General features: G+C 41.2%; 1 long non-coding RNA gene and 2 gene segments (V, D, J or C); 2 read left to right on the top strand and 1 right to left on the bottom strand.

The window, feature by feature from the left end:
* Positions 1 to 34302: 34302 nt before the first annotated feature.
* Positions 34303 to 80919, top strand: LOC136717329 (T-cell receptor beta-1 chain C region-like). The segment is given in 6 exon segments: positions 34303 to 34381; positions 34739 to 34906; positions 75929 to 76255; positions 76588 to 76605; positions 78672 to 78778; positions 80080 to 80919. Coding segments are annotated over 6 exon segments (690 nt in total).
* Positions 80920 to 92396: 11477 nt separating this feature from the next.
* LOC136717368 (T-cell receptor beta-1 chain C region-like) lies at positions 92397 to 100007 on the top strand. The segment is given in 5 exon segments: positions 92397 to 92410; positions 94138 to 94223; positions 97339 to 97707; positions 98399 to 98421; positions 98828 to 100007. Coding segments are annotated over 5 exon segments (618 nt in total).
* An 18857-nt stretch (positions 100008 to 118864) lies between these two features.
* On the bottom strand, positions 118865 to 121913 carry LOC136717115 (uncharacterized). Its single transcript, XR_010805187.1, has 2 exons — positions 121377 to 121913; positions 118865 to 120838 (listed from the first exon to the last, which is right to left on the bottom strand). It is a non-coding gene; the product is annotated as an uncharacterized LOC136717115 (long non-coding RNA).
* Positions 121914 to 144179: the final 22266 nt, after the last annotated feature.

The following is a 144179-nucleotide window of genomic DNA, read 5'->3' as shown; positions in this document are numbered from 1 at the left end:
CTTTCTTTCCCATTCAGACATTCAGTTTGGAGTTCAGGAGATTGTCTTGACCAGGACCACACCCCTAAAAGCATTGAAGCAACTGCCATGTGATTGGTTGGTTAGATAATTGCATTAATGAGAAATTGAACAGGTATTCCTAATAATCCTTTAGGTGAGTGTAATAACATACTTATAACACTGTGTGTTTAAGTTTTATTTATTAATTGTCAGACTTCTATAACCAGTGGCATGCACAGACAATTTGGGGGGCATGTGCTCCAGCCACAAAAAGGGCACTGCCTCCGAAGTGCAGTCTGGGAGAGGAGGGGCACGTGAGCTGCAGAAGTACGGTCCGGGTGGGGGGGGAAGCAGCCACCGCTGATGAGCGTTCCGGGGGGGGGGAAGCCACTGCCACAGAAGTGTGGTCCAGGGGGCAGGTGCTCGGGAAAAAAGGCACTTTGGAAGTCTCATGGAAAAAGGGCATTTGCTGTGCACAGGTTGAGACCTACCTGTGCACGTGCCTGTCAAAATGAAATTATCTGCTGACCAGACAAAAAAAACACCATTACATCTTCCAGTAGATGACCTTAACTTTGTACTGTCCGAAGACTATGTGCATGAACAGAATCCAGGCTCTCATCCATCATTTGTCCTTACCAAATAACTATTTTTTAAGTGTGCTGAGACCACTGCTGTGTCCAGCAGCCTTGTATAGCTTCATAACACTAATGGAACAGTTATTCTCTTTGTCCAGTTCCATACTCTCTGCAAGTGCCTCTCTTATGTACAGGTTGAGATGATATGGTCTAGATAGTTCACGGAATAAGAGTGTGACTCTATGGAATATCCCCAGCATTGACATATCTAGATTGAGAGAGAACTCAATAATTTTTGATAAGATTTCTGATGGTAGGTATTGAGCTCCATGCTCATCGTCAGGATTCACTACCATGTCAACCAAAGAGTTAGTTATAGACTGAACTTATGGGTTAGCCAGAGGCCCAGGTTCAGGGTGAGCCAGAGGGCCAGGTTCAAGGTCAACCAGAAGTCCAGGTTCAGGGTCAGCCAGAGGGCCAGGTTGGGGGTCAATTCCAGTAGGTGTTCGATCTGGTTTTCTGAAAGACAGTCTATGCCTCTCTACCTCCTGAATGGCCTGAATATCAGGAAAAACTGGTCCATTTAAACTTACATAATGTTCCCCGTGTCCCTCAGCAAAATGTCCAAGAACCAAAAGAGGCAAGCTTTCACAATAACAACCGGATGGTGAGATAACGATAGGTTGCATAATGCTTCCCCCCCAGGTTTCTGCGCACTTCTGTAGGAAACCAATCGAAACATCTCTATATCAAAGCTGATATTGGCCCCTTTGGCCAATTAGCCCCTGTGCACGTCACTAAAAAAAGGTCCCTTCCTACTTCCTGTTTGTATAAGACATGACGTCTGCACAGGAACTTCCTCTTTGGCCGGGAGACTTGAACTCCCGAGCAACCTTGCAACCCTTGGGCAGTGCTTCCTTTTCAGATAACCGGGGTTGCATTTGCAACCTACCATTATCTTTCAAGTCAGAAGCATTGCCCAAGGGGGTGGGGTATAACACAACCATCGCAAGGGATAGGGCAGCGAGCTGATAAGGGAGTGAAGAACCCTTTTAGGGATGAGACGGCAGATCAGGAGTTCAGATCCAAAAAGGAGTCTTTATTTTGGATACACAAGCAGCTTGAGGAGAAAACCAGAGAGCAAGGCAGTCTCACTCTCCACAGCGTTCACAAAGGGTTTATTTACAAAGAGGAGGGGAGTATATACAAGTATGTACAGTATTCCAAAACAGACGTGATGATAACAATAATAATACAAATAATAAACAAATACACACAGAGGAAAATACCCTGGGCGGTGTCGGCTAATACTAAAACAAAACAAAACGATAGGTTGCGTATGCAACCCCGGTTATCTGAAAAAGGAAGCACTGCCCAAGGGGGAGGGGTTTCTGAGCACTTCCGCGGGAACCTGGTCGAAACATCACTCTATCAAAGCTGCCATTGGCCCCTGCGCTCGTCACTCAGAACAAGTCCCTTCCCACTTCCTGTTCTATAAAATGTGACGTCAGCGCAGGTTCGTCCTCTTTTGCCAGGAGCCTGGACTCCCGCGTGACCTTGCAACCCTTGGGCAGTGCTTCCTTTTTCAGATAACCAGGGTTGCATATGCAACCTATCGTTATCTTTCAAGTCGGAAGCACTGCCCAAGGGGGAGGGGTTACTGTATAACAAAACCGTCGCAAGGGAGGAGGCAGCGAGCTGATAAGGGAGCCTGCCCTGAGGTGCACCGCTAGGGGATCTCGGCAACACAACTCCAGACAGTAACCTCAGGGACCCCGTAGGGCCACACCTGAGCCGTCTAGGAGCGAGGACCCTAGTCACACTCTACCGGGAACTGTCTGCAATCAACATATATAAAGCGGGGCTACAGAGGTTAACTCTTACGCCCTCCGCTTACAAGAGCAAGGCCGGCTGCTCTACTAGTGCAGCTAGGAGCGAGGCCGTAATCTACTTGCACAATGTCTGGCGCGGGCAATCAAGAAACATACAAATAGAGCACAATGATATACTACATCATAGAATAGACTTAGAGCCAAAACATATCACAATTCAGAGATACATCAGTAAAATTGATTTATAAATGGTACTTATAAGCTTAACTTATAGGTAGAGCTATAACATATAATTATAGTATATGTAATTAAATAGCATTATAAGATGTTTAATAGCAGCTAATAAATGGCATGGCAGATTATGATAATAAATTTATGTCAGCGTGAAAATGTCATGTTACCTTTTATTAAGTATGTTATTAAATATATTATAACATGTTATAGCAAAAAAGTTTTAAATAAAATGTCTAATAATATATTTATAATGTGTAATAATAATCATATAACAATTAATAACATAATTAATAATGTGTTAATATATTGTTTATAATGGACACTTAAAATAAAGTGTTACAAATGAGAGGAGGCCATTCGACCCATCATGCTCGTTTGATGTCCATTAATAACTCAGTTATCCAAACTTGTGTTCTCAACTCTCCAAGTTTGATGTCAGAAAATAACAGTAATGTTAAGTTGATGTGATCTCTTGCAGTGCATCTCTTGGTCTGTCTGTGTCTTGCTTGCTTGCCAGCCACTTCCAGGGCTGTGTTCTAAGACTTTGTGCCTGACAAAAGTAAGAGTGAAATACAACTATTTATTACATTTGATAAACGCCAACGGGCAACAGTGTTTATACACTGCAGCTTGGAAAAGATAACTGCATTGTGCATGAACATGCGCTCATATGCACTAATGCAAGATGGAAAGCAATGGATTTGTAGGGTTTGTCATAATCAAATGGTGAGTCCAGGTGTGGGGCTGAGAGGGGAAGGGAGAAAACAGGAGGAAGGTGACACACAGGCAAACAGGTTTGACGGAAAATCTAGAAATCATTGTCAAAGGGTAGCGAGAGGTCAATCGATCAGGCAAACTGGGCCACAGGGGAGAATCCGAAATCAGCAACGAGAAAACAAAGCAAGGTCAAGAACACGAAACCGATATAAACGATGTAAGGCTCAGAAATGCAGGAAAGGAAACTGGCAAGACTTTGTGAATAGTTCTGGGAGAAGTGGGATTATAAACAGGAGTTAATGAAGAGATAAACACGGAGCAGGTGAGATAATTTAAACAATTATGAGGGAAATCAGGGGACAACTGATTGAAAAAACTGGAGTACGAGACACATCTAGTGGTAAAGATCAAACTGCAGGCCTGACTGGATTGACATTGACTATTGATTTATATATTGAATTAAAAATGTTGATTAGCTGGGCATAGTGGGCAATATTGATGCACATCTCTCAGTAAATAATAACCATCAAGTATTCAGCCAAGCCATAGTATAAATAGTATTTTATATTTGAAAATGTATAAAAGGAAATCTGGGGGAGCCAGTTTCAATGGGCCTGATGCAGCTGATAAAATTAATAATAGTATTGGTATCTATAATTTACAGGTGCTATGCTTAAGTTTGTCAGTAGAGGTGATGCTGGATCATCAGCCAGTACAAGCACAGACTCAGTTGATCCACATCCAGCCTCAGCCAATACTAACACAGACCCAGTACTGGCAGCTTCAGCAAGTACTAATACAGATCCAGTACAGCTGGCTTCAGCAAGTACTAACACAGACCTAATTGTATAATATTATGAGGACTGGACTAATTACCAGGCAGCAGAGCCAAAGCTCAGTGTTATATTTTATTATTTTCTACATTTTATATTTTCTACAATTTCTTATTTATGTTAATGTTAATATTCACTTATCTTAAGATTCTATAGAAAATATTCTATTCGATAAATATTGTTGTTTATACCTCATTCTGTTCTGTATAGGTCTACTTATTCTTAGACCAACAGATGGAGCAAACTGTTTAAAGGAGGGAGGATTGTAGTGGGAGCACTGGGGTGTCAGGTGTGACTGTGTGGCAATGGCAAATGGTTTATATGGCTCACGTGTCAGAATTTTGCTTAGGACCCAAGGGATGTCAGGGCCAGCTCTGTGCATGGCTCTGCACTTTATATGAGAGGCTGCTGTAACGCTAAACAAGACCTGCTGAACATGGAGGAGCTAGACCTCCCCTTTAATCTGAAGCTGATTATTCATAAACTTCCTTATAAATTAATTCATAATTAATTCATAGCAATTCAAGCTAAAGAGTAAAGGAAGTAGTTTTGCCAGTTTTGGCAGTAGTAGCTGATGGCAAAACTGAGGGCTCCATAATTAAAGCAACAAAACAAGTTAGTCAACCACCTGATGCTTTCAGTGTTTTATGTGTGTATTGTACAGGTAAACACTTAACACAGTCATATGATGCCAAAATCGAGTTTCTGGGAACAAATGGCATATATTTTGGATGATTGATCCAAGAACACTTGACCAAAGACTGCAAAAGAAGGATGACTTGTTAGAACTGCCAAAGAAGAGAGAATTCGTAACCCCAAAGGACAGAAGGAAACAATGCTACAGCAAAGGTGAAGGAAACGTTCCCTGAAAAAGAAAGACAGCCATTACCGAACGGGAAGAGCCTTCTGACCTGCCAATCATTGAAAACATGTACCAAAGCTGCCCAATAGGGGCCCTGCTGTCAGGAGAGACCCTCCACCCCGGCGTCTGTGAAAAGTCTCCTCCTGACACAGCTCCCTGCCATTTCTTCTTCAGGAAGGTCATCTGGGCGAGCGACCCCTGAAGAGTAATGGCTGTCTTTCTATTTCAGGGAACCGGGGTTATGATAATAACCTATCGTTCCCTTTCAAATTGAAAGAGAGCCATTACTGAATGGGTAGACTATACCAGAGCTGTCGCGAGTCCTGACACCTGACTAACTCTAAACCCACAATGACAAGGATAGCAGAGCCTCACGGCGCCTGAGGGCTAGCAGTTTGAAGTACCTGGATGCCCAAGCCTGGACGCAGCCGGTCCGCCATGTTGAGGAGGTAGAACCTTGTGAAGGTCTGTTGTCCGGACCAGGTGGCAGCATTGCACAGTTCTTGCAGTGTAGCACCGTGAAAAACAGCCCACGACGTGGCTTGTCCCCTCATTGAGTGCGCTGAGATGTGTTCAGGCATGGGAAAATTAGCAGTCTCATAGGTGAGCCGGATCGCGTCCGCCACCCAGTGTGCCAGTCGCTGTTTTGAAACCGCTCTCCCTCTAGTGGTGGAACCGTAGCAGACAAACAGCTGGTCGGATTCGCGGCACAGTTCTCCGCATATAGCACCTCAAAGCCCGGATAGGGCAAAGTGTGTGTAGTCTGCAGTCCTCATCTAATGTATGTGGAGGGGGGTGGAAAGACTCCAGGACAATAGGTTGATTTATATGAAACGCTGACACGACCTTGGGCAGGAAGCCTCGGTTCGTCCTGAGAGTGACTCTGTTGTTGCTTCCCGAGAAGATCAAACAGGCTTTATCCACAGATGTGAATTTCACTAATTCTCCTTGCCGATGTTATCGGCAGCACTGTAGAGTAGTGGTTAGTGCTGTTGTATCCTTGAGCAATGTACTTCACTTAGATTGCTCCAGTAAAATGCCCAGCTGTATAAATGGGTACAAATATAAGTTGCCCTGGATAAGAGCATCTGCTAAATGACAAATAATGTATTGCTACAAGAAAAGCAACCTTGAGTGAAAGGAAGCAGAGCTCTGTTGTGGAGATGCGCTCAAAGGGAGCACTACTCAGTCTTTTCAGCACTAATTCCCAGGCTGGAATTGTGTCCTTTATCGGTGGTCTTAAGCGTTTTTCCCCTTTCAAAAACTGGATTGCCAGGACATGCATTCCTGGGGAGACATTGTCAATTTTGTCGTGACATGCTGAGATGGCAGCCAGATAAACTCAATGTGGATGCAGATTTCCCGTCTTCAAGCAGCTGTTGCAGGAAGCACAGGATTGTTGATATGGGGCACGACACGAGATCCACAAGTCTCTCTAAACATCAGTTCTGAAAAACTGACTACTTGTAAGTATACTGGGTCCTGGTGGAGGGGGCCCTGGCCGATTGCAGCATTTCCACGACATTAACAGGCAGCCCTAGAGACATCAGATTGTGCCTTTCAGGGGCCAAACCCACAATTGCAGCTGTGCTGGGTTGGGGTGCCACAGCAGTCCCTCTGCTTGAGTCAGTAAGTCCCGTCGAAGCGGAAGCTGCCACGGGTCCGCGCTGATCATCTGTGCCAGTGTTGTGAACCACAATTGTCTCGGCCACCGGGGGGCGATCAGGAGAACTCGAGCTCCGTCCTGGCGAATCCCGTCTCCAGGGAAAACCACAGAGGACAGTGAGTCATTGCCTGTGTAGCAAAAAGGTCGACCCGAGCTCGTCCCAGCCTCTGCCAGATCTGTTCTACCACCTGAGGATTCAGTCTCCACTCCTGTCCGTCCGCCACTGTATTGGACACACCCGGCAGGTACATTGCCCGAATGGAGCGGAGATTATCTTGTGCCCACAGGAGAAGTCTGCACGCCACACAATGTAGTCTGGGGGAGCGTAAGCCCCCCTGGTGGTTGATGTATGCCACCACCACTCCCTCAGGCGTCCTGTCAGGTGCCCCATGTACAGGATTAGGATAGCCTGCACATTATTGGCTCGGACAGCTGAAGTTTCTGTAGCATATGCCTTTTTCAGCATCGCGTCCGTCGTCCTGCACTGTTTATTAGGGCAGAGTGGCTCCTTGCCCAAAACAGCACCCACTTGGACCAGCCTCGACACGAGGGCAGCTTGCCCTGGCATCCGGAACAGCGATGGAAAGCCGCTTTTGGCTTCATACCTGTGAGAAGGTCCGTTTCTAGAGTGTCCACGTCCAGACCCTCCAAGTATATCGACAGCTCTCGTGGAAGAAGTACTTCACCAAACTCCTCCGCTCTGAGACTGTCCCCCTCGATGATGAAGTCGAGGTTGTCAACGTCAAGGTCCAAGAGGTCGACACAAGCGTCCAGAGGTCGAGAGTGGGTCGAGAGGTCGATGGTTGAGGAATTGATGAGGTAGGTCGATGTCAACAGCAGGGTCGAGGGATCGCCGAGGTCGATCGATGTCGAGCAGCAGGGGCGAGGGATCGGTGGGGTTGGTCGATGTCGACAAGGTCAAGGGATCGATGAGCTTGGTGTTGAGAGCTATTTTCGAGCAGGTTAAAATCCGCCGACAGAGGTCGAGATCCCAAGTCTACCCTCTCCCTATCGCCACTCGAATCGGTAAAAAGAATAAAAATGGTACAGAAAGTAAAATCGTGCAGTAGATCTCAGAGGAGATCCAAGCGAGACTCCTAAAGCACACTTACCTCCAAGAGAAGCTGAAAATGCAAATAATAATAGAGAAAAGACAGTAGTCTGAGCTCCAAAGAGATAGAGATAGAGAAGAATAATCAAAGATATAATCCGTTGAGGAAAACCTAACTCCGAAGAGTAGGGGAGCGCACTTCTCAAGCTTCAGGGTCGCAAGCGAAACCGTCAGCACATTCACTGGCAGGTGAAAGAAGAAATGGCAGGGAGCTGCGTCAGGAGGAGACTTTTCACAGACACCGGGGACGGGTCTCTCCTAACAGCAGGGCCCCTATTGGGCAGCTTTGGTACATGTTTTCAATGATTGGCAGGTCAGAAGGCTCTTCCCGTTCGGTAATGGCTGTCTTTAAATTTGAAAGGGAACCTCTGTAATTAGTGGCCTCGTGTCATTGGGAGATGGTGAAGGAATCAGGGCTGTTGAGTACCAGGACTGTATTCTTGCTATTGTGCCAGTTCAAGTGAAGGTAGCCAAGGGATGCAAGGCTGTGTTCACCTACACCTTCCTTGACCCAGTTAGCTCAGCAATGTTTTGTATGGAGAGACTTATGAAGCAGCTCAATGCTAAAGGTCGGAAGATTGAAATTCTCCTACGAACGATGGGGCAGAATAAGCCCGTTAAGAGCTATGAAGTGACTGGATTGGAGGTTGGCAACATAGAAGGTAGCATTTTTTGAATTGCCCAAGGTCTACACTCAGAGTACGATACCAGTGATGAAAGAAAAAGTGGACAAACATTCCAAAGGAGCTGAACTCTATCCCTCTGGATCATAGGCTAAAGGATTTACTTAAAGGAAACCTGGACCAGATCAAAATCAGAAATGGAGTAGTATAGAATCTGTCTGTGGAGGATATGGATAAAGCAGGAAGGGCCATCATTGCCTTTGAACATACTGTAGACAACATTTTAAACAGGAAATCACCCACTTGGAAAAGTGGAGGCCATGTTCAAAGAGAAGTTCCATTTGCAGGCTGGATCCAATTCTGGACTGGCATTCTGAGAGTGGAAGGAAGTATTTGTAAGATGGCTATGCCATTAGAATTAAAGAATCCTATGATCTTAGCCAAAAACTCTCATATTTCCAACTTGATTTTAAGAAACATCCACCAACAGGTCAGCCACTCTGTGAGAAGTCATATGCTCTCAAGACTTAGTCAGTGATTCTGGATGTCCTATGCTAATTCCTCTACGAGAAAGATCATTAAGCGCTGTATCATTTACAGGCATATGTAAGCCAAAGTTGGAGAACAGAAAATGTTCTTGGTGTGCACACCAAAACCTAGGACAGTTGAGACCTTAGATCAGAAAAGTGTAGAGAACTGCTGGGTAGGTAGGTCGTAACTGCACAAAAGGGCGTCACACAACCCTTAGAGACATCCCAAGAGCTAGAAATGCCCAACAGGTTCCAACTGCTGGACACCAAGTTGGACAGTGACAGCTCAGAGGGTGATGGGAGGGCAGTTGAGCACCAGAGCACCATGGTGCCCACTCCACCCAAGAACATGGAGGTAGTTATAGTAGGAGACTCGATTCTTAGAGGTGTAGATCACACAGTGTGTTCTAATTATAAGGAGACCCGCATGGTATCTTGCCTGCCTGGTGCTCAGGTTGCAGATCTCCCTAAACTAGTAGATGGGCTACTGGCCAAAGCCGGGGGGAATCCACTGGTCATGGTCCACATTGGAACCAATGACATAGGAAAAGGTAGGACAGAGGTACTGCAAGACAAATTTAAAGAGTTAGGAACAAAACTAAAGAGCAGAACCTCCACAGTAGTTTTCTCTGAAATACTTCTGGTACCACGTGCCAGGCCAGGGAGACAGGCTGAGTTTAGAAAGTTTTACATATGGTTGGAATCTTGGTGTAGGGAAGAGGGTTTTAGGGTTTTACAAACCAGACAGTTTACATTTAAATGGAAGGGGGGCTAATGCATTCGGAGAGTGTATGTGCAGAATAGTTGAGAATCTTTTAAACTAGGCACCAGGGGGGCAGGGAGCTCTGAAAATGGGACATGTACCACTAAGGAAAGAAAACAAAGGGAAACTGCTAGTAGGAAAGTCCTGACATGTTTGTACCTCAATGCCAGGAGTATAAGGAACAGGATGTTAGACCTAGAAGCCACAGTGCTGGTGGGTGACTATGATGTTGTAGGAGTAACTGAACCTTTTCACCCTGGGACAGAGGAGAATATGTGGGGACTTGATTCAAGTCTTCAAAATCATGAAAGGGATCGACCGCATCAAACCAGAGGAGCTTTTCCAGATCAGCAGGGACACATGGACCTGGGGACATGAATGGAAATTGGGCTTCAAGGCATTCAAGACAGAAAACTGGAAACAGTTCAGTGCAGATGGATAGTGACCCGAAGCATACTGTGAAAAGCAACCCAAGACTTTAAGGCGAAGAAGGTGATTGAAGTCAATCACCAGATCTGATCCCAATTGAGCATACATTTAATTTGCTGAAGGCAAAACTGAAGGCAAAATGCCAAGCAGGAACTAAAGACAGCTGCAGTACAGGCCTGGCAGAGCATCACCAGGGAAGAAACCCAACATCTGGTGATGTCCATGGGCTCCAGACTTCAGGCAGTTATTGACTGCAAAGGATTTGCAACCAAGTATTGAAACTCACAATTTAATTAATGATTGTTAGTTTGTCCAATTACTTTTGAGCCCCTAAAATTGGGGGGACCACATATAAAAATTGATGTAATTCCTACACCATACCCCCAAATTTGGATGTAAAGTTCTACTCTGATACCGTTTAACTCCAGGAAAGTATTTATGAAAAGAAAAAATAATAAGTACTGATCAGGAATCAAACACAGATCAAACACATGAAACCTATTTTAAGTAGCCTGTAGCCCTCGCTGCCCGCTGACTAATTGTATAAACTTAATTATTGGGGTTATAGTCTCAAATGAATGTATCAATTAAAAACATAAATTATAATAAATAATACAAAATATTTGTGTGTCTGTGTGTATTTATATATATATATATATATATATATATATATATATATATATATATATATATATATATATATATATATATTTATTGATATAGCCTGCCTACTATATATACACATCTGTGTGTTCTATGGCTATACAATAAGTGAATGCACTCATGGTTACAAATTATCAAGTGGAGAGCATATAGTGATGTGGGCGAATTCACGTGAGGACGAATTGTCATCGGGGACAAATTGTTATAGGGGCGAATTGACGTGGACGAATTGTCATGGACCCTTTAAGCTGTGCTAAAAACAAAAGTGCTGTAATAAATAATACATAACAGATACAGTATGTATTCAGTTCAGTAGTTACATAAATAAAACCTGATTACTTACTGTCTCGTTTGATTTAGATCGATCACTTCTTAATGTCCTACAGCGATTCCAAAACAGCATAACAATACTAAATACTGAAACCGAAATAGCCCACGATAATACAAAAATGATGAAAAACTGCCCTAATGTATTTTCTGGTTTAACAGGCTATGAGGATTCTAACTAAAAGTGAAACTTTATTCTCACACCTGGATTTGAAACCAGGTCTCCCACAATGCAGTCATTTTACCACATCACTAAAACTGAGAGGCTTCAGAACCTCTACATTAAAAATAAAATAATGTTTTATTGGTATGAGTATTTTACATTACAATAATAAAAACAATAAAAACTAATTTTAATACTTATGATTAAAAAAAATTAAAATCAATTCTTAAAATCACTTAAAATGTTTAAAATCTTAGTGATTAACAAAACATATGAACTTCAAATAAACAAGTGCACAAAACAATAAAACAAACTAGTGATTAAAGCAAAAACTGCAAACCAACAAAAAAGGTCAAATACATTGAAATGAACTGAAAATTCACCGGACAAAGCAAAAAACAAATAAAAACAATAAAAATAAAAAACAAACCAAAACAGTCCGATGCATTTAAAATCAAAATCCTAACGGTCAATGTATTTGACAAAAGAAAAAAACTGAACAAAACTAACCAAGAAACCCAAACAAAACAAGTGCTTTTAAAAACAACTAAATCTTTAAAAACAGTTAAACAGTTAAAAGATCTTGGACTCGGGCTCCAGCAGGGGGAGATGGCCGTCCCCGGAGGTGGGTCCCATCATGGGATCCTGAGCTCCCCCAGATCTTGTATCTGCCAGTTCTTAAGGCTTCCTCCTTGCCCCTCTGATGGACCTCCAGATTGACATAATCCCTAATTAGTACCATGCCCCTCCGCGCGATGACAATTGGGTCCAGCTCCTGCTTGTTGAATATGCAGATATTCCGTCCCTCCCACAGGGCCTGTTTCACTGCGCAGACGACACGCCACCAGCACCTCAGGGTGGGAGATGTCAATCCCCTGGTTGGACCATATAGGATCTGCTGGGCGGTCTCCCGCACAGGAACGGCAAACCTGTGGAGGAACGGAGAAAACAGAAGCCAGACCCTGCAGGCGGAGGGGCAATCCCTAAAGGAGTGAGCCTCTGTCTCCTTCCCCAGGCAACCCTTGTAGGGGCAGATGTCATAAGGGGCTAGGCCCCTTCAGTGCATGAACACTCGGGTGGGGAGACACCGACTCACAGCCATCCAGGAGACATCTTTCTGCGTATTTGTGAGGCAAACGTGCGTAGCGTTAGCCCATATAAACCATCAGCCGCACAACGTCCGGGACCCCCCTGCCTCCATCCAGGGTACCCTTCACCATTTGCACTCTTTTCAGCCTCTCCATTTTGCTCCCCCATACAAACCTAAATATAATTCTGGTCACTAGTTTTGCGACGACCTTGTCTGGGGGGAAGATCATTCCTACGTAGAGGAGTATCGGGAAGAGGATGGCCTTAACGACCAGCACCTTACCAGCCATTGTCAAGGTCCTTGTGCTCCAGCCGTGGATCTTTCTTTGGACTTTAGATAAAGCCTCCTCCCAGCTCCGGGTGCCCGTGTTGGTCCCGTCGATCGTGATCCCCAGAACCTTGATGGACGGCTTCACGGTCGGCGGGCCCCGGCCGACAGGCCATGCCCTGGAGAGGTAGACCTCGCTCTTGGCCCTATTGACAGCGGCCCCCGTCACCCTGCAGAAGCCGTCCAGCAGTTCCTCAACCCTGGCCATGGACGGCGTGTCCGTGCAGACCACGGCCACGTCGTCCATATAGGCCAGGGCTTTCAGTTGCTCTCCGCCGGAACCCGGGAGATGGAAACCTGTCACACGGACGTCCCGGCGGATCGCCTGCATGAATGGCTCCAGACAGAGGATGTACAGCAGGGCCGACAGGGGACAACCCTGTCAGACCTCCGACCTGACCGGAAATGGTTCGGTCAGGTGGTGGTTCACAAGGACCCTGCTGCTTAGGCCGCTGTAGATGATCTTAACCCACTTCCTCAGGCCAAGAGCGAGACCCATCCTCTCCATAACAAGCTGCAGGTATTCGTGGCCCACTCTGTTGAAGGCTTTCTCCTGGTCCAGGCTGATTAGGACCAGGGGAAGCCCTCTCTCGTTCAAGTAGGCCACGACATCCCTGAGCAGCATGGCGTTGTCGGCCGCCGATCTCCCCCGGGCACCGCAGACCTGGTCGGGACCCACGACTTGAGGGAGTGGCCGCTGCAGACGGAGCATCAGTGCTTTGGCCAGTATCTTGTAGTCGGTGCACAGGAGGCTGACCGGCCGCCAGTTCCTCAGATCCTTTGGTTCTCCCTTCTTATGAAGAAGAGAGAGGATACTCCTCTTCGTAGAAGGGGCCAGTCTACTCTCTCTGTACATCAACCCCAAGACCTGGGCCAGATCTTCCTTAAGCACCTCCCAAAAGATCTTATAGAATTCAGCAGGGATCCCATCGGGACCCGATGTCCTTCCAGAGTTAAGACTCTTTATCACCTGGGAGAGTTCAGTTGTGGTGATCTCTGGATCCTCCTCCGCCTCCTCGTCCCCCTCGTTGTGGGACTCCAACAGGGACAGAAAGTGATGGATCAGATTTTGATCCACCACCTTCTGATCGTACAACTCCCTGTAGAAGTCCCGCACCACTGTCTCAACAGCCTCTCTGCCCTCCACCTCCTGCCCCAAGGAGTCGATCATGGAGGACATTGCAGGCCGCCTCTCCTTCGTTTTCTTGAAGAAGAAGCGGCTGCACTTCTCGTCGTCCTCCATGATGCGGACCCTGGAAAGGACCTTGATCTTTTCTTGCTCCTCCCGATAGAGGGCGGAGAGACTCAGTTTGATCCGAGCCACCTCCTGAGCTAGGTCGAAGCCTCTGAGATGTAAAAGACTCAGGCGCTGGAGGCGGGCGTTTAGATGGGAATATCTCGCCCGCCTCTCGCGAGCTTTCCGTTTCCCCAGCTGAATGAAGTTGCCCTTGGTCCTTTTCTTCACCATCTTCCACCACTCTATGGGAGAATCAAAAAGGTCCTTCAGGGTCCTCCACTCCTCGAGGCGTCTGCTAAAGGTCTTAATAACACGAGGGTCATCGAGCAGAGAGGTGTTGAGCTTCCAGACCCCAGGCCCCGACTCCTGTGTGCTTGGAATGAGCACCTCTGTCGTCAGGAGCCTGTGGTCTGAAAAGAAGACCGCCTCCGAAGACATGGCGGTCCTCTCCAGTGGCTTACTGAGGAGGACGAGATCTATCCTGAAAAAGGAGGAGCCAGAAGAACTCACCCAGGTGAACAAGGGGACCAGGTCCAGACCTGCGTCGCAGAGTTCAAAGTCCTCCAAGAAAGCAGCGAGGTCCCTGCTGGATCTATCGTTGCGGGGGCTTAATCCGGTCTACATCCCTCAGAGCACAGTTGAAATCACCTGAAATGATAACTGGTAAGGTGCCGATCAGGAGCGGGCGTAGCTGAGGGAGAAAGAGGACTCTCTCTCTCTGGCTGGTGGGGGCATAGACAAGGCTACCTTATCAACTTGCTGCCTCCTCCCTTGCCACAGTTTTCGACAGTGCTTCTGACTTGAAAGTTCACAATAGGTTGCAAATGCATCCCTGGCTTCTGAAAAAGGAAGCACTGCCCAAGGGTTGCAAGGTCATACGGGAGTCATAGCTCCCGGCAAAAGAGGACGAACCTGCACAGACGTTACCTTTTATACCTTTTACAGTCTAGGGTGTAAGACCTTATGTATTGCTTACTGTATACACTTGTGTAAATTCTAAATTTTGTAAAATGTATTATACCTGAACTTCACTGTATTATTGCACGTTGTATTGCTCTTATATTTTGTAAGTTGCCCTGGACAAGGGCATTTGCTAAGAAATAAATACATAAATAAATAAATGAATAATACAAACAGGAAGTGGAAGGGAACTGTTTGAGTGGTGTGTGCAGGGGTCAATGGCAGCTTTGATACAGTGATATTTTGATCGGGTTCTTACGCAAGTGCGCAGGATCCCCTTCCCCTTGGGCAATGCTTCCTTTTTCAGATAACTGTGGTTGCATTTGCAACCTAGCGTTATTGATATCTGCAATACAGTTATGTAAAATAGCAAATTTGCTAAAATAGTCATTAGTCATTAGGTTTGACTGAGAGGTAAAGCTGAGTATCGTCTGCATAACAATGAAAATCAATATTATTCTGACAAAGTATTTGGCCCAATGGTACCATGTATAGTGAGATCAACCTAGGCCCTAGTATTGAGCCTGTGAACCACATGCAAGTATGGCTGTGGATGATATATGATTGCCAATAGAAACTTAAAATGTTCTATTTGTCAGATAAGATGAGAACCAATTCAGTGCAATCCCAGAGATCCTAACTCTCAGAGATCTCAGTCAATCAATTAGGATGGAATAATCTATTGTATCAAATGCTGCACATAAATCAAGCAACACCAGCATCCACACTCATCAGGAGGTCGTTTGTGACCCTAAAAAGTGGAAAACCTGACTGAAATTATTAAAACATGTTATTTTTTACTACTGACAAGAGTTGCTTTGATACCACTGATGAAGGGGAGTTTTGAGATAGGTAAGACAGCAGCATTCAAGGAGGGTTATATCCAGTGCAAAGAGAGCTATTAATTACTACGAGTAAGTCAGGGCCAATGGACTCAATAGCTTCTTTAAGTCTAGTGGGTAAAATATCTAGGGGACTGGTAGACACCAGGGGCTAGATATTCATAAGGTTTGCTCAGAGGGGTTTGCACAGTGCAAATGGCTATCGCTCACAAATGCGCATTATTTCCCATATTCAAAACCCAGTTTTGTGCATCGCATTATGCGCCGTTCACCCGTTAAATGTATGCAAGGCGCAAAGTGGGGAGAGTGGCTGAAATTATGTGTAATTCCTGCTTTATTAGTTGCTGTGTGGTGCACAAAATAAAAAAGTTTGGTGTTAACTCCGCGCACAGCAGTATTTCAGGGGACAGCTCCTGGACAGCGACCTTTCTGTGCACATGCAACAATTCTCTGTTTTTATATGGTTGTATATGTGCTGCACCAGAACAAGTTCCTAATAATTAGTCTGTTTTTTGACAGATGGCAATACCTACATACATACATACATACATACATACATACATAGGAAACATAGTTAGTAGCATGCAGTGTGTCCTTGGACATTTAGACAGTAATGCTGCACTGAACACCTGGCAACAGCAACCCTGACATAGGCGAAGATATGCTGCAGGGTGACCTGCCTCACACAGACATAATTCATTCATACCTTCTCCACATGAGCATATGTAACCATGAATGCATTCACTTAGAGCCATAGAAAATATACATATACATATATAGAACATAAGAAAGTTTACAAACGAGAAGAGGCCATTCGACCCATCGTGCTTGTTTGGTGTCCAAGGATACTATCCAGTCTATTTTTAAATGTTCCCAAATTTTCAGCTTCAACCACATCGCTGGGGAGTTTGTTCCAGATTGTGACAACTCTTTGTGTTAAGAAGTGTCTCCTGTTTTGTGTCTTGAATGCCTTGAAGCCCAATTTCCATTTGTGACCCCGGGTCCGTGTGTCCGCTGATCTGGAAAAGCTCCTCTGGTTTGATGTCTTTCATGATTTTGAAGACTTGAATCAAGTCCCCATATATTCTCCTCTGTTCCAGGGTGAAAAGGTTCAGTTCCCTCAGTCTCTCAGTAAGACATTCCCTTCAGACCTGGAATAAGTCTGGTTGCTCTCCTCTGAACTGCCTCTAGAGCAGCGATATCTTTCTTGAAGTGTGGAGCCCAGAACTGTACACAGTATCCAAATGAGGTCTAACCAGCGCATTATACAGTCTTAACATTATTGCCCTTGTTCTAAATTCTACACTTTTCACAATATACCCTAACATTGTGTTTGCCTTTCTTATTGCTTCCCCACATTGTTTGGATGGAGAAAGTGAGGAGTCCACATAGACTCCTAGGTCTTTCTCATGCGTTACTTCATCTAGTTCTATTCATCCCATAGTGTAATTATAGCGGACATTTTTGTTACCTGCATGTATTATCTTGCACTTGTCCACATTGAATTTCATCTGCCAGGTGTCGGCCCACAACTGAATAATATCCAAGTCCCTCTGAATAGCCTGTGCTGCCAAGATTGTATCTGCTGAGCCACCTATTTTAGTATCATCTGCAAATTTGACAAGTTTGCTAACTATCCCAGAGTCCAGATCATTAATATAGATTAGAAAAAGCAAATGCCATAGTACTGATCCCTGTGGAACTCCACTAACAACTTCACTCCAGGTAGAAGCAACTTATTGACACCCTCTGTTTCCTATACTATTAATAGCCACCGAATGAGCATGATCGTTCAAATAACCTCCTCTCGTTTGATAACATTCTTATGTTCTTATTATAATAGAAGGCAAAAAGAGTCTTGTTCGTCTGTTAACAGCAGTACGGTTCAATCTCTTATAACTTAATGTCTCTGCAGGGGAGCAATTCCACACACCTCCAGGGAAGCTAAACAAGAAAAATGGAAAAGCTGTACTATACTAAAGTTCTCTTCTCCACAACACTATTGGTTGGTTATGGCCTTCTTCACAATATAAGCAATGCAAAAAGCGTAATACTCAGCCTGTTCTCATTGTGCCAGTGCCAGTATGATTGCCATAGGGAACTCTGTCCTATCTACCACTCACATCCACCTGCACTGGGCCCCAGTCGTTCTCTTAATCACTACAAAAACTGTGGCTTCAGATCTGTGCTGTGCCACAGAAAACAAGAATATCAAGCTCCGCTTCCTCAGGTAAGACTAGCAAAGTCCTGTGCTGTGCTCCCCTTGCTTACAATGTGCTGTTCCAATGGCCTTGAATGAATGGACGGGATCTCCTGAACACTGGATTCTAGTGGTTTATTTATCCCTTAAGAGAGACTAATCAGTATACAACTTAGGGCTGGTAAACAAGGCAACCTTGGGGTCTCAGTCAATGGCGGTACAGACTCAGGGGGCGAATCACCACAACCCCATATGCAAATGCAATTAAATCATCAGTGCAACAGCAATAATTAAATCTAGTAATTATTCAATATAAGTGACAATAACACATTTTTAAAAACCTTGTCTGTGACACTCCCTCATGCCCCTGATTGTTTTAGCACTTCTGTTATTTTACTCCTGTACCTTTGCCTAAGCCAGGGACAGAACTCTATTTTGTTTGCACTTGTTTTACCTCATGTTAGCTGGGATTCATGCAAATTGTATTTTGTACTGAATGTATTTAATAAACTGTAATGTTTTGAAAACTGGATGTCATTATCACCCTTGGTAAGGGCATCTGCTAAATAATCACCATCATCATCATCATCATAATTGTTACATTGATCTTATCTTCTACCCATTTGACATTTGCCTTCATTTTGTGCAAGTAACTGTTCAGTTAATTTGTTAACCTAACTTCATTTTCTTACAGACCTTGGAAATACCAGCAACAGAGTAATGGTACTATAAATCAGGCAATCTTGATATTACTTTATAATATATAGTATTGATTAAAAATGCCACTTAGAAGTCAATTTATTAGCTGGTTATCTACAACAACATTATTCTCATTCAAATGAACCAATAATATATATATATATATATATATATATATATATACACACTCACCTAAAGGATTATTAGGAACACCATACTAATACTGTGTTTGACCCCCTTTCGCCTTCAGAACTGCCTTAATTCTACGTGGCATTGATTCAACAAGGTGCTGAAAGCATTCTTTAGAAATGTTGGTCCATATTGATAGGATAGCATCTTGCAGTTGATGGAGATTTGTGGGATGCACATCCAGGGCACGAAGCTCCCGTTCCACCACATCCCAAAGATGCTCTATTGGGTTGAGATCTGGTGACTGTGGGGGCCAGTTTAGTACAGTGAACTCATTGTCATGTTCAAGAAACCAATTTGAAATGATTCGACCTTTGTGACATGGTGCATTATCCTGCTGGAAGTAGCCATCAGAGGATGGGTACATGGTGGTCATAAAGGGATGGACATGGTCAGAAACAATGCTCAGGTAGGCCGTGGCATTTTAACGATGCCCAATTGGCACTAAGGGGCCTAAAGTGTGCCAAGAAAACATCCCCCACACCATTACACCACCACCACCAGCCTGCACAGTGGTAACAAGGCATGATGGATCCATGTTCTCATTCTGTTTACGCCAAATTCTGACTCTACCATCTGAATGTCTCAACAGAAATCGAGACTCATCAGACCAGGCAACATTTTTCCAGTCTTCAACTGTCCAATTTTGGTGAGCTTGTGCAAATTGTAGCCTCTTTTTCCTATTTGTAGTGGAGATGAGTGGTACCCGGGGTTTTCTGCTGTTGTAGCCCATCCGCCTCAAGGTTGTACGTGTTGTGGCTTCACAAATGCTTTGCTGCATACCTCGGTTGTAACGAGTGGTTATTTCAGTCAAAGTTGCTATTCTATCAGCTTGGGCTCTATCAGTCGGCCCATTCTCCTCTGACCTCTAGCATCAACAAGGCATTTTCGCCCACAGGACTGCCGCATACTGGATGTTTTTCCCTTTTCACACCATTCTTTGTAAACCCTAGAAATGGTTGTGCGTGAAAATCCCAGTAACTGAGCAGATTGTGAAATACTCAGACCGGCCCGTCTGGCACCAACAACCATGCCACGCTCAAAATTGCTTAAATCACCTTTCTTTCCCATTCAGACGTTCAGTTTGGAGTTCATGAGATTGTCTTGACCAGGACCACACCCCTAAATGCATTGAAGCAACTGCCATGTGATTGGTTGGTTAGATAATTGCATTAATGAGAAATTGAACAGGTGTTCCTAATAATCCTTTAGGTGAGTGTATATATATATATATAATTGTTCCCAACTCACCAGATTGGCTACTCTCCAGTTGATTGTTTAAGAGCTGGGAAGAGAGGTGGCACCCTGCACTCATAATCTGATGCCCCTCCCACTAGTGTTTTGATATAGGTTGTAGAGTTTTTGTGTGCAACATCACCATTGGCTGAAAGTCTTTTTTACCCCTGGTCTTTAACTCTAGAGAGTCACCATCAATTGCTCCAGGTCAATAGTTTGCTGCTCTATGTATCTGTCGAAAACATGTTTAAATTTTTCTGTCTGCTCAGTGTACTACACTTTATTAACAGTAAGAGTCGAGCTGTTCCTGTTTAGTTTGAGTGATTGACATTTATTGTTTTATGAAGATGTGCTTCTTTTTAGTATTTGTTTCTAACATTCTTTTCATTGTCTAATTTATATTTTTCAGATTTTTCTCATGGATTGAAGGTCATTCAGATACCTGATAAACAATTGAAGAACCTTAAAGAAAATACCATACTGCACTGTGAATATGACACCAGTGGTAGCTATTATATCTACTGGTATCAAAAAAACAAAACAGGAGGATTGCCCTTGATAGGTAATTCTCCTGGTAAAGACAGTGCATATTTAGAATCAGATTATGAAGAATCCAAGTTTACAATTACCAGACCTGAATCTAGAAAGTCTACTTTAGAAATTAAGAGTCTGGAGTCTGGAGACACAGCAGTGTATTTCTGCGCAGCTGGTGATGCACAGTAATTCAGAGTTGCCTCAAAGCTGAACAACAACTGCTTAAATCTGATAAGACAGAAGTCCTAATTTTAGGGGACACAAATATAAATGTTCATCATGCACTAACATAACTGAGTAATGTTAACTTGCCCTGAGGAGATGGTGTGGAACTGTCCTTTGAATCACACATTCAGAATGTGTCAAAATCTTCCTAAACATTGCTAAATTTAGAAAATTCAACTCTCATTACATGACACTGAGAAACTGATACACGCATTTGTTACTGTGGAAGAAACTCAGCGTTCAATCAGGTTACAGTGTTCTTTGCAATACCTTAATTTCATGTAGCGTGGAGAGGAACAAGATGATACAAAAGTCAGAGACTTTTATACACAAAAGTAAACAAAGATCTGGTTATAATTAAATCATTTCTATAATATCTTTAAAGCAAGCTAAGCAGAAGATATTTCTTTATGAATGAAAGTTCCCAGGTCAATGCATAGATAAGGGAAGAGACACTTAAATACACATACATCTCCCAGATGCACATAATTATTCATATCTTGACATAAGTATACAAGCAGTAAAGCCTTGCAAGAGAAAAAATCAAACTTTCCTTCCTCATTACATTTACATTGGATTACTGTAATGTCTTTATGTCAGGTAGCACACATCAACTAGTTCAAAATGCTGCTTCAAGAATCTTAAATGAAAACTAAAAATATTAATGTATCACTGTAATATTAACTTCTCTGCTATAGGACAGATTCTCTTAAGTTCAAGTTCTCTTATTAGCATTAAAAGCACAACAGGGACTGGCACCTCTTTACTTTTCTTATCAAATACACTCCAGGCCAGCCATTGAGATCTCAGGAAGCCAGTTATTTAGTGGTCCCTAAAATAAACACGAAAACAATTGAAACGAGTGAATGAAACCCTGGCAATCTGATGCAAGTGTTCAAAATCATGAAAGACATTAACCACATCAAACCGGAGGAGCTTTTCCAGATCTGCAGGGACACACGGACCTGTGGACACAAATGGAAATTGGGCATTGTAGAACCCGTCTCGGAAATAACTGGAAAAGTCATTGAGATAAAGCAAATAGAACTTTAATCAAGGCGGCTTGGAAGCACCACGTCAGGGAATTCCTTCAGTGAGAACTTAATGTTTACAAACATGAGTGTAGCTTTATAGGAAGATGACATGGAATATTGTGGCTGTTCATCCAATCAAAAGCTTCAAAAGATGCAAGCTCTGCAAAGTTTGTGGGACGCTCTTCTGGAGGTAGGGAGTCATCATGGAAGCAGATGTCTTCCTGTTATGGCATACAAACTGCCCGATCTCACAGTTTCTCTTTAACAATGAACAATGAGGTAATCAATCACCATTATGTAACATCTTTATCAAGGGAAGAACAGGAAATCTACAAATGGATACTAAGCAAAATGACAGATATCTGTGAGCTATACATCCGTGGGTTGTTCTTTTATCGTAGATAAACAGAAGTGGAAGCAGAGAGAATCATTTCAATAGGATGTATCTTTAACAATCACCTTGTTGGTTTTGCTAAACTAGATTAAGCTAATTTGCTCAGTCTGCATACAAGCCATTTCTAATGCTAACATCAATATAAAATATTAAATAGTTAATAAACACTTTCTTCATCATTCCAATACAGAGTCTTCAGGCATCAAGGCATTCAAGATGGAAAACAGGAGACACTTCTTCATACAGAGAGTTGTCACAATCTGGAACAAACTCCCCAGCAATGTGGTAGAAGCTGAAAATTTTAAAATAGACTAGATAGGATCCTTGAATCACTTAGTTACTAATGGACACCAAACGAGCAAAATGGGTCGAATGGCCTCCTCTCATTTGTAAACTTTCGATGTTTGATCCCCTCGATCACAGTTATTTGTATAACAGTGCTATTTGTGCAGATCACACTGTTATTTGTGCACCGCCAAACTAAATGATGATGAGAAACTCAAGCATCCAATGTTTAGGAATATCCAATGTCACTGGAATAGCAGTAATGGTAGCTGTTAAAAGAGAAAAAGCAATTGATTGACATACCACTAGGGGAAACAAAAAAAGCAGAAAGAGGAGAAAGGCAGCTCTTCTCCAAAGTGTACCGCGTACACTGCTTTTTTTTAGAGGAGGCACATGATAATGGTTCTGGTGTGTCTGGTAGCAACATGGTCATTTTCGCAAATGGCAAGAATAAAAAATTAACTCAGAACACATATGTGTCCGAAGCCCTTAGTGCACTTTAATTGATGGCTGAGAGCTGGATTTTGATGACATACTAGTGACTAAGGTAAGATGCACATGTATTTATTTTAGCATGCTGTTATGCTCGTTGCTGGTATGTACAATATGATTTATTTACATTTTTGTGTGAGACTGGGTTGAGAAGAATGCCACAAATGGATCTTATTATTGAGTTGCTGGTTCAGTATTGAATCCTAAGACATCCTGTGAGACTGTAGTTCCATTTCAATAGTGATACTGGCCTTAGTTAAGAATTGGATTACATCATTGCCTGGTAAATGCTACTTTGGCAGTGCACTTATTTGTGTTAATTGACACTTGATATAATCTATACAGTGGGGGGAAAAAGTATTTGATCCCCTGCTGATTTTGTACATTTGCCCACTGACAAAGAAATGATCAGTCTATAATTTTAATGGTAGGTGTATTTTAACAGTGAGAGACAGAATAGCAACAAAAAAATCCAGAAAAATGCATTTCAAAAAAGTTATACATTGATTTGCATGTTAATGAGGGAAATAAGTATTTGACCCCTTCGACTTAGTACTTGGTGGCAAAACCCTTGTTGGCAATCACAGAGGTCAGACGTTTCTTGTAGTTGGCCACCAGGTTTGCACACATCTCAGGAGGGATTTTGTCCCACTCCTCTTTGCAGATCCTCACCAAGTCATTAAGGTTTCGAGGCTGACGTTTGGCAACTCGAACCTTCAGCTCCCTCCACAGATTTTCTATGGGATTAAGGTCTGGAGACTGGCTAGGCCACTCCAGGAACTTTAATGTGCTTCTTCTTGAGCCACTCCTTTGTTGCCTTGGCTGTGTGTTTTGGGTCATTGTCATGCTGGAATACCCATCCACGACCCATTTTCAATGCCCTGGCTGAGGGAAGGAGGTTCTCACCCAAGATTTGACGGCACATGGCCCCGTCCATCGTCCCTTTGATGCAATGCAGTTATCCTGTCCCCTTAGCAGAAAAACACCCCCAAGACATAATGTTTCCACCTCCATGTTTGACGGTGGGGATGGTGTTCTTGGGGTCATTCCTCCTCCTCCAAACACGGCGAGTTGTGTTGATGCCAAAGAGCTCGAATTTGGTCTCATCTGACCACAACACTTTCACCCAGTTCTCCTCTGAATCATTCAGATGTTCATTGGCAAAATTCAGACGGGCCTGTACATGTGCTTTCTTGAGCAGGGGGGCCTTGCGGGCGCAGCAGGATTTCAGTCCTTCACGGCATATTGTGTTACCAATTGTTTTCTTGGTGACTATGGTCCCAGGTGCCTTCAGATCATTAACAAGATCCTCCTGTGTAGTTCTGGGCTGATTCCTCACCGTTCTCATGATCATTGAAACTCCACGAGGTGAGATCTTGCATGGAGCCCCAGACCGAGGGAGACTGACAATTATTTTGTGTTTCTTCCATTTGCGAATAATCGCACCAACTGTTGTCACCTTCTCACCAAGCTGCTTGGCGATGGTCTTGTAGCCCATTCCAGCCTTGTGTAGGTCTACAATCTTGTCCCTGACATCCTTGGACAGCTCTTTGGTCTTGGCCATGGTGGAGAGTTTGGAATCTGATTGATTGATTGCTTCTGTGGACAGGTGTCTTTTATACAGGTAATGAGCTGAGATTAGGAGCACTCCCTTTAAGAGAGTGCTCCTAATCTCAGCTTGTTACCTGTATAAAAGACACCTGGGAGACAGGAATCTTGCTGACTGATAGGGGATCAAATACTTATTTCCCTCATTAACATGCAAATCAATTTATAACTTTTTTGAAATGTGTTTTTCTGGATTTTTTTGCTGTTATTCTGTCTCTCACTGTTAAAATACACCTACCATTAAAATTATAGACTGATAATTTCTTTGTCAGTGGGCAAACGTACAAAATCAGCAGGGGATCAAATACTTTTTCCCTCACTGTAGTTGATCAGATTTATTGTGCTGCAATATGTTGTTTTACAGGCTATGATGTCATTTAGTTACAAGTTGTTTCTTGTGATCGTCAGTCTGCATCCTGAAAGTTGTTGTGTGTTGTTCTGGTTTTTCTGAGTTGTTGTCACGGTTGTTCAGTGTAGCCTACAGTGCTGTTAATTTTCTATTGGCTGCTGTAGCCTATAAGCAATCATTTGGATTTTATATATAGTTTTTACTTATGCATAGTGGATAATTTATTTTAGAATACTGTATATTAGCAATGCGTTTTGTTAGTATATGTGTTACAAGAGGTGCTGGGAGGAGTGATTGGTGTTGCCTAATAATTGGGGTGTTTATTATGTTTTTTTATTATGAAGTGTTTCGTTGTGGGTTTAGATTTTCACTTGTTTTATTACTTCTGTTAATTTTCACTATTGGTTTGCTTCACTTTAATTATATTTTAACATGAAGGCAGCATTTTTCACAAGCCTCAGGCACTAATTAAGGACACACCCGTCTGATTGGGCGGTGTCCCCCGCCCCTTCAACTAGCACACCTGTTTCATCTATCTCCTCACCCATAATGAGGAAAACCTGCTTTGAAAGATGAGTGCAAAGAGCAGCATGAGTGATGCCTGGCACTGAGAAGGGAACAGCACGGCACAGCACGGCAGGAGGGTCTGCAGCAATTGGGAACAATAAAGGCCAGGAAGACGGAGCCTTGAGGAACAGAGGGAGCTGCTGACTAGAACAGGGGAATTGTTCACGGCAGGATAAGTACTCTGATGTTCTATGGGAAAACTCTCTCGTTTTGAATGAGAGTTTTGGTTGATTGCTGCGCACATTTCCTGGCTCCTGGCTTGCTCTTCGTAACATGAATCTAATATGCAGAGGGAAAGAGAAATTATCAAAGTATAGATACTGGACTGGGGCAGGGCAGGACAGGCTTAGCTTTTAGTATAGTTTTATTGGGGATTTTTAGGATTTAGGATAGTCATTTAAACCTTATTTTTCTTGCTTGTTTGTTTTTTGTAATGATTGCTAGCACAATCGCCTATAATTAAAGGCAGTTTTAGTTATTGTTATTGTTAGTAATAGGGCCTCTAGCCCAGCGGACTTTGTGCCCTGCCCAGCAACCACTGTAATAAACGTTTTGTTTTGCAACTCTAAATATTGACTCTGTGGTGTACATTGGGATTTTGCTAAGGCCTGCACAGGGAGTGGGGGGAATATTGAGACCCCCTCCTCACTGGAATAAAATAGGGGTGGCGTGGTCATGTGATGGTGGCAATTGTTCCCCCCTTTGTCGTTGTCACATATGCTACATTTATTTTGCTTGTATGTTTTATATAAAGGGAAAGCAATAGTTTAATATAAGCCTGGGGGGGTTGTTCCTGTCGAGTCGTACAGGGAGAGAGCCAAGATATTGAAGTGGAAGCTGGACTGTAGCAATAGATTATATACAAATACCCTGTTCCTGTTTAAGTAAAACCCCGCTAAACTGAGTTATGTTACGGGGCCCGCCGAAGCTGGAGCTACTACAGGGGCGTCCTACCAGCTAGAGGCAGGCCGAAAGAGAGCTTCTACAGCATCGGAGCTGGGTTTGTCAGCCTCGACCCGGACATTTGGGCAGGGGAAACTGCCCACTGAAGCCTGGATCCTGGGGAGGGGGCACGCCGGGGGGGCATTGACCGGGCTCGCAAGTGGGGGGTATGTACAGCCACCTTTAGCGGACGCTTTGCTGGACTCCGCCCCCATGTTGCTGTTCACTTCTCCGGGCCCCCAGTGCAGCCCCCAGGTGGCGAGTCACCAGATCGAGACTTTGAAACGCCTTTCCTTGGGGGTGAGGAACTGAGGGGGGTGCAGTGTAGTGATCTGGGACTGGGGGGGTGCATGTTCATGTGTAGGTGTGTGTTTGGGGTTCTGTGTATTGGGGTGTGGGGCGGTTTATGTGCATGCGTGTGGTGCATGTTTGCTAGTTTAGCGGGGGTAGTTCCGGGGTTACAGGTTAGCCCTGCGCTGGAACATGGGAGGCGCTGTGATTGGAGGAGCCAGTCACAGGGCCAGAGGACATAAATAGGTGTGCCCGGTTCCCGCGTAGTTCAGTTCAGGGGAGTAGAAGCTCAGAGTCAGGAGGAGTAGTTCAGTGTGGAGAGCGTGAGTCTGCTGTGTTCTCAAAGTTTCTGTTGTGGTTAACCCTGCATCCTCTCCGTCATTCCTGCTGTTAGTGGTGAAGTCCCACGACGCTATGGCAAACAAAAAGCCTGTATCATTACAATACTAATAGTCCGAGATGTATTTTCAACACGGCAAACCCGACCGGACGATTTCTCTGTGTGTTCTTTACTGGTAGTAATAATGACAACAATAATCTGTACATTTGAAGATGCTTTTATATTTATTCAACACACAACCGACCAACCAATAAGTTTTGTTTTTGTTTTGCCATGTAGTTCTGATGGGCTTCTAGACAGGTGCGCTCCTTGAAAAACTGATCACAGCTCTTGAACAATTATTTGTAAACATCTGTAGTTTTTTGTAATTTAAAGTATTTATAAGCCAGGTTAATTTTGAAAACAGCGCTGTTTTGAGAATAAAGATGGCGTCTGTATAACTTCTGTATTCATTCCAAAAATGAACAAATTATAGAAAGGAAAGCAAGAAACCTCAGTGTGATATACACCAATCAGCCATAACATTATGACCACCTGCCTAATATTGTGTAGGTCCCCCTTTTGCCGCCAAAACAGCCCTGACCCGTCGAGGCATGGACTCCACTAGACCTCTGAAGGTGTGCTGTGGTATCTGGCACCAAGACGTTAGCAGCAGATTCTTTAAGTCCTGTAAGTTGCGAGGTGGGGCCTCCATGGATTGGACTTGTTTGTCCAACACCTCCCACAGATGCTTGATTGGATTGAGATCTGGGGAATTTGGAGGCCAAGTCAACACCTCGAACTCGTGATTCATCAGACCAGGCCACCTTCTTCCATTGCTCCGTGGTCCAGTTCTGATGCTCACGTGCCCATTGTAGGCGCTTTCGGCAGTGGACAGGGGTCAGCATGGGCACCCTGACTGGTCTGCGGCTACCCAGCCCCATATGCAACAAACTGTGATGCACTGTGTGTTCTGACACCTTTCTATCAGAACCAGCATTCACTTTTTCAGCAATTTGAGCTACAGTAGCCAGCCTTCGCTCCCCACATGCATCAATGTCACCAGTTCGCTGCTTTTCCTTCCTTTGACCACTTTTGATAGGTACTGACCACTGCAGACCGGGAACACTCCACAAGAGCTGCAGTTTTGGAGATGCTCTGACCCAGTCATCTAGCCATCACAATTTGGCCCTTGTCAAAGTGGCTCAGATTCTTACGCTTGCCCATTTTTCCTGCTTCTAACGCATCAACTTTGAGGACAAAATGTTCACTTGCTGCCTAATATATCCCACCCACTGACAGGTGCCATGATAATGAGATTATCAGTGTTATTCACTTCACCTGTCAGTGGTCATAATGTTATGGCTGATCGGTGTATTATCCTTATATTTATTGATGTAAAATGAAGTAATTTGCTGCACTGTACCAAGCTCCTTGATTTGTGTGAGAGCGCACTAGTCCTGATGTGTAGAGTGGGCGCTTTGAGCTTAGTAATCTGAGGGTTAAATCATGTCAGAAGACGTTTTCTAAAAATTGTAACTAGAACAGAATGAACACAAGGTTTTTGTATTGTATTTTATTTTATTTTTTTAATCCTCAGATATAACATTATGCGTTTCCTGTTTCTCACACTCCACTTCTGACCACTAGATGTCAACCTTGCTCCAGCTTTCCCCTTATTCTCTACTGGGTTTCTGTTTACTTACACCTGCTTATTGAATCATCACCTGCACCTGCTCTTCATTTCACAGTTCATTACCTCTATATTTATACTGCTTTGTTCTGGGTACTCCTCACAAATTCTTGCTTCCACATCTCACATGTCTGACAGGTGCTACAGTGTCTCCTACATAACAGTCCGTATGTGAAGGCAAAACACGGCTTCCCTCTCCTTAGTCCTCATCCTCCTTGATCTCTCCACAGAACTGCTCTCACCTGGTTCTCTGCCTACCTCAGCAACCAGACCTACCAAGTGACGTGGTGAGATTCCTCATCCACTCCCCAGCCTCTCCTCACAGGCTCCGTCCTGGGCCCCCTCCTGTTCTCTCTCTACACTCGTTCCCTGGGCCCCCTCATCGCATCCCATGGTTTCTCCTACCACTTCTATGCTGACGATGCCCAGATCTTCCTGTCTTTTCCCTCTTCTGACCCTCTCATCCCCTCTCGCATCTCTTCCTGTTTGTCTGCTATCTCCGCCTGGATGCACTCACACCACCTCAAGCTCAACCTCTCCAAATCGTATCTTCTGTTTTTTCCCCTACTCTTCCTCACCTTCTGCTGATCTCTCCATCTCAATCCCCTTGGAATCCACCACACTCTCTTCAAGAGAAAGAAAATGTTGTATAGCGCACACAAAAGGGATGAAGACGAAACAAAATACAAAGAATATATAGAACTATAAAGAGATGTTAAGAGAGGGATCAAGAAAGCAAAGAAGGAAATAGAAAGAAACATACCTCTTGAAGCTAAAACTAATACAAACAGCTTTTTCAATACTATAACGGCAAGAGGTCAATATAGGAGGAAGTGAAACAGCTAAAAGCTAAAAGTAGAAGTATCTTAGAAAGATGTGGCAAATGTTCTAAATGAGTATTTCACAGAGTTTTTTCAATAGAAAAAACAGATAACATGCCACAGGTTAACAATCAGTCCAGTCAAATCCTAAGAGAGATCAGGATAAATGAGGAGGAGGTACTAAAGTGACCAGCAGAATTAAAAACAAACAAATCACTGGCCAGATGGTATATTTCCAACAGGACTTAAATTAGGGAAATTATTTATATGCCGCAAAATAAAATATTCCAAATGACACTTAGAACAGGGGATGTGCAAACTGGTTGGAATACTGCAAATGTAATATCAATCCACAAGAAAGGGAACAAAACTGAGTTAGGAAATTACAGACCAATCAGTCTCAGCTGCATTACTTGTAAAAGTTTTGAAAAAATATTAGACAGAAAATAGAGGAGCATCTCAATGAAAACCATATTCTTGGTAATAGTCAACATGGGTTTAGACAAGGCAGATCATGTCCTATATGTTAGCAGCAGATCCTTTAAGTCCTGTAAATTGTGAGGTGGGGCCTCCATGAATCAGACTTGTTTGTCCAGCACATTCCACAGATGCTTGATTGGATTAAGATCTGGGGAATTTGGACCAATCATCAGACCAATTCACCTTCTTCCATTGCTCCGTGGTCCAGTTCTGATGCTCATGTGCCCATTTTAGGCACTTTCGGCAGTGGACAGGGGTCAGCATGGGTACCCTGACTGGTCTGGGGCTATGCAGCCCCATATGCAACAAACTGTGATGCACTCTGTGTCCTGACACCTTTCTATCAGAACCAGCATGAACTTCTAACACATCAACTTTGAGGACAAAATGTTCACTTGCTGCCTAATATATCCCACCCATTGACAGGTGCCATGATAACGAGATTATCAGTGTTATTCACTTCACCTGTCAGTGGTCATAATGTTATGGCTGATCGGTGTATATATATATATATATATATATATATATATATATATATATATATATATATATATATAATAAATCAATCCTCAAAACCAATAAGTACAGACATAAATACATACAAAATATATGTGTTACAGATTCATCATTGACTGGGAACATGCTCAGACCATGATCTTTACCAGTTGTTCTATTTTCATCTCATGCAAATCAGCAGTTTGGGTGTATATTACCTTTTCAGCTGACCTGTTGTAAAAATTGCTCAGTTTTATTGAGAAATGCACACAGTTTGGGATTATCTTTTTTTTCCACCTACAGGAGAACATTAGCACAAACAAATGCATCTCTCTAAATTAAAATAAAATATTATCTGGCTTCATAGCTTTCATCCCATGCCTTTCCATTTCTGTGTTTTATTCTGGTGATAAATATTGTGCATAAAAAGTTGTGCAATATACATTATACCCATTAATGTACAGAATATCAGGGGTAAATTGTTGTGTGCATTAGCTCATTTAAATGTTTTTTTACAGGCCAGACACATGCACCACCGCAACAGAATGCAATATTGAACAAACTATACACAGGGCAGCCTCATAAGGCAACTTATCTGGAGGCCGCATGACAGATCCTAGGAACACATCAACAGGCTGTCCGCAAGTCCAGGAGCAGCTCGTGTGGGTGCTCGACTGGAAGGCATAGTTCGGTGGAAGGGAAAGATACAGTTCAAATAGCTCCATCCAGGATGCGGGGGGACAGGGACAGACTGGAAAGGGAAATCAGAAGCCAGAGCCAGAGGACTAGTCCCATCACATCCAACCTGTAGAACCGGACAAATGTAAGTGGCAAAGCCCAAGCTGCAGCCGCACAGATGTCTGCCAATGGAGCGCCTTGAATAAGTGCCCATGATGTGACAACGCCTCAAGTCGAGTGGGCCACCAGGTCCTGTGTGATTCACCAGAGTGACTGTGACTTTGCTCGTGGCGAGGGTGCATCTGGAGAGACCTAAACCTCCACAATATGCATTATAATAACAATTATAATAAATACAATGTAATAATTACATATCTTTATGAAAGCATAATAATAAGCAAAATGGCAGCACAGAAATAGTATAACCAAAAACGTTATCGATAGTTTGTATTTGCTGTAGTAAGTTATCCTATCTCAATTTAAGATACACATACATTACAAATAGTTCCCATGCATCCTAGCTGGTTCAGTGATCTTAACAATGAAAGACTTAATATAAAACCAAAATAACAACGTGTTCATAACCTAAAACAAAACAAATCGCAAAAACTGAAAAAACTAGTCCTAACCCGTGGTGTGCCGTTCAGTGCTCTTTACCGAGTGTGCATTCAGGGTATCCTCATGTCAAACCATTAAACTTTTACAAACTGATAGATATCACTTAAAAGAACGTAATATGTCAATAATGTGTTAATTGTGTTAATTCCTCACTTGTTGATACATAAAAATAATGTCCTAATTGCAATGATTTCAAACTGTGTTTTCTGTGCTGGTGAATTGAAACCGGTGATAACAATAACATGGATAACATACATGGCATTAAAATCCCTTTTATTATAGCAAGATGCTTAGATAAAACAAAATACGTACTACAATTCACAGACAAGGTACCTATTTAAGTTTTCAAGAAAATAGGTTTCACAATATCAGTGATTAGCAGAAAACTGAAACCAACTCCTGCATTAAAGTGACTGAACATGATACACCTTCTTTGACATTAACACATTATTGATATGTGTGATTTATGACAGTTTGTTAAAAAAAATAATGGTATCAAGATCAGGCCCGGCAACACGGGGGGGGGCGCAAAAGGGGGCAATTCTTTTTGATCTAGTTATGAATTGTCCATGTAGAAATGTCTTGCGGTAATGTGCATTCTTGTTACAAAACTGAGGTGCATTGTTGCAGATACATTCTGTAATTTTACTCCCCATGAACGTGGCATTGATGGGACGGAGAGTCTCCGTTCCTCCTCCACCTGCCCCCCCCGCTGTGCCACATGTGGCCACCGCACGTTACCTGCTTGGAGCGGTGACGTGGTCTGCCCCCTCTGTCCGAGACCGGACCAGGGGGGTAGAGCAACTGCGCGTGCACACGGGAGCGTGCGGGGTCCCAGTCACGTCCTGGAAGCCAGCGTCGCCACCGCGTCATCAGGCTGTCCTCCTCTCCAAGCGAGGGTGGGGCTTCAATGGATCCTGCTTTCCACCTAGCCCTTAGCCCCTCTGTCTCCTCTGTCAGGCCAGTGACTGCTGGGGCTTCTGTTCCACCGCTGGCCGTGACATTTAGGGGACAGAGAGGGAGGCCCGCAGAGAGGCGTCCCCAGGCCCCCTCCCCCTCCCCCTCCTCTTCCTCACCATCAGTCTCATCTACACCGAGACGCCGGCACAGGTGCCGGAGCTCTGCAAACAGGGAGCGAGATGCTGCCATCCTGGTTCTCAACTGCGATGCCAAGGGACCTGTCCTGTCCTAACAGGCAGTGCAGGGTAACAGAGGCAATGATCCGCCGAGCATATGAGGCTGGAGTCCCTGCTGGCCCTCTACATCGCCCAGCTGGTGGAGGCCCCGGATACGAGGCCCTCAGGGGTCACACAGCCTACTTGGGAGTTGGCTGCGGCGGTAGACCTCCTAGTGACAGTCATGCGCCATGGGGCACGTGCGAATGGCCGTTTGCTGGCAGCAAACAACTCTGGCTGACAGGACCCCTCTGATGGATGCCCCCATCTCACCCGGGTTCACGTTTGGACTGTCCGTGGAGAACATGCTGGCACGCTCCCTCCAGGGGAGAGAGCAGTCACTACAGCTCGCCCGAGTGTACCCCCAAGCAGCACCTCTGGGCCAGGCCCGCAGACAACCTGCAGGGCCTAGAAGTCCAGCCCCCAGGCACCAGCAGCCCCGCCCTCCTGCTGACCTGCACCAGCGACTCACCACCAGGCAGGCGCCTACCCAGGCCTGCCACGGTAGAGCCAGGCCAAACGCCAGGAGCTGTGGAAAGAGGACGGGCTGCGACAAATGTCTTCAATACGTTCCAAGTGCATGCGCTAAAAACCCCTCCCCCTTGGGCAGTGCTTCTTTTCTCAGATAACCACGGTTACATACGCAACCTATCGTTTTACCTGATATATTAAAGGTATTTTAGCATCTTAATTAGAATAATTAATTATTTCAAGTCTGTGTATTGAAATTCGGGTGCAGCCGTTGTGCCCTTCCCATTTGTGTAATCGCTGTAGTATTAATAAATATAATTGTTGCAACTTACCTATCTGTGTTGTGGTACCTTGGGGTCCTGACCTGAACCTCTGTGGGGAAGAGTTGGGTGTGTCGAGCCCCTCACTTGTGAAACTCGAGGTGGTGTAGTTGATTTAAAGAGTGTCTATTTGGACTCATAGAGTGTGACACAATTTATTTATTGTGTTCAAAGTATCATTGTACAATGAAGCCACTTGTTCTGACCCAAAGTGTACTCTGCAAATCTCATACTATGCAGTTCAAACCCTGTGATTAAGCAGTCTGCTTAGTGACTGGAGATGGGATTTGAGGTGCCTCCACTGAGCTACAGCCACTATTCAAGAGACAGTTTGAATCCCTAATTGGCCCGCAGGCTTTATGATGTCACTTCTTCAACTTGTTGAATCCAGAGCCAGAAGCCAGTTCCTTCAGAAAGTCTTTTCAGCTGGGAAACAATGGCACTCCTCTGTCTGCTCATGGGACTGTACCTCACTATCAGTAAGAGCTTGTACATATCTGTGTAAATAGCTCAGTTGTGCAATTAGTTGCAGCTAACATACAGATACATAATAAAGTTATTAGTAGTAGTAACAGTAGAAGTATAGTATTGTAGTAGAAGACGTAGTAATGTTTATATTAAAAATTAGCTTTCAAGATCTGTATATAGAACATCAATGTATGATTTAGAAAACTTGTATGCAGAATATGCTTTTTCATTCGTGAGGAACCCATTCATTAATACCATACACAGTGTATTTCTAAATGAATAATATACATTATACATTACATGTACAACAATTTACATTACACTTGATGTCCATTGGTTATTTTCATACATTCTTGTTTGTGTTACAGGTTTTTCTGATACAGTCACTGTCACTCAGAAGCCTCCAATCTTATTCAAAAGCCCAGGGATAAATTCTGACACACTTCACTGTGAACATGATGATAATACTCACTTCAATATCTTCTGGTACCGACAGGACAAGAAAGGAGGATTTCCCTTGATAGGTTATTCTACAGGTAAAGACAATGTGCATTTAGAACAAGAATTTAAAGACTCAAAATTTAAAATGACCAGACCTGAAACCAGAAAATCCACATTACAAATTTTGAATCTGGTTTCTGGAGACACGGCAGTATATTTCTGTGCATCAAGTGTTTCACAGTAACTCAGAGCTGCCTTACAGCTGATTAAAAACTGACACTCCACCACAGCTCTCACATGCACTGCGTATTTAAAACAATACTTCCTGAATTAAATATGCAGCAGTAATACCAGGAAGTATGTGCAATCCAAATAACAAAATTAAAGATACATTATTTATCTGTGGGAATCTTTGAGTCCCATCCATAAAGGAATGCTGAACATTCCCATACATTCTCTTGGAATCTCCATGGTAACACTTTATATTATGGTGTTGCTTGCTTATTATGGTATATGTATATTAATAATATATGCTTAATATTGTTATGAAGTGTTGGTAAAGCATTTGGTAACCCTTTATTTGAACACCCCTTTGTGTAGCCTACATAACACAGCCATAAGACATTCATAACCAGCCATAACCGTTTTTCCAACTGACATAAAACGCACATAAGTACTCATAACACTAGTTATGTGTGACGATGACAAAGAGGGGAACAACCTAAGGCGGGGCATGAAGTCTGCCGGGCTGGAGGCCCTATTACTAAGAGTAAAACCCTAGACTAAAACCGCCTTTAATACAGGGAGATTGTTCTAGCAATCATGACAAAATGAAAAAAAGACAATAATATTTAAAAATATGTTTTAATAAAAACACTAAAAACTCAACTAAAGCTAAGCCTGTCCTGCCCCCCACAAAGTCAAAGTCCCGGGAATGCTGTGGAAAAAAAGGGGGTCTCTTATCCACCAATGTTCATTTGAAGTTGTAGCGAGTGGAGGTCTCTGTAAGGCTGGGCAGCACGGGGTCCCCCTTATGCTGTGTCGGCCTCCAGACCTGGAGTGCCACCAATCCTAGGAAGGGAGAAAGAAACAAGAAAATGAAAATCATGAGGGACCTGTCGTTTGAGGCCAGGTAAATTAATCCACACACTACAGATGTTATTCTCATTCACATCCCTCTGCTATTCTTTTCCCCAGTGTGTCTCTCTCCACAGGTGCACTACTCTCCGCCTTGGGCCCAGCTGAGTGCAGGGGGGACACACCATCTATACCAGCCCTGGAAGAAAAGTATAATTAGTGGGAAATCATTCCAGTTTCTTTACTTGGACTGATTGTTTCTCTTTTTCCTCAGAATACTATATTTGTGTCAGAAGGAGACAGCCGTCAATCAGGAAACATGTGCAGCAAATGTCAACTAAAACTCTCATTCAAGACAAGAGAGTTTTCCCCAGAACATATAAGTGCTTATCCTGCCGTGAACAATTCCCCTGTTCCAATCAGAAGCTTCCTCTTTTCCTCAAGGCTCCATCTTCCTGGCCTTTATTGCTCCTGATCGATGCACACCCTCCTGGACCAATTAGAATGAGCCAGTAAAGCAAAATAATGTGTTCTATTTTTCCAAGGAGTTCTGGGTCTACTTTGAAAACTCAGTTCAATTGAATTAAAAAAAAGTTTATTTGGCATGACAATTTGGCAAGGTAAGACAAATATTGCCAAAGCATTTACTGCAAACAACTAAAGGCAACAGAATAAGTTAAAAAATATATATTAAAAAATTATTACAGGATACATATTGTACATTTACAAGAACAATATTTAACATATAATATATTTTAAAATAAATACACAAATAATAACAATAATTTTAAATAATGAATATATAAATCACATATACATTTAATAAAATAATTAATTTGCCACAACTTTTATTTCTAACCAGTATTATAATTAACGTCACAACATTGTCTCAACGTAGCGGTTTTTACAGCCATACCACAACCTTAAGAACAGTGGAAAGATTTACAAAGACGTCCAAAACAGAAAAATACTGGGCTGGGCTTTCAGAAACTTATTATTATATGTTATAATTGAAAATATTATATTACATAGTGTAAATAATATTAATAATTAACTTTAATACTAATAATAATGTAGTGGTTTCAGTAAATCTCAGGAAACACAGATGAAGAAATAACAAGTTTATTACACAAAACATAAATACAGGTTACCTGGAGCTCTCCTCTCACATGAAGTGAAGAAAAAACCTAGAGATGTGAGCTGGAAGAAGCCTCGTTGTATATTTGATAGATAATAGGTTACAGCAATCCCAGTTCAATCCAGCTGTCTGAGTTCAATTTTCCCCATGCATACTTATACAGTTGTTGATCAGGTATTCAAAAGACAATAGCTGTAGGCCTATATATTCAAGAAACAGTGAGCCTTAAGGCAGAGGCAGGGTGACATGACTTTGTTAGATTTCTGTAGTATCCTTGCATGTAAACTAATAATTAAAGTAGTTTCCACGAAAGGATTAATATTTGTCCCACTACAATAACAACAACAATAATATAAATAATTTAAATAATAATAATAATAAGAAGAAGAAGAAGAAGAAGAAGAAGAAGAAGAAAAATGTATACACATTTTCTACAATGTGTTAAACTGAACAGAATTTGTAATAATGGTAATTCATAGTGGCAATAAGGTACACTAGTGCTACAGTAGTGTCATGCTGGGACACTGTTTGTAGAACTGGGAATAGACACCCAAACTGGTGTCCCCCATACCACAATGTCATATTTTTACATACAAGTCTAAAACAATGTCTACAATTTTAGAAAAGCAAACCTTGAAGGTATGAGGCTGCACTTAGAAGAGTTAGACTAGAGCACACTGGATACAGACTCAGTTGAAAATGGATGGTTATATTTTAAGAATATTCTACTTGAGGCTCAGGAGAAATTTGTACCAATACTTAGCAAATTGAGGACCAAAAAACATTGGCCAAAATGGTTAAATAGAAGTATGCAAAAAAATATCAAGAGAAGGAAAATGTTGTATAAAAAGGGATAGAGATGAAACAAAATACAAAGAATATGTTGAACTGCAAAGAGATCTTAAGAAAGGGATCAGGAAAGCAAAGAGGGAAATAGAAAGAAACATAGCTCTTGGAGCTAAAATAATGCAAAGAGCTGTTTTCAATACTACAACAGCAAGAGGTCAATAAAGGAAGAAGTGAAATGGCTAAAGGGCAAAAATTGAAGTATCTTGAGAAATTAACAAGGTGTGGCAAATGTTCTAAATGAGTATTTCACAGAGGTTTTCACAAAAGATGAAAGGGAAAACATACCACAGGTTAACAATCAGTCCATTCAAACCCTAAGAAAGATCAGGATAAATGAGGAGGAGGTACTAAAGGGAGGGACTAAAGGGCAGAATTAAAAACAAACAAATCACATGGGCCAGATGGGATATTTCCAACAGTACTTAAAGGAATAAGGGAAATTATTTATAGGCCACTCACTAAAATATTCCAATTGACACTTAGAACAGGGGACTGGAAGACAGCAAATGTCATACCAATCCACAAGAAAGGGGACAAGACTGAGCCAGGAAATTACAGACCAATCAGTCTCACCTGCATTACTTGTAAAATCTTGGACACAATTATTATTCAGAAAATAGATAAGAACATAAGAACATAAGATGAGCATCTTAATGAAAATCATATTCTTGGTGATAAGAGTTTACAAATGAGAGGAGGCCATTTGACACATTGTGCTCGCTTGGTTTCCATTAATAACTAAGTGATCCAAGGATACTATCCAGTCTATTTTTAAATGTTTCCAAATTTTCAGCTTCAACCACATTGCTGGGGAGTTTGTTCGAGAAAAACACTATGCCACAATCCCTCTGGGACCACACTACTCAATTTGATTTCATAGCAGACCCTTATCCAGGGTGACTTATAATCATTACAGTATATCATATTCTTTCTACATTTTACCCATTTATACAGCTGGGCATTTACTAGAGCAATCTAGGTGAAGTACCTTGCTCAAGGGTGAACCAACAACTCTCCACTCCAGAGTGCAAAGCTCTAACCACTACTCCACACAACACACCCCAAGTTTGTTGGCTTAGGCCAGAAAGATAAATTCTTAGCTATTTTGTCTTTGTTGATGCTATGTTGGGCAGGTTTGTATTTGTATAGCACCACTTTGTTAGCTGTTTGCCAGCACTTTGTTTACTTTGCCAGCAGCCTGAGACCACTCGGCTCTGCGCCATGGATAACACCAGGCCGCACTCGTGGGATCCCCCGCTGTTCTACATGGCGCTCTGAGCCTTTGCGCTCGAAGTAGGCCTCCACAAAGCCGCGCTGGTCTCCTGGGACTACAAGACCATCTGTAGCCAGATAAGATCTACCCAGGAGACCAGCAGAATAGAAGATTTCCCTCCCAAAACCTGCCGGTTTATCTGGACTAATGCTACGCATGTTTGCCTCACAAATACGCAGAAAGATGTCTCCTGGATGGCCGTGAGTCGGTGTCTCCCCACACGAGTGTTCATGTACAGAAGGGGCCTGGCCCCGTTTGACACCTGCCCCTACAAGGGTTGCCTGGGAAGGGAGACAGAGGCTCATATCTGTGGGACTGCCCCTCCACTTGCAGGGTCTGGCTCCTGTTTTTCCCGTTCCTCCACAGGCGACCGCCCAGCAGATCCTCTATGGACCAGCTAAGGGACTGACATCTTCAACCCTGAGGTGCTGGTGACGTGTCGTCTGCGCAGTGAAACAGGCCCTGTGGGAGGGACGGAACATCCGTCTCTTCAACAAGCAGGAGCTGGACCCAGTTGTCATCGCGTGGAGGGGCATGGTACTAGTAAGAGACTATGTCAATCTGGAGATCCACCAGAGGGGCAAGGAGGAAGCCTTTAAAAACTGGCATCTTCAAGATCTGGGGAGCTTAGTATCCCGTGATGGGATCCCACCTTCGGGGACGGATACTCCCCCTGCTGGAGCCCGAGTTCGAGATCTTTTATTCTTTAATTGATGAATGATTGCTTTTAAAAATGATTTTTAATTGTTTTTAATGAATTTTGGTTTTAAAATACACTTGTTTGAGTTTTGTTTTGAATGTTGGGTGTTTTTTTTTTTTGTCTAATACATTGACCATTTTAATTGCGTTAAATGCACCAGATTGTTTTGGTTTTGTTTTCTTTGTTGCTTTTGTTTGTTTTTTTTATTTATCTGGTGCATTTCCTGTTAATTTACAATGTATTAGACTGTTTTTGTTGTTTTGGCACTTTGACAAAATTTACACATTTAATTGATTTAATGCTTTAATGCATTTCTAAGTTCATTTACTTTGTAATTTTGGTTTATGCACGATAACATTTTAAATGTTTTCAGAAATGTTTTTAAGAAATTGATAAGTATTACAATTTTGAATGTTTTTATTTTGTACATGTAAAATACTTTACCTGATAAACAGTATTTTGTTAGCTGTTTGATATATGCATGGCATACATTCTATGTGAATTCATTGTCTGTCTTCATCTGCAGTTTTACAGTTAAATTCATAGAATATTTAGTAAACAACCTCAGCTTCATTCATTCTTCTTTGAAGCCATGTTTACTATCTGTCAATTTGTGCAGCGTAATGCACATTGGGCACAGAAAATTTAGTGTAAAAACATGTATGGTGTATACAACATAAAAATAAAAGGAATACCAGGCAAAGATTAAAACAATGAAAATATGAGTTAATACACTCTCTATACCCATAATACCACATTTTGTATACAAAAAAATAATGTGTATATATATATATATATATATATATATATATATATTGTGCTGCATTCACTCAATCGATTTTCTTCGATTTTTTTGCACCAGTCAGTGTTCCCTTTCAAATCGAAAGATAGCCATTTCCAAATGGGAAGAGCCTTCTGACCTGCCAATCAGTGAAAACATGTACCAAAACTGCCCAATGGAGTCCTGCCATTTCTTCTTTCACCTTGCCAGTGATAAAGCTTGTGCTTCATTGTGCTGAGAAGTGTGTTCCCCAGCTCAACAGAATGTGGTATATTTTCCTTTTTTTTCTAATGGAGTATTTTTTGCACTCTTCTGAGTATTTGCAAGGTGGTTAATTTTAAAGAGCGTGCTTTTCAGAAGGAGGTAAGTGTACAGTGGCAGTCACGCACATAGCTGGATTATGCCCCTCTACAGAGATCTTCTGTACAATTGATTACCTCTTTTGTACCTTTCAGATTACTACAAAACATGAGTGTGCTGCTGGGAAGGGAGAAATCCAGACAGATTTCTGAGACTTGGTCCACAGATCACTCCTCCCTGTCCCTTCTTGAGCTGATTTATCTCAAAGCTGACTCCTCTCCCTCTCGATGTCAACCATCTCAATGTCGACGACTCCTGACATCGACGCCTCGACGTCGACCTCCCCCTTGAATCGACACTCTCCCAGCAAACTAAATCCCTGTGATGCCAACCTGTGATGCCTGGCATTGCAACCTACCTTGAAGGGCTGAGGGAGAAGGATTTACAGCTGGAGCTTCTCACCAATATGAATTCCATCACTTCTCCCGCTGCAAAGCAAAACTGCCCTCGGATGACGGGCATGAGCACACACTGTAGGCATTCAGGGGAGAGGGGGGGAATACTTCACCAGGGCCACCAGGCATAGGAGAGCTGGTCACTCCCCAGTTTAAGAACATAAGAACATAAGAAAGTTTACAAACGAGAGGAGGCCATTCGACCCATCGTTTGGTGTCCATTAATAACTAAGTGATCCAAGGATCCTATCCAGTCTATTTTTAAATGTTCCCTAAATTTTCAGCATCTACCACATTGCTGGGGAGTTTGTTCCAGATTGTGACAACTCTCTGTGTAAAGAAGCGTCTCCTGTTTTCCGTTTTGAATGCCTTGAAGCCCAATTTCCACTTGTGTGCCCGGGTGCGTGTGTCCCTGCTGATCTGGAAAAGCTCCTCTAGTTTGATGTGGTCGATGCCCTTCATGATTTTGAAGACTTGGATCAAGTCCCCACGTAGTCTCCTCTGTTCCAGGGTGAAAAGGTTCAGTTCCCTCAGTCTCTCAGTAGGACATTCCCTTCAGACCTGGAATAAGTCTGGTTGCTCTCCTCAAAACTGCCTCTAGAGCAGCAATATCCTTCTTGAAGTGTGGTGCCCAGAACTGTACACAGTATTCCTCCAGGGCTTCGATGAGTGGCCATTGGAGATCAGCTGCAGGGTCCAGGAAGTGTCTCAGTCCTCCTGGATGAAGCCGGTGTCCGCAATGGTGACATCAATGTCGGCAGAGCTGATGTGTGCCACGGAGGGAGCAGAACAGAGTGGTCTGGGACCCTTTCCTCCCATCATGCCTGGTCCAGGCCAACACACTGTTGGGGAAGGAGCCCCCTGCCCCTACAAACGGTGCCGCACAGACCTAATTCTGAAGAAAGCATACGGGGCAGAGACATTGACAGTCAAGGCGGTGAACACCCAGTTCATTCTCGTGCACTACATGGGGCACCTGGCCCAGCGGAAAGAGAGCACCCCTCAGTGGAGGACGCAGAGGAAATGGAACTGGCGGACGTCTATATGACAGAGCTCCTCAGAGAGGGTGGGAAAGTAATGGGCAGGTCTCTGGCAGCAATGGTCATGGTGAGGCGACACCTCTGACTGACACACGCCAAGCTGCAGGATGCTGAGAAGTCTGTGCTTCTTGATACTCCAATTACACTGGAGCAGATGTTTGGGGAGACCATAGACCTCAGCATTGAGTGTTCGGTGAAGGCCAAGGAAACAGCCTCCAAATACAAAGCTTCAGTAACACCATTGGCCCTACCCACAGCACCAGGGAAGGCAGTGGGTTAGGAGCAAAAACTCTCCACAAGAACAACAGCCACAGACCAGCAGTGCCCAAGGCAGCTTCAGATGCAGGGGCCAGATACAGCAAAGGGGAAACAACAGGCTCTCTCCGGCTGGAGACCTAAAGGTAGAGTTGATACTCCTAAGCCCCCTGCAAAGCTGCCATCATATCCTTGAAGAGATGCAGCCGACATCGCCACCCCCACCACCCCACAACGGACCGATGGCAAGCCTGAACCCAGGACTCAGGACTCAATAGGGCAAAAGCCCTGGTGCAGGAGATCTCTGCGACGCGGGAGAAACAAGCAATACAACTAGTGGAGGCAGAGGACTCCCGAGCAGGTTCTAATCGGGATACTCACTAGTGCCAAAGAAGGATGGAGACTTCAGGCCCATTCTCAATCTGAGGGGCCTCAACAATCCTCATTCTCCCATTGCACAGGAAATACCTGTGCTTCGCCTTCCAGGGCCAGGCCTACAAGTTCTGTGTGGTGCTGCTCTCTCTGGTACCCGGCACATTCTCAAAGTGCATGGATACAGCCCTGGTCCCCCTCATAACAAAGGGGATAAGGATCCTGAACTACCTGGGCGACTAGCTGGTGTGCGCAGATGCCATGGCTACAGGTGGAGGTCATACGCCACGTGACTACACTGGGTTTCTCAATTCACACAGAGAAGAGCTCTCTCAAGCCTGCACAGACTGTAGTGTTCTTGGGAATGAGGCTAGACTGTGTGAACATGCTAGCCTTCCTGTCAAAAGACAGAATCAAGTAATTGGAGACGTGCTTCACATTATTCAGGAGGACATTGACTCTCCAACTGGTCCAGTTCCAAAAGCTGTTGGGGATGATGGCGGCCACCTTGAACATTCTTCCCCTTGGACTCATGCGCATGCGTCCATTACAACGCTGGGTAAACACCCACAGGTTACACCCAGCTAGAAACACACTGCAAATTTGAATGTGTGAATTTAACACCATGAGTGTTCAATTCAACACTTTTGAAGTGTATATATGGGAACCACCACAAAAGTGTAAAATCAACACTTAAAATTGTTGAAATTCTAACACCATCTCAGAGGTAATTTTCGAACACTCTGAGTGTTGGACGAACACCACAATCAGTGCTAATAGCACTGTGCTCAGTGTTGAAACAGCATTTTTCCAAAACTAGGTAGAGTCAAAAATGTACAAATGTAAGCAACACTAGCACAGTGAAAATGTGCATGCATCAGAACACTCTTTTGAGTTATATTACCCTTTACCAATGTAGCCAACACCAATACAGTGAAAATATGGCTTGTTTTTCAACACTGGCTGGAGTTCAATTTGTACTATATTGCAGTGTAACCAGCAAAGTGAACATTTCATATGTTATCTTATGTCAGTAGGTCAATGATATTCTAAAATACTGCACAAGTAGAACAATTTAAAAACATTTATTTTGAACCATGGTGGATTTGCATAAAATGTCAGTTAGAAACAAATGTAACATAAGAGTAACATAAAACATAATGTCACAAATGAACAACATATATTGTGAAGTTATGCGACTTCACAGTAATTCAATAGCATTCTAGGGATCACTAAAATAATGGTGAGGTATCAGGCACAATGGTAAAATCAACTTAAGCCTGGACTTCCAGTGTAACCTATTTAGACCAAATTGTCCGAACAAGCATGCGACTCATTCTTAGAACACTTTTAGTGTCAGAGTAAAGAAAAAAAAAATAATAATAATAATCTGTCAATTTGAATCCAGGCCTTTAGTGTACATTGAGTAATACACAAAGCAACAATCTGAAACAACATAATACAATTAGTCATTTCCATATGTTTACCGGTTTGGCCACTGACACTGGTTTCTCCTCATTTTCCACAACATTAAATGGAGAATACAATGCTGATTATGTCAAACAACAACAATAATAAATGTCAATGTTGGTTTCCTTCAGGGACAATATCTCCAGATATAAGAGGTATGTTTGTAATTAAACACATAGTTTGGGTAGCATTAAGGCCAATACCATTGCCAGGCTGCTGCAAGCTTATCTTTGTTGGATGATTCTTTTTCTTCAAATAGCCATAGTTAAATGCATAAATTATACAGAGCAAGTTCTCTCTTGAGATGAAGTTTTTAACCAAAAATTCAAAGAGCATTTTTATATCATACTGTCCTACCCCCTCCAAGATGTCATGCATGATGTCAAACACAAAATTGTCAGACACACTGAAATATGCCAAGGTGTTTAGGATGCTGTTGCGCTTTATGCCAAAGCATGACATTAACACCCGGATTTTAAACAAGGTGGTTGTAATGCTGGTCATTCAACAATTTGCTACGTAACTTGAGTATCATCCTCACTAAACACAGACTGAGATAAAACCTTGTCAATTATACATACCCTGCAAAAGTAGTTGGCACTAAAGGACTCCATAAACCCAAGAATGCTGTGCCTACCTAAATTGTCAGCAGTGATTTGTGCAATTGTACCATAAACAGGCTCCTCAGAAAATGGAACTACGTTCTAAGACTTTCACATCCTCAAGAAAAGGCCATAGTATCCTATCAATTCCGTATTTTTTGTCATCTTGAGAGTAAAATAAAGAAATAAGATGACTATTCATAAGATATTAATTAAATTTGGGGGGGAGATTTCTGAGAATGAAATATAAACAACCAATTTTATCAATATCTTGTTTGGGGCCAAAGGATTAATCATTTCGAAGTCATCATAATAAACCTGTGTGCACATTTTTTCACTGAAAACAATGGATGATTTTTGAAGTAGCTCCCATCACAGAAATCCTGATACATGTCACTTTGACAGCAAGACTGCATATAACTGCATACATCTTCATTCTTAAATATGAAGTTTAAGGTTTTAAGTAATGGGACGTATATGAATGTATCATTTATAGGGACTTGCTCATACTCCAGAGGTTTTATTTCTCTTGGTGTCGTATCTTACATTACATTATTTGTCATTTAGCAGACACTCTTATCCAGGGCGACTTACATTTATACCCATTTATACAGCTGGAGCAATCTAAGTGAAGTACAATGCTCAAGGGTACAACAGCACTGCCCCAGCCAGTGCTACCTGTACACCTACATCTTACACCTAAATGTACCTCTACAGGTTGAACAACACCCCATTTGTCACTGAAGTATTTATTCCATTTGCCATCAGTATTAAAGTTGCCGAAAGGATTGAGTAAATTCTCAAACAAATCTTCTAAAGACAGTCTGCTGGGGTTGGAAGGGGGGACTAAGCTCAACACTTGACTTTTTATACTTGAGCGGAGTTCATTCACATACTCTTCCATGTTTTCAACTACTGACAGGATTAGGTTAGTTGCTACACCACTTCCCTGCAGTTTAGCTATAATGGATGTATACATTTGTTGAGTTTGCTCATTAGTCATAAGAGATACTTCAGGTTCTTCAAACAATTCTGACTGGGTTGCTTCAGAGATGCCTGTTTGTAATGGAATGCCAGTAAGATCTGAAACTGTTGACATTTGTGTAAACAAATCATTTCTTGACATAATATGCTCATCACCATGAATGTTTTTAAGATGTTTCCTAAAACCTGCAAAACTTCCAAATTGCAAATAACACCCATCTTGAGCACAAAGCAAACTTTTTGCCTGGATAAAACCCATGTGAAAGTTTAAGGTGGCAAATCAACTTGTTGTGTCATGCAAGGATTTACATACGAAGCACCTATACATTGTTTAACAATTTAGCTCTGAGCTTCTTTACTTTTGGGCTTTCTCTGGTACAACCCACATCAATGTTGTACACAGTTGTCTGGAGAAATGTGTACATGCTACTAAGGGATTCATCATATGTTAAACTGAAAACAAAATGAGCCTTGAATAGCTCATCAAAGGCAGCTAAGGATGTGCTCGCCTGACATGGGATCAGCTTTTTGTCCATCACTATGTAAAAGCTGTGGACATTTGCTTTTGTGGTTCCTGATGCAAGTAGGTAAGGTTGATATTGCCTCTCAATCTCGTTGAGGTGTTCATCTACTCTCTGACAGGACTGGGATCAAAAACATAAAATACAAAAAGAGAAGAAAACAATGGGCTAGTTGCTAGCATTTGGGGAGGTAATGTCACAATAACCTTATTCAAATCATTGAGATGAGTAAACAGTTAACTTAAAAGCTAAAAACAAGACAATGTAGTTGCCAACAAACCTTGTGAAACTTCATCAAATGTCCAACAGCTTTGTGCACACTTATTTTCTGTGTCCTCTTCCTTCCAGAAGGTTGCAGTGACAGGAGATGCAACAGGAGGAGGATTGAGGATAAACCAAGTTTTATACCTGGACTGTTATTCAACACAGACACTTTGTTTTCTGCAGAAGTAATCAGCCTCTGTAAAACTGTTGTTGGTGTTAAGGTCCCAGCTTCCTTGATGACTCTCTCTTTAAAGCATGTGCCCCATTTCTCCAGAAGTCTTGCAGCAGTGTTAGGTCCAAACAGCATGGCAAAATCTTGAAGTTTCTGGAAAAAACAATATGGCATGTTTTTAATTATATGAAACTGCTGTCCTCTGCACAGCATTTAATAACTTAATGAATGGTACCACAATTGTAAACAATCTGGGAATTTAATAACTAGTTCCAATGACCAACCTAATTACTTAACGAATACCTACCAAAGGTGTACTGCACCTTCACAAGAACACTGGCTTTGTTACAAGTCTTTAAAATGAACATGGTCTTTAAAATAATGCTTAATTTTTTTTCACCAAGTCAGACAAGCCAGCCCATTAATATTTTAAAACTGAATTAACATTCAGTTCAGTTGAAAGGATACAATAAAAATGAAAGTGCTTGCAACCCTAAACAAAATTAGGCTACTTGCATCAGGGGCTGAAATTAACTTTTTAGTGAACCAGCCACTTAAGACTCTTTGCCAACCAATTTGTTTTTCTCTCAGAAAACATTAGCATGCTTTGCAATGCTTGTTATACAATAATAGAGCTAAATACAATTTAAACATGCAGAATTTAACAATTCCATTATAGCACGTCTTTTTTTTGGCAACTTTTTATTTTTACTGATAAGCTGTTATATTCAATGATTTAAATATAAAGGGTGTGTGTATTAAATCAATGCCTCCTCTGTACAATTCTTAGCAAATTTGTCGGTGGCTACATTAGTTAATAGCGAGTTTTTAAATTAAGCATGTTCAAACTGCAAACTCGTGGAAGTTGTCTCACTGTGAAGCTTTAGATTTGGGTCTGCTTAAAGTTGTGCAATAGAGCCTAGAGCTAGAATATTTTGTCAAAAGCTCAACATAATTTAGATTTTTGAGTGTGCTTAACTTGATGGTGATGCACTGCATTCAAAAATAAAAGGGGAGTATCTTCATCAGGATTCCTCTGCTGATTCGATATACTGACAGAAAAGACCCTGTCAATCATTAGGAACTAGTTTTGTGAATGGTAGTTGGGTGGCTATACACATTTTCTATCTACCCATCAGTGTGGTTGGTAAGATTGATATATTAACCTGCTACTGACGAAATGTACCTGCATTTTGCGACTGGTTGTGTGCTAATTTCAGACACTGTTCAATGTTAATTAACTTAAGACATGAAATACAATAGACTCACCGCTTCAGTTTGGTAGGCCATGATCTCCCCCTTTACCATACAACAATTCGGGGTACTTGTTCACTCTACAAACAGTCATCCTTGAGCTAGCTAACATTTCCAATCAAAATAAAAACAAAAATCAACTAGACTGAACCTCATAAATGCTAACATAACATGAGCTAGCTAGCAGTATATGTGTGTCGTGCTGGATTTTTCTTGACAAAAAATGGCGTCACACGGTACAGGTTACATTTCTAATTTTAGCTATAAAATGTCATTATCTAAGTCAAGCTATCCGATGTAAATTAAGCACTAAAATATTTTTAACATATCAACTGTTAAAATTCCTACCTGTTCGGCATGTGTGTGGTAATGGCGGCTCTCATACAAAAACGAAAAACGGATCAGGCTTCGAAGACACAGATGTTAATCCAACACTCGGTGGTGATGGGTTGATACAACACTTCGATTTAACACTGGTACTTTTGGTGACTAGGCACTAGGTGGTGTCAATCCTTTTAAAAACAACACCAATACGCCAACACTTCAACTCTAAAATCAGCAACACTGGAATTTTAACACTTTTGAATTTGCTGTGCAAACATCACCGATTAACAATGACCCCAACATGCAGGAGGACACTGTCCTGGTGGCAAAATCACGACAACCTGCAACCTCGACTGCCCTCACAGAAGGGATGTCATCACCACAGATGTCTCAAACACAGGCTGGGGTGCTGTCTGGAATGGAATAGGAGTGAAGGGGACGTGGAGTGGTCTCTGGTCATCTGCCCACATCAACACACAGGAGCTGCAAGCAGTGCTGCTGGCGCTCCACCACTTTCATCATGTTCTGTCAGGCTGCCCCAGACTACATTGTGTGGCATGCAGACTTCTCCTGTGAATGCAGGACAATCTCCAATTGATAAGGGCAATTCACCATCTCCGCATGTCATATCCGGATTGATGGCGAGCCCCTGGGTCTCATTTCCTTGCTGCACAGTTTTTAAAGGGAGCTCCACTCGCCCCTACACTTCCCGCATGGCACCTTGATGTAGTGCTGGACACACTTTCCCAAGCCCCATTTGAGCCACTGCAGTCAGCTGATCTGAAGCTAGTGTCACTTAAGAATGCTGGCAATCACCTCTGCAAAACGCGTGAGCGAGTTGCATGCACTGTCTGTACACCCATTGTGTGTCCGTTTTGTGGGAGATGGCTCCAGGTTCACACTACGGCCTAACCCAGCGTTCCTTCCGAAAGTGCTGTCTCCATTTCATGTCAACAGGCCTATTGAGTTGATGGCTTTTCATCCTCCTCCCTTCACTTCGGAGCAGGAGAGTCGGCTTAACCTGCTCTGCCCTGTGCGGGCCCTCAGGTGCTATTTGGAATGCACTAAGCGCTGGGACCAACTGTTTGTGTCCTATGGAGCGTGGACACAGGGCCAGGTGCTTTCAAAGCAGAGTCTCTTGCAATGGATTGTGGACACTACTACAATGGCCTATGACTCCACTGGGACCCTGGTAACTGGACACCTTTTTTCATGGAGCCCCCTTGGCAGACATTTGTGCGGCAGCAGCTTGAGCAACGCCACTTACATTTGTCTGGTTCTACAGGTAGGACATGATGAGCCCGGTCCCTTCCATTGGGAACCGCCTGGCTCGACTGAGCCTGTAGGCTCTGGTTCCTGGTCTCTATTCCCAGTCTGCCCCTGTTAGCACATCCTGGTTGGAGCTATTTTGAACCGTGTTCCCCTTCCTACTATGCCTTCCAGTCAAAACCCAAGTGAGCTGCTCCTGGACTTGATGACTGGTTTCACGATACAGGCTTCTTCTAGGTTTCCTCCTTTCATTTTTCCTTTAATTCTAACAAGCTTTCCAGTTCCTGCTGACAAGCATTCCCATAGAATGATGCTGCCACCACTATACTTGAGGGTAGGGATGGTGTCAACATGGAGATGGTCTCTGTTGGGTCTGCGCAAAACATAACATTTGGCATTTAGACCAAAACATTCCAATTTGATCTCGTCAGACCACAACATGTTTTGAACAAAGAACAAAGCCTGATAAGAACTAGTTTCCAACAGCAATATGGGCTTGATACATCATACATTAGCATGTCATGTTTTCAATGAACGAGTCATTACCATATGTTAATAAGCCATGGCATTAAAGGAACAGGACTCTGCAGGTGAATGAATGATGGCAGTGTGCTGGACAGAGGCGAGTGCCATGTTCCATGTTCTGTTCCATATCTGGCATCATTCCACACTGTGCAATGCACTCAAGTCTGGACACACAATGGACACCTCCTCGGTAATATGGTAGTGCACACCTCTATGCCACTGGACTCTCGGGCAAGCCAGCTGAGAAGTTGCTCAAGTCACCGCATCTAAGTATCACTTTTTCTCTCGCGTTTCCTCATTTAGTTAAGTTACATTGACTGTTTATGTGGTTTGTTGTTTAGCTACGAATCTTGCACCTATTTTGTAAGAAGAGCAGCGACTGTTTGTTAGTGAATTTAGCAAGTAAATTAGCGCACTCGACATGCCCTGTCTGCAATCAGAAGCGTTACACTATGTAGGCTGTGATTATTTAGCATTTGTTTAACATTACTGGGAGCTATTGTTCCGTGTAACTGCGTGTATCTGGCACTGTCTTTGTCTGTATTCAGATATTAAGCAGCCATTAATTGTGCTATTAGCAGTCCTGCGTGGGAGGGAGGGCCGTCCTGACCAGCCTTGTGTCATTCAACCAACACAGGTGTTCGTCCTGATCAGTTACAGGTGTCGTATTTAACTGCCCCCCACCCCTCTGCGCCAGCAGTCAGTGCCCGCAGCCTTCAGTGCCCCCCTTCCGAAAGGCCACGCTTACAAAGGGCAGGGACTCTAGCTGTGGGGACTCCAGCGAGGAGAAGACTGCGAGGAGACACTGCACAGCAACAACAGGCAACCATGACGATCTCTCCGATTCCTGTCCTGCTCTCTCCTTCCTCTCGGCGTGCAACTGCATGCCATTGTTTCCCTAATCCCTCCAACCTCATCTCTCTGCCTCTCCCCCCCTCCTCCTCCCTTCCCGCTACTCCATTCTCTGGGGGCCTGTGGAACTGCCACTCAGCTTCCAACAAGGCCGACTTCATCTCTGCCTTCGCCTCCCACCAGTCTCTGGATTTCCACGCTCTCACCGAGACATGGATCTCCCCAGACAACTCTACCACCCCTGCTGCCTTATCCTCTCTCTTTGTCCTGTCCCACTCCCCTCGTCTTACCGGGCGGGGAGGAGGAACAGGGCTCCTGCTCTCCCCTTCTCTCCTCTTCTCTGTCCCCCCCTCTCTCTCCTCTATCTCAACCCTCAGCTTTGAATTCCATGCAGTGGAAATCACCTCTCCCTCTCACCTCTTCCTTCTAGTTCTCTACCATCCACCTGGTCCACTCACCTCCTTCCTGGATGAACTCGACTTTCTTCTCACCTCCCTCCCCTCACTGTCCTCACCTACCATCCTCCGGGGAGACTTCAACATCCACCTCTCCAACCCTTCCCACCTCACCCAAGAAGTCTTACTTCCAATCTCTCTTCGAATCCACTGTCAACAACCCCCGCAAACTCTTCTCCACCTTCTCCTCCCTCCTTGCGCCCCCTCCCCCTCCTCCTCCCCCATCTCTCACTGTTGATGATTTCGCCTCCTTCTCCTCCAAGACATCCACAGGCTCTTCAATACTCCACCCTCATCTCCCATCACACCGACGTGTGCCTTGGACCCTCTCCCTTCACGCCTCTTCCAAGCAACCGCTCCTGATCTTCTCCCCTTCATCTCCTCCCTCCTCAACTCCTCACTCCTCTCTTGCTGTTTCCCCTCTGCATTTAAATAAGCTGCTGTCATCCCACTCCTTAAGAAACCCACCCTTGATGCCACCTCTCCTCAGAACTACCGCCCTGTCTCCCTACTCCCCTTCCTCTCAAAGACTCTTGAGTGGGCTGTCCACCATCAGCTCTCTGACATTCTGTCCCAACACTCACTCCTTGATCCTCTGCGATCCGGCTTTCGCACATCTCACTCCACTGAGACGGCTCTCCTGGCAGTCACTGACTCCCTCAGCTGTGCTCGGGCGGCCTCCCTCTCCTCAATCCTCATCCTCCTTGACCTCTCCGGAGCATTTGACAACCGTTGATCACTCCATCCTCCTCTCCTGCCTCGGTGACCTTGGAATCTCTGGGACTGCTCTCACCTGGTTGTCCTCCTACCTCAGTGACCGGTCCTACCAAGTGACATGGCGAGGCTCCTCATTCACCCCCAACCTCTCCTCACAGGCATTCCCCAAGGCTCCGTCCTGGGCCTGCTCCTGTTCTCTCTCTACACTCGCTCCCTGGGCCCCCTCATCGCTTCCCATGGTTTCTCCTACCACTTCTATGCTGATGATGCCCAGATCTTCCTGTCTTTTCCCTCTTCTGACCCTCTCATCCCCTCTCGCATCTCTTCCTGCTTGTCTGCTATTTCCGCCTGGATGCACTCGCACCACCTCAAGCTCAACCTCTCCAAATCGGATCTCCTGTTTTTCCCCCACTCTTCCTCACCTTCTGCTGACCTCCCCATCTCGATCCCCTTGGAATCCACCACACTCTCTCCTTCTTCTTCCACTAAAAATCTAGGAGTCACCCTCGATCCTGTGCTCTCCTACACCCATCACATCACCACGCTGACACACACCTGTAGATTCTTCTTGAGCAACATATGCCGGATCCGTCCCTTCCTCACTGACTACTCGACTCAGCTACTCATCCAGTCACTGGTCCTCTCCCACCTGGACTACTGCAACTCCCTCCTGGCCGGCCTGCCTGCATCTACTACCCACCCGTTCCAGCTCATCCAGAACTCTGCGGCTCATCTGGTATTCTCTCTGCCACAGTTCGCACACGCTACTCCACTGCTCCGCTCCCTCCACTGGCTCCCGTTACTGGCACGCATTCAATTCAAGACATTGACCTACCGCTGTCTCAACCACACTGCACCAAGTTACCTTCAGACACTCGTCTCTCCATACATCCCCTCCAGACCACTGCGTTCCTCCAGTGCCAGAAGACTAACTCTACCTCCTCTCCACTCTCCTTCCTCCAGAGCCCACTCCTTCTCACCCCTTGCCCCTAAATGGTGGAACGACCTGCCCACCGAAGTCAAAACAGCAGAGTCCCTGACCTCATTCCGGAGCTTACTCAAGGACAATGGTATATTATCTTTCGTACGCATGGTACGCATCTTTTCCGACAGTACTTGTAATATTAGTCCTCTATTCGTGCTAGAGAGCACTTCATAGTTTTTATTATGCTTCTCGCGTTTTTGATTGTTTTCCTCCTTACTTCCTTTCCCGTAGCCCTTGACTGTGACCCTACATCTTGACAGCACTTAGCTTTCACCGTCTAGGATGTAGGACCTCACTTACTGTACTTGTGTAAATTGTAAATTGGAATTTGTAAAATGTATTATTTTGAATTGCTATGTTTAAGCTAAATTGAATTTGTAATGATTGATGCCTTGTACTTAACTGTATTTTTGCACTTATGTTGTAAGTCGCCCTGGATAAGGGCATCTGCCAAGAAAATAAAAAATATATAATAATAATAATAATAATAATAATAATATACCATTGTCCTGACAGGGCAAACAAAGAGGCTCATATGTGTAGTATTGCATTACAAACTAAATATTTTGGTCGTAGTAGTAAATATTACCCAATACCCATAATTGTCTATATGTATGTAGGTCATCACTAACTCAAACATAATCATATTATGTACATTACCACTGCTGTTTATCCAAAACAGGTGTGTAGCACCTACTGCAGTGCTGTGTAGCTGCCATAAGTAAGCTGTTTTTATCTTTTGAAAATACAGTGCTTACAGTGCACAAAGGGGGTGATTTGTTTATTTATTTTACTTGTTGTTGTTATTTATTTTAGCGTTGTTATTAAATTCAGTGCATATTTGGATGTCAGAGAACTCAAATCTACACCCTCCCCCGCACAGAACGTTTGAATCTTGACACACCAGCAGGACACCAGGTAAAGATAAATGTAACAATGTTTTATTATACACAATAAGCAGCAATAAAAGACAGCTACAGGCAACACATTCTTATTAAAGGGAATGCAATACCAAATAAATTACTATGCTAAAACCTATTTAAAAATACCTTTATTAAGACTATTATAAAAACTAATGTCCCTAACTAAAACTAAATAAGCAATTCCCCTATACAGTGAGGGAAAAAAGTATTTGATCCCCTGCTGATTTTGTACGTTTGCCCACTGACAAAGAAATTATCAGTCTATAATTTTAATGGTAGGTGTATTTTAACAGTGAGAGACAGAATAACAACAAAAAAATCCAGAAAAAACGCATTTCAAAAAAGTTATAAATTGATTTTAATGTTAATGAGGGAAATAAGTATTTGATCCCCTATCAGTCAGCAAGATTCCTGGCTCCCAGGTGTCTTTTATACAGGTAACGAGCTGAGATTAGGAGCACTCTCTTAAAGGGAGTGCTCCTAATCTTAGCTCATTACCTGTATAAAAGACACCTGTCCACAAAAGCAATCAATCAATCAGATTCCAAACTCTCCACCATGGCCAAGACCAAAGAGCTGTCCAAGGATGTCAGGGACAAGATTGTAGACCTACACAAGGCTGGAATGGGCTACAAGACCTTCGCCAAGCAGCTTGGTGAGAAGGTGACAACAGTTGGTGCGATTATTCGCAAATGGAAGAAACACAAAATAACTGTCAGTCTCCCTCGGTCTGGGGCTCCATGCATGATCTCACCTCGTGGAGTTTCAATGATCATGAGAACGGTGAGGAATCAGCCCAGGAGGGAGGATCTTGTTAATGATCTCAAGGCAGCTGGGACCATAGTCACCAAGAAAACAATTGGTAACACACTACGCCGTGAATGACTGAAATCCTGCATCGCCCGCAAGGTCCCCCTGCTCAAGAAAGCACATGTACAGGCCCGTCTGAAGTTTGCCAATGAACATCTGAATGATTCAGAGGAGAACTGGGTGAAAGTGTTGTGGTCAGATGAGACCAAAATCGAGCTCTTTGGCATCAACTCAGCTCGCCGTGTTTGGAGGAGGAGGAATGCTGCCTATGACCCCAAGAACACCATCCCCACCGTCAAACATGGAGGTGGAAACATTATGCTTTGGGGGTGTTTTTCTGCTAAGGGGACAGGACAACTGCACCGCATCAAAGGGACGATGGACGGGGCCATGTACCATCAAATCTTGGGTGAGAACCTCCTTCCCTCAGCCAGGGCACTGAAAATGGGTCGTGGATGGGTATTCCAGAATGACAATGACCCAAAACACACAGCCAAGGCAACAAAGGAGTGGCTCAAGAAGAAGCATTGAATGTCTAATCCCTAGACAGGAAGGGGGTGCCTTCCCTGGCTATACCATCTACTCTAGCCCGCGGCTAGAATCATTACAAATTCAATTAAACTGAAACATAGCAATTCAAAATACATTTTACAAATTCCAATTTACAATTTACACAGGCAAGTACAGTAAGTGAGGTCCTACATCCTGGACGGTAAAAGCTAAGTCAAGTGCTACGGGAAAGGGAGCAAGGAAGAAAACAAATCGAAAACACAAGAAGCATAATAAAACTATGAAGTGCTATCTAGCAGGGATAAAGGACTAATATTACAAGTACTGTTGGAAAATATGCATCTTGAGTAAGCGCCAGAAGGAGGTCAAGGACTCTGCTGTTTTGACTTCGGTGGGCAGGTCATTCCACCATTTAGGGGGCAGGGATGAGAAGGAGCAGGCTCTGGAGGAAGGAGAGTGGAGAGGAGGTAGAGTTAGTCTTCTGGCACTGGAGGAGCACAGTGGTCTGGAGGGGATGTATGGAGAGACGAGTGTCTGAAGGTAACTTGGTGCAGTGTGGTTGAGACAGCGGTAGGTGAGAGTCAATGTCTTGAATTGAATGCGTGCCGGTAACGGGAGCCAGTGGAAGGAGCGGAGCAGTGGAGTAGCGTGTGCGAACCGTGGCACACAGAATACCAGATGAGCTGCAGAGTTCTGGATGAGCTGGAACGGGTGGGTAGTAGTTGCAGGCAGGTCAGCCAGGAGGGAGTTGCAGTAGTCCAGGCGGGACAGGAGCAGTGACTGGACAAGCAGCTGAGTCGAGTAGTCGGTGAGGAAGGGACGGATTCAGTGTATGTTGCTCAGGAAGAATCTGCAGGCGTGTGTCAGCGTGGTGATGTGATGGGTGTAGGAGAGCGCAGGATCGAGGGTGACTCGAGTGGCATGATTTTTTGTGGAAGAAGAAGGAGAGAGTGTTGGTGGATTCCAAGGGGATCGAGATGGGGAGGTCAGCAGAAGGTGAGGAAGAGTGGAGGAAAAACAGGAGATCCGATTTGGAGAAGTTGAGCTTGAGGTGGTGCGAGTGCATCCAGGCAAAGATAGCAGACAAGCAGGAAGAGATGCGAGAGGGGATGACAGGGTCAGAAGAGGGAAAAAAAAGGAAGATCTGGGCATCATCAGCATAGAAGTGGTAGGAGAAACCATGGGATGCGATGAGGGGGCCCAGGGAGCGAGTGTAGAGAGAGAACAGGAGTGGGCCCAGGACGGAGCCTTGGGGAACGCCTGTGAGGAGAGGTTGGGGGGTGGATGAGGAGCCTTGCCATGTCACTTGGTAGGATCAGTCGCTGAAGTAGGAGAAGAATCAGGTGAGAGCAGTCCCAGAGATTCCAAGGTCAGCGAGGCAGGAGAGGAGGATGGAGTGATCAACGGTGTCAAATGCTGCGGAGAGGTCAAGAAGGATGAGGACTGAGGAGAGGGAGGCCGACCGAGCACAGCTGAGGGAGTCAGTGACTGCCAGGAGAGCAGTCTCAGTGGAGTGAGCTGTGCGGAAGCCGGATTGCAGAGGATCAAGGAGTGAGTGTTTTGACAGAAAGTCAGAGAGCAGACGGTGGACTGCCCGCTCGAGAGTCTTTGAGAGGAAGGGGAGTAGGGAGACAGAGCAGTAGAACCTCTTCCGCGGTGTAAAGGGTTAATCAAACAATGATGGAGCACTATAGTTTATTCTCAAGTTATTCACAAATGTATTTATTGGTGGTTTTGAATGTTTTAATTATGGATTAATGTAATAATTGGTATTTTACCTTTATGAAACTGCCCAAAATCTGGGCCACCATTTTAATTACTACATATATAGGTCTAGTGGAGTTCATGCCTCGACGGGTCAGGGCTGTTTTGGTGCCAAAAGGGGGACCTACACAGTATTAGGCAAGTGGCCATAATGTTATGGCTGATCGGTGAATATATATATATATATATATTTTTTTTTTTTTCCTTGTGCCACTGTCCCCCATTCTGCACATCCCTGCTTAAGAGGATTTTTTTACAGCTTGGTTTTCAGGCAATCTGTATAACAGTTGAACTGAAATGTATAAGGTTATACAGCAGGCTGTTAGTAGACACAGGCTCCCATGGAGAAATTCATCCATTGTTTTCAGTCCTTCTGTTGCTTTTTCCACTCATCTTTTGTGACCAGTACCCTTCCATGTTAAGGACAAATATATATATATTTTTTGTTCATTATTTGTTTTTAGAAAAAGGCTTATTTACATTCTACTCACACTGAGAAGTTATTGTTGGCAAATATTTTTAAATGACCAAATATTTGGGCAAACTGTACAATTACCTTTCTTGAAATGGCTGCAATTCTTGCCAAACGCTGTGAAATGGAGCTTAGATCTGGTTAGCAAGATAGTACATTCTCATTTGAATTGCTTTGTATAAGTCCCTAAAACTATGTAAATTGCCTAGCTTAAGTGAAGGGGGGGGGGGGGGACAAACGGGACCCCCATTATGCTACCCTTCACAAACCCTCATCTCAGGACTACGCCACTCCCTTTTGATTTTTAATGGTGGGGAGGGAGAACCTCATGTCACCCCAATTATTCTCCCCGCACAGGTAAGACCCAGACCAGTCTCCCAGAAAGCCACCAGGAACCATGTACAAACAATCAATACTTTATTAAATATGATCAAGGGCAAAGAGGACATCAAACCATAACATAAAGTAAGCTAACTAAAACCACCTATGCTAATAATAGGATGGATAAAACCTTTCTAAAAATCACTAAAATTACTATAAAACCAAGTCTCTACTCTAACTGACTTGCAGGATTTGGAACTGGTTTTGCAGGGCGTGTGTAGTTCTCTTCGCCACTCAAGAGTCCACGCACTGCCCTCAATGGTTCTCCATCCAAGACCTCCACGGGCCTCCAGCCCCTACCCTTGTGTCCTCAATATAACACAGATATATTTCCATGGAAAACATACATTTATTTCCCTCATCATATATGGTTTCAAGATTCCTTGTCTTAACTGTGCACAGGCCAAGTTAAAGCTCAGCTCTACTGTTGTAGACAGTGTGATACCACAATTTCTTACACAAAACCACAAACCAAATGAATAATTTAAAGTAGCTAGTAGTAGTACTAGATACAGGTGCAGTTACAGTTGTGCCTTATAATTATGAATTTACTGTAGACAAGCTTTTAGCTTATCATATATTGACCTCTGCAGGGTGTGTTTGGCAATTTCTTCTTCTATTTCCTAACAAAAAGCATCCACAGATTTTACAATTTTATAATTTGAGAGGGAATGTATAATGAGAGAACCAGCAAAGTGTTCACTTAGAAAGTGTGAGACAAGTTTGTAATCTAGTTCTGTAAATTAGGTACAAAAAATATACTCAATCTATACCTGGTGGCAACATGAGAATGCACATTGGAACATGTGCATACTTTAATAATGTCTCAGTGCAGACTATACAGTGGAAGCATTTGATCAATAATCCTGTCCAAATTGCTGCTCCATATATTCCACCCTTTCCACTCCACTGGAATGTGCTTAATGGCAAAGTTTACATGTGTGTTTTAACTTTAGTCAAGATTAAATGACCCTCTCCCTCTCAGAGTTTACATGGTTTTACTTTATTGCACTTGGGATGAGCTGCTGTTTTACCGATGTCATGTTAATTAAGGGCAAAATCCCAGAAAGGGTGGTCTACATGAGTTGGCTCCTGCACCTCTCGTGCAACACAGGAGCAGTTGTCACCTGGAGATTAGCACAGTTAACGCAGAGCCAGCTCGAGTGTCCTCCACAGCCCTGCTCTACTAGCTCAGAGCTCGAACGGGGTCACAGACCTGCTGTCAAACTAACTATATACACAGTGAGGAAGCGAGTACCAACTCAAGTGCCATCTGCTGTGGACAGCGGCAATGGCCCCCTGCCCCATTGGCACAGCTAAGGCGGGGCCACAGACCAGTTGTCTATCCAAAGTATAAACACAACGGGGTACCGGCAACATGCATGCACACCCCTGACACAATGCAAATAATATGCAACAATGAACAAGCTATATAAAGAGTGGCCTCATAAGGCAACGTACCTGAAGGCCGCATGACATACCCTGGAAAAATATTCATCAGGGCAGTCACCAAATCCAGGAGCAGCTCATGTGGGTGCTCTAGGGCATAATCAGGCAGGAAGGGAAACACAGTTCAACATAGCTCCATCCAAGGTAGACACCAGGATGTGCTGACAGGGGCAGACAAGGAAATAAAGGTCAGGAGCCTGTGCCCATAGGCTACTGGGGCTCAACTGAAGTCAAAACCGGGTTCCCAATGGAGGGGGCTGGTCCCGTCACATCCAACCTGTAGAACTGGACAAATGTGTGTAGCTAGGCCCAAGCTGCAGCCAAGGGCGCATCTTGAAAAGCACCCATGATGTGGCTACGCCTCGAGTCGAGTGGGCCACAAGGCGTCCAGGCACAAGGGTCCCAGTGGACTCATAGGGCCTTGGTAATAGTGTCCACAATCCAATGCGAGAGGTGCTGCTTAGAAAGTGCCTGGCCATGTGTCCACATCACTGGCATGGCCAGAGGGGTGTCTGGGGTGGCACTGGACACCCCTGACATCTGATTGGCCACCCCGGGTGCCACCTCAAAATTTCAATCGCTAATGGCAGTTTGAAGCCGATTGACATCTCATTTCACTTCTGGTTGAAAGAAGCATTTATCTTGATGTTCGGCGGTGCATTTTTCACCTCAAGGACGAAGAAGAGTGAATATTAATGTTGGTTGTGAGATACAGCAGAATTAGAATAAGAAGAACATACAGAAGAAGAAGAGAGAATATTTCCACAGCTCCACAAGCTCTTTTTGCGATTGGCAAAAACATATTTGAAGTAAGTTTTAAGGTTTAGCATCGGGTTTAGGTTTCCTGAACAACTTTTACGAAAGTTGAGTTGCTGTGTAAGTTAATGTTAGACCTTTCGTCTCCATTAAGACTAGGGTATGCAATCCTGAGAGGCCAGCAGTTAGCAAGCTTGTTTTGAAAGCATAGAGCCCGCCCTCGCTTCAGTGGTATCTCCAAAGCCACGCCCCCTCTTTCACACATGAACACACACACATAGAGCAGAGTCTCAGCGCCAGGAGGAGAGATGTGTTGGTGGAATCGATCGCAACGCTTTCAAATTACCTCATGTCTCATTCACAGGTTAGACATTACAATAATAACAAACGTAAACAACTTATTGTGTTGTAAGTTGCCCTGGATAAGGGCGTCTGCCAAGAAATAAAAATAATAAGTATTATTATTATGTTTTTAAAAATAGTAGCTGCGGCTCGCCTTCCATTCTCGCGCTAGCTCTGCACAGCGTCAAGGTTCCAGTGCTGATGACATGTGATTGTCTGCGCAAACAAGTTGCGCAGCGGTATGTAAATATAGATTGACAAGACAGGAAGGACATCCTATCATTACATTCGGCCGAATGCAATGATTGGTCGATCCTTTTTTAGTCCTGTCCCTTCCACAAAAACATATATATATACATTTTTTACATTTAGACCACTTAAATTATTAATTGCTATCAGGATGTGAAGAGACTTTCAATCAGTATAACAAGAAATGTTTCTGGAAAAGATTGCATACCCTACCTTTAACAGACAGTTAATCAGATAAGAGAGATTGGTTATTATTATTTTCGTACTTGAACTCAAAACAAGCAATTATTATCAATCTGTTATCATAACTCAAAAGATTACCAGAATTTGCAGATTTGCCTGTTTACTATCGTATAGGTGTAAGAAATTATAGCTAGCTAAGTTACTTACTGCAGAGTAGGGCTAGCCATGATCTAACTAGCAACTTAGACTGGTAGTTGATTTTAAGGTAAAGTTATGGTAATGGGGATTTGTAATTAAGTCTGAGATTGGACTAAAATGTGAGTAATTCGATGCTTAGATGTAACCATTGACTTATTTATCTGCCACATTGAAGAACTCTGGTTTAAGTGAATGATCGCTTCTACCTCTAATCAGCAATTATAGGATTCATTCATGCTCCTTAGATGCCAGGTTAGGGTTACACACTAATTTTATGTCATGTCTATGGACCCCCTGAAATAGCCTTGGCCACCCACTGGCCACCCCATGTATGAAACTCTAGTTCCGCCACTGGTCCATATTCTGTAGAACACACACAACTGGTCCAAGCACTGAGTGTCCTTAGTGCGCTCCCAGTAACACCTGAGGGCCCACACAGGGCAAAGCAGATGAAGCCGACTCTCCTCCTCCGAAGCGAAGGGAGGAAGATGATAATCCATCAACTCAATAGTCCTGTTGACATGAAATGGAGACAGCAGTTTCAGGAGGAACTCAGGGTTAGGCCATAGCATAACCCTGGAGCCATCTTCCGCAAAACAGACACATGACAAGTGTATGGACAGGGCATGTAACTCGTTCACGTGGTTTACAGAGGTGAAAACTGTCACGGTTCCCCAGTACACACCCTGTCTCTCCACTAGAGGCCACTATCTCCCTGTCTTTCCTTTCCCCTCATTGTTCTTTTCTCACCTGTCAATCACCCTATTAACATTCCGGTCTCCCATGTGCACTTGTTCACCCTACCTCTGTTTCCATTGGCCCTGCACCTGCCTTCCCAGTTCCTGCTCCCTTTCTTAAACCCCGAGGTCTGGGAGGCGGCAGGGTCTGTGATGCAGCTGCAAGGAGGCCCAGCAGCCTATGGCAAAGAGGACACCCTGTCACAGGCTCTGTGCACGTGTATGGAGGCAACTCTCTCTGGTGCCAGTGTGGCAAGCATGGCAATGGAATCGAGGTGCAATCCAAGGAAGTGCGCCTGCTGAGTTGGCGTCAGACGGCTCTTCTCTCAATTGACCTGAAGGCCCAATTTCGGAGAGACTGCCGAGAATCAGGTTTGTGTAGACCAGCCAGTCATCTAGATAATTGAGGCATAGCATAGCAGGCATAGCAAGGAGGCTAGCACGACATCCATGCACTTGGAGAAAGTGCGGGAGGCTAGCAATAGGCCGAAGGGGAGAACAGCAATCTTGTACGCTCGGCCTTCGAAGGAACTTCGGAGGAACTTCCTGTGTGCCTGGGGATGAGAATGTAAGCATCATTCAGATCCACTGTGGTGAACCAGACCTTTGATGGCCTGGGACATGGTCCGCAGGGATGAGCATCTTGAAGCGCAACACCTTGAGGTGACGGTTCAGGTATCTTTGATTCAAGATGGGGCGGATACCGCCATCTTTCTTGGGCACTAGGAAGTATGTGGAATATAATGTCTCATGGTACTTTAAATAACATATAACTGATCTTTGCTGCAGTGTGCATGATCCTATATATCGGAGCCTAGCTAGATAGGGATATAATCACCAGATGAGTTGTGATATAAACTGCAGTACTTTCTCTTCATGATTTCAGACATAATTTGGACCAGACACCGTTGGGGTAAAATTGCTTTCCAGTAAGATACTAGTTAAAACTTGCTCTTATAAGGGTTTCTTTGTTCTTATTTGGATTTCTCTGCTCAGGCTTATCTGTGTGGCAGATAATTTCTACTGCCGTGGACATTCTTTAGTTAACAAACCAAAATTATATACTTTTCAGTATAGTGTGTGCTGTGTCCTTGGTTTCAGTGCTTCCATGTCTGGATGAAATATTGTTTCCCCAATTATAAAGAATACCTCATGAATTATTGCTTCCTGTGTTTCGGAACTGCCCCGGGACATATGCCAAGAAAATATCATTCAGGTTCGGGGCGGCCCCGAACCTTCTTTGAAATATTGCTTTTAGATGTGTAAAAGGCTGTGTGAAACGTTCAATAAACGAAGATAAACGAACAGACATTATGTCAGTGACTTTACTTCCCGGGCCTGTCTCCTGCTGAGAGTCTACACTGTTACTGGAAGCACTCACTGGGGTGCCTGATTCACTGGGACCCGAAGGGTTGCTTCAACTGAAGCATTGTACCTTAACAGACACTAACCTTGAACTAGAACTGTTCATTCTAGTGCAGGATGGCTTCATACACAGAAGTGCATGATTTCCCAAAATTTAACTATTCCAGTGAGTCTCAGCTTTCATGTGATACCAAACACTTCACAACAGTGAAGAGTACACATAGGATTAATGAGAAGCACATGGATTCAGTGCCCTTTTAAGGGTACAAGAGGGGTTTGTCAGCTTAAGGGGTTACATTTTGTTAAACAAAACGATTCCATGACAATTATTTATGTGTTCTAAAACCGGTAGTGTATATGATGAGCTAGTTTACATGATGTTGTAAGGGATATGATGTCCAAATACAATAAATTAAGTGTAGAAGTGGATACTATGGTTATTTGTATAGGTCTTTAAATTAAATTATTTATTTATGTAATTGTTTGTTTATATCTTGATCATAACTGTCATTAATAAATCACCAAAACCTGATACATATTATGTTATAACCCCCCCAAAACAAGTTTGAAATCCAAAAACCTCTGAGAAATTATTGCAGAATCTGAAAAAAAATCTGCAGTTTTCATCAGATGACCTAATGAGCCACCACAGGAAATTAGTTCTGAAAAGTTTGGAAAAACAGTGTATTCCTATCATTACTTTTTTACTGGTTTTCATTCTGTTGCTGATTGGTAGAATTGTAAATGTATATAATGAGATATTGTTTGTTTAGTGTCACAATTGGGCTAGCACCTCCTTGTGTGTCAATAATTCTGGGAAGGGCTTCAAGTCTCTACCTGTGCCATGAAAACCAATTGGCAGACTGAAACAGATCTGCATTGCTTTCAATGTAGCTGTCACAGATAACTATATTTCAGAGAAACCTACTTTGCCATTCCTCTAATAAGCTGTACATTTCCAATGAGAGACATTACAGCACAATAAGACTGATACTGACTATTAATTTATTAAGTTCTGACTTAAAAAAGTACAACTTACGAGTAGGACTTGTATTGCATATTGTTGTACAGAAACATACAACGCAAGTCTTACTGAGTAAGAAGCTAAAGCTTTTACAAGATACCTCTCTTGTACTGTGCTACATTTCCTATGCTTTTAAATACAATCAAATATATAAGAAAAAATAAAGCAATGTCTTATATGATAGAGTAGATATCTGTACTAGTGGATTGGTATTTTCAAATACCATAGTGAAATGAAAACTGATTTGAATTATTGATTAATATCATAACCGTCAGTCTTAAGGTAAGTCCCACTTGAATTGTTTTTTATAAACTTGAAATTAATATTGTGATTGACTGTGAGAGGAGGAGGGTTTGTGAGAGGCACTGTCCCTTTCAGAGTGTGCATTGTCACATTTTTCTCATCTATCCCTGTTGACAGTAAGGAATATCAGGCTTCAATCTATGGTAGAAAAATAATGTTCTGGATTTCTGCATTTTTCAAAAGTATTTGAACATTAAAGCAATTGTAAATAATAATAATAATAATAATAATAATAAAATATTATTATTGTTATTATTATTATTATTATTATTAGTAGTAGTAGTAGTAGTAGTAGTAGTAGTAGTAGTAGTAGTAGTAGTAGTATTATATATTAAAATACATCTTACTTTTCCACTTTGGATAAACTAATCAACACCCTAAATTAATCTACCAAACATTTTAGAAATTCAGTTGCGAGTTGCATAAAACATACTTAGTATTAAATATAGTGCTTTATCAATTAACTTATATCCTGCTTTTTTAAGATACTATGTTTAGCACCCTTAAAAACACTATGGGAAGATACTTATGCAAAATTGTACATAAACCTTTTTAAATAGTCTGTCTGTGTGTGACTCTACGCAGCTACAGCATCTGTCTCTGAGTTTCAGTAGTCATGTGCAACAGACCCAAAGAGGTTAAACAGAATGACAAGCATAAGATCTCAAAAGCTCATTTCCTCTTCAGACGTGTTCTCTAGAGGGGCTTGTCTCAGCAATAGCACAGCAGAGCTCTTTCTTTTTATATTTAGGTTATATGTCATTTCCTTCCAGGAGGATGAGATTACCCCCTAGCCTGCCTTGGCTGTGTTGTTGTAGGGTTGTATAAATAGAAATCAAACTGCTTTGCTCTCTCTCCTGCCAACAGAGGAAGTCACCTCATAGGAGCTGTGAAGTTTTTGTGTGACACTCTAACACTGTGGGGACAGGGGGCCACGGTGATACATTCCCATAGACTAGCTGTACAAAAACCTCCCAGCTGTACTGCGACATAGAAGAAACAGGTGCTGGGTAATCAAGGAATACAAGTGGCAACTTTGTGTCCAAGAGGATATCTACTTTTTCAGCCAATATTTTGGAATACTGCTCTGGGGCCTTAAAAATATTTACAATAAATTTAATTTTTTTCAAGAGGAGAAACAAGATGTTTTGTGTGACTTACTCTTTTACATTCCTCCTGGAAAACTTAAATGATCATTTTAAATCTGATTATAAATAATAGTATTTTTATTATATTATTTCCAAAACATCCAAAACAAAGTGAAATAGAGTTTTAAGATCAAATATAACCGGTTTTTGTAACTGAAATAATCAATGTGACACTGGAAGTGTGGCTTACTTTGGAGCTGGAACAAAACTAACTGTTTTAGGTAAGTTACAAGTAAGTGCCTGCTATATATGGAAAGCATCCTATTCACAGCATTTATGATTTTATTGTCCAATGTGGGTAACTGCTATCTGTTTTCATACGTTGTGTGTGTGTGTATATATATATTTCCATTTGAGACTCTACAATATACCATGTGCAATGTAAGGCAAATAGAATATTAGATCCAAAGTTATTGCTAAGTTGCTGATCGACATTTATTTGGTTGGTCGAAGAAATCAGTGTAATTGCTTGGTTATAAATTACATTTAATTCAAAATTATTACAAGCTCAAGGTTTGAACTTTTTGACATATGAATTCTGTACTGTGCCAACTATGAAGCCTATTTTGGCGCGGGCACAAAACTAACAGTCCTTGGTAAGTAAAGTTATGTTCAATTTAAGATTCTTACTCCTAAAAACAAGCTTATGAATTTTGTAGTTGAAAAACAGCTGTGATTGTTTTGTTGCAACCACAAAACAATGTGCAAACACAGAGTATTACTTTGGGCAAGGCACAAAGTTAACAGTTCTTGGTAAGTAAAATATTACATATAACTACCTGTTTGTTTATTAATTTAAAACAATAGCTGAAATACAACAGGCACATAAACATTGATTTGTATAGTTTTCAAAACTGACCGTCAGAAATGGGTGGCTAAGTTTGGAGCAAAGGCAATTTTCAGTCAGATAAAAGCACCTTTCAAAGCTCTTGGAAACACGTTGTTCAAAGACTTGACCTGCTGTATTTTAACCCTGAATATTGATACTGTGGCTCTGGAGTTGGAGAAGCACACTTTGGTAAAGGAACAAAGTTAACAGTTCTCGGTAAGAAACCCTATATTTCATGTCAAATTCTACTTTGTTTGTACTGGCTAATAAGTGTGAATTTGGTAACAGATAAACACATAAGCATTTTAAAATATATGCATTTTAATAATACTAGTAAATAGCACAGGTATTTAATCTCTCTAAAATACTTCTATATAAATTAATATTTGTTTTCTTAACAATGCACACATATCAAATGTTATTTAAAAACCTTAAACATAATTAAAAGCCCTTCAGTTCAACTCCGTTCCAAGCTTATAAGACAGTACTGTTTGTCTGTGCTCCAGCTACCCAGCCATTTTTGGAAAAGGGACCAAACTGACAGTCTTAGGTAAGACAATTATCATGATTAAGTGTCAAGACAAAGTAAAGATAAATACAATTATACCAAGGAAGTAGTGTCATATATAATAAGACCTCTAGTTCAATAATAACAAAATTGCTTTGTATGCAGGTGATTGTGTAATGAAATGGTTATCACTAGAAGACAAACTGGTTTAAGAGAGCACTGAAGCCATTTTAATTAATAAAATATTGAAACTCACTTTAGTGTTATAATATGGGATAGATCATTGATGTATTGGGCAACAGTCACTCAGCTTCTTCTTGAGAACATGGCAACTTTAGCTTTTAAGTACAGCAGAATGTGGAAGCTGAAAATTCAAATGATTAAAAACCATATTATTGATTGCACCATATTAAACATGAAAACTTTTGGTCGAAAAAATATACCTGGCTATCAGCCCATATCCCTAGAGCCTATCCTTGGTAGAGTTTTTATGAAGCCTGCCAATGGTGTGAATGCCGCAGAAACTTATTTTGGACAAGGAACCAAACTCACCGTACTGGGTAAGAAAACACAAAGTACAAGTGGCTATGTTGTAATGGATTTTAATTTTCATATACTTATTTGTGCAGTCTGGCTGAATTGAAGATGCTGAATGTTTCATATTTTTCCTGATCCAAAAAATGGATTAAATTAAACAACAGACTGAGTATCTTCCACTGATTTGTCATTCATTTCAGTCCATTTAGGGTAAACTGTTTACAATTACGTGACATAGCAGTGATTCATAAAAATACAATAAAAAATAGGGGGAAAAGATATCTCTTTTTAAAATGAGCTGAATTGAGCTAGTTCTGTTACAGTCTGTGTATAAAATTATTGCTTATTATGAATTGTATGAAGTTCCAAGTAAGATATATGTACATGCTTAATTCATATTTACAATCACACACTGTAAATTGGTGAAAATATTTTTCATATAAGGAAAAACACAGGCAGTACTTCCAAAGCAGCTGTTATGTCTGTGAGTAGGCTGTTTAACTGTAGCTCTGTAACAGTGTGAACTATGATCCAGCTGTATTCGGAGCAGGGACAAAACTTACAGTTCTAGGTAAGAATGCAGGTTTGAAATATCTTTTTCCTGTGTGATTGGTTCTATGGGCTTTTCTGTCTTTTGAAAGCATGTTGATAGAAAATCTAAGTTTTGTCTGGTGGAAGTTGTGCATTTGGTGGAGACAGTGGCAGTACAAACATCTTTTTAAAGTCATTCCTTTCGCTAACCTCCAAGCTTATTTCAGTGAAGGCACCAAGCTAACAGTTCTTGGTAAGTATTTGTGGTGAGGATTCAGTTAAACTGTTGTACACAGCAAAAGGTACAATGAATGAAGATACATATAATGATGAAAAGAAACAACAGACATTGTATAAAACAAGCATAACAGAGTAAAGTTATTATTTATATTACCATTAGCATTAATTTACAACAGATATTGTTTTTAAGTGTTTGTAAAATAGTCTGCCACCTTCAGCTATGCTGCTTATGATCGGTAGTAAAGCATGGCGTACAGGAGATGATAATATCCTTTTCAATACTATGCTTCTTCGCTGTGCTCAACCAATCCAGCTGTCTTTGGCCAGGGAACCAAACTGACAGTTTTAGGTAAGAACAAATGTATCCCTTCATTGTATTTCCAGTTCATGTTTTTTATTACAGTGCAAATACTCTGGTCTTTAAAGAATAATGTAGTTTCTAATTAATGTCATCAGATGTTACCCAAAATGTATGAAGACTACTGGAATGATGGAGAAACCATCGATTTGAAAAATGCTCCCTGGCACCTTAGCAGGAAAACTGTGTAAAATACAAAATTATAATGAGAAAATAAGGAAATAAGTTCAATAAGAGCATGTGCCAGTGACTTTATATATACATTTTTAGTAATTATTTAGTTTGTCAAGAACTTCAAGAAATGTATTTTTAAAAGTAACTAAACCAGAAAGAACATAATGTAGTTGAAGACTGGAACTGTTACAAGGCAGAAGCTTTGATCATACCGCATGTTTAACTCATGATAGCTCACTTAAGAAAGAAAAAAAAAAACAGGTTCTTGGCTAATAGCCCAGATTCCCAGTGATGTTTTTTGACAACGTTCTTATTAAGCTGGTAAATAGTGTGAATGCTGCTCAACCACCTTCTTTTGGAAAAGGAACCAAACTCACTGTACTGGGTAAGAAGCCAAGGAAATATGTTGCAATTTTGAAATTGATCAATATCCTAAGTGTTGCAGTCTTTTTCATCATATAGTAAATCATTATGACCTGGGCAATATTTATTTAATCTGGTAGAAAATAAATGCTGTAAAGAGTTAAATAGATTAAAGTTATACAGTTGTAATAGCTCAAGAGACCTCAAATACTAGACCTAGCAGTTCCAGGGCACATCTTGCTATATCTGGATTCTGAGTTATTTTGCAGAATTCAAGCAATATTCGTAATCGCTGCAATAGAATGGATAGAAAAGTGTGGCAATTGGCAGCTCCTGTAGCAGCTAAAGCCCTGTTCAGAGTTTCCTGGCAGTCAGCCCAGGGCCCCTTTTTGTATTTTCTGGAAAAATGCAGTTTTTCTGCAGCTGCAAAACAATGTGAATACTCAACCTGCTTACTTTGGAAAAGGAACCAAACTCACAGTTCTAGGTAAGAAAATGATCAAAATCTTTCTTTTGCTTCTTGGTGAAGCCTATTAACAAGTGCAGAGATCCCACCGTTTTCAGCTGGTTAGTTCTAATTACCAGAATTACAAGATTAATGTAATATTCTTCTCCAGGTTATACTAAATTACAAAAAATCATATCTAGTTCACTTTAAATTAAAAGCATCTTTCAAGAGCACCAGCTTTAAAATTAACAGATGAGTACACCATTTGGAAAATAAAGGATAGTCCAAAATACCCTTTCATATTTTATTTGGTGGGCAAATATTGGTAAATATATATATATATATATATATATATATATATATATATATATATAAAGATTGTAATTCTTTAGATGATGTGTCCCAATTTAATTCTAAATAGACATTTGATAGATAATATATTAACATTCAACTAATTGCTAAATATCAATAGAATGTTAAAGTTATACCAAAAAGAGTATGAAAAAAATATACAGGTTTCAAAATCGCTCAGATATCTAAAGTGGAGATATCAAATCCATAAGCCAAGTTACAATAAACAACTGGGACAACATAGATATCTCCACTTGACAACATTTTTGATATAGATAGATATTACATTAATATTCTATTGAACTTTAATTATCAAGTAATTGAATGTTAATATCTATTTCATAATAAATTGGGCCACGCAATCTAAAGCCTTACCGAATGATCACAAGGATCTGTTCACATCCATGTTCAAATTCACATGTATTTCAATAAAAACAATTTGTAATGTATTTATGGTGGGTTACACCATATGACTTAAAACAACTACAGAGTGATATACCAACATTCCATAGCTGTATGTGTGTTTTCTTTGTTACAGAAATCTGTCCTGTGTTTGATAGGTTGTAGTAGAAATGGACTATACAAACCCTATATAAGAGAAACATCAATGCATCTACATCAATGAAAAATCTATAGACAATATGGTCTAAGTCAATAAGGGTATGAATATTTTTTAATATTGCTAAATGTGTTATTGATATGGGAAGGATTGTCCTGCACTGATGGATGAATCTAATCTAAACTGAAGCTATCAGATAAAACTTGATATCTTGGCTGTTGACTTACTGTACAGCTTTGCACCTGCAGCTAGTGATTTTTCTACAACTCAGACATGTTGTGTAATAACAGAGAACAGTACTTCGGGGATGGCACCAAACTAACCATCTTAGGTAAGAATCTGCTTTTCCCAGAAGTGAAATCTCAGGGTTGAGGAGCACTTCCCTGTAATATCTGGTGTTTACTTAAATTCATGGATGCTCTTATCCAGACTTACAATGTGGTTTTCAAACGGGGACAAACAACAGGTTGAGTGTGATTTTGTGATTGTTAATGTGAAAAAGGGATTTCCAAAATACACTCATTTAATAAACTCCTCTTAAAGGGTTCATATACAATATAGAGTAATTACATTTCCTGAAATGAAAGCTGTCAAAATCAAGTCTTACATTGTACATTGAACAGTTCAACAGTTGTTGTTGTTGTTGTTGTTGTAAAGTTGTTAGTGAACCTAAATAGTATGTTTAATTTGTTTGTGTGTGCTTGTATTCATTGCAGTATTAAGCTTTTCTTCATATGGAAACAAAACTCACTGCAAGGGTTTAATCTGGGTGTGTAATCATTATACTTTTATAGAGAATCTGCAGCAGTTTTATATGCAATGGCAGTATAAAATCGTTCTTGGAGTAAGTTCAGGTACAAGCAGTAACAAATGTTCTGCCTTTCATCCTTGGTTACCATTGTACCAGCAGTTTGACATATTTCTAATGCTGAATCTCTGCATAGAGCTTTCTGGCAGCCAGCCCAGTCTTTTTTGTATTTCCTTGAGAAATGCAGTTTTTCTGCAGCTTTAAAACAATGTGAATAATCAACCTGCTCACTTCGGAAAAGGAACCAAACTCACAGTTATAGGTAAGAAAGCATTTTCTCTATGGTGGAACCAAATCAATGTATTTGTATTATTCTGTTCCAATGATCACTAACTCACTAACTTAGTGGGTGTGCTAGACAGACAACACTTTGTAAGAAACATAGGCTATAGTACTTTTGTACAAATTCCCTCTAAGATTCCCAAAGAAAGTCCTAACCTATAACTCCTCCAGGATTCTGTTGCTTAGTGCTGTGTAGTTAAAATTATGAATAGGTAACACAGATCAGTAAAGGAAGGAATAATGTGTTCATCACTATTAAATTCTTTAACTGAAAATGGAAGTTGGGACAGTTAAAATGTAAAGTAAGTTTACTGCATTGCTGGAAGCATAGAACATTTGATGTTCTTCATTTAGTTTTGTGTTAAAATAAAAACTGTTTTCTTACAGTTAGTTATCTCCTACAAAGGCTCAGAGAATGCCAGTGAAAATTACATTGACATCTCAAACCCTGCAGTAAGTCATTGTAAAATATGCATTAAAAGTCAAACTAAAAATGTAAACAGCACATAACTGAATAGCTTGTGCTGCTTTGAAAAAACTAGTTTTAAATGATGTATTCAGTACATTTGCAAAACTGTGCATATATAATATATTATAAGTACAGTTAGTTGCATGTGGCCAAAGGAAGAATGCCTGCACTTAATTGCACTTTTTTGGCAAATAAAATGAGGCAATTGGTTCTGAAAAAAATATTGAGCTCAATTTGTAAAAAGTGAAAAATAAAAGCTAGATTGCAAAGATGTCTTCAAACACTACATTTTAAATGTATTTATATATATATATATATATATATATATATATATATTTATTTACTGAATGATTGGTCTGATATTTATAGACCTGAGAGAGAAAAGTTATTAATGATTTTCTGTCTAACATTAGTTAAAAATTCAAACAGTGACATTAACCAAATTATTAAGATATATTCTAGTGTGTTTTGTTTATTGTAACATCGTTTAAAAGAGACATATTCATGTGAATAGATCTGAAAAAGTTTCAAACAAAAATCTTCTAAAGTTCTAAATAAACAAAAAACTTTTGACCTAATCTCACTGATGGAATAATTTATCAGCCTTTGAATTGTATCACCTGGCATTAATAGCAACTGAAGGAAAGATTAAAATATCTCGAGCCTGTCTTGAGATTAATATCTGTTTAAGTTTGGAAAAAATAAAAAATCACACAAGCAATGTGTCCCATTTAGTGGGTTTTTATACACTGACTGGAAGCTGTGTTCCAATGATGTACAGTATTTCGGTGCAGGTACCAAATTAACATTTTTGGGTAAGTAAAATAATAAATATATTAATAAACTTCTAAGACAGCCAGGAGGGAAATAATGCTTTATAGTATGCAAGGGCTCAGATAAAAAAATGTATTACCTAAAGAATACTGATATTTCATGAATTGTGAAAGTGCAAGGATGACACTGAAAAAATAACAATTTTATTATTAATGGAGACTCAACAAATATGTATTGACTTCTGAAAATATTTTTTCTCTTCAGTTAATAAAGGTAATTGTATCCTATAAACAGTAATTTAAAATATACTCTAAAGGATTTCAGGCCAGTTGAGAATATATGTATTTTTTCTAACTTAAAATAAGTTGTCTTTAACTAATCAATGTTAATGCTTATATCATTAAATCTTTTAGAAAATAAGGAACAATTAATTAAAAGGTAATTGAATTACAGCAAAAATATAAAAATCAACAGCTTGATGTATTGTTTAGCATAGCATTTTAATTTCATTTGACAGTCTAACTCCTTTATTTATTTATAGTGATTAAGTGTTATTTATTTATCATAGTCAACACCATAATTTGTACAATATTCTTAAAAAAAACATAATAAGCATTTCTGCATTTAGTACAGACATATGAGTACCTATCTCAAATCAAAAAATATATATATTAATCAAAATTGAGCACATTTAGTATTATTAATAATAATAATAATAATAATAATAATAATAATAATAATTAATAAATATTAAAATCATAATTATAATTTCCACTTCATAGAAACCAATTAACAACCTCATAAACTAAACTGAAACACATTTTGGAAATGTAGTGGCCAGTTGCATGAAACATACTTGAGCATTAAATATAGCAGCTTTTCCATTAACAATTGTATTGACATGTTTCCCCATACCATAAGGTACTCCAGAATATATTATTATTATTATTATTATTATTATTATTATTATTATTATAATAATAATAATAATAATAATAATAATAATAATAATAATGATGATATAATACAAATAATTGTATAAACATTGTAACTAACTAACATTATTGTCCAGTAGTTTTAAATCAATAGTATATGATAAAACTCCAAAGTGTGCTTTACCTGTTGATATATGTAAACATTAATTGAACCAAAAAGCGTATAGTAATTATTTAACAAAACCTTAACCTGTGTATAACAATACAAATGTGTACTTTCACTGTAAGATTTAGTTTTTCTTAAATGTGTGATGCAGACATATGCAATAATACATAATACTTTATGCAAAGAAACTTCCAATCTTTAACTAAGCTGTCTCTCGCAAATTCTTATCGTAGTTCTTGAAGGCAGTTTGATTCACAGTTGGAATGTTGACTGAAGCACAGTTGTGGACAAATTAGCTGAAGCTGGGGAAGGGTAAACGAAAAGTTATTTAACCAACGTTCCTGTTTTCTCTACATAAACTTGCTTAGGTGAATGTGACATAATTACACACTGTCCGTCATATAATTGAAATACAATAAGTGTGTCAGACTGAAAAACGTGATGCTTTTCTTGAGACTTAAAACACAATATGATCCTGGTTTACAAAATATTTAACAAAGCAGAACTGGATACATCATTGTGATATGCAAAGCCATTAAATCAGGTGTCTCAAACACAATTCTTGGAGAGCTGCAGTGTCCTCTGGTCTTTTTATTTATTTAAATTAAGCTCTAAATTACTTATGGATGGTAATTAGATACTTCAAAGACTTAAGATCTTTTGCAGTTGGTGACTTAAACAATGATGTATATTCTTCTAAAATAATTTGCTGCCTTGGGAAACAATTCAAATATCAGGCAGTTACACATGCTATGTACATTGGAGAGATTTATGGCTGGATTAAATCAAAACTTTGACCCACCCGCTAATAGAAAACTACAGAACTGTACTCAGTTGTGGCTTAATTTTTAGTAAGATGACACTTTCTTCTAATCATAAATGTAACCGCTGTGATGTACAGGTTTGTAGTTTGAGATTAGCGAGTAGTTCCAAGTTTTGATTTAATCTGTCCCTTAATCTAGTGGTTCTATAGGGAAACATAAATAAGCACTTTGTGGCTGGGGATCATACATTACATTTTGATTAATTAAGTTAGTTGTTGATTTAATTACATTAGTTGTCAGTTAAGCAACTTGCTTAATTGGTCTTAGAAGGTGTGACGGGTATTAATATTTCTTCAAAACATAATCTGAATGAAATGTTACCTAGTAATTGAGAATTTACCAAATTTACATTTCCTAAGGAGTTGGTGATTTAAACAGGCCTATAAACCATGACCTGTGTCAACATATACAACTAAGGCTTTTTGTTGTAGAGCTCACACAGATTAAAATTGTATAATTGTATGTGATTGCTACCATGGGCAAAGGTTTCGTTTCAGGATTGGGGTGTGTGTGAATGTGCTGATGGTTTGTGGAGCAGGGGGGTGGGGGCTTGGTGCTGATTGTCTGTGGAGTGAGAGGGGGGGTGGTTGTTAATGCTTTGTTGAAGTGCCCAAAAACAGCGTCTGCGTGGTCCAAATATATTTGTATGCCACCGTATTTTAAAAATGCGTATTTCTGTTTTTTTCTACTGATCTTATCTCCCTCTCCCTCAGAAAAGGAAGTTACGGAGCCCACTGTCCATGTCCTTGATCCCTCTGTAGAAGAAATCAAAGAGAAAAAGAGAGCCACCTTGGTGTGTGTAGCCACTAATTTCTATCCAGACCATGTTAGTGTCAGCTGGACGATTGATGGACGAGAGGCAAAACGGTTTAAGACAGACGATTTTGCAACCAAGGATAATGATAGCATGTACAGTATCACCAGCAGGCTGAGAGTCTCCACCAAACAGTGGTTCAACCCACAGACAAAATTCACTTGTTTAGTATATTTCTTCAATGGGACCGCTAATGTCACCAAAACAGCATTCACTATTGGAAAAGGTAGGAAATTTAGCCTGGGATTCAGATACCATTTATCTCTCAATAACAGCAATAGTCTTCTTTTCCTCTATTGTAAGTCTCAGTCCATGGTTCACATGGGATTGTTGCAATGACTTTGTCTAATGGGCCAAATAGGCTCCCACCCTTGTGCTGCAGATCTACAACGTCTACTAGTTTTCCTTTCAACATAGATACTCAAAAGTGTAAATAAACCAATTATTTGCTAAATGAATCAAGGGAAACATGTTTTATTCAGAATTTTAATTTAATTTGCTGTAAAATATATTGTAATGAAAATGTGTTTTTTAATTGTTTGTTTGTTTTGTTTTTAGCTTGTGGAGTTACCAAAGGTAAGAATTTTCCTTTTTGTTTCAAAGTATTTTAGTATTCTCTTTGATGTTCAGTGCAATGATCTAAGCCCCTTAATCAATCATCAATGTAAACTATGTCATAGTCACCGTCAAGTACAGTAGGAGTTACAACATGTGTTTTTTATGTTAGGTGTTGAATATGAATCTGATTTGATTATCTGTGCAAAATACAACATCATAGAATTCTTATACATTCCAGTTCAGGGGTTCCAAAATGCATTATATAAATATGTTATTTTGGGTACCATATTTTAGTTTTTTTTTTTTTTATAAGAATCAAAACATAAAAACAGCATGTATGACTATAATGCTTTGCAGTAGATAAGGTGACACATTTCTATTCATATTTAGAAAACATTGAATAAAGTTTTCTTATTTATACAGTGGGGGAAAAAAGTATTTGATCCCCTGCTGATTTTGTACGTTTGCCCACTGACAAAGAAATGATCAGTCTATAATTTTAATGGTAGGTGTATTTTAACAGTGAGAGACAGACTAACAACAAAAAAATCCAGAAAAATGCATTTCTAAAAAGTTATACATTGATTTGCATGTTAATGAGGGAAATAAGTATTTGACCCCTTGGTGGCAAAACCCTTGTTGGCAATCACAGAGGTCAGACGTTTCTTGTAGTTGGCCACCAGGTTTGCACACATCTCAGGAGGGATTTTGTCCCTCTCCTCTTTGAAGATCCTCTCCAAGTCATTAAGGTTTCGAGGCTGACGTTTGGCAACTCGAACCTTCAGCTCCCTCCACAGATTTTCTATGGGATTAAGGTCTGGAGACTGGCTAGACCACTCCAGGACCTTAATGTGCTTCTTCTTGAGCCACTCCTTTGTTGCCTTGGCTGTGTGTTTTGGGTCATTGTCATGCTGGAATACCATCCACGACCCATTTTCAATGCCCTGGCTGAGGGAAGGAGGTTCTCACCCAAGATTTGACGGTACATGGCCACGTCCATCGTCCCTTTGATGCGGTGCAGTTGTCCTGTCCCCTTAGCAGAAAAACACCCCCAAAGCATAATGTTTCCACCTCCATGTTTGACGGTGGGGATGGTGTTCTTGGGGTCATTCCTCCTCCTCCAAACACGGCGAGTTGAGTTGATGCCAAAGAGCTCGATTTTGGTCTCATCTGACCACAACACTTTCACCTAGTTCTCCTCTGAATCATTCAGATGTTGGCAAACTTCAGACGGGCCTGTACATGTGCTTTCTTGAGCAGGGGCCCCTTGCGGGCGCTGCAGGATTTCAGTCCTTCATGGCGTAGTGTGTTACCAATTGTTTTCTTGGTGCCTATGATCCCAGCTGCCTTGAGATCATTAACAAGATCCTCCCGTGTAGTTCTGGGCTGATTCCTCACCATTCTCATGATCATTGAAACTCCACGAGGTGAGATCATGCATGGAGCCCCAGACCGAGGGAGACTGACAGTTATTTTGTGTTTCTTCCATTTGCGAATAATCACACCAACTGTTGTCACCTTCTCACCAAGCTGCTTGGCAATGGTCTTGTAGCCCATTCCAGCATTGTGTAGGTCTACAATCTTGTCCCTGACATCCTTGGACAGCTCTTTGGTCTTGGCCATGGTGGACAGTTTGGAATCTGATTGTTTGATTCCTTCTGTGGACAGGTGTCTTTTATACAGGTAACGAGCTGAGATTAGGAGCACTCCCTTTAAGAGAGTGCTCCTAATCTCAGCTTGTTACCTGTATAAAAGACACCTGGGAGCCAGAAATCTTGCTGATTGATAGGGGATCAAATACTTATTTCCCTCATTAACATGCAAATCAATGTATAACTTTTTTGAAATGCATTTTTCTGGATTTTTTTGTTGTTATTCTGTCTCTCACTGTTAAAATACACCTACCATAAAAATTATAGACTGATCATTTCTTTGTCAGTGGGCAAACGTACAAAATCAGCAGGGGATCAAATACTTTTTTCCCTCACTGTATATGTATTTTGCTGTACTTTTAGAGTGTTTTGTCTAAGCCTCCATTTCAAAACACGATACTCTAATATGTCTTTGTTTACATTTTTTTGTAGATGTATATCGCAATGCCACCCAGGGTGCCAAGCTGACATATGTAATGTTCCTTTTTAAAAGTAGCCTGTATGGGCTGTTTGCAGCTATTCTAGTGTTGAAACTAAAGGTAAGACGCCCACCTAAAATGTACAGTCACAGTTACAGTATTCTGCTTACGTGAAAACATGCCCTGACAACAAAACACAGTCTAAGCTACAGATGTTTAGCCTCTGGCCTACAATATGATTGAATAGCATACATTTAGCCTTTCATATCGTTATAAACTTCTATGCAGTGTTAACATCGTCATGCATAGAAAACTGATTGATATCTATATAAATGCATGTTTAAAAATGTATTCAAACCTGGTCAATCTTAAACATATGTTGGAAATTCATTATTTTTCAGTTACACCAATGCAATGAAGAGTGCATTGCAAAATTAAACAGATCTGGGGAAAGATATCCTGGTAGTGAAAGTTAGAGCAATGTTGCAGATGATTAGCAGGACTATGGGCAGGATTAAATCAAAAATGTTCACAAAGTGCGAGTTGCAGGAGGGGATCTCGCAGCTCAGCTCCTCGCTGAATTAAATCTAAAATGTGCGGAGCTGCAAACTGGGAGGAGCCAGATTTTCTGGCGTGGCTTCTGGGGTGGGCGGGCAGCTCGAGAGAAACCACGAGCCAATCACAGTGTCTGCAATTTGAGTGACAGTGGGGGGCGGGAGAGCAGGATGGGCTGCAAGAAGAGCAGAGAAATCAAAACTGTGACCCGCCCGCTAATAGCAAACTACACAACTGTGCATCATGGGATTTACTTTAAAAATTAGAAGAGAGTAGCATCTAACTAAACATGAAAGCGCGACTGAGTTCAGTGGTGTAGTGTTGTAGTAGCGGCTGTGTGAAAGCTGTGTTTTATTCTCTTGCATTGTGCCAGAACAAAGCTGCGAGAAGGTCGTTTTGCGGCGCAAATGGGGTTAGATTTAATACCACGATAGTTTAGCAGCGCGATTTCCATTCACAGACATGCCGCTAATGCTTCTACAAGTGACTTGCAGCACGAACATTTTTTATTTAATCCTGCCCCATATTAGGCTGAGCAGTAAGAATGTAGAACTAAAACTGAAACAATGCTCGTGATCTGATCTTCCATAGTGGGAAACATGAAACAGTGCTGAATGGATGATAATAGTTTCAGGTCCAAAGCATAGAGATGGACTGCAGGTCTATTAGTGCAATGGTTTTCTGAAAGAGGGTCAGAGATGGTAACATGGCATATACTAACATGCTTTGCCTAATCCCACCCTTATTATTTCTAATAACTAACTTACTATGAACTTAATTGATTAGCCAATTTAACACTAATATTAATTTTCTTAGAATAAAATAAACAATTGTTTTTAATTGTTATTGTTGTTGTTATTCAACAGGGCTATTCTGCAAAGCGATATGACTGAAGAATATTAAACTGAATCAATGATAAAGAAAAACAATATGACTGGTGGAGAATTTCCTTTGCTTGACACTGCAGCTTTTCTTTTTTTTTTACTTGGGAAAACTGTACGATTGTTTTGCCCCAGAACATAAATAATTCCTCTTTTTTCTCAGGGTGATTGTAAACCTTTCAAAGTGTAAAATCAAACAAGATACACTGTGGGTCAGTGGTTACCAACCAATGGTTTGGCAAAGCTTCAATCTGGTCTAAAGACTGGGAACATGTGTTGATCAATTAAGCATGCCACTTAAACAACTCTGGACCTTATGGGCAGTGGGGTATTCAGGCGTAGGTCCACATGATCTTTTTATGACTGAACTTAACAAAACACCTGCTTAATTGATTATAATTAAATGTTTCCTAGTATTTATCAATTGATGATCTAATGGTTTCCTAATCTCTGCTATAAAGTTATTTTATTTTTTTAATCTTAATTCAAATGTTGCTATTCCTTTTTTCCGATTTCAATTTTGCACTGAAGCAAAAAGCTTTGAAAGTTGTCCAGTTAATGATGTACTATGGGATGACTAAATCTAATTTAACCTTTTATTTTTTAAAATTCAGCAATTCTTGTTATTCTGTTAGATGCATTACATGTGTACAATCCTTCCCTCAATTAATGCTTAAAAGTTGAGAATAATCATAACCTTTCTATTTTTACAATGTGGCATTGTGAAAATAAGTCTACCATTACTTATTCGTTGGTGAAGACTTGGTGTTGTGTTGTGTTGTGTGGTCTGTTCTTGACTGTTGAATAAAAAACTTTTTCTCAGCATATGAGTCTCTTGTACAATATTTTGACATTATACAGTAGATGTACAAAATGTAGCTCAATATTACAAATTCCCCACATAACTTGAAACTAAACTTGTAATTCTAAAAAGGTAACTCTACTCATATCAAACATACAAACAATAGGTTGCGTATGCAACCCCGGTTATCTGAAAAAGGAAGCACTGCCCAAGGGGGAGGGGTTTCTGCGCACTTCCACAGGAACCCAATCAAAACGTCACTCTATCAAAGCTGCCATTGGCCCCTGGTTCGTCATCTTTTGCCGGGAGCCAGGACTCCCACACGACCTTGCAACCCTTGGGCAGTGCTTCCGTTTTCAGATAACCGGGGATGCATATGCAACCTATCGTTATCTTTCAAGTCAGAATCACTGCCCAAGGGGGAGGGGTTACTGTTTAACAAAACCGTTGCAAGGGAGGAGGCAGCGAGCTGATAAGGGAGCCTGCCCCGAGGTGCACCGCTAAGGGACCTCGGCAACACATCTCCAGACAGTAACCTCAGGGGCCACATAGGGCCACACCTGAGCCGTCCAGGAGTGAGGACCGTAGTCACGCTCTACCGTGACAAAGCGGGGCTACAGAGGTTAACTCTTACGCCCTCCGCGTACAAGAGCAAGGCCGGCTGCTCTACTAGTGTCTTGACCACACTGCACCAAGCTACCTTCAGTCACTCGTCTCTCCATACATCCCCTCCAGACCACTGCGCTCCTTCAGTACCAGAAGGCTAACTCTGCCTCCTCTCCACTCTCCTTCCTCCAGAGTCCGCTCCTTCTCATCCCTGGCCCCTGGTGGAACGACCTGCCCACCGAAGTCAAAACAGCAGAGTCCTTGACCTCATTCCGGCGTTTACTCAAGACGCATCTCTTCCGACAGCACTTGTAATATTAGTCCTCTATCCCTGCTAGATAGCACTTCAGCTTATTATGCTCCTCGCGTTCTTGAATATTTTCCTCCTTGCTCCCTTTCCCGTAGCCCTAGTCTGTAACCCTACATCTTGACAGCACTTAGCTTTCACCGTCCAGGATGTAGGAAGTCTCTTACTGTACTTGTGTAAATTGTAATTGGAATTTGTAAAATGTATTATTTTGAATAGCTATGTTTTAGCTAAGTTGAATTTGTAATGATTGATGCCTTGTACTTCTCTGTATTCTTCTCTCTCTTTGCACTTATGTTGTAAGTCACCCTGGATAAGGGCGTCTGCCAAGAAATAAAAAAAAAATAAAAATAATAAAAAAAAATAATAATAATAATAATAATAATAATACTGTAGCTAGGAGCGAGGCCATAATCTACTTGCACGATGTCTGGTGCGGGCAATCAAGCACTTGTGTGGCCTCCGTGCAATATCATGGCAGTGGACCCCTGATCCAATAGGAGCGGGGCCACAGACCCAATGAGAAAAATACAATATAATACATAGCTGGCTAGTCAACAGAGTAGCCGAGCTGAACAATATACAATACATACATATCGCGTGACAGCAAGACCTTCATGCTGTCAACGCGCAGCACAAGAGCATCCAACTCAACTAAACAGTACAGAGTGGAAGAGCTCCATTGTGCTGACAATTTAGATTTCGTACAAAACGAACTATATACACCACGGGGCGCAGGAACGAACTCATGCACCGCCCATGGAACACAGGAGCAGTTGATGCCTGCCGGTTAGACCGCCTAACGCAGGGCAACATTAGCTCTACTGTGTTAACAAAAGAACTATATACACAGCGAGGCAGCGAAACTCAAGCACCGTCAGCTGGGAACAGCCGCAGTGAACTCCATTCTACAATTTAGAATAGAGCCACAGTCCTGCTGTTTAACACATAATGCATATATACACATATATACATCACGCGGTGCAGGAGCTAGCTCATGCACCACACGTGGAACACAGGAGCAGTTGACACCTGTCGAATAGCACAGCTAACGCTGGACAACTACAGCTCTACCGTGCAAATAAATGAACTATGTACACAGCGGGGCACTGGAGAACTCAAGTGCCCTCCGCTGAAGGACAACAGCAGCAGTCCCCTGCTCTATGGCGTAATACAGCCAGAGCGGGCCGCAGACCTGCTGACCAATACACAGAGCGGGGTACAGGCCAGTGTCCTTAGTGCATTCCAAATAGCACCTGAGGGCCCGTACAGGGCAGAGCAGGTGAAGCCAACTCTCTTGCTCTGAAGCGAAGGGAGGAGGATGAAAAGCCATCAACTCAATAGGCCTGTTGACATGAAATGGAGACAGCACTTTTGGGAGGAACGCAGGGTTAGGCCGTAGCGTGACCCTGGAGCCATCTCCCGCAAAACGGACACACGATGGGTATACGGAAAGGGCGTGTAACTCGTTCACGCGAGGCCCAGAGCTGGAGGAGGCCCAGATTGGGGTGCCAAAGCATGCCCTGCACCTGGGACAACAAGTCCGCTCTCACTGGGAGCTGCCAAGGCTCTCCGTGGAGGAGGGCGATCAGGTCCGTGAACCAGAATCTGCGAGGCCACACGTTTTTGTGTTTAAAAAATAAATTAAAAAAATCAGAGTATAAGAAAATGTTTCTTGGAAAGGTGCTATCCACACTTGCATCTTCAAAGTTCTTGTTGATTAAACTTTAGAAACATTATGTTCTAAGCAAGGCTCTTCCTGGCAATGTAGAGCAGGGTTGGATTAGGACCTTGAAGCGGTACTGGATTAAAATTGCAATAGTGGCACAAACGGGGGGGACGACGAGCAGGGGGGTACAGAAGAGGGGATGGGGGTGGGGTAGTGGGGTTATGGTGCTGATGAATTGTCAGGGACTGCAGATCAGACTGATGGCATGCTGTGTGTGAGGGGGCCATCCGAAGCAATGTGCTGATCCAACAGGGTTACGTTTCTAACAGAGTTCAACATTCATCAAGGCTCATGAAATGGGAGTTGACAAGTCACTCAATTGATAAAAGCATGTAGGTTGAACTTTGTAGTTCAGACAATACTATATGACCCCAAAAGGCTGTTCACAATTTGTTGAGCTTTGTCAGTGTCGACTGGACTTCAATTTACCACACAGCAGATACCCCTGTGGCTTACCAGTCCTCAAGAGTTATCAATGAGAGTCTGCTGTTCTGCGGACTTGCAGTGTGAAAAGATGCAAATGGCCCATTTCAGTGGACGTATGTACAGTGTCTATATCGCTCTCATGTTAGTATGAGGGTCAAAGAGGTGACTATTATTGATTTACATTTGACGCTTCCAGTAAGGAAGGGTTATAAAAGAAAAATCGATTTTTAATTTTTTTTATTATTAATGATAAGGAAAATAAAACCTAAAAGTTTTTAATCCAGCAGTGTTTTAATACAGATCTCACAAGTCAGGTTCTGGGTGTAAGCGAGTATGAAAACCCGTTTGTGGAAAATGTATTGTACAGGAAATAAAATGAGAGAAACACAAAGGATGTGGTTTCTCATTGTTTCCATTCTGTGTTATCAGTGTATGGAAAATAAACTATTGTCTGAGAAATAGTCTTGTGGGCTGTATACTGAGAGAGCTGTTGAAATACATTCACGATGATAATGAGAAAAGTATACTGTTTCAGATAAGTAACACCCTCATGCTAAACTGAGTTAATTCCAAATAATTTAAAAACTGCAATTATTTTGAAAGTAATATTCTTCCACTTAAAGTTTTCATTTCGACCACAATGATAAATATGTTCTCTCCAATTACTGTGACAATAATGGCATGAAGATTATTTATTAAAAAAAGTAGTAAATAAAATGTTATATTGCAAATAACGCTCTCTGATAGTTGATAAAAAAAGGATTATAAAAGTCTAATTAGAAGGGCTAGTTTAAAAATATATCATGTTTATTTTACTGCACCCAGTATTGTCTCATTGGGGCCAGGTTACTGTAAAGTAATAATTTCATCTTCATAATTGTAGTAACTTGTTTGTGTACCCAAAATACCCACAATAAAACAAATATGCCAGTTAGCTTTCAAATTCCCCTGACTCCCACTGATCCTGCAAAAAAATAAAAAATAAACCAGTTTGTTTTGTTTCTTTGCAAGAACAGCTCTTTGCATATTTGACAAAAGGCAGTGAAAAGACTAGCCTGATGAACAGATCACAGAGAAGGAAGTTTATTGCTCCTGTCTATGTTGTGGGCTGTGGATTGGTCAACCAGAGCTACCAACCTAGGAGCATTAGAGCCTTTGTTTCAAAGAGCTTTGCGTGCTGTACCTCTCAAACATGTCAGCAAGTTTTGTGCTTTTATAAGTGGGACCCACATTCAGTTAAATAAATTAGATACATAAAGTTTTCAAGTGTGCTTTAAAATACATCTAGCTACTAGAGGTAAAATACTGGCAGTAATGACAATAAGGTTAACCTACAATGGGTAATTCTTTACTTTTGACATTCGTACCACTTGCATTTTTTTTGTTCTATTCTTTTTTTTGTGGTCTGATGAAAAAGCTGTTTTTGTTTTCAGGTTTTCAGTTCTGGTCTGTGCAAACACTGGAGTGTTTCCTGCAGAAAGGAAATGCGCTCTCACATCCTGTGACTGCACAATGCACTATTACACACCAAGGACACCTGCTAGGTCAGGGGAACCGTTACTGAAGCACCAGGTGTGAGGGAAACTATCAGGGGCCCTGAAACTTCAATCAAAGTAGTATATCTGTTCTGTTTTCTGTTTGTTTGTTTTGTTTTATTTTTTGTGATCTAGGTGACGTAAAACAGAGATACTGCAAAGGGAGACACAGACACACAGACCCATATAAATATACACATATGTATACACATCCTCACAGACAGTAATACATCTTTTAAATTTCATTTTATTTTAAATACAGCTTGCTTTTTTAACAGTACCCAAGAAAATAAAAACAGTACTACAACATAAGACGTAGTAATCCAGAAGCTCTTGTCCCACGCATTTAGTAAAATAATTTGTTCTGGAGTTATTATCTATGTGTGTATAAAATGAAATGAAAGTAACTACATAATAATAATAATTATATGTAAAAAGTAACTTACATTAAGAACAATAAAAACAAAAGTAAACACTGCTGTAAACATACATTGAGTTATTATATGGTTATTATAAAAGCACATATTTAAAACTAGCTGAAGCTGACATTGTTGGATGTACATTGATTTTGGCTGTGCTGCTACTTATAAACAGCATACTTTGTACTAAATAGCTCAATGGTATATCAAGGGCAAAGATTATTTTAAGCAGCAAATATTTGCATTTTTCAATTAGGTTATAAATACAGTAATAACTTCTAACTGGATTGAGGTTGTTAGTTAGTTGTTAGTCAGTATTACGGCTGATCAGCAGCAGATGCAAAATCTTGACAACTCAGGTTATTCAAAGGGACTTGGATAATATTCAGGTGTGGGCTGACACCTGGCAGATGAAATTCAATGTTTTTATTACCTGCAAGGTATTACATGCAGGTAATAAAAATATCCACTATAATTACACTATGGTAGGAATAGAAGTAGATGAAGTAACACATGAGAAAGACCTAGGAGTCTATGTGGACTCCTCACTTTCCTCATACAAACAGTGTGGGGAAGCAATAAAAAAGGCAAACACAATGTTTGGGTATATTGTCAAAAGTGTAGAATTGAGATCAAGTGCAGTAATGTTCAGACTGTACAATGCACTAGTTAGACCTAATGAGCTTCCCAAACTCCCCAGTGATGTGGTTGAAGAGACAATTTGCAAACATTCAAAAATAGACTGAACATTATCATTGGATCACTTAGTTATTAATGGACACCGAAGGAGCAAGATTCGTCAAATGGCCTCCTCTCGTTTGTAACTTTGTTATGGTCTTATTATTATTATTATTAATAATTATTTTTTAGCATTTTGTGATCAGTTTGTTATTAATGTGAAGTATTCATGTTAATGGTTTTTATTACAGTCACAGTTATATTAACCAATAGTAAATTATCCATGAATATTATTAGTAATAATATATAACGTACTGTCTATGTGTTAACTAACAATAAACAACATAAATATTTACATGAATGTATTTACTACCTAATTTTTAACCCCAAATACATGCCTCTTTAGATTAAATGTCCATATAGTAAAATAAATGTCTCTGTAGTTGATGATAACATGGTTAACTAGTGTAGTATGTTATACAGTAAGTTTCTAATGGGTAAACTCCACATACACTGCTAATATTATATATACCGTTATTCCGTTTTATGTAATTTTAGATATTTACACATTCATTTCAGTCAATTCTTCTATGTGAGTATATATATATATATATATATATATATATATATATATATATATATATATATATATATATATATACACACATTACAATTGATTATGTACAACAAGAATAATCCTGATAGTTAATGACAATTTTAAACTCCACCTAAATTACTATTTTACAAACACATATAGTTATACACATAATAAAGCAATCTCTTTGTGGAAAAGGCGGGACTTTTATTTAAGATATTACAAATTTATACAACATATATATTTTTCTTCATTTATATAAAATATCAACAAAAAATACAATAGAATTTATTAACAGCAATATAATCTAGAAAAACAACATATCACTGAATACAACAAAGTTTAAATGTACAATAAAATATAAATTTTAATCTAACAGAATATCAATGAAAACACACAATCCAGTGCTGTTTTCATTATAAAATGAAAAAAAACGTATAATGCTGAATTGGTTCTTCAAGCATTAAATAGTGTGATATTCTGGAATGACACAAGGTGGCACTATGAAGCAACTTTTCTGTTGTAGATTGCACATAGTTAATTTTCAGAAATTTTATGCACAACCTTACACTGCAAAACAGTGTTCATGTGATTAACTGTAAACCTTACATTTCAATCACTTGTCAAGGAAGAATTGTTGACTGGTTTACAAGTTTTAATTACATTATATGATGCATATATCGCTGCTCTGAGGCAGTTCAGAGGTGAGTAACCAGATTTATTCCAGGGAATATGTCTTGGAGAGACTGAAGGAACTGAATCTTTTAACCCTGGAACAGAGGAGACTATATGGTGACTTGATTCAAGTCTTCAAAATCATGAAAGGAATCAACCACATCAAACCAGAGGAGCTTTTCCAGATCTGCAGGGACACATGGACCTGGAGACACAAATGAAAATTGGGCTTAAAAAAGGGCATTCAAGACAGAAAACATGAGACACTTTTTCTCACAGAGAGTTGTCACAATCTGGAACAAACTCCCCACTGATGTGGCTGAAGCTGACAATTTGGGAACATTCAAAAATAGACTGGATAGGATCCTTGGATCACTTCGTTATTAATGGACACCAAATGAGCACGATGGGTCGAATGGCCTCCTCTTGTTTGTAAACTTTCTTATGTTCTTCTAACATATTTTCTTTCATTAAATCACTACCACAAGTGTCCCACAGTAATATCCATGTAACAGTGATTTGTACTGGTTTGTATGTGCTTATGGGTAAAAGTTTTTGGTCATGGTAATATTTTGTTTGGTATGGCTTGCAGCAAAAAAAAAAATATATATATTCTAACTCAGCAGTTAAAGTGGGGCGGTATGCATATGCATACTGTTAAAAAAGAGGGTGGGGGGTAGGTATGCCATATGTAAAAAATAAAATAAAAATCACATATGCATACGTTTTTATTGCTGCACCCTACTCACACATCTTGTAGGCTATTTGCCATCATCATAGCCCATTGGAGTATCGATATTTTACCCTTCCATGATGTTTTTTCTTTAAATGACAAAGGGAGAGAACACATTCCCACCAATCCTCACTGGAAATACCTTTATGCGGTTATGTCTTGTGAAAACAAACCAACATAAGCTCATTTTATAGCCTATCAAAGCAATCTGAACTGTCTAAAGATAAGCAAAAAAACATTGCCCCCACACCAACAGACGAGTGTTAAAGTGTAGATGCTACAGAAGTACAGCATGCTGTCCACACAGTATAGAAATCAGCGCTGTAGTCATCCATTTCTTGACAGAAGCCAAGCAAAACCTCTGTGAGTACATTACGTGATTACATACATTACAGACCAAGTCGGTAAGTCACACTCTACCGTTTACATTGTATTCTGTGATTTATTTCATGATCTTTATTGTTATGTGTGTAATTTTCAACATCTGAGATCGATGTAAAAAGCAACGTCATATCATTTATAAGCAGACCACATATGTCTCTGGCATTACTGTATTATGTTTTATCTTCTTAATTCTCTTATGTTGACTTTAAGTTTAAGACTTGGTGTTGACTTTATTTACCTAATATCACTGACGTGCACGTGGGTGAAGGCGGGGGCTGGGTGTGCTCAAGCCAAGTACCCTCCCACCTGGGTATTAATACTTGCCAATGATATGTCCGCACCCCCCCTACACTGGAATGGGGGCCGCGGAGCCAGTGTCAATCTTGTGCTGTACCAGCCGGGTGCGGCTGCAGTCTTCGTCTTTGGCTTCAAACAGGTCCGGGAATTCCGCTAGCAGTGTGCGGAGCTCCCCCTCCTGGCTGGGGGAGATACCCTGACTACTCCGTCCCAGTAGCACCTGCACCGCCTTCGCCGTTTCTATTGAGGTGGACACCGGTCCCGCTGCTGATTGGCCATCTACATCTGGGGGGAGCTGACCACCACTCCCCCTGCACACCGCTGGGTCTGCTCTTTTAATTAATGGAATTTTATTTTGTGCTCTTTTTTAATAGAACGCTCTTTATTTTAATTTATTATTATTCTGTGTTGTTGTGCTACCACATAGCTACTCTCTGGGGGGAGCTGACTACCCTGACCGCTGCTGGATTCCCTCGGTGCCCCTGGTCGTTTGCCTGACTGGTGTCGCTGTGACAACGGCGCGCCTTCCCCTCCCTGTTGCTGGTGGTCTTGAGCTGTACGCAGGTATGGTCCGCTCACAGCTCCGCCGCCCAGAGGTCCAGGGATGCCCCCACCCGTGTGAGGATGTCCAACCCCATAATGCACAGGTCCTTGATGTTTGCCAGCCAAAATGTTTGGGGAACCCGCCTGTCACTAAAGCTCACCTCCAACACCTTACTGCCTCCCATGGAGGTGAGTTCTCCGATGACCAACCTGAGGTATACTTTGGTGGGTTGCCAGCTGTGGGGGTTGACTCCGCCAGTCCCTGGTAGCACTCCAGGATGGAGGAGGGAGATGGTGGAGCCGGTGTCGACCAGGGCCTGGCATGCCTCCCCCTCCACCCGGCATGGGAAGTACAGGCTCCTGCCCTGGCCAAATCGGCCCACTTCAGTGATGAGGGGATGAGAGGGCAACGGGGTGCAGGGCAGCATTCCCCTCACTGAGCTGCTCTGCTGGCGTTTCCCGGCGGTTGTTTGGCAGCGCGAGGAGCACCACCGGTCCCCGCTCGCCACAGCGATGACACAATCTGGGGGTTCCGGGATTTGAGGGCCCCCTGACGGACCGCCCTCTTTTCAGGCATCTCTCCCTCCTCTTCTGGGTCAGCTGCACGGCAGGTGGGTGCACTGCTAGTGGGTGACCGGCTCTGGTGGCTTAGCCCGAACACCATGTCCATGTGCCGGGCAGAAGTCAGCGCTGTGTCTAGGGTGTGTGGTCTGGTGATCAGGACCTGGTGCCGCAGAGTGTCGGGTGTCAGTACCCTGGTGAAAGCTTGCAGCGCCACTTCCTCCTGGAAATTGGGGTAGCCCCCCCTCGCCAGGAAACCGATGTCAGCAGCGAAAGCTCTCAGGCTCTCATTGGCGCGTCGCCATCGCGCCGTTAGCTGGTCATGGCATTTCTCGGCTGTCTCACCCACTCTCCCCGAAACGTCTCTTTGAAGTCAAGCCGTTTTTGTGGTGCGATGTTTCAGAGTGCCTGGAGCGCCTTCCCTTCGAGTGCTGTGGCTAGCTCTTCTGCCCGCTGCTCAGGTCCCCCACTGTTGGCCCAGGCAACTACCTCAAACTGAGCCAGGTACGTTTCTCAGGCCACTGACCCATCGTACCTCGCCAGCCTTCTTGGGGGGAGTGTTCTGCTCTCCACCCCGGGTTTCCCTCCCTGCAGCAGCCGGGGTGTGTTTGCCATCTCCCAACAGTGACGGGGCTGTCCCAGCCAGTTCCATGATTTCACCCCAGTTTGGGTCCCGGCTGTGACCACAGCCAGGTCTGCGGCTGTAGGACGGTGTCTCCAGCTCTCGTTTCAGCTCTTCCATCTCCCGTGTGAGCTCATCAATGTCTTCCTTTAGTCAAAGCTGCAAGGTTCCTGTTCTTCTTTCCATCCTCGCTTCTGACACCAGTTGTAACGGTTTCGGGTTACTAGCAGTGGCAAAAGGACGACGACAAGAGACGGGTACAACGGAACTTTATTAGAGACAAGTCAGGAACACATACACACACAACCATTGGGAGCTCGAATCAGAACAGCAGGGAAAGCAGAAATTATTATAAAGTAACCTATATGTCCGTGGGTTTCCTTTAAAAACATTGGACGATTTATTCCAGTAATACTGTATTCAGTGCAGTGAGTTCAAACAAATTCTTGAAAGGAAAACAAATAAAACCAGGGGTACAGAACAAAAACGTGCCTTCTGGCATTTTATTTGTTTTTTTTAGCAAACACACAATAACAGAGAAATAAAACAAAATATCCTCCACACAGATATACAGATATGAGGGAAATAAGTATTTGATCCCCTATCAATCAGCAAGATTTCTGGCTCCCAGGTGTCTTTTATACAGGTAACAAGCTGAGATTAGGAGCACTCTCTTAAAGGGAGTGCTCCTAATCTCAGCTCGTTACCTGTATAAAAGACACCTGTCCACAGAAGCAATCAATCAATCAGATTCCAAACTCTCCACCATGGCCAAGACCAAAGAGCTGTCCAAGGATGTCAGGGACAAGATTGTAGACCTACACAAGGCTGGAATGGGCTACAAGACCATCGCCAAGCAGCCTGGTGAGAAGGTGACAACAGTTGGTGCGATTATTCGCAAATGGAAGAAACACAAAATAACTGTCAGTCTCCCTCGGTCTGGGGCTCCATGCAAGATCTCACCTCGTGGACGTGGAGAATGGTGAGGAATCAGCCCAGAACTACATGGGAGGATCTTGTTAATGATCTCAAGGCAGCTGGGACCATAGTCACCAAGAAAACAATTGGTAACACATTACGCCGTGAAGGACTGAAATCCTGCAGCGCCCGCAAGGTCCCCCTGCTCAAGAAAGCACATGTACAGGCCCGTCTGAAGTTTGCCAATGAACATCTGAATGATTCAGAGGAGAACTGGGTGAAAGTGTTGTGGTCAGATGAGACCAAAATCGAGCTCTTTGGCATCAACACAACTCGCCATGTTTGGAGGAGGAATGCTGCCTATGACCCCAAGAACACCATTCCCACCGTCAAACATGGAGGTGGAAACATTATGCTTTGGGGGTGTTTTTCTGCTAAGGGGACAGGACAACTGCACCGCATCATAGGGATGATGGACTGGGCCATGTACCGTCAAATCTTGGGTGAGAACCTCCTTCCCTCAGCCAGGGCATTGAAAATGGATCGTGGATGGGTATTCCAGCATGACAATGACCCAAAAAACACAGCCAAGGCAACAAAGGAGTGGCTCAAGAAGAAGCACATTAAGGTCCTGGAGTGGCCTAGCCAGTTTCCAGACCTTAATCCCATAGAAAATCTGTGGAGGGAGCTGAAGGTTCGAGTTGCCAAACGTCAGCCTCGAAACCTTAATGACTTGGAGAGGATCTGCAAAGAGGAGTGGGACAAAATCCCTCCTGAGATGTGTGCAAACCTGGTGGCCAACTACAAGAAACGTCTGACCTCTGTGATTGCCAACAAGGGTTTTGCCACCAAGTACTAGGTCGAAGGGGTCAAATACTTATTTCCCTCATTAACATGCAAATCAATTTATAACTTTTTTGAAATGCATTTTTCTGGATTTTGTTGTTGCTATTCTGTCTCTCACTGTTAAAATACACCTACCATTAAAATTATAGACTGATCATTTCTTTGTCATCTTTGTAATCTTTCTTTGTCAGTGGGCAAACGTACAAAATCAGCAGGGGTTCAGATACTTTTTTCCCTCACTGTATATATATATATACATTTATGTGTTCTTTGGCCCTACAATAAGTTACATAGTTACAAATGCTCAAGTGGAGAACGTACAGTGAGGTCCATAAATATTTGGCACAATTGTCATCATTTTGGCTCTGTATGCCACCATAATGGATTTGAGAAGAACCTGCCAAAATGATGACAATTGTGTCACTGTCCAAATATTTATCAAACTAACTGTATAATAATAGGGGTGAATTGATGTGGGGCGAATTGTTAAAGGGGCAAATTGACGAGGGACAAACTGTCGCTGGGGCGAATTGTCTCCCAGATGGATCTCCTCTCCTTTGTTAACTTTCTTTTGTTCTTATTTATCCAAATATAATTTCCCAGATTGGTTAGTTATTTTTGTATTGAACATAAATAATAATGAATAGAGGATACTGCACATATTTACAGTGCATCCAGAAAGTATTCACAGCGCTTCACTTTTTCCACATTTTGTTATGTTACAGCCTTATTCGAAAATTGATTAAATTAATTATTTTCCTCAAAATTCTACAAACAATACCCCATAATGACAACGTGAAAGAAGTTTGTTTGAAATCTTTGCAAATGTATTAAAAATAAAAAACAAAAAAAGCACATGTACATAACTATTCAAAGCCTTGAGATATTTTCTACAACTTGATTGGAGTCCACCTGTGGTAAATTCAGTTTATTGGACATGATTTGGAAAGGCACACACATGTCTATATAAGGTCCCACTTTAGGTACTTTTGGTACTTTAGGTTAGGGAACACAAATTGCATTAAGCCCTAAATACATTAACATTATATTAACCTCACAGTGAATACTAGAATATGATCTTTAGACAAGTTCAGTTGTTCTCATACTTTGTAGAAACTTTCTTAAGTGAATGATTCTGTGTTAGAAGCACAGTAGTTATATTTCCAAGTTCTCTTTTGTTTGCCTTTAATGAACAGAGTAAAAGTTTAAATTAGGGTGTATATATTATATTCTATAATAAAATATGTATAACTCCAATTATATTATAATGTTTTATGAATTTTGTGTTATCTTGCTTATTATGCCTTGATCAACTACTAATAAGCTTCCCTTAACTTAAGTATTACACATGGTCCAGATGTGTAAAGTACAGGGTTTTATTCATGTGTTGTATCAACGTGCTCTGGCTCTTCACCTTTGTTATTTGGTGAGGGAACCAAATTGACAGTGCTGGGTAAGAAAGTTTCCTTTTCACAACTTTCATCTTAAGCAGAGCAAACCCAGATAACATTGTAGTCTACAGGAACATTTTCACTCTGCATAGATGCTTAATAAACTAGTTATTAACACTGAATTATGCATTTTCATAGCATTTCAATATGAGAATGTAGGTTTTTTGTAAATAACATGTAATTAAGGTCCTTTACTGGCAGGTGAATGTCATTCTGTTCATGTTCTTTTAATAAATATTCCAGGTTAAAAAGAATATGTAATCTAAAACATTTAATCAAAAATGCAACAATACTCTCTATTATAAAGAGCTGTTAAAGTTTTTTTTTTTTTTTAATTAAAACATAGCCTTGGCAAGTGAGTTGTTTAAAACAGGTTGCATGTTGAATTCAGTAGAGAGGTTTTATGCCTGTGTTTAAAAACTGTGCTCCGGCTATGAGGTGTACTTTGGTGGAGGCACAAGACTGACAGTTTTAGGTAAGAAAATTAACTATTTTGAAACCTTCTTAACCATACAACAGTTCCAGTACAGTACGTTATTAAAGAAATATAATGCAAATTAATAATAATAATAATAATAATAATAATAATAATAATAATATAATTGATGTATTATGATGTATTACTTACACAAGGAATAGTAGCTTGTGAGCTGTAATGACATCAGTTTTCAAAATTTGTGTTAAAATTGAACCACTTAAAATTTACCTAATGTTGTGCAAAGTATTGTCATTAAGATTTAGGTGAGCCTTATGGTACTTAGCTCTGGCACAGCATTTACTTTTGGGAAAGGGACTTAACTGTTTGTTTAGGTAAGTTAAAGCATACCGACTGACTTTGTGTAAGGGCTGTAGTGCTTCTAAAAATTGTGATTGCACATTTATGGAAGTATCGTATGCAATACAAATATCAAATGGCTAGTAACTGTCACAATAAGAAATAGGAGTTAATTAAGTCTTCAGTCTAGATAAATAATACATTGGAGAGGATTATATCTTTAATTATAAGCCAAACATTGCAAAGTAACATTGAATAGAATGTATCATATTGTGCATATATATAAGCTTCTAATGTTGTCCAATGTGCTGAATTACTATTATTTAACATGCAATCTCTCAAAATACCAAATTTTGTTCTATAAAATATTGAGTTGAAATACAACAACATATGCAAACATGTTTTCCATACTGTTTTAATACATTTTAAAATTACAAGTACATGCCTAGACATTAAATGTGTAACCTTATACTATAAATAGGGCACCTATTGCCATATCCTGTTAAAAAAATTAATGGTATTTATTATAATATTAATAACGAGAAAAGTATGGTATTGTATCAGTATTAGTTTGGCTGATGCTAAGAAAGCACTGACCAATGTGCTTCAATACTTAATTATTTATTCTAAGTATATGTATCTAATATTCATGACAGAAACTAAAGTGAAATGTTAATTATTATTTTTTATTACCATCTTTTATCTCACTATAGGTGCAGTTTCTGTGTAATTGCAAGATAATGATTTTCAGTTAAAGGATCTTAAGAGCAATATTGAAGCGTTTTGTCTATTGTTGGCCACATGTAACCACATTCAAAATGCAGTTTTGAAACTGTTTTGAAAGTACATAAGAATGAGGTTGAAGTGTTACTTTTCTTCTTTTTTCTTTTTAAAATGTGGTTCTGCAAATACATTTAAGCAAAAGGTTTGGATGCATCACATATGCATGTTTTTGAAAACACATGTATTTGAAGAATATATATATATATATATATATATATATATAATATTATTTATTATAGTGCCCTTCCCAGGTAGCCACAGAATGCGTCACAGATTAAAAACAAAACAAAACAAATAAACAAACCATAATTAATTAAATAACAAGATGTTTTAACACTACACAATCTAATCTAAAGTTCAGCCCTGCTTGCATTCACATTTGCCTTGTACATTCTTTAAACCGAGGTGAGTGCTTCGTCCCGAGTTAGAAATCTAAACCGAAGTGTCTAGCAGGGCTGAGTTCACCCGATTTCAGAGTTACGTCGCGGGTTGAAAATTACAGTGTGAAAACACTTGATTTTTCGACCTGGGGTCACCCCAGTTTCAACTTTATATACATAAAAATACAGATAATAGAATAACACATTCCAATACAATTATGCTGAATTTAAAAAATAAAGTCTATAACCTGAAGGATTGCATTCTTAGATAGCAATTTAACAGACATGCAAGTAGAATTACAGTATACTAACTATGATATTAATAGTCACATATTACAATGAGAAATTAATTGTTTCAGAGACTCAAGAAATATAATCTAGCAATCCCTGATAATGAGGGGCAGCAAAATATTGGACACCAGTATTCATCTAACAATGTAAAACATATCTGTGCATCTCTGAGGACCACCAGTAAACCATAAATTTTAATCTGTAACTGAATGAAGTCCCATACAATGGGTTTTAGGGGGCATTCTTTAAATGACCAAGTAATCTAGTAATACATTTAAAACACATTAACATTTGTACAGCAAATGCAAACTGCATTGGTCAGGTTGAAAGTACTCCCAGTAATCAAGACTCATTAAATGGAAACAGCTGAAAACACTTGTTTTAAACAATTGTTAGTAATTGTTGGCAACTTTTTTTTTGGACAAATATATTAAAAGCTTCATATTGACTTTTTCATATTAAAGTTCTCACACTCTTTAAAGCATATTACTATTTTCCCAAAATTAAATAGTAGAATTAGTAATGAGCATTGAGCAATGAAAATGTCTCATATAATACATGGAATATTTCTGGGAAAATTAAAAAAAAATTCTGGATTTTGCATAAGAACACTTTGGCTGATATTCAACATTTTAATTTCTTTTTACCATGTTTTTGTTACTGTTTTTGTTTAGTTTTTTAATAAGAAAAACATTTCTAAGTTCAGCATGTGTCAAACATTTGACGTAACCCTTCATATCTTCTTCTTCTTCTTCTTCTTCTTCTTCTTATTATTATTATTATTTTAATATTTGTAAATTGGTTGTTCCTTTGTCTCAGTGTAGTTATTGTTGGTTTTCCTCAGTTTTTCTGCTGTCTTTCTACTGATCTATTTTTCCTCTTACTCAGATCCAAAGTATAAGGTAAGGGAGCCCACCACTGTCCAAGTCCTTCATCCCTCCATACAGGAGATCAAAGACAAAAAGCGAGCCACCTTGGTGTGTGTGGCCTCTGACTTCTACCCCGACCATGTCAGTGTCTCCTGGAAGGTCAATGATCGAGATGAAAAGCGGTTTAAAACAGATGATGCAGCGACCAAGGTTACAAATGGATCATATAGTATCAGCAGCAGGCTGAGAGTCCCCCTCAAGGACTGGTTTCAACCAAAGAAAAAATTCACTTGTATCGTCAACTTCTATAATGGGACACACAATCTCACATCAATGGCCTCCATCAAGGGCAACAATGGTAGGTATAGCCAGAGGAAAAGATACATAGGTTGATGTTAGTTACTACACTTGTAATGTATCTAGAATGATGGTGATGTGTTCTGAATTTGTCCTCTATTATAAACTATTAAACGTTTTTCCTTGCATTTACTCAGCCCACTGTTATATTTCATAATTCTTAAAATACAACACATAATTATCATTTTTTTAAAGTACTTTCTTCCTTCATTATAATTATAAGTCTATATTAATATATGAGTCATGAATTGCAGATATAGATATTAAGTTATGTATCATTCCTCGTACTTTGCAGTGCTTGTGCATGTTCAATATCAAACGTTTTTAGAATGTGTATTGATTACTATGTGAAGGGGGAATGTTGGGGTATTTACAAAACTTTCTGACATAAATTGTTTGGTTATAATAATAATAATAATAATAAAAATAATAATAATAATAATAATAATAGTTTCAGATTCTAAAATCCTGGCAAAATAGAATATCATCTTTTTTTTCAGCAACTACCAAATTTAAATTGATTACATGTATTTTATCCATACAAATTTATAAAATATGTTTGTTTCTAAACAGGATATTGTTTTTCCCATAAGCTCAAATTACCTTTATATATTAACTATATTTAGTTTCTTTTAGGTTTTATTTTGACATTAAACAAGCTTGATGCATTTGTTGGCCGTATATCTGTTTCTTACTCTCATAGTCTATATTTGTTTCTTAAGATCCTAGTATGTTCTGCATCTTGGTAAACTAAATCGATGGCATCATTTACATTTAAACAGCCAAGATACTACATGTATGCAGTGGAACCAAATCCCCTGTCTTTCAATTAGTTATATTTCCAAAATGACCAGAATGACAAAAATATATGTATAAATGAATGTATATATTGATATGTTCTTTCTCAATTATTGGAATTGTACTGTAAGTAACAAATAAAAAGAAATATGACAGGCTAGTTACTATAGCATTTAACACTTTTTCTCAAATATAAGTGTCCAAGAAACTGTCCTTTTTCAAGTGTTCACTGCTGACAGTATTCCATTGGCATTCCCTACAACTTTAAATTTCTGCTTTTTTCTCAGCTGTGTTGAGAATTGTTCTCTGATGCCATGATTTGTCTGCTTTTTCTAAATTTAAACTGTTTCCAGATGGACTTAAAAACACCACAGATTGCTTATCTCCTGTTCATCTGTAAGAGCACTCTCTATGGGCTGCTTGTTTCAGCACTGGTGTGGAAACTGAAGGTATATGTGGATATATGTGGATTTTTATAGAGTTATATTATTATTGTTGTAGGGTATTGGACTTTCTAATTGGTATTATTTTAAAAATGTGGAAAAAGCATTTAAGAAAGGCACAAATTACAACTGTGCTAATTATGTTTATAACAACTGTTTCATTCTTCCAACCTTCAAGAGAGAAACAATTTGATTGAGATGGAGATGAGAAATAACGAAAACATCCAGCGACAGTTGAAATGGGATCTTTTAGAAATTATTTAAAATAGGATATTTGAGTAACATTTCAGGATATCAGCAAAATAATGCTAATGGAAATGTTAGATGTTTGTAAAATTTTTAAAATGCTTTATGAAAATTGCTTCCATCCACCCATTAGCGTATACATAAGACAATATTTGTTTGTTAATTAATTTACTTTTGTTTTCTTCCTTTGTAAAATGATTCTATAAATTGAACATAACCTATTGGTATTATTTACTTAATTTGTGAATCAGATTTGATTAACCATACAAACATACACATCATACATCTTACATGGAACATTTCACTTTTACTTCTTGACATTATTTACATTCTGCCTTCTAACAATGCAAAACAACTACAACCTAAGATTGGTGTTTGTTGAAGTTTGTATTTGGTCCAGACCTGAATCAGCTCACGTGAAACACAGCTTTGTTATTATATAAAAAGTAATTAACCAAATGCCCTAGGCCAAGATATTTAATATAGTTTCACAAACATTAAACATTCAACATCCCACTTATATCACATTACAAGAGTAACAATAGCTAAAGTTTAAGGGGGGATCAAAAGCTGTAATCTAAACAGATGTACCTGTAGATTGTTGTATTCATTTTTTCATGTGGGCTGGACTTAATCTGTACATTTGACAATAAAGAGGAAAACAACATATTCTACACTATTAGAAGGTGGGACAGGCATAAAATAAAACATTTAAATAACAGTTTACATGAGCCTTACAAAAGTTCAGTAATACAAATTAACTTAAAGATAAATAACATGATAATAAAGATATACACATTCAAGCACATTTAAATATAATTTTAATATAATTTGGGGATATTAAGGTAACAAATTCATAATTTGGTAATTTTTCTTTTCATATATATTTCATATTGTGAACTCAGATGAAATTCATATGTGAATTCATAATGCTTAAAATGTTCTTATTCATATGTAATTCATTTTTAATAAATGAAGTTGATCATATATATATATATATATATATATATATATATATATATATCATGTCTCACACATTAATCCATGTTTTTCACGACCCCCTGGTGAGCAAGTAAGAGGGTATGAATTCATTATGATTCATGGTTATTGTTAAGGTACAATGCTTCAGTTGAAGCAACCCTTCGGATCCCAGTGAATCAGTCACCCCAGTCAGAAGTGGAGACTTTTCAGCAGGAGACGAGTGCTCGGGAAGAAAAAGTCACAGACCCCGAAGTCCGTTCTTCAGTTTATTGAAAGTTTCACACAGCCTTTATACAGTCTAACAAACAACTTCTGCAACAGTTACGGGGCAGTACAGATACGTAGTCACACAACATAATAGTAATAATTCATTGGCTGATGCATTTGGGAAAGAAAACGTTTTGCAGTGTTCCCACAAGCAGGTGCACATGTCATGCCTCGTGGGAATGTTATTGTCCGAGGATGTGTAACACATAATATATTTGTGTTTCGGGGGTGGCAGGGAAGGGGAAGATAGTTTAGCACATACTGTACGAACAACATGTTTTGTCTGCCACAGCTGCAGGGATTACAAGCAGTTCTTCTAGCTATTTCAGCAGTATGCATAAGTAAAGTTATAAATAACTCACAGTTCCTAACTAGTAACTTACTGGAAAGTTTCCTATATTTTCTAACAGTTATACAGTGGGTATACACAATACATAGGGGACAATTTTACCCCAACAGTTATTAAGGGTCTTCTTTTCTCCAGTATGTTTCTCATGAATTCATGCGTAATTCCATTGCAATAAATGGTGTTAATCAAGTGTACAAATCGGGACTGGCTAGATGAATAAAAGCAAACAAAATGTATGGATTCATCACATTTTTTTATCTTAAAATGTATTTGTTCTTACAATAATCGGTGTTATGCCAAGTTACAGTGAGGGAAAAAAGTATTTGATCCCCTGCTGATTTTGTACGTTTGCCCACTGACAAAGAAATGATCAGTCTATAATTTTAATGGTAGGTGTATTTAACAGTGAGAGACAGAATAGCAAAACAAAAAATCCAGAAAAACGCATTTCAAAAAAGTTATAAATTGATTTGCATGTTACTGAGAGAAATACGTATTTGACCCCTTCGACTTAGTACTTGGTGGCAAAACCCTTGTTGGCAATCACAGAGGTCAGACCTTTCTTGTAATTGGCCACTAGGTTTGCACACATCTCAGGAGGGATTTTGTCCCACTCCTCTTTGCAGATCCTCTCCAAGTCATTAAGATTTCGAGGCTGACATTTGGAAACTGGAACCTTCAGCTCCCTCCACAGATTTTCTATGGGATTAAGGCTAGGCCACTCCAGGACCTTAATGTGCTTCTTCTTGAGCCACTCCTTTGTTGCCTTGGCTGTGTGTTTTGGGTCATTGTCATGCTGGAACACCCATCCACGATCCATTTTCAATGCCCTGGCTGAGGGAAGGAGGTTCTCACCCAAGATTTGACGGTACATGGCCCCTTCCATCGTCCCTGTGATGGGGTCATTTCTCCTCCTCCAAACACGGCGAGTTGTGTTGATGCCAAAGAGCTCGATTTTGGTCTCATCTGACCACAACACTTTCACCAGTTCTCCTCTGAATCATTCAGATGTTCATTAGCAAACTTCAGACGGGCCTGTACATGTGCTTTCTTGAGCAGGGGGACCTTGCAGGCGCTGCAGGATTTCAGTTCTTCACGGCGTAGTGTGTTACTTGGTGTGTTACTTGTTTTCTTGGTGACTATGGTCCCAGCTGCCTTGAGATCATTAACAAGATCCTCCCATGTAGTTCTGGGCTGATTCCTCACCGTTCTCATGATCACTGAAACTCCACGAGGTGAGATCTTGCATGGAGCCCCAGACCGAGGGAGACTGACAGTTATTTTGTGTTTCCTCCATTTGTCAATAATCGCACCAACAGTTGTCACCTTCTCACCAAGCTTCTTGGCGATGGTCTTGTAGCCCATTCCAGCCTTGTGTAGGTCTACAATCTTGTCCCTGACATCCTTGGACAGCTCTTTGGTCTTGGCCATGGTGGAGAGTTTGGAATCTGATTGATTGATTGCTTCTGTGGACAGGTGTCTTTTATACAGGTAACGAGCTGAGATTAGGAGCACTCCCTTTAAGAGAGTGCTCCTAATCTCAGCTTGTTACCTGTATAAAAGACACCTGGGAGCCAGAAATCTTGCTGATTGATAGGGGATCAAATACTTATTTCCCTCATTAACATGCAAATCAATTTATAACTTTTTTTAAATGTGTTTTTCTGGATTTTTTTGTAGTTATTCTGTCTCTCACTGTTAAAATACACCTACGATTAAAATTATAGACTGATCATTTCTTTGTCAGTGGGCAAACGTACAAAATCAGCAGGGGATCAAATACTTTTTTCCCTCACTGTACATATTCTTGTAAAGAATCATGCTTATTAACTTTTGGGATTAAAAGTTAACTTTCAGCATTAACTTTTCAGCAATTTGAGCTACATTAGCTTGTCTGTTGGATCGGACCACACGGGCCAGCCTTCGCTCCCCACGTGCATCAATGATCCTTGGCCGCCTGTGACCCGGTTGCTGTTTCACCGCTTTTCCTTCCTTGGACCACTTTTGATAGGTACTGACCACTGCAGACCGGGATCACCCCACAAGAGCTTCAGTTTTGGAGATGCTCTGACCCAGTCGTCTAGCCATCACAATTTGCCCCTTGTCAAAGTCGCTCAGATCCTTACGCTTGCCCATTTTTCCAACACATCACCTTTGAGGACAAAATGTTCACTTGCTGCCTAATAACGAGATAACGAGATTATCAGTGTGATTCACTTCACCTGTCAGTGGTCATTATTATTATTATTATTATTATTATTATTTTTATTTTTATTTCTTGGCAGACTTACCAGGGCGACTTACAACATAAATGTTATTGGTGATTGGTGTGTATATATATATATATATATATATATATATATATATATATATATATATATATATATACACACAAGACTGAATGACTGAAGCTCCTTCCATTCGTGCCCCAATAATGACCCCTCTTTCAAAGTCACTTAAATCCTTTTCTTTTGATCCAAAATCGAGGTAAACTGGGCCTGCTCAGCATTTTGTTACATGCCACAGAGCATGATAGGATGTTAATTGTTTAATTGTATCATGCAGTACACCTGTTTGGAGGCATCTGCATTCGTAAAGTTCCTCCACTCATTTATTCAGGTTTTCCTTTAATTTGTCACCTGTGTGTATACACAATGTATGTTTATTCTTCCTTATTCTGGGAAATCATAGCAAAATCACTTTCCTCTGCACAATTTGTTAATTATTAAATACAAACTATCAAAATGAATAGCAAAATGTACACAAATACATCACCTGTTTTAATCTATGCAAGCTAACACAACAAAACTAACACAACACCCAAATAATTGAATAGCAGTAATTTACCCACACACTTGTAAATTTATGTTGCATGTATTATATGTATGCATATTATATTTACAATTCTCTTGAACATTTAAAGTTGCACCAGAATTAAATTTAAATGGACTTGGAAGTACTCTTAATTTCATCACACATCTGACTACACTCTGCTCAGCACTGCTTTTCTGTTTTTTCAGGCAATTGACATGGTAGAAATTGACACTAGAGAAGCCTTTAAAATTTATTGAAAATAAACCCCCAAAATGACTATACAATTAATTGCTACAAAAGAGGAGAATTGAGCAATGTTTCAGAATACCTGGCAATGTAATGAGAAATATACAAATAAAAACATATAATAATTCAGAGATATATCAGTAAAATGTATTTATAAATGGTACTTATAAGCTTACCTTATAGGTAGAGCTATGACATATAACGTAGCATTCTTATAGTATATGTAATTGAATAGCATTGTACAATGTTTTATAGCAGCTAATAAATGGCATGTCAGATTAAGATAATAGATTGATGTAATGTGTGTAAATGTCATATTATAATACCTGTCATAAAGTAAGTTTTTAAATATAAGTCTAATATATTCATAATTTGTAATAATAACATAACATAATTAATAACATGTTAATAGATTGTTTATAATGAACACTTAAAATATAGTGTTATTGCTATAGCCCACATCGGAACTGTTTAGGACTGCAGGACTTAGCCTACACTCCATCTGAAGGCTTTGACAACCACTTGGGACCTCATTGGATTCCTTGCCTTTCAAATAGATAAGTAATGGTTTTAAAGGTATTTAGTGCTTCAGTTTCAGTTTCAGTTTCAGTTTCAGATCTTTTGGGGAAAATATGTTATGGTCTTTTGTGTTCTTAGGTGCCAAACAGGCTTTGATTAAGACCACAAAGGACCATATATCTTTTCCCAAAAAAGTCCCCATGGTTTTCAGTTTTATGAAATAATTCAGCTCTTTTTCATGTTGTTTACAGTAAAAACAAAAGAAAAAAACATTTAAAAAATGGTAATTTGAACCATATAGAGGAGGTATAAATGTCTTGTAAGAGTCCTAGCAGAGCCCTTCAAAGCCAAGAGTCTAAGACCCAAGTGCGGGGTGAAAAACAAAGCTAGGAGAGAAGTCAGAAACAAGACAAGGGTTGAGAGCCAGTGAACAGAACAATGAGGGGAATCCAAGAATCGAGGTTGAGAGAGACAAGCAAGAGATCAAGAGAACAGACAAACAGGGCAGAATAAGCAATCCAAAGTCATTAACGAGGATTTGCTCAGAAATGTTACTAATTAGCAAACAAGATCTTGCACAGGACAAAGGAAACAAATGAGCCAAGGAAACAAGAGAGAGGTGAGGCTCAATTAACTAATAATAATGTGAAGGAAAACAAAGAACCAGGGAAACAAAACCAGGGAAACAGCAACATCTGGTGGTGTACCTCAGAAAGGTCAGGCCAGTGACATGACAGGTCTTTTGTGGGATTCACATTTGCCACATGGTAAATGCAAGTACATAGAGATACTTCAAAAAACATGAATAATGTGTGCACATTTGTGAACCAAATGTTTCTTCACTTTCTTATGATAGAAAGAGCAGGCAGAATAACAAATGAGGTGCTGAGGCAGAGGAAACCATCACAACAGATTGGGTTAAACAATAGAAGACATGCCTACATCGTTATCAATTGACCTTTAACAAAGTAATTGCAAATCTTGAGATGTTGCAGTTGCAGAGGATGTGGCTTTCACTGAGCTCGCTGGGGTGAGCTGGTGTGTTTGCAGGGTAGAAAATAGATGTTCCAGAAGTAGGTTGAGAAACCACAACTCTTGTTCTGTTTTCCGGGTAGACTGGGAGAACAATAACAGCTAGAGGATGTGGTGAGCCAAGTGCACTAACAGAACCTGATGGCACCCAGCAGGGCCCTAGGACTGTTCAGAAAACACCTGCCTGCATGCAGCTGTTTCTCTTATTGTTCCTTATCAAGACACATATATAGAAGTTATATTATATATTATATTGAAAGACCCCAAAGATACTCAATTTTGAATGACACATATTAGTCTTTATGAGACAGTATACTAACTCATAAACTGTCATTCTAAGACAAACCACTAGACATATTGTTAGTAATAAATATAACTTGGTTATATATTATCAGTTCTAAATAGAAGGAGATTTTATTATAAAAATATTTGATAGAATGATGGACAATCAGAGCACAGAAAAACAGCACAGAAAAAAACAACAACTAAAAAACCAAGCAAAAGCACACAAAAAATTCTCCTTGTCCCATTCCCTATAAATATATAATTAAATATCACAAATGTATATGTATATAGTCTAAATCTCTTTAGTGTTTCTGGTAAATATGTTTAAACATGTTAAATATGTTTAAAATCCATGCATTGTGCAACAGTATGGTTGCTTGTATTTCTGGACTGAAAAGGGATGACTAACTTGCAATTTATAGTGTATGAAAGTATCAAATTTTAATTGAAAAGAATGATTGTTAGATTCTACGAATTAGTTAAAATCCCCAGATTTACAATAGAGACACCACTGCTGTTACTAGTACTTAAACTATTGATTTTACTTTGCGGTAATAAATAAATAAATAAATAATAAATAGTCTTTAAGAAGTTTTGATGTAACTTCTTCCACCTCATGTTTTCCATTGCTTTTCAATATCTTGATAGCAAAGTTTCTAGGAATGTCTTTTTTTAAAGGAGGCAGTAGAAATATTTTCTATATAAAAGATTAATATATCGTAGCACTTTCTGTGCATACTGGGTTTTAAAGCATGAGAACACTCTAGCTTTGTAAATGAACAACTCTTTTATTGAATTGACAACACCAGTGTCTGCACAAATGCTCTTAAAATAACAACATGAACTGAACACTGGGAGAGACCCAGACAAAGGGGGCAAAGGCAGGAGGACTGTGCCGGACTCACAGGACAGCTCACACACATAATAACACCAACAGCTATTTACATTTCCCACCAGTCCTTTCGACTATGGTCCATTTCCCTATGGGGGATGTTCCCTGCATGCCTCTGTCCCCCTATACAAATGCTAGAGCAGCCCCCCTCAAGCAAGACATCCCGATGGGTCAAACTGCTCCCCCAGGCACACAAATAAGTCTCTGGGGGGATGCTTAATTTACAGGCAACGATCCTCAGTTCACACCCCAGCATTAGACCAACCGGCGACCCATAGTCCCATATTGCCAGTCCCGCTGGTGGGACAACACCAGAGTGGCCAGCTTGGTGGACAGAGTCCAATTAAACCTCTCCAACAATCCCATCACTGTGGTGCAGGGGCATAGTCCTGGTCTTCCCCCAGACACTGATACACCCTGGCCAAGACCTGGGACTCAATGTTCCACCCCTGGTTGCTGTGCAGGTCCTCCGCTGCCCTTAGTCTGGTGAACATACCGTCCAGATGCGTGTTAGCCACCGGTGGTGGTGCTTTGGTCCATCAGGGCATAGGCTTTGATTTGTAAAATAGTCCATGGTAACCAAGACAAATCGATTGCAAATCTGTGGGGGGCAACGGGTCCAGTACATTGACCCCCACCTGCTCTATGGAGGCCCCTTCCTGATGCTGCTGTAGGTGGGCCCGGGAGCAATCTGGGGGGCCCTTCTGTGCCAGGCATACATTGCAGGTCTGGCAAAAGTGTTCCACATCCTGGTGGCTGAGTCCCCTGAAAAAGTGACCCCAGAGCCGCTGGAGGGTCTTGGAGGCACCAAAGTGCCCTACTCCCAGCCGGCAATGCACTGTCCAGAACGCTTACCCTAGGAGAGCTAGGGGAACAACCTGCTACCACCGGGTCTCCCCACTGGAGGCTGCCTGCCAACCCTGGAACAGGATCCCACCCCTTACTGCCAAGGCACCCCATTGAGCACAGAGCTCCTTGACAACTCGGGGATGAGGGGCAAGTTCCTCCCAAGATGGCCTGGTCCCCTCTGCTCTCCAGCAGAGCACCGGCCTGATCTCAGGGTCCTCTGCAAAAGCTTGCCCCAATGGTTCTTCTGCAGTGACAGTCGAAGAACATAACAGGCCTCACTCGTCTCCTCCATTTGGGCATGCACTCCCCCACCATGTAGGGCTGCTGGGAGAAGGTATCAGTTTTCTGGTGGCATCTCCCTGCCCTGTGCTCGATGGTAAAGTCATAGCCCTGCAGGATTTCCTGCCAGCGTGCCATCTATCCCTCGGGCTCTTTGAAGTTGAGGACCCAGGTCAGCGAAGTGTGGTCCATCTGTAGCCTGAACCTGGTGCCATACAGGTAGGGGTGAAAGTGCTGGATAGCCAGCACTACAGCCAGGAGCCCCTGCCGGGTCACACAGTAATTGCGCTTTAGAGTCCTGCTGAAGAAGGCCACCACCCACTCCCCCTCTGCCCATTCCTGTGACAGCACAGCCTGGCATCCGTATCCAAGACGAAGGGCTGCTGGGGGTCAGGTTAGGAGCTGGGAGAAGGCGATGTCACATTCCTGTTGCCAGTAAATCCTGCACAAACCACCAGTAGTAGGAGGCCATCCGAAGGAAGCTCCTAAGTTCGGTAATACAACATCCCTGTATAGCAGTCCGCAGTTCCTGGGGTTGAGGCTCTGAAGCAGCTGAAGACGTGGCAGAGGTGAGAAAGTGTCTGGGCAAATTTGTCTAGGTACAGGACACACTGGGTTCGGGGCACTGAAGCCAGCATACACTCCATCAGGCTCTCAAAGGTGGCAGTGGCATTGCAGAGGCCAAAGGGCATCACTGTAAACTGCCACAGCCCCTGCTGATGGAGAACACTGTCTTCATCCGGGTTGCAGCTACCATCTCCACCTGCCAGTAACCAACGAAGAGATCCAGGGAGCTGAACCACGCTGACCCGGAGATGTCATCCTGGGCATTGTCAATCCTGGGGATACAAGTCGTTCTGAGTGGCGTGATTCAGTTTCTTATAGTCCATTCAAAACCGCTACAAACCTTCCTTCATCTTCACACGAAAAGCCAGGGCAGACCACAGACTATTGGAGGGTTCAATGACCCCAGCAGTGGCCATCTCCCTGATCTTCACCTCTCGCACGGCTCTCTTGGCAAAGGGCAGGCGGTGAGGGGGAATGGAGAAGTCTTGTTGCATCAGGCCTGTCCGCATGCAGTCCTCATACCATGTACAAATGTACATTGGAGTAACGGAAACACAATGGCAATGCAATACGTATGGTTATTAATGCCAATATGTATTCATGTATATATATATAAAACTGTATATTTTACTTATATTCCAATGTTTGATGATGAAGATCTTGCAGCCGATGACCTGTTTGCATAATGTTCTAAAACTCCAGAACTACTATATATATCTATCTATATCATAGCCCAGTATATATATACACTCACCTAAAGGATTATTAGGAACACCATACTAATACTGTGTTTGACCCCCTTTCACCTTCAGAACTGCCTTAATTCTACGTGGCATTGATTCAATAAGGTGCTGAAAGCATTCTTTAGAAATGTTGGCCCATATTGATAGGATAGCATCTTGCAGTTGATGGAGATTTGTGGGATGCACATCCAGGGCACGAAGCTCCCGTTCCACCACATCCCAAAGATGCTCTATTGGGTTGAGATCTGGTGACTGTGGGGGCCAGTTTAGTACAGTGAACTCATTGTCATGTTCAAGAAACCAATTTGAAATGATTCGACCTTTGTGACATGGTGCATTATCCTGCTGGAAGTAGCCATCAGAGGATGGGTACATGGTGGTCATAAAGGGATGGACATGGTCAGAAACAATGCTCAGGTAGGCCGTGGCATTTAAACGATGCCCAATTGGCACTAAGGGGCCTAAAGTGTGCCAAGAAAACATCCCCCACACCATTACACCACCACCACCAGCCTGCACAGTGGTAACAAGGCATGATGGATCCATGTTCTCATTCTGTTTACGCCAAATTCTGACTCTACCATCTGAATGTCTCAACAGAAATCGAGACTCATCAGATCAGGCAACATTTTTCCAGTCTTCAACTGTCCAATTTTGGTGAGCTTGTGCAAATTGTAGCCTCTTTTTCCTATTTGTAGTGGAGATGAGTGGTACCCGGTGGGGTCTTCTGCTGTTGTAGCCCATCCGCCTCAAGGTTGTACGTGTTGTGGCTTCACAAATGCTTTGCTGCATACCTCGGTTGTAACGAGTGGTTATTTCAGTCAAAGTTGCTCTTCTATCAGCTTGAATCAGTCGGCCCATTCTCCTCTGACCTCTAGCATCAACAAGGCATTTTCGCCCACAGGACTGCCGCATACTGGATGTTTTTCCTTTTTCACACCATTCTTTGTAAACCCTAGAAATGGTTGTGCGTGAAAATCCCAGTAACTGAGCAGATTGTGAAATACTCAGACCGGCTCGTCTGGCACCAACAACCATGCCACGCTCAAAATTGCTTAAATCACCTTTCTTTCCCATTCAGACATTCAGTTTGGAGTTCAGGAGATTGTCTTGACCAGGACCACACCCCTAAATGCATTGAAGCAACTGCCATGTGATTGGTTGGTTAGATAATTGCATTAATGAGAAATTGAACAGGTGTTCCTAATAATCCTTTAGGTGAGTGTATATATAATATATATATACACCTAACAATATAATCATAATAATAATAATAGTACCATATTTGTTGATTGTACTGCCTGGAATAATCTTGCATTTGAATATGATTAATAACAAATAATTAAGGAAATAATTACCCTTATTGCTAGATTATTGAAGAAATTGTTTATTATTATTATTATTATTATTATTATTATTATTATTATTATTATTATTATTATTATTATTATTGAATTCTCTAGGTTTATGTAGCTTTCTATTGGGGCATTTGTTCCTTCTGGTCCAGGTGACGTGATTAAAGCAGAAAACAGTGAAGCGCCTAAACGTTAGCCTGTTGACGTTTATCTCGTGAGACTAGGGGCCGGATTAAATCAAAACCTTTCCTATGGAAAATCTGGTGACTATTTTGAAAACTCTTAGGACTAAAAAACACCTAAATATGTCGTCCTTGAAATGAGTCATGTTGATTCATGTTAACTAAGTCATTTGTTCACATTAGTTACTGCCTCTGAATAGTCAGACATGAAGACAGACAAACCAATAAATGAATTTATGCAGTCGTTCATTCATTAGTTACCATTACTGAATTACTTTTCATGACTTGTTGATGCATTAGTTACTGGTTTGTTCATGGTGACTAAGACATTATTTAATGTCTGATAAGGGGTACTTATTGTAAAGTGTCACCGAGGGGCCTAGCAGGCATTGCTCCAGTCCTGGAGGCAGTGTTGGTTGGTGGACGTTAGGGGTGTATGTGCATGACATAAATCTGCTAACGGCGGCGCCACTGGGTGTGGCCCTGGTTGCCATCTGCTTCTGTGGGGCGTGAGTGTGGGTCTCCCAGCTGTGGGTCCAGGTGTGTGCAACTCACTCGTGGCTTAGCCTGTGTTTGCCCATGCTGACCACAGTGCACCCTCATTTATTTTCTAGAGCAAGAAGGGTGAGTAGAGCACTGTGGCTGCAATCCAGTAAGTACATTAACAACAGCAGCTCTCTGAGTAGAACATAAGAAAGTTTACAAACAAGAGGAGTCTAATTTGGAGTCCATTAATACCTAAGTAATCCAAGGATACTATCCAGTCTATTTTTAAATGTTCACAAATTTTCAGCTTCAATCACATCGCTGGGCAGTTTGTTCCAGATTGTGACAACTCTCTGTGTGAAGAAGTGTCTCCTGTTTTCCATCTTGAATGCCTTGAAGACCAATTTCCATTTGTGTACCTGGGTGTGTGTGTTCCTGCTGATCTGGAAAAGTTCCTCTGGTTTGATGCGATCAATGCCTTTAATGATTTTGAAGACTTGAATCAAGTACCTATGTAGTCTCCTCTGTTCCAGGGTGAAACGTTTCTGTTCCCTCAGTCTCTCTGAGTAGGACATTCCCTTCAGATCTGGAATAATTCTGGTTATAGCGATATCTTTCTTGAAGTGTGGTGCCCAGAACTGTACACAGTTTTCCATATGAGGTGTAACTAGCGCATTGTATAGTCTTAACATTACTTCCCTTGTTTTAAATTCTACACTATTGACAATATACCCTAACATTCTGTTTGCCTTTTTTATTGCTTCCCCACATTGTTTGGACGGAGAAAGTGAGGAGTCCACATAGACTCCTAGGTTCTCATGCGTTACTTCATCTAGTTCTATTCCTCCCATAGTGTAATTATAGTGGACATTTTTGTATGTAATACCTTGCACTTGTCCACATTGAATTTCATCTGCCAGGTGTCAGCCCACAACTGAATATTATCTAAGTCCCTTTGAATAACCTGTGCTGCCGAGATCTGCTGAGACACCTATTTTAGTATCATCTGCCAATTTGATAAGTTTGCTAACTATCCCAGAGTCCAGATCATTAATATAGATTAGAAAAAGCAAAGGCCCTAGTACTGATCCCTGTGGATCAGTACGTGAAGGGGAGTGAAGGGAAGAAAATGAGGATGAAGAAGAAGATGATGATGATCATTGGGGGTGAAGATCATCACACCCCTGTGTGGGGGTCTTGCCACCCCCAGCCTGCACCAGCTCCCCCTCATGCCAGTGTGATGGTGCTACAATATGATATATAATCAGTGGAAAGTTGTATGGGTTTGGCTGACTGCTTCTCTATTGATAGACATGACAAGATAGTAAAGAAAAATTAAATTAGTGACCTATCAACTTTGACTATACACGGGACTTTGTCAGTTTAAACCTCTTTAAACATAAATATTTTCCTTGCATAATTACCAATAGAGAAACAGAGGAGATGACTAATGAGTGACCTCAATATTTACATAAATAATTCACAAAGTCAGAAGTTGAAACATGACCTATTTGTAATTTGTTTTCTAGTTGGCCAATGATGGATGATTCCTGTAGTAAAGTCTCAATTACAGTAATAGGTTATAAACCCTTTTCAAAAATTTGAAAGTATTTATTGACATCTATTGTTGGGAACAGGCAATTGCAATTAAGTAACAATCAAGTACCATTCTCATGCAAAATAAATATATTACATGTATATGTATTACATGTATATTTTAACATATTGCAATATGCAGTGTTTCAGTTTGAAAACATTATTTTGCTAAAAATAAAAATATATTCTCATATTTTGCATTTATCCTTGAAGCATCCAAATCCCCAAATTTCATATCATGTCATCCACATTCTGACATCAATTGCCATTGTTATGAATACTATAAAAATGTTTACAACAGAGTGAAATATATACTGTTGTAACATTATACAGTACATAGTAGAGTTTAACAATGTAATTTAATGTAATACTAAGTCCAGGGCCTGACATAATTTAAAAATTTTGGTGCCTTTAAATTTTACTTGCCCACACAAAAATGCAGCTGTTCGACCAGGGTGGGGTGATGCCAGAGAGTATACTCAGATGGAAAATTGCAGAGGACTGCCGAGTGCCAAATATGGTCAACAGAAATTAATACTTTGTGGGTCGCATGACCGTTTCCGGTGTTAACAAGTCAGACCCGAGGAAATTAGGTAATATCATCACTTGCCCCATCGGGCATATAATGTAGCTGTAACGTGTGACTGCCGTGGAGGAGAACCCAGGTGCGGAGAGAGAGAGGTAGTCAGGGACAGGCTGGGGTCAATGCCGGCAAACAGTAATGTTCAGGAGGATCCAGAAGGCATAGTAGATAAGGCAAAGCAGAAGCTCAGAGATCAGGCAGACAGGTTGGTAGAGAAAATCCAGGAATCGGGTGTCAGGAAACCAGTAGAGGTCGTAAACAGGAAAACAATGGAATCAAGGAACACTTAGAATTGCTACTGGACTTAGCATCGAATAGGTGTCACAGAGGGGTTTAAATGTGTAGCAGAGTGGAGCAGAGGTCAGTGAAGGAGAGTGCTGGTCCAATGGGAGTTTGAGGATCATAGAAGAAACGCACATGGTGCCGAGGAATGTAAAGTGGCTGATTGCTGGGGAATGTGAGAGCTAGTATTCTGGTGATGATGACCTCTGGTGGTGAGCTTGTGAATTGTGGGATGTGTGGGATGAAACAGTGACAGAACCCCCATCCTCACGAGAGGATCCTGACGCATCACGGGCCCGGTGGCGGGGGCGACCTCGAGATCGGGGAGCCAGAGCCGTCGGATGATCGCAGTGGAAATCACTGAGTAAGGAGGGATCAAAGATATCTGAGGCAGGGACCAAAGATTGCTCTTCAGGACAAATAAAAATGGATTGAGTGATTGATAAAATTGATACTGGAGACCGGTCTGATGATGACGGCAGCGAAGGAGAGTCCAGACTGTTTAGACGGAGCCATCGTCCAGCAGCAACGGAGGCTGGGGAGGCATCGCAGGAGAAACAAAAAAAGCAAAACAACAAAAATGTACATAAGTATTCACAGCCTTTGCTCAATACTTTGTTGAAGCACCTTTGGCACCAATTATAGCCTCATGTCTTTTTGAGTATGATGCTAAAAGCTTGGCACACCTATTTTTGGGCAGTTTCTCCCATTCTCCTTTGCAGGACCTCTCAAGTTCCATCAGGTTGGATGGGGAGCATCAGTGAACAGCAATTTTCAGATCTCTCCAGAGATGTTCAATCGGGTTCAAGTCTGGGCTCTGGCTGGGCCACTCAAGGACATTCACAGAGTTGTCATGTAGCCAATCCTTTGTTATCTTGGCTGTGTGCTTAGGGTCATTGTCCTGTTGGAAGATTAACCTTCGCCCCAGTCTGAGGTACAGAGCGCTCTGGAGCAGGTTTTCATCAAGGATGTATCTGTACATTGCTGCATTCATCTTTCCCTCGATCCTGACTAGTCTCCAAGTTCCTGCCGCACCATGCTTCACTGTAGGGATGGTATTGGCCAGGTGATGAGCGGTGCCTGGTTTCCTCCAGACATGACGCTCGCCATTCAGGCCAAAGAGTTCAATCTTTGTTTCATCAGACCACAGAATTTTGTTTCTCATGGTCTGAAAGTCCTTCAGGTGCCTTTTGGCAAACTCCAGGTGGGCTGTCATGTGCCTTTTACTGAGGAGAGGCTTCCGTCTGGCCACTCTACCATACAGGCCTGATTGGTGGAGTGCTGCAGAGATGGTTATTCTTCTGGAAGGTTCTCTTCTCTCCACAGAGACACACTGGAGCTCTGTCAGAGTGACCATCGGGTTCTTGGTCACCTCCCTGACTAAGGCCCTTCTCCCCCAATTGCTCAGTTTGGCCGGGCAGCCAGCTCTAGGAAGAGTCCTGGTGGTTCCAAACTTCTTCCATTTACGGATGATGGAGGCCACTGTGCTCATTGAGACCTACAATGCTGCAGAAATTTTTCTGTACCCTTCCCCAGATCTGTGCCTCGATACAATCCTGTCTCGGAGGTCTACAGACAATTCCTTGGACTTCATGGCTTGGTTTGTGCTCTGACATGCACTGTTAACTGTGGGACCTTATATAGACATGTGTGTACCTTTCCAAATCATGTCCAATCAACTGAATTTACCACAGGTGGACTCCAATCAAGTTGTAGAAACATCTCAAGGATGATCAGTGGAAACAGGATGCACCTGAGCTCAGTTTTGAGTGTCATGGCAAAGGCTGTGAATACTTATGTACATGTGCTTTTTTGTTTTTTATTTTTAATACATTTGCAAAGATTTCAAACAATCTTCTTTCACGTTGTCATTATGGGGTATTGTTTGTAGAATTTTGAGGAAAATAATGAATTTAATCAATTTTGGAATAGAGCTGTAACAAAATGTGGAAAAAGTGAAGCGCTGTGAATACTTTCTGGATGCACTGTATAAAAAACAATAAACTAATAAAACAATAAGACCATAAAAATACCTCTCATCGTAACCAGATTTATCCTGTTAATAGTCTGCTACAGCCCCAGATCTAAATTACGTAAATGCTCTTCTAAATAACCAGGTTTTCAATTGTTTCCTAAAACTCCAGAGGCTTGAAGAGACACTGATTTCTACAGGCAGCAAGATATCTATGAAGATGCGGGCTGTAGTGCAGGCGCAAGCTGGCAGAGTGGGCGAGATTTCTTAAGACACACCGAGGCTTAGGCCGGGCAGCCAGGCCTCAGATTTTACTGCCACTGCTAGCGCTCCTGCTGTGGAGGAAAAAGCCCTGTGGAAAAAAAACAACACAGCAAGCAGTCGGAATATATAAGGCACTATATAGACACGACTATTATTTTTAAATATTCTGTTTGTTTATCAAAACTGAAACCAAAAGCGCAGCTGGAGCATCGGTACGCGGACAGAACAGATTGGTGGCGAACAACACAGCTATGAAGCCAACCAACTGACATATAAGTCTAATGCACAGTCAAGACACGGAGAGCTCACATTCTCGGGTCCAGCGAAATGGCGAAAGAGGAAGTGAATAACACTGATAATCTCGTTATCATGGCACCTGTCAGTGGGTTGGATATATTAGGCAGCAAGTGAACATTTTGTCCTCAAAGTTGATGTGTTAGAAGCAGGAAAAATGGGCAAGCGTAAGGATCTGAGCAACTTTGACAAGGGCCAAATTGTGATGGCTAGACGACTGGGTCAGAGCATCTCCAAAACTGCAGCTCATGTGGGGTGTTCCGGGTCTGCAGTGGCCAGTACCTATCAAAAGTGGTCCAAGGAAGGAAAAGTGGTGAACCAGCGACAGGGACATGGGCGGCCAAGGCTCACTGATGCACGTGGGGAGCGAAGGCTGGCATGTCAGGGTGCCCATGCTGACTGCCGAAAGCACCTACAATGGGCACGTGAGTATCAGAACTGGACCACGGAGCAATGGAAGAAGGTAGTCTGGTCTGATGAATTACGAGTTCAAGGTGTTGACTTGGCCTCCAAATTCCCCAGATCTCAATCCAATCGAGCATCTATGGGATGTGCTGGCCAAACAAGTCCGATCCATGGAGGCACCACCTTGCAACTTACAGGACTTAAAGGATCTGCTGCTAACGTCTTGGTGCCAGATACCACAGCACACCTTCAGAGGTCTAGTGGAGTCCATGCCTCGATGGGTCAGGGCTGTTTTGGCGGCAAAAGGGGGACCTACACAATATTAGGCAGGTGGTCATAATATTATGGCTGATCGGTGTACTTAGATTTTCAAAAATCTTTTGATAAGGTTCCACACCAAAGACTGATCCTCAAATTGGAAGCTGTAGGCATTCAGGGTAATGTAAGCAGATGGATTATGAACTGGTTGATGTTTAGGAAACAGAGGGTGTTGATTAGAGGAGTTGCTTCTAACTGGAGTGAGGTTGTTAGTGGAGTTCCACATGGATCAGTACTAGGGCCTTTGCTTTTTCTAATCTATATTAATGATCTGGACTTTGGGATAGGTAGCAAACTTGCAAATTGCAAATTTGCAGATGATACAAAAATAGGTGTCTGAGCAAATACAATCTCGGCAGCACAGGTAATTCAAAGGGACTTTGAATAATATTCAGGTGTGGGCTGACACTTGTTAATTCAATGTGGACAAGTGCAAGGTATTACATGCAGGTAACAAAAATGTCCACTATAATTACACTATGGGAGGAATAGAACTAGATGAAGTAACACATGAGAAAGACCTAGGAGTCTATGTGGAATCTTCACTTTCTCCATCCAAACAATGTGGGGAAGCAATAAAAAAGGCAAACAGAATGTTAGGGTATATTGTCAAAAGTGTAGAATTGAGAACAAGGGCAGTAATGTTCAGACTGTACAATGCACTAGTTATTATTATTATTATTATTATTTTTTTTTTTTTTATTATTTTTTTTTTTTTATTTCTTGGCAGATGCCCTTATCCAGGGCGACTTACAACATAAGTGCAAAACAAAGTGCAAAAATACAGTTAAATAAAAGGCATAAATCATCACAAATTCAATTTAACTAAAACATAGCAATTAAAAATATAATACATTTTACAAATTCCAATTTACAATTTACACAGGCAAGTACAGTAAGTGAGGTCCTACATCCTGGACGGTAAAAGCTAAGTGCTGTCAAGATGTAGGGTCACAGTCAAGGGCTACGGGAAAGGGAGCAAGGAAGAAAACAAATCGAAAACACAAGAGGCATAATAAAACTGTGAAGTGCTATCTAGCGGGCATAAAAGGACTAATATTACAAGTACTGTCGGAAAAGATGTGTCATGAGTAAGCGCCGGAATGAGGTCAAGGACTCTGCTGTTTTGACTTCAGTGGGCAGATCGTTCCACCATTTAGGGGCCAGGGATGAGAAGGAGCGGCTCTGGAGGAAGGAGAGTGGAGAGGAGGTAGAGTTAGTCTTCTGGCACTGGAGGAGCGCAGTGGTCTGGAGGGAATGTATGGAGAGACGAGTGTCTGAAGGTAACTTGGTGCATTGTGGTTTGAACTGAATGCATGCTGGTATCGGGAGCCAGTGGAGGGAGCAGAGCAGTGGAGTAGTGTGTGCGAATCGTGGCAGAGAGAATACCAGACGAGCCTGGATTAGCTGGAGCGGGCGGGTAGTAGTTGCAGGCAGGCTGGCCAGGAGGGAGGTGCAGTAGTCCGGCAGAAGAGGACCAGTGACTGGACGAGTCGAGTAGTCGGTGAGGAAGGGACGGATCCGACGTATGTTGCTCAGGAAGAATCTACAGGTGCGTGTCAGTGTGGTGATGTGCTGGGAGTAGGAGAGTGCAGGATTGAGGGTGACTCCTAGATTTTTAGCGGAAGAAGAAGAAGAGAGAGTGTGGTGGATTCCAAGGGGATCGAAATGGGGAGGCCAACAGAAGGTAAGGAAGAGTGGGGGAAAAGCAGGAGATCCGATTCAGAGAGGTTGAGCTTGAGGTGGTGTGAGTGCATCCAAGCAGAAATAGTTAGACTTCATCTGGAATACTGTGTACAGTTCTGGGCCCCACACTTCAAGAAAGATATCGCTGCTCTAGAGGCAGTTCAGAATTCCAGGTCTGAAGGGAATGTCCTACGGAGAGACTGAGGGAACTGAAGCTTTTCACCCTTGAACAGAGGAGACTACGTGGAGACTTGATTAAAGTATTCATAATCATGAAAGGCATCGACTACATCAATCCAGAGAAGCTTTTCCAGACAGCAGGGACACACGCATTCGGGGACACAAATGTAAATTGGGCTTCAAGGCATTCAAGATGGAAAACAGGAGACACTTCTTGTGAATAAGATAGCTATGGGCAGGTGACCAATGATGTTAAAAATGCAGCAGAGTCAGCATTAATGTCCAAAACTCCCAGGGTTTATTGAAGGTGTGAAAGAACTAGCCAACCAGAAGCTGTCAGCCTAGAAATATAAAAAACTAACAAACTTCAACTAACTATATTATGAATTTTCTCAAAAATCAAACAAAATAAATAAACAAAAAGAAGCAAATTCTTGGCTTACACCTTTCAGAATCAAAATACTCTTTCTTTGAATATTCTGAATCAAACTAATACACAGCTTGACACAACCACCTCCACAGAGCTTAGACTCACCAGAACTTCCCCATTGATGCCTAAGGGCGTCCTTTAAACTTTACGATGCCCCTCCCCCTGTCTGGACTGGTCCAACATTCACCCCACACAAGTACACTTCCATATAGCAAAACATATTGTAATATATGTTATCTTAATATAATTTAAATTCAATAAATACATTTAAACAAAATTTCATTCATTTTATACCCCACTCACATTTACACAGTATGAGTTACATATATATACTAATACCTTTAGCAGCAATTCAAGTCCCCCCCTTAACTTAACGCATAGTGGTTTGCTCCAACCCATGAAAGCCTTCTCTGACACTTCGCGCTGCCCACTAAGGACACGTCAGAATAAGTCTCAACCAGGAAGACCGTGCATAAGAATAAGTGATAACTTTACATGAAAATAAAGCTATTTCATTAAACAATTTTAAATGGTGCGGTATTTATTTGAACCTTTAAAACCTGTTAATATCCTGTAACAATGGATAAACCCACTGACCACTATAAAGCATGAACATATGTTTGTTTTTATATGCAAATGCGCCCGTTAACAACATGGATTACCTTTGACTTGGTATTTCCTTGGCAAAACCTGCAAAGCGAGGTAGTTAATACTTTAATCTCCATTCTCTTGATTTCCGTGATGAGGTCTGTCTAACTGCCTCATCACACTTCTTCACACAGAGAGTCGTCACAATCTGAACAAACTCCCCAGCGATGTGGTTGTAGACTAGATAGGATCCTTGGATCACTTTATTACTAATGGACACCAAAGGAGCATGATGGGTCGAATGGCCTCCTCTTGTTTTTAAACATTCTTGTTTTTAAAATGTTCGTAATAACCTCCTGGTATTTCTCAGCATGGGTGTGGTGTGACAGAGCAGTGGTGGGCAGCCCAGTTGGGCAAATTACACGGTCAGGAAAGAATAATCAGTATGCTGATCTGTTGTCTAGGTTGCCGGGGGATGGGCTGAGGTTGGTTCCGGGCAGGTGCAGGTGGTGGCTGGAAGTACAGAGAGGGACCAACTCAAGAAGGGGTCATGGATGGTGGTAACGTGGCACTGCAGCATGTGCTGACAAAATATATATTTGAGTTATATCAAATTATTATTGCTGAGTTTTGAGGGATGGTCTTTTCTTGGTAGTGCCTGAGTGCTGTGATGCAGCTCTCACTTCCTGATTATTGATCCAGTTGTAATCACTGGGATATCCAAACAGTTATTTTGTACCCGTTTCCTAATCTATGCATTTGTATTATTTTGCTCTTTGGTATTTTAATCCTTCAACAGTGGGGTCTTTATCCAGAAAATGTGGCAATTATTTATTTGGGAACAGTGCATTGAGAAATACAAGAGGAAATTATAAAGTCAGCTATCCTGTGCAGTCAGCAGCTGTGGTTTTTGTATGAACAGTCAATGTGATTGAGCTGCTGTGGGTGCTGCCAGCACAGTAATACACAGCACTCACTGCCAGAGCTGCAGACTCCAGAATCAAATGTGACCCATTTGGTCTCTTTGCAGTGAACTGATCCACAGTGGTTGGATCTATACTACCAGCAGCAACAGAGAAAAACATGAGCTTCAGTTCACCGAAGCCATGCTGCTTGTACCAGTAGATATAGAGGCTAGCAGAACCAGTAACCTCACAGTTTAAAACCAGTGGCTGGCCTGTGTCTTTAAATAGGATTGATGGGAACTGCTGTACAGTCACAGTATCAGCTCCTGGAAGAAAGTAAAGCATAATATTAGATGGACACATGAAAGGTGTGTGAAATCTGGTGAAATCTATTTGCTGTAATGGAATAGAGGGGCTAGCACTAATCCAGGTAGTGAGAGCAAGTCAGTGAAATGCACAAAGGGGAAATAATTACTCTCATACTGCTTCCAACTTACTCAAAGAGAAAAGGTACTAATCCATATATAAAAACATAATTCTAACTTTAACACAATGCATCAAATCTTTATTTGTATATCAATTCCATAGAATAAAACACAGTCAAAACACATATATTGACCCGTCGTTATCTAATCTAACTGGCACCTTGCGTCTCTTACCTTTAGTTGAGATTTCCTGCAAACATCAAATTATATTTTAGAAACAAGACAACTTCAAGAAATCACGAAATGTAATACAACGTTAAGGAACACTTCAACATACATCATACTTCAAGGTTGTTTCCTGATGTTCTTGAACTTTGCAAAAGCAAAGTTTTTATTTCACTATTACATGCATATGTAACACATTATTACATCTGCTCACCCTTGACCAGCAGCAGTAGGAAAAAGAGGACCATGTTTCTCTGTGCCAGACTGGGGGCTTGTCTCTCAGTTCTGTCTGTGTGTCTCACAGGAAGTAGAACTGTAGGAAGTAAGGAAGTGTAACAACATGCTGTGAAGAGCTCTGGGGAAGGGAAGGTGGGGCGTGGGAGTGTCAAAAGCCTCCTCAGGCCTGAAGATCAGCCTGCACAGCAATACAGTTCTGACCTTCCTCCTGAGAGGACTTGCTGAGGCTCAGCAGCTAGGGGAATTGAATATCACTGACAGCTTTGTGGAAACAATCAATCTCTTACATGTGAACTGGATCTGAGATTGCAACCAAACACTTAAATAAGGAAAAGAAACAGAAAATCAGTGTATTGCAAACAGATGTTAGAGTTCATCGACTGTTTTGTGATCTTGGGGATTGTAGGCCATTTATTCAAAATTAAATCTGATGCATTCAGTATATATACGTTGGTCTTATGTGCTGGTTCTCATCTAAATGCCCCCACTGCCAGGAAAATAAAAAATACATTTTTGAGTTATATCAAATTGTTATCTGTGTAGTATCTACAGCATTGTGGTGGCTATAATGCTTGTTTACAGGAAATCCAGCAGCAGTGGTTTTTGTGTGAACAGTCAATGTGATTGAGCTGCTGTGGGTGCTGCCTGCACAGTAATACATAGCAGAGTCACTCACTGCCAGAGCTGCAGACTCCAGAATCAAATGGGATGCATTGGGTCTTTTTGCAGTGAAACTGTCCAGTGAGGTGGGTTCTACACTACCAGCAGAAAAAGAGGAAAACAGGAGTGTCATCTCAGTTTGGCTAAACTGTCTGTACCAGGAGATTCTGGGGGTATCATACCCAGTAATCTGACAGTTTAATATCAATGAATTGCCTTCATTTTCAATTAGGATTGATGGGAACTGTTGAACATTCAGATTATCAGCTCCTAGGAAAAATAAAAGAACAGTGTTAGAAGGACAGGGGGGAGATCTGCTGGGATAATCTATTTATTGGACTTATTGTAAGAAACCCTAGGATTCTCATCATTGCAGTATATTCATGTTATGTTTTCATTGCAATCTTATATCGCTTTAATATGGGAGAAATCCCAGGTTTATTATATCTGCCATTTACCATGAACTATTTAAAACATGTACAGTGTGTGTTTCACAGACTGTATGACACTTTTCTTTTCATTGTAATGAATTCCAAATACAAATAAGCAATTATTTATTATCAAAAACATGAACATTAATGATTAAAAAGGTTTGGAAATGCAGTTACATATTTTTCCCTGATATGTTTAAAATTGAGACAGAAAATACAGAAATTGTGGTATTCATATAAATGATACATATGATCTGAACTCCTTACCCTTGACCAACAGCAGTAGGAGAAAGAGGACCATGTTTTCTTGGTGCCAAACTGGGCTCTTGTTTCTTAGCTCGGTCTATGAGTCTCTCAGCAGTGCAGGCTCACATGAAGTAGTGACAGAAGAGGCTGTGAACAGCTCTGAAGAAGGGCGGGTTGGGTGTGGGAGTGTCAGAGGCCTCCTCAAGCCTGAAGAATAGCCTCCATAATGATCCAGCTCTGATTGACCTCCTGACATGACTTCCTGAGGCTCATCAGCCTTGGGATCTGAAATGTACTAACGGCTTTGAGGAGACAATTAAACTCCTGTCACTTGTGAAGTGGTTATCATTTTTTGATAAGATCTTTCAAGAAGAACTACTACCAATGCATAAACCTAGTATACCACTTCATAGTAAGCTGTTAGAGTTTCTTCACAGTTCTAGGAAAATGGGTTTTCTTAAGTCTTGTGAAAGCAATGACACAATATAAAATGATAAATAGTTAAAATGATTAATTAAAATGAAAAATAAGTCTAAAACATGGTTTTATGTGACATCATCCATCTTAATCCCCTCACTACCAGGACATGAAAAAAGCTCACTATCTAGTATCTGCAGCAGGTTTGTAGTTATGATGGCTGCTCACAAGCCCTAGGAAATCCAGTGTCTGTGGTTATTGTATGAATAGTCAATCTGTTTGAGATGCTGTGGGTGCTGCCAGCACAGTAATACACAGCAGAGTCACTCACTGCCAAAGCTGCAGACTCAAGACTCAAATGAGACCAGTTTTGTCTGCTAGCAGTGAACTGACCCAGTGAGGTGGGATCAATACTTCCAGGAGAAGTGGAGAAAAACAAAAGTGTCAGCTCACTGAAGCCATGTTGTTTATACCAGGAGATACGTGGGGTTGTATCCCCTGTAACTTCACAGTTCAGGTTCAATGAGTTGCCTTTGTTTTTAAATAGGATTGTCTGGAACTGCTGCACTGTGAGAGTATCAGCTCCTGGAAGAAAGTAAAGGATAGTATTAGAAGAACAGGGAAGAAGTTTGGGAAAGTAATTTGGTGTACATTAAAATAATTATATGATTTTTATCATAATTGTGTTCAATTAACGTTGATGTCCTTGAAAATTTATGAATTTCACTGGGAGTTTTCCTGCCCAAACTCCATTGTATCTGTGCTTTTTTTACTTTATTCCATGAGAGAAGAAGCAATCACTTCTGATTAATTAAAGCAAATCATAATATGTGTAATCTTGTTCTTTTGCTTTGCAATACGTCTTCCTCCTAATTGAGATTTTATGAAATCTATTCTAATGTAATTTATGTTTTACTAATACAACACAATGCAAAATGTAGAAACTAAAAACAATGAATGTAATTAGATGAGTTATCAAGAAATCTGATTCACATGACTTTGCCTAATTTCACAGCAGACTACAGAAATGGTATTGAAATGAGATATAAGATGAATATAATCTAAACTCCTCACCCTTGACCAGCAGCAGTAGCAGAAAGAGGCCCATGTTGTCTTGATGTCAGACTGAGGGCTAGTCCCTCAGCTCTGTCTGTGAGTCTCTCAGAAATGTGATATTCTGTGGAGGCTCACAGGAAGTAAGGCTGTAGGAAGTGAGGTAGTGTGACAGAACAGACTCTGAACAGCCTTATTGGACAGGTGAGGTGTGGGAGTGTCAGAGGCCTCCACAAGCCTAATGCTTCACAACAATCCAGCTCTAGCTAAGAAGTTGTTATAACAAAGTTCAATGAGGAATTTAGAATGAGTTATTCAGCCCTTAACCTAACTAGCATTACAAATTAGTAAATGTGTTGTTACTTCAATAATAGATAACACTAGGTTATTTAAAACTAAGTGCATATGTGGATCAATAATAACATATAAAATGAAAGGGAATAGCTGATGTAGACAATTATTAGTTGTGTAATTTCTGCAGTGTGTACTGTACATTTCAGCTTCAATCACATGGCTAATACAAATTCTGCAGGTGTGGTTTTTGTACAGGGCCCTGGTGTGTTTGAGATGCTGTGGGTGCTGCCGGCACAGTAATACACCGCAGAGTCACTCTCTGCCACAGCTGTAGACTCCAGGAAGAAATGTGAGTTGTTGGGTCGGAGTGCACTAAACAGGTCCAGCTTAGATGGATCTACATGTCCAGCACTGACAGAGGTAAAAAGAAACTCAGGTCCACCATTTGGACCTTGTCTGTACCAGTACATATAAGGATCATTATGATCTGTAATGTAACAGGTGACTTTCATTGGCATGCCAGATTTTTGACCCAAGGAAAGTGGTATCTGATGCACAGACATGGTGTGCACATCTAAAAGAGAAAAAATATATATACTTTCAGTTGATTGGAAAATAATATTTATCAAATTCATATTCATATTAAAGCAATAATTCATTTTCCAAACATTTCAAAGCATTAGAGACTTTTCTACCCCACTAATATTTACAGTAAAAAACACAATATTCTCAATGTTTACAATAAATATTTTTCTATTTCTATTATTTGTATTTTCCTTTAAAATAATACCTTACAAAATTAAAGAAAACAATTCAATTCTGTTGAAAAGATCATTTCAATATTATAATTTTTAAAATAAGAATAAGAGTATCAGTGACTGACAGGTGCCTGAAATTATACACAAAAAAAACAATATGTATTTGTGTCGCCTCACTCACTGTCCAGCAGCGGCAGCAGTAGCAGCAGCACACAGTGTGACAGCTGCATGTCTCCTCCAGTGGTGTGTCAGTCTGTGAGCTCAGGGCCCAGTGCTGACAGGAGCAGTGTGCAGTGGAAATGTGGGAGGGCCCAGCAGTCAAGCTGCTGTCATCACTAAACCCAGTGGTGTGTCCAGGACATTTTGAATGGGGTGGGGACACAGACTCTAAAGCAGGCCATCCTTTATTATTATTATTATTATTATTATTATTATTATTATTATTATTATTATTATTATTATTATTATTATTATTATTTCTTAGCATTACAAAATAAGTGCAAAAATACAGTGAAGTACAAGGCATCAATCATTACAAATTCAATTTAGCTAAAACAGCAATTCACAATAATACATTTTACAAATTCCAATTTACAATTTACACAAGTACAGTAAGTGATTTCCTACATCCTGGATGGTGATAGCTAAGTGCTTTCAAGATGTAGGGTCACAGACAAGGGCTACGGGAAAGGGAGCAAGGAGGAAAACAATCAAGAACGCGAGAAGCATAATAAAAATTGTGCTATCTTGCAGGGATAGAGGACTATCGTTATTGTCGGAAAACATGCGTCTTGAGTGTTAAGGTACAACTTGACTGCCAGTCAAAACCCTTCAGGTACATGTGGATCGCTTCCCAAGTTTATCAAAGCAATAGTAGGAACCCTTCAGTGCATTACGAGCCCGGGAAGTAAAGTCACTGACACAATGCCAGATCGTTTGTCTTCAGTTTATTTTTGCAACAATACACACTTTATACATGTCAGAAGTCTGATTGCCAAGAGTTCTGGGGCAGGTACATACAGATATTACAAACATATTACAGATCTAGTTGCTAGGCAGACATGAAATGTGTTCGATGTCATAAGTCATAACATTCATAACACACTCAAGAGTTTCAGTTGACACAGCTGCACGGTTTGCCTAGTAGTAGATGACGTGGGTATCTTATTTCTGGTTTGTCTGAAGAGCAGCATGTATATTGTTTATGTTATTAGCTCTGAGCTGTTCCTCAAAATATAATATAAATATAGGGAGTTTTGCGGCTTGACATTTCCAAGATAGAGTCAAGAAGGCCATGAGTTCAATTGTCTAGACCTTCACAGAAAATGCGCGAGTATGTTATTTATCATATTATTTCTGCAACAATGACAAATTTCAGCCCCCCTTGCCACGGCAACATTTCCAGTGAGATATTTTAACAATGTTAACTCCTGTTAATGGCAACTTCTGTTAAAGGCTAATCCTACAATAAGAATACAATACAATGAGTTACATGGTTACAGTAGGTTAAATAATCTGTATGCCCACCAAACTTAATTATCCCCAACAGTTAGTATATGAATATGTTATATAAAAATCCTTACATTGAGTAAGTGCCGGAATAAGGTCAAGGACTCTGCTGTTTTGACATTGGTGGGAAGGTCGTTCCACCATTTAGGGGCCAGGGATGAGAAGAAGCGGCTCTGGAGGAAGGAGAGTGGAGAGGAGGCAGAGTTAGTCTTCTGGCACCGGAAGAGTGCAGTGGTCTGGAGGGGATGTATAGAGAGACGAGGGACTGAAGGTAACTTGGTGCAGTGTGGTCGAGACAGCGGTAGGTGATGATCAATGTCTTGAAATGAATGCTTGACAGTATCGGGAGCCAGTGTAGGGAGCAGAGCAGTGGAGTAGCGTGTGCGAATCGGGGCAGAGAGAATACCAGACGAGCCATAGAGTTCTGGATGAGTTGGAGCAGGTGGGTAGTAGTTGCAGGCAGGCTGGCCAGGAGGGAGAGGACCAGGGACTGGTGAGTCGAGTAGTCGGTGAGGAAGGGATGGATTTGGCGTATGTTGCTCAGGAAGAATCTACAGGTGCGTGTCAGCGTGGTGATGTGCTGGGTGTAGGAGAGCACAGGATCGAGGGTGACTCCTAGATTTGTAGCGGAAGAAGAAGGAGAGGGTGTGGTGGATTCCAAGGGGATCGAGATGGAGAGATCAGCAGAAGGTGAGGAAGAGTGGAAGGAAAACAGGAGATCCGATTTGGAGAGGTTGAGCTTGAGGTGGTGTGAGTGCATCCAGGCTGAGATAGCAGACAAACAGGAAGAGATGGGATGAGACAGTCAGAAGAGGAAAAAGACAGGATGATCTGGGCATCATCAGCATAGAAGTGGTAGAAGAAACCATGGGATGCGATGAGGGGGCCCAGGGAGCGAGTGTAGAGAGAGAACAGGAGGGGGCCCAGGACGGAGCCTTGGGGTACGGCTGTGAGGAGAGGCTGGGGGATGGATGAGGAACCTCTCCAGGAATAATGAAGATTCCTCCTTTATAGAAGGAATAATGGATTAAATTATTCAATTATTATTATTCAGGTTTATTCCCAATTTGTAATAAAAACAGAAGAAAGTTTACAAACAAGAGGAGGCCATTTGACCCATCATGCTCGTTTGGTGTCCATTAATAACTAAGTGGTCCAAGGATGCTATCCAGTGTATGTTTTTATGTTCCCAAATTGTCAGCTTCAACCACATTGCTGTCCAGATGTTTTAATAACCATTTCCTATTGGTCAGTATACCCTACATCTCTTTGTAAGTGTCGCTAAAAGTTAGTTTGGGAGTAAAAGTACTCCTCCCTCAGAGTAGGAGGTAGAAGTTAGTTAAAAATGTTTTACACCTTAGCTGGAAGTAGAATCCAATCATAGGAAAAACTTTTAGCTAATTGTCACGAGTTTTGGGTGAGAAAACGACTAATTGTGATGTATTTTCAATTTCAAGAAAATAAAAAAGCGAGATCACATGTAGACAAGCAGAAGGGAAAATAAACCTATATGAATATGTTAAGCTAACTCACCCTTTTATCTGTTTATAATTTTACATTAATATGAAAAATGTTTCCCCCTTATACCTTCATTACTAGGCCGTTAAGGTGCTACATGGAATTAAAATGATAGATTAATTTCTCATTCATAATCACAATAAATTAATATATATAAAACATCTTAAACTATTTATGCTTCCATTGTAAATATGAAATTGTCCACAGGTGGAAACACTGGGATATATTCAGGAAGGGTTTTACACTGATTCTTTATTTCAGACACTTTTTCTGTATTAAATTAAATTTAACATGCATTCGTCACCGTCGAACGATCTCAGGGGCTGTTAATGCCATTATGGTTTGATGAAAAATTCTCTTTATTGAAGGGTGTGATGGTCCCAAATCATCACTGCTACATTGTTGCATTTTTCCTGTGGTCACACACCACAACATTGTCACCACCTTCTGCTGACAATGCCACATTTCTGACAGTGGTGTAAAAAACTTAATTTCTGACTTGATCAGTAATAAACAATATTCAATTTCTGTCCAATCTATATCGTCACAATAACTATGGAGGATGATCAGTGCCAAAATTAAGGTTAACGTGATTATGAGAGATGCAGAGAGCTGATGGTGGACAGCACGCTCAAGGGTCTTTGAGAGGAAGGGGAGTAGGGAGACAGGGCAGTAGTTCTGAGGAGAGGTAGAGTCAAGGGTAGGTTACCTGAAGAGTGGGATGACAACAGCTTGTTTAAATGCAGAGGGGAAACAGCCAGAGAGGAGTGAGGAGTTGAGGAGGGAGGAGATGAAGGGGAGTAGATCAGGAGCGGTCGCTTGGAGGAGGCGAGTGGGGAGAGGGTCCAGGGCACATGTTGTGGGTTTGTGACCTAAGAGGAAAAGTTAAGAGTCTGAAAGAGGTGAGAATGAAGAAAAGGAAGCTTGATCAGTGGGGGGACTGTTGAAGAGCTTGCGAATGTCTGTGATCTTGCAGGAGAAGAAGGAGGCAAAATCATCAGCAGAGCGAGAGGAAGGAGGAGGAGGGGGAAGGGGGGCAAAGATGGAGGAGAAGGTGGAGTAGAGTTTGCAGGGGTTGTTGACAGAGGATTCAAAGAGTGATTGGAAGTGATTGAGGAGGAGAATGTGGACGAAGTGGTGGTCTGAGAAGTCCAGGGGTGTCACAGAGAGCGTCAAAGGGGATCAGCCTCTAGAGAAGATGAGGTCTAGCTGGCGGCCTGCCCTGTGAGTGGGGGGAGATGGGGAGAGAGAGAATACTGTTTTATTTGGTATAGTATTTTACATTTTCATTAAATAAAAACAATTCAATTTTTTAATACTTATGATTAAAATCTTTAAAATTCAATTCTTAAAATCACTTAAAAATTTTAAAATCTGTGATTTTAACAAAAAACAAAACAATTAACTTCAAAATAAACGTGCCCAAAACAACAAAACAAACGTGATTAAAGCAAAAACTGCTCACCAACATAAATGTCAAATACATTGAAAATAACTGAAAATGCATTGGACAAAATAAAGAAACAATTAAAAAGGTAAAAATAAAAAACAAACAAAAAAGGTCCAATGCATTTAAAATTAAATCCAAAACGGTCAATGTATTTGACAAAAGAATATAACAAAACTAAACCAAAAAAAACCTAAACAATTAGTGGTTTAAAAGCAACTAAATCTTTAAAAACAATTAAGATTCCTTTTTAAAATCATTTTAGGGGAGAGAGAGAAGTTAAAAGAGTGGAGGAGGGGCAGAAATCCGGCAGAGTGGGAGGGGTTGGAGAGGTGGATGTTGAAGTCTCCCAGGAGGATGGTAGGTGAGGACAGTGAGGTGAGGGAGGAGAGAAGAAATTCAAGTTCATCCAGGAAGGAAGCAAGTGGACCAGAAGGCAGTAGAGAACTAGAAGGAAGCGGTGAGAGGGAGAGGTGAGTTCCACTGCATGGAATTCAAAGCTGTTAGTCGTGATAGATGAGAGAAAGGGGGGACCAATAAGGAGAGAGCAGGAGCCCTGTTCCTTCTCCACACCCGGTAAGACGGGGGAGTGGGACAGGACAAACAGAGAGGATAGGGCGGCAGGGGTGGTTGATCTCAGGGGAGGTCCATGTCTCGGTGAGAGTGAGGAAATCCAGAGAGTGGTGGTGGGCGAAGGCAGAGATGAAGTCGGCCTTGTTGGAAGCTGAGTGGCAGTTTCACAGACCTCCAGAGGGGGGAATGGAGGGGAGGAGAGGCAAAGAGATGAGGTTAGAGGGATTAGGGAGGCAATGGCGTGCAGAGAGGAAGGAGAGAGCAGGACTGGAATCAGAGAGATAGTCATGGCTGCCTGTTGTTGATGTACGTTATTTCCTCTCAGCCTTCTCCTTGCTGGAGTCCCACAGCTAGAGTCCCTGCCCTTTTAGAATTGTGGCCCTTCGGAAGGGGGGCACTGAGGCTGCTGGCGCAGAGGTCCAGGGGGCTGTTAAATACTCCACCTGTAGCTAATTAGGAGGGTACACACCTGAATTGTGTTGAATGACTCAAGGCTGTCGGGATGACGCAATCCCTCCCAGGCAGGACTGCTAAAAGCACAATAAATGGCCACTTTAAATCTGAATGTAGACAAGGGCAGTGCCGGACACACACAGTTACACTGATCAATAGCTCGCAACAATGCTAAATAATAAAAGTCTACAATGTAACCACTTCTAATCTATAGACAAAGTGCGCTAAGTAAGTTGCTAATTAACTAACAAGCAGTTGCTGCCGTTACTACAATACAGGTGGAATATATATATATATATATATATATATATATATATATATATATACAGAAATTAGGAAAATTATTTATAGGCTGCTAACTCAAATATTACAAATGAATGTGGGGATGTGCCAACTGACTGGAAGATGGCAAATGTCATACCAATCCACAAGATAGGGGACAAAACTGAGGCAGGAAATTACAGACCAATCAGTCTCACCTGCAAAGTTAGAAAAAAATGATTAGACAGAAAATAGAGGAGCATCTTAATGAAAATGATAGGTTGCGTATGCAACCCCGGTTATCTGAAAAAGGAAGCACTGACCAAGGGGGAGGGTCAACTCATACGCCCTCTGCTCACAATAGCAAGGCCAGGTCAATTAACTAGATAGGAGTCGGCAAATGGCAGCAATGAGAGACGACTGAGCACACTTTCCTTGAAAGGAAAGACGTGTTACAGTGATATTATGATGATGAAAGTTAATGCGACGATATAGATTGAACAGAAATGTTGTTTGTTAATGAACTGGTCATGAACTGGTCCGGTGTTACGCCGAATCCAGCGCCCCTACGAGTCATGTGTCCCGGGTTGGTTTGCACATGATTCATAATTTATGAATAAATTAATTTTCTTAGCACAGGGCGAATTACATAAAACACATATTCTACAGTAAGAGAAGATCAATAAACAGTGCTGTTACAGTCATGCGCTTTGTGCTCACACGCCAGCATTGCTGACAATGGATTATTATTATTATTATTATTATTATTATTATTATTATTATTATTATTATTATGTATTTCTTAGCAGACGCTCTTATCCAGGGCGACTTCAAAACATAAGAGCATTGCTGCGTGTCTGGCAACAGGGACAATGCAACACTGATTTGGGACCATCATCACAGACTTCATCAATAAGCACAATTTCCCATCAAACCATTAACATCACCTGAGATCGTCCGACAGTTTATTGATCTGCCCACGACTGCACCGCAAATACCCCCAAAACAGCCACATTCATAATCACTAGGCTAGCCTATAGTGATTGTATTCTTGTACAAGAATAAAAGTGAAAATACGCCACAAAATGAATGAAAATGCATCCACTCATACAAAGTATATTCATAATGAACTGTGTGCGTGGTGACGAATGCATGTTAACTCTAACTTGTATTTTATTCAATACAGTAAAAGTGTCTGAAATAGTGAATCGGTGTAAATCCCTTAATGCATCAATAAAAATCAAAACAAATAAAAGGCTGAGTTATCTTAGCATATTCGTATAGTTGTATTTTCGTTTCTGCTTGTCTACATGTGATTCGCGTTTTTTGTTTTGTTTTTTACAATGTATCTGTGCTGTGTGTAAACGCTGAATGAGTTTAATTGTGATGGTTAAATAGGGTTTCAGAGACGCAGTCACCTTGGTGCTGATTATTATTTCCGTGTGTTTCTCCACTTCTACTCCGCGCTTGGGAACACCCACACCAGTCAGTGTTCGGTTCCAAAACCGGTGGAAAAGCGGGCTGGTTCGCAAAAAGTTCAGCAGGTTCCCATGCCGACCACTGGCTCTGGCTCCAGCACCGGCTCTTTGTCGGTGGAAAAGTGCTATAGGAGAGGAAAAGGCAGGAGCCAGAGCCCATAGGCTACTGGGGCTCAACTGGTTCCCAATGGAAGGGACCGGGCAAATGTAAACGGCGAGGCCCAAGCTGCAACCGCAAAAATGTCTGCCAAGGGGGCGCCTTGAAAAAGGGCCCAAGATGTGGCAACGCCTCGAGTCGAGTGGGCCATCAGGTGTTCATGCACCAGGGTCCCAGTGGACTCGTAGGCCATGGTAATGGTATCCACAATCCAAAGCGAGAGGCGCTGCTTTGAAAGCACCTGTGTCCGCATAAACAGTTGGTCTGAGCGCTGAATGTCCTTAGTGCGTTCCAAATAGCACCTGAGGGCCCGCACAGGGCAGAGCAGGTGAAGCCAACTCTCTTGCTCTGAAGCGAAGGGAGGAGGATGAGGATGACTGCCAGATACACTTTGAGCGGGGACTTGCCCTGGTCCAACAGCTCTTGTAGAAATTGCAATATGACCCCAATGGGGCAATGAATTGGGTCTTGACCGCCGTCTTGGCACCAGGTGCTTAACATCCGCCAGCGGTAGGAATACTGCGACCTCGTAGGGGGAGTTCTCACCGACTGAATAGTGGCTACCACCGTGTCTGACAGACCCCAGGCAATCCATCGCTCCCGCTCAGGGGCCAGGCCCAGAGCTGGAGAAGGCCCGGATTGGGGTGCCAAAGCATGCCCTGCACCTGGGACAGCACCTGGGGGGCCTGGGGGGTCGCCTGCCTGCCAGTGAGATGCTGGCAAAGATCGGCAAAGATCGGCAAAGATTGGCGAGATCTCTTTACGACACACCGAGGCTCAGGCCGGGGCAGCCGGGCCTCGGATTTTACTGCTGCTGCTAGCTCTCCTGCTGTAGTGGGAAAAGCCCTGTGGACAAAAAACACAGCAAGCAGTTGGAATATATAAGGCACTATATAAACACGACTATTATCTTTAAAGTGTGCTATTTGTGTCCGAAACTGAAACCGAAGCGCACGTGGGGCGCGTGTACGCAACAGAGTTGGGTTAGCTATCAAATAATAAAAAAAACAATACAAATAGACAGAGAAATAAATGGTGGGGACAGCACAGCCGTGAAGCCAACCAGCCGCAAACAATAATAACTATGTCTAATGCAAGGCAAGCTCACGTTCTCGGTCCAGGCGAAGTGGTAATATTCGATAATAGATCATATTCAGTTGTGGGCCAACACCTGGCTGATGAAATTCAATCTGCAAAGGTATGACATGCAGATAAATTTGTCCACTATAATTACACTATGGGAGGAATAGAACTAGATGAAGTAAAGCATGAGAAAGACCTAGGAGTCTATGTGGACTCCTCACTTTCTCCATCCAAACAATGTGGGGAAGCAATAAAAAAAAGGCAAACAGAATTTTAGGGTATATTGTCAAAAGTGTAGAATTGAGAACAATTGAGCAGTAATGTTCAGACTACAATGTACTAGTTAGAGCTCATCTGGATACTGTGTACAGTTCTGGGCTCCACACTTCAAGATATCGCTGCTCTAGAGGCAGTTCAGAGAAGAGCAACCAGACTTATTCCAGGTCTGAAGGGAATGTCCTACTGACAGACTGAGGGAACTGATCCTTTTCACCCTGGAACAGAGGAGACTAAGTGGGGACTTGATTCAAGTCTTCAAAATCATGAAAGGCATTGACCACATCAAACCAGAGGAGCTTTTCCAGATCAGCAAGGACACACACACCCGGGGACACAAATGTAAATTGGGCTTCAAGGCATTCAAGACAGAAAACAAGAGACACTTCTTCACACAGAGAGTTGTCACAATCTGTAACAAACTCCCCAGCGATGTGGTTGAAGCTGAAAACTTGTGAACATTTAAAAATAGACTGGATGAGCTAAATGAGCACGATGGTCAAATGGCCTCCTCTCGTTTGTAAACTTTGTTCTTATGGATCATTTCAAAAGAAAAGTCAACGGCATTAGAAAACAGAAATGGAAACATGCACAAATACTATAGCTGATGCATGCAGTCCTTCACAGTCCCTCTTTTAAAATCCTTGCTGTAAGTGGCAGAGCCTCTCTGGTTGTAGCCAGTGTGTTTGTGTCGCCTCACTCACTGTGCAGCAGCAGCAGCAGCAGCAGCACACAGTGTGGCAGCAGCATGTCTCCTCCAGTGGTGCATCTGTGAGCTCAGACCCCAGTGCTGACAGGATCAGTGTACAGTGGAACTGGGGGAGGGCCCAGGAGACAGGAAATGGCTTTCACACAGGGCTCTTCCCTCAACTCTGTCAGAAGCCCTCACTTGAAGATAATGGGGAAAAAACTATATAAAGCTTAATTCATTAAATTATCTTGCAATATGTGCCAGCAAGCTGAGTTCATGTGAAATACACAAGCAGTCTGTAAAACAAGGTAAACTTATCAATGGAAGAAATTAGTGGCATAGTGAGTGTCAGCGATACTAGACATTATATTTGTATTTGTCACATTTGCATCACTAACAGTTTGCTCATTTGCTCCAAGTGCAATACAGCATAGATTTCAAAGTTCTCTTATTAGTGTGGCAATTGGGGGGGTGGGGGTCGTCCACCACCAGCGTTATTACAGTCTCCTACAGTCGACCACGCCACCCTCTTTATGATCAGAGGAGAGGGACCTCTCATTTCAGATTAATAACCCAAGATTCCCCACATCAAGAATGCTTCAATGAAATTAGAAACAGAAAGTAGGTGCACTGTAAAATGGTACCTATACACATATACATTTAGGTCCATAAATATTTGTACAGTGACACAATTGTCATCATTTTGGCTCTGTATGCCACCACAATGGATTTGAAAGGGAAACAATCAATATGTACTTTAAGTGTAGACTTTAATCTTTAAATTCACAATTTACACACGTGTATACGAGATGTAAAGTAAACAATATATAAGGTTACATCCAATGTATAAAGTAACATCTAAATTGGGTGAATGGAATGGAATTACACCCATTTTTATATGTGGTCCCCCCCATTTTAGGGTCTCAAAAGTAATAGGACAATTGGCTGCTCAGCTGTCTCAGCTGTTCCATGGCCAGGTGTGTATTATTCCCTCATTAGTTACAGGTAAGCAGATAAAATGTCTATATTGTGGCATTTGCATTTGGAATCTGTTGCTGTTAACCCTCAGTATGAAGTCCAAAGAGCAAGCCATCATTAGGCTGAGGAATCAGAATAAATCAATCAGAGAGATAGCAAAAACATTAGGTGTGGCCAAATCAATTATTTGGTACATTCTTTATAAGAAAGTGCACTGGTGAGCTTAGGAACACCAAAAGGCCCGGAACACCATGGAAAACAACTGTGGTGGATGACAGAAGAATTCTTTCCCTGGTGAAGAAAACCCCTTCACAACAGTTGGCCAGATCAAGAACACCCTCCAGGAGGTAGGTGTATCTGTATCAAAGTCAACAATCAAGAGAAGACTTCACCAGAGTAAATACAGAGGGTTTACCACAAGATGTAAACAGGAAACAGGAAGACCAGATTACAGTTTGCCAAAAAAACATCTAAAGAACCCTGTACAATTCTGGAACAACATCATATGGACACATGAGACAAAGATCAACTTGTACCAGAATGTAGGGAAGAGAAGAGTATGGAAAAGGGAAGGAATTGCTCATGAGCATACCACCTCATCTGTGAAGCAAGGTGGAGGTAGTGTTATGGCATGGGCATTTATAGCTGCCAAGGGAACTGGTTCCTTTGTATTTATTGATGGTGTGACTGCTGACAAACGCAGCAGAATGAATTCTGAAGTGTTCAGAGATATATTATCTGCTCAGATTCAACCAAATGTTTAAAAACGAATTGGATGGCTCTTCACAGTGCAGATGGACAATGACCCGAAGCATGCTCGAATGGAATGTTCTGCAATGGCCAAGTCAATCAGCTGACCTGAATCCAACTGAGCATGCATTTTACTTGCTGAAGGCAAAACTGAAGGCAAAACGTCCCACGAACAAGCAGGAACTAAAGACAGCTGCAGTACAGGCCTGGCAGAGCATCACCAGGGAAGAAACCCAGCATCTGGTGATGTCTTTGGCCTCCAGACTTCAGGCAGTCATTGACTGCAAAGGATTTGCAACCAAGTATTGAAACTCACAATTTAATTCATGATTATGTCAGTTTCTCCAAATACTTTTGAGCCCCTAAAATTGAGGGTACCACATATAAAAATGGGTGTAATTCCTACACCGTTCTCCCAATTTGGATGTATCTGCCCTCAAATTAAAGATGAAAGTCTACACTTTCTACACTAAGCACATATTGTTTCCTTTCAAATCCTTTGTGGTGACATAATGGATGACAATTGTGTCACTGTACAAATACTTATGGACCTAACTGTATTACTTGCATGTGTTGTGGAAGAGCATACATGTTGCCTGTAGCCCACTTTGTAAATAGTTCCTTGGCGGTTGGGGATCAGAGCTGTGTGGCTCAGAAACTGTTCCCTGGAGTGCGAACAGACCAGCCAGACATCTAGAACACTGAAGACGCAGATTCCCTAGCAACCCAAGGGGGCTAGAACGGTGTCCATGCACTTGGAGAAAGTGCATGGGGATGAGACAGGCCAAAGGGGAGAATAGTGGAAACTCATATTATTTGCATAACGGGGTGATCCAGGGGTTAAAGGTCAGTAGGGGAGCAGTAGGGGTAGCAGTAAGGGTCAGTCTTGGAGCTTGCACTCTCACCCCTGAGATGCAGGTTCTCACTGACCTTACACTGCCTGTTTGGACAGGAAAGGTCCTGGGGTTCAGCAGACAGGGGGAGCAATGGGACCAGCGCAGCAATGCTCCAGTTGACCAGCGGAAAGTCAGTCGGTCCTGACACACTCGCATCCTGTGTCCTGGCAAAGGCCTCGCCTGCTGGAGCTGGGGCAGAGGCTGTTGCAGGGTGGTCCCAAGAGGACTGCAGCTCCACCATAAAATCAGAGAGGAGTGGGAGGGCCCTTGTTGGTCACTGCATCTGCTTTCCTCGCTCGAAGAAGGAGCACGGAGGGGTGGTGTCATTCAGCCAAGGGATCTGGAGGCAGTCCACAGCCCACTGCATGACTGACAGGAACTTCCCACGTCTTTCAGGAGGAAGGGGGAATTGTCCTCCATTGGTGTGGGTGGAGGTGGCAAGGGTGCATCCTCTGCCGTGAACTCCTTTTCAGCTCCAAGTTTGGGTGAGGACTGATGGAGAGCCTGTTTTCTTCCCAAGAAGCCTGCTCACTGCCCCTGCTGGGTGAAGATGGGGCAGGTGAGCTCCCCTCAGACTCCACAGGAGCCCATGCTGGATATCAGCGACAAAAGCATGGCATCACAAGCTCTGTCCCTGTGCCAGTGCATTGTTGGATACCACTATTACTAGTCACTTTACTACTTAGTACATAGTTATAAATAAATTTCAAAAACACAAGCCCCTCTGCTTTGTTAGGCAGTAGCCTGCTGCTATGACTTGTTTTAACTTGTGAAGTGATGATGTGCGTACACATTTGGCATCAGGTTTGCGGCCAAGAAAAAAACGCCACAGAGAAGGACAGGATCAATGCCAAATATTCGGTAAATGACCTAAACATTTTGAAAAAAATTAAAAGCATGCCCATTCCACATGTAAACAGTGATGAACTGCATTTCTTCCCCTGTGTGTCTGTGTAAACAAGGTCACTGTCTCGCAGCCTTGCTGTGCTATGGTACTGTGCCATAGTGCAACCCTGATACCCAGAGGAACAGAGTCTGATAAGAACCAGTTTGTACGTCGTACAAACCCCCTTATATTAAACATTACATATGCTTTAATTTTCCCCGGTTTAACCATATATGGGTTTTCCTAATGAGTTGTCAGGCAGAAACCAAACTTGCACTCATCACGGGACAGACATGGGCCTGTTATCTTTCTCTCCTGTCTTGTCTGCATAAAAGTGCCTGTAGTTTGTAACTTCTCTAAGACTGTTCTTGAGATCACCTCTTGAACCTCTTCCTTGCAGCTGCATGTATTAAAAACCTTTGGTTGGAAACATATATCTCTCTCTGGATTTCTTCGACTCTTCAAACAGCATTAATCATATCCTTAAATTATCGCATTATAGAACTGCAAGATTTCAAGGTGAAGTGTGTTTCATGGTTAGCAATGGTGTATTTTATGTTAATAGTAATGCGAAAAGCTGTTTTTTTTCTATTGTCATTATGCTCTCTATCTTCTGGGTCTGTTGTGCACCGTTAGTTACTTTACATTGTGTTGTAATGCTACCTTTAAAACACTTATAATCATGGCCTGCTAGCTTCATCAGTAATGTGAAAAACCACCTGGGAAAAATCAGATCATTAATTTATGTTTTACAAATACTCCCTGGTACTCAAATCTGCAGGTATTTTTTGCAGTACGCTTAGTGATAACTCAATTTATTGTATTTGAGATGCTCATATCACTGAACTTAAACCTAAGATCAAACCATGAACATTATGTGGTATATAACTTCTGCGTGGATGGTACAGGAATCGGCTTAACTGTTTTGGTGGTTTGACGGTCTGAACCCAGCATCAGACTATCATTCCCTCAGTCAAGGGAGTAAAGCCATTTTACATTTAAACTTCACACCAAATCACAATCAGTGTTGTAAACTACTGAAAAAAATTATCCATAATAATGTAGATTTCAATTAATGATTTATGCACGTAATTTAATCAGTATACTAAAAGCTGAATTCAAACTATTCTATTCAAATAGTTAAAATAATCCAAGTGTACCTACCTGCACATAATCCTGTTTGGATCATTTGTGATTGTTATTTTAACCATAGCATTGGTTCCATTTGAGCTTTGACAAGTCTTGTAATTTTTGTGCCAGCCTTGTAGATACTTACTAGATACCTTTGTACTGCTGCAGGATGCCAGACTACAATCTAGAAGGATTATGGCCAATTCAAAATTGTTATATTTACGGTTCCCTCTTGCAATCATGCCTAAACAGTTTCATACCACATCTGTAGTATTCACATTAGCCTTCTGTATGATCATTTAATTCATGGAAATGTCACAAAAATTTTAAAAAATCTGTATTAACAACTGCAATGTCAATGTCAGGACTCTATATAATATTATGTATAAATATCCATTGGTATATATCTCCATGACTAGTTTATCCATTACTTTTATACCAGACACTAGTCTCTGATATATAAGGTATATTTATTCTTCATTATGAAGCCTCCAATAAGGAGAGCTACTAGACTTCCCTATAAACATGCTCCCTTGCCTTTACCTTGTCCAACACTCCCTCCTAGTGTTGTAATGTGGTAAATAGTTTACATTACCTATAATGCTTCTCGCCACAATATTGTTACAGGATAAAATTTGTATGAATAAATATTTACCAATCTGTTGAGCTTATACAATTTGTTCTGAAAAATCTAAGCAAGATTCATGTCATGTGCATTATTTAGGGTGCTAAATCAAGAGACTTATCACCTAACATGCTAAAATATTGTGAACCCTTGGTTAATAATGTATATTCAGATCCACTGATCAATATTTTATTCATTCTATTCTTATTGTCAGGCCTGCAGTTTTCACCTTCACCACTGGATGGCTCCCATGCTTCAGCTTTTCAGTTATTTTCCTGATTTCCCCAATCATTCACTCTAATCACCTCACCTGACACTCATATCACTCCTCTTCAGCCCTTGTATTTAAACCCTTGTCACCCAACACCTGTTGTGAAGTCTAGTTCTTTTGTGGCAACTATTCTGAGCATTTTCCTGTGTTAGCGTATCCTGTTTTTCGAACCTCGCCTTGTATTTTGACTTGGACTTGACCTTGGATTCTTTCCGTGGCTCAGTTTATCTGGTCGATCGACCTCTTGCCTGCCTCCTGATTACGGTTTTGGATCTCCCCTTTATCTAGTCAGCCTAACAACTGGTCCTGTTCCCGTTCTTTCCCTTCCTTTCCCGAAACCCCTGCTCATGGATCCTAACTCCAGTATAACTGGTGCGACACTTATGGTCAATAAATTACCAATGATCATATATGAGTGATACACACCTATTCATGTATTATGGAATTAATATGGAATAAACAGTTAAAAAAATTACTGGCATTTTTTGTTTTGTGTTTGTTTTTAGAAACCAAAGACTAGAATATAGAAAACAGAATAAATAAGGACTGAGAAAATAATTAAAGGGTGTGTTAAGATGAAGTAATTATAAGCTGAGTTGGCCAGAAAACAAGTAAAAATCTATGGCAGAGTGTCATCATTGTAACAAGGAGACTGCCTGGGGTAGTGAACCCAAGTGGGGAACAGAGAAGACAGGTCAAAAACAGGGCATGAGGTCTGCAACCGGCAAACAGGGCAATGGAGGATAGGCTAGATCGGTTGGGGAAAACAGGCAATAGGTCTAACGATCAGGAAAACAGGTACAGTAGGAGATCCAAAAGATGGTGGTCAAATAACAGGTTTTGGTCAGGAACGGGAGAAATCAAGAACTGGAACTGTAGTGCTCCGTAGTGTTGCACAGAATGCTTACAAGACTTTGCAATAAGGTGTAGAAACAGGGGGGTTTAAATACTGAACTAATAAGCTAGGACAGCTGGAGACAGGTGTGCTAATTGGCAAATCAGTGCAGTGCACATGACCTGAAGTAACCCTGAGCATGGGAACAGAAAGCTGAGCATGAGCAGGAAGTGAGAGACAGTGACCTCTGGTGGAGAGACTGGGGAAATGGTCAGGACATGATAGTACCCCCCTCCCAGGAACGGCTCCTGATGCCTGTGATCTCCTATGGCGAGGCCTCCCTTGGGGACAGAGGAACAGAGCCTCTGGATGCTATTCAGGACCATACCCTTCCCACTTTACCAAGTAGTGGATGCGGCCTCTATGGCGGTGGGAGCAGGAGCAGGATCAGAGTGAGGAGAGGCAGTAGAAATTAAGGGCTTCAATAGAGAAACATGGAAAGTTGGGGAGTTTTGTGATAGTTTGCGGGTAACTGCAAACGGTAGGACACTGGGTTGACTTGGCGGAAGTCTCAGACTTCCTGACTGGGCTGATATCAAGGACATGGATAGCAGTCAGCCAGAGTGTCTTCTGGCGGTGTATGGCCTGTTGCAAGTGCACATGCAGCGCACTCCCCCAATTTTAGCTTGGCCCCCCCAGAGAATGCCATCTGCGGCCCCTTGCTAGCGAGAATGAAACACTGTCTGCACCCCCCCCCGCTAGCGTGAACGAAAGGGTGAAACGGTGTTATGCCTGTAAAAGAGTGAATTCTGGGCATATTCAGCCCATGGTAGGTATCAACTCCAGTCCTGTTGGGAAGTGCTGCAATATGAAAGAAAAAACCTTCCAATTTCCTTGTTTAATCGCTCCGTTTGGCCGTTGGACTGGGGATGATATCCAGAGGAAAGACTGATGTTTATATTGAGAGCTCTTAGAAAAGCAGACCAGATGCGTGAGGTGATTTTGAGGGCCTCAGTCAGTAACACAATGTGAAGAGGAATTCAGCAGTTTCTAGAGCACTTTCAAGGGGATGAGCTGGCAGGCTTTGGAGAAACAGTCCACAGCTACAAGGACTGTGGTGTAACCATGAGAAGCATGGTGATAAAATCTATGGCGATGTGGGACCATGGTCGGCGAGGCACGGGCAGCAGTTCCAAGAGACCTGCTGGAAGTTGACGGGAGGATTTCACCTGGGCACAGGATGGACAAGAAGCGATGAAACATGTGACATCACGGGTCATGGTAGGCCACCAGAACTTCTTCCAAACCAAGAACAAAATGTGATGAACTTTAGGATGTCCAGAAGCAGGGGAAGAATGAAGCCATTGTAGTAAGTGGGAGTGTACAGAGGAGGGCACAAATGTCAGAAAGCTGAGCAAGAGCAGAAAGTGAGAGACAGTGACCTCTGGTGGAGAGACTGGGGAAAAGGTCAGGAAATGACGGTCACCATGTTACAACAAGAGCTGATTTGTAGAAACAAGGAAGTTCAGAAGGCTATTTGACCCTGAAGAGTCGCAGCAATCCAGAGAGAGATACATGTTTCCAACCAAAGGTTATTATTACAAGCAGCTGCATGGAAGAGGTTCAAGAGGTGATCTCAAGAACAGTCTTAGTTACAAACTACAGGCACTTTTAAGCAGACTGGACAGGAGAGAAAGATAACAAGCCCACGTCTATCCCGTGATGAGTGGAAGCTCGATTTCTGCCTGACAACTCTCAGGAAGACCCATATATGGTCAAACCGGGGTAAAATTAAGGCATATGTAATGTTTAATATAAGGGGGGCTTGTCCAATGTAACAAGCCCAAATTGCTGGTGAAAACTTATCAGACTCTGTTCTTCTAGGTATCAGGGTCGAACCATAGCACAGTACTGTAGCACAGTAAGACAGTGAGACAGTGACCTTGTTCACACAGACACACATGGAAAGAAATGCAGTTCTTCAGACCCATTTCTTAATCTGAAGGTTACTAAAAATATCATCAAGCTCTTTTTAAGTATTTTAGTGAATAAGTATTCCTATGCTGTATACACTGTGATGAAATTAATACAATTATACCAAATACCAAAACTCCACAGGAGTTTTAGTTTTTCTCTGTTCCATGCCTAATGGTTTATTTAATGTTGGTTTACTTTATTTTACTTAATTTAAACTGTAAAAGGTCTATTTTTATTTTATTTTTTTATTTTGCTGTATGTCTGTTGTAGTATGTTTTTCACTTTGTAAAGCACTCTGTTTCTACCCTGCAAAGGGTAATATACAAATAAAAATTGATTGATTGACTTTTGCTTCAGTCACTTGATTGCCGACAGGATGAATTTGATACCTTTCTGCACAACTATTTTGTCAGAAGTGCACCCTGACTATAGTTTAATGTTGACTATATTTTTTACAGATTTTTTACTGACTCAACTGGAATGTAAACCAGAAAACACTGCAGTTCTCCAGGAAATGGGTTTGAGATCCTTGATACTGAGCCAGTTTAAGATTGACTGAGCCAATCTAGCTCTGCCCTCTAGTGTTACATGAAGAAGACACTGCTTGAGGTTTTTGAATTGAGTTTACATGACTTTGAAATGCTGTGTCTAAACTGCTAGCACAATAATAGGCAGCCGAGTCTCTGTGCTTAAGATCTGTCATATTTAGGGGGAAGTTCTGTCTGTTAGGTCTACTGGCAGAAAATCTCTTGTCTTTGGACTCATTTTCTGGATCCATTCCTTCATACCTGGAGAGAAAAAGTAGTTCCAAACCCTCCCCAGGATATTGCCTGTACCAGTACATATACTCATCTGAGTGCAACTGTGAACACTTCAGATGAATGGCATCACCCTTCTTCCCTGATGCAAACTGGTCTTGCTTCAGAAAGGTTTTTCCTGAAGTTTCTAGGGTGGAAAAAGAAAGACTTAGTCACTTTATAAACCAATCTATGTTATTATGTGAAACTGGGTTGTGGAATGCTGTATATTGTCACAAGGATGGTTTGGGAGACATGCAAGATTATCATATCCATAGACCAGTTTGTTATTTTCTTGTACTTTAATGTAATTCACCACAGTGCATAGA

This window comes from Amia ocellicauda, chromosome 21 (assembly GCF_036373705.1).
Source record: "Amia ocellicauda isolate fAmiCal2 chromosome 21, fAmiCal2.hap1, whole genome shotgun sequence".
NCBI classification, from domain to species: Eukaryota; Metazoa; Chordata; class Actinopteri; order Amiiformes; family Amiidae; genus Amia; species Amia ocellicauda.
The sequence above is the reverse complement of the archived record's forward strand: the minus strand, read 5'-3'. Positions and strand labels throughout refer to the sequence as shown.